The following is a 114,631-nucleotide window of genomic DNA, read 5'->3' on the forward strand; positions in this document are numbered from 1 at the left end:
TGGGGAAAGAATTCAAAGTTCTGAGATGCAACAGGACTTGGGAGTCCTCGTACGGGATATCCTTAAAGTTAACCTCCAGATTGAGTCAGTAGTGAAGAAGGCGAATGCAATGTTGGCATTCATTTCTAGAGGAATAGAGTATAGGAGCAGGGATGTGATGTTGAGGCTCTATAAGGCGCTGGTGAGACCTCACTTGGAGTACTGTGGGCAGTTTTGGTCTCCTTATTTAAAAAAGGATGTGCTGACGTTGGAGAGGGTACAGAGAAGATTCACTAGAATGATTCCAGGAATGAGAGGGTTAACATATGAGGAATGTTTGTCTGCTCTTGGACTGTATTCCTTGGAGTTTAGAAGAATGAGGGGAGACCTCATAGAAACATTTCGAATGTTAAAAGGCATGGACAGAGTGGATGTTGCAAAGTTGTTTCCCATGATGGGGGAGTCTAGTACGAGAGGGTATGACTTAAGGATTGAAGGGCGCCCTTTCAGAACAGAAATGCGAAGAAATTTTTTTAGTCAGAGGGTAGTGAATCTATGGAATTTGTTGCCATGGGCAACAGTGGAGGCCAAGTCATTGGGTGTATTTAAGGCAGAGATTGATAGGTATCTGAGTAGCCAGGGCATCAAAGGTTATGGTAAGAAGGCGGGGGAGTGGGACTAAATAGGAGAATGGATCAGCTCATGATAAAATGGCGGAGCAGACTCAATGGGCCGAATAGCCTACTTCTGCTCCTTTGTCTTATGGTCTTATGGTCTTAATTGAATTCAGTGTCCGAATGATATCTTCAGCCCACGATGGCATTTCATCAGATCTTTCCTTTTACACTTTTCCTTTCCCATTACCTTTATCACTGGGTTCAGGTAAATTCTTCCCACTTCTCGTAGACATAGACGTATTGTTCCCGCTCAAGAATCAGCAAATAAAAAATTTAAATTCAAAGTTTAAACTGGGGGAGAGAAAGAAAACTAAGAGCAGCACAAAATTACTGCTACTCCATTTGCAGACAGGGGCAGTCCCCTGCAGGGAGAATTCTATCGTATTATGATCACAGTCTCCTAGGGGTTCCTTTACCTTTCAGCTATGATTCAGTGATGCCCACATCACACCTGCCAGTCTGTAGCACAACAAGATCACCTACCTGATTCTATATTCTGAGTGCATTCAAATATAACACCTTCAGTCCTGTATTTGTCAGCCTTTTCAATTTTGCCCTATATTACACTTCAACTCATCCTCCTGACTGCAATTTTGCCCTATCATCCATCTGTCCTTCCTGATGTCTCACTACACACTGCCTCTGCTTGTATACCAACTGCCCGTTCTTAGCCTTATCACCCGGGTTCCTATCCGCCTGCTAAGTTAGTTTAAACCCTCTTGAACAGCTCCAGCAAATCTGTCTTCAAGGATATTAGCTCCCCTCGGGTTCAGGTGTAACCTGTCCTTTTGTACAGGTCATACCTTCCCCAGAAGAGATTGCAGTGATCCAGAAATCCGATACCCTTCCCTCTGCACCAGTTCCTCAGACTCATTCATCTGTACTATCATCCTATTCCTGCCCTGACTAGAACATAGTACTGGAGTAATCCAGAGATTACGACCTTGGAGGTCCTGCTCTTCAGCCTTTATTCTATTTCGTTCTGCTCACTGTGCAGGACTCTTCCCCTTTTCTACCTATGTCATTGGTGTAAATGTGCACCATGACTTCTGGCGGCTCACCCTCCCCGGTGAGAATCTTCTGCAGCTGCTCCGAGAAATTCTGTTATGCTGAAGTTGCATAAGATGTTGACGAGGCCAAATTTGGGGTATTGTGTGCAGTTCTAGTCACCCACCTACAGGAAAGATGTCAATAAGAATATAGAGAAAATTTACATGGATAGGGAAAGGTTGAAGGGGTTAGGACTTTATTCTCTAGAACATAGAAGATTGAGGGGAGATTTGACAGATGAATACAAAATTATGAAGGTATAGAGTAGATGTGAGCAGCTTTTTCCCACTGTGATTGGGTGAGACTAGAACTAAAGATCATGGGTTAAGGGTTAAGGGTTAAGGGTAAAATGTAGAAGGGGAAGATCAGAATCAGAATCAGGTTTATTATCACTGTCATGTGACATGAAATTTGTTAACTTGGCAGCAGCAGTTCAATGCAATACATAATCTAGCAGAGAGAAAAAATATAATAATAATAAATAAAATAAAACATAATAATAAATAAACAAGTAAATCAATTATGTACATTGAATAGATTTTAAAAACTGTGCAAAAACATAAATACTGTATATTAAATAAAAGTGAGGTAGTGTCCAAAGCTTCAATGTCCATTTAGGAATCGGATGGCAGAGTGAAGCAGAACAACTTCACTCAGAGTGGTGAGAGTGTGGAACGAGCTGCCAGCAGAAGAGGTGGATGCAAGTTTGATTTCAACATTTAAGAGAAATTTGGATAGGTACAGGGATGGGAGAGGTATGGAGGGCTACGGTTCCGGGGGTAGGTCGATGGGACTAGGAAGATTAATGGTTTTCTATGACTATAATTGCACAAGTCACTATTTATTCAACATCTAAAAATGATTCACAAACTTCTTTTTCAATTGCTGAGAAAATTTTTATTTGAAAGAACAATTCCAAATATTACATTTTACTATACAGTTATTTTCTTTACATTAGTCAGCATCTCTACATTATTATAATATTATAAATGAATAAGCTGCTCGCGATCATCCTTCAAGATAGTGTCACTGTATAAGTTCCTCATTACAAACATTTGCACAGACAATCAGTGTGTGTATCCATTTTATGAGTGATGTCTACGGACTTCTTGTTGAAGAGCGAGGTGTCTGTCACTGTGTAATCTGTCAATAGAAAGGGAAGCCATTAGCAGAAGAGCCCACGGAAAGAGTCTCTGATATTGGAAATAATTCGGAGAATGTGTAGCTTGGGTTGTTGACAGTTGCATTGAGTTGTTTTCCGATCTTGTGAATTAACTTGCAAACTTTTTGTCACCATTCAAGGAGACATTATCTGTGCACTGTTAATTGTGGTGTGTCCTCCTAATGCTCGGCCTTTATATACTTATCAGTCTGCTGATTGTCACCTTTATGGTAACACAGTTACGATGAGGGGAGGAAATCTCACCACTGGTTGGTTGTATGGTGAACTTTGTGTGTAGCAGTCTGGAATTTTGCCCGCATCAGCTCATAAATAGGATCGAGGTCTATATGTTTGTTTACAGAATTGTTTGTAGAAAAGCACAATTAACAGGGCGATGATGATGTCTCCTTTTATGGTGATAAAATGTTTGCAAATCAAACGCCAGGATCAGAGAACAACTCAACCAGTTTCTGATATAATTTTTAAAAGCTGTCTTTTAATTATAACTTTAATCTATAAAATGGATGAACATATAAAACAGCCAAGAAAAGAGTAGAAATCAATCATAGCTAATGAACTATTGAGTACATAGTCTTTTAAATACAGTAATGCAAAACACAATATGTTTAAAAATGAAGTCATATGACTACCTGTAAGTAGTGAGATAATATCTCTTACAAGTCTCTATAGATACATGGTGGAGAGGATTCTGATGGTTATGTCATAGCCTGGTATGGAGGCTCCAATACCCAGGATCAGGAAAAGCTGCAGAGGGTTGTACACTCAGCCAGCTCCACCATCCTACCACCAAGACTATCTTCAAGAGGTGCTGCTTCAAGAGGGTGGCATCTGTCACTAAGGACCCTCACTATTCGTGACTTGCCCTCTTCTCATTCCTACCAATGGAGAGGAGGTAGAGGAACCTGAAGACACACATTCAATGATGGAGGCTTCTTCCACTCCGTCAACAGATTTTTGAACAGTCCATAGACCCATGAACAACTACCTTGTTATTCCTTTTTGTTTCTGAATGATTTATTTATTTTGAGATTTATAGTAATTTTGTGTTTTTGCACTGTCTTGCTGCTGTACACCTCTATCAAGTAATCTCAAATCTTCCTTTGCTCTAAAGCAAAAGCTCTAGCTCACTTAATCTATCCTCACATGACATGCAAATATTCTACATTCTACAGTAAAAGTTTTTTTCTTATAGGTTGGGGAACTGACGTCGGTTGTGCAGACTTACTGGAGGGTACACAATGGAAGTTGACATGACGAGACTGAGTTTCCAATGGCGTGCATTGTGCAAGGCACTGCTGTACTGGTTCTACTGAATAGCATTTGGATTCATGTCCTTCAAATTCAATGGCCCTTCCCAATTCCACAAATTCCCGTCGGACTCGGCAGTCTGAAATTCAACAGAGGGACGTTATTGTAGCAGGAACAACGCAGGTCCAATGGTGCTTCCATGTACATGATCTACACTGGGGTAGACTCACTCACCATCTTTGCAGGAGGTTCCTGGATACAACCAGGACTCGAAAAGTTGATCCACGTCTCTGGCCTCCTCTTGGTTGGACATGATCAATTTCCTCTCACCATTGTTAAGGCCACAGAGTCCACACGTCTTCCCCATCATCTGGTCGAGGGCCATCTTCACATAAAGGCCAAGATATTAGAATGCTTTAACTACAAATTTACATTGAAAACTTTTAATCAGTTAATAAACAATAAGATACCTTGATCTTGTTTCCATCGAAGAATAACCATTCAATGCTGAATGCTGGGATTCTCACAGTAACTCCTGTCGTGTCTGATTCAATTTTCAGGATGTCTAGAAGGCAAACATGGAAGCTTACTACCACAAAAAGTTCCATCATCAAGGACCTCCAACCCTCCAACCACCCAGACCATGCTCTCTTCTCGCTGCTGCCATTGGGAAGGAGGTTCAGGAGCTAAAGGTCCCATGCCACCAGATTCAGGTAATAACTGCTCCTCAGGCATTTGGCTCCTGAACCTGCTTGGATAACTTCAGTCACCGCAATGCTGATCTAATCACCTATGGACTCTCAAGGACTCAGCAATTCATGGCATGTTGTTAAGTCATTGGCCTGAAAAGTTTGAGAATATTGCTCAGAGACAGGTCATTTGGCCCATCTGGTCTATGCAGGACCCTTTATACTGCCCGCTCCCATCAACCTGCACTGGAACCTGACCTGCCCTCCATGCCCCTACCATCTACGTACCTATCCAAACTTTCCATAAAAGTCGAAATGCAGCTTACATGCACCACTTGTGTTGGCAGACTCACAAGAAGTTTCCCTCATGTTCCCCTGAAAATTTTCACCCTTCGCCCTTAACCCATGACCTCTGATTGTCATCCTTCTCAATCTCAGTAGCAAAAGCCTTCTTGCATTTACTGTCATAAATTTGTATAGCTCTATCAAATCTCCTCTCAATCTTCTACATTCTAAAGAATACAGTCCTAACTTATTCAGTCTTTCCTTAGAACTCAGGTCTTCCAGACCTGGCAACATCTTTATAGATTTTCTCAGCACTCTTTCAACCTTATTTACATATTTCCTGTAGGTAGATGAAAAAAACTACACATAATACTCTAAATTAAGCCTCACCAATGTCTTATACAACTTCAACATAACATTCCACCTCCTGTACTCAGTACATTGATTTATGAAGGCTAATGTGCCAAGAGCTTTCTTAACAACCCTAACAACCTGCGATGTCACTTTCAACAAATTATGTACCTGTATTCCCAGATCCCTTTGTTCTACCACACTCCTCAGTGCCCTACCATTCACTGTGTAAGACCTACCCCGGTTGGTCCTACTGAAGTGCAAAACCTAGCGCTTGTCTGCATTAAATTCCATCTGCAATTTTTCAGCCCATTTTTCTAGGTCCCATTGCAAGCATTGGTAGTCTTCCTCACTGTCCACTATACCCCCAATCTTGGTGTCATCCGCAAATTTGTTGATCCAGTTAACCTCCATAGATAATGTATGATTTGATGGGTATTCCCTAATTACTACATTTTTCATGTTTTCAGTATCTGCTTTATTTTGATTTTGTAAGAAAATATGGTTTGAGACAAAGCAACCTTGCCATTCCAACATGATGCCAAGGTGAGATTTAGAGCAGTACAGCACCAATACAAGCTCTTCAGCCCAACTAGTCTATGCTGACTGTAGTGCCAACCAGCTAGTCCCAATTTCCTGTTTTCAGCCCATATGCCAACTAGCCCCAACGCTCCATGTACCTATCCAAATGCTTAGCCATAAGACCTGAAGACATAGGAATCTGCTCCGGCATTCCATCACGGCTGTTCCCAGATCCCATTCAACCCTGTATATAGAACTTAGAAATCTACAACACATTACAGGTCCTTTGGCCCACAATGTTGTGTCGACTATGTAAGCTATACTAGAAACTGCCTGGAATTTCCCTACCACATAGCCGCTATTATTCTAAGCTCCATGTACCTATCCAAAAGTCTCTTAAGGAACCTATTGAATCCGCCTCCACCACCGTTGCTGGTAGTGTATTCCACGCACCCACCACTCTCCGTGTGAAAAACATCCTCCTTGTACCTACCTCCAAGCACCTTAAAACTATGCTCCCTCGTGTTAGCCGTTTCAGCCCAGGGGAAAAGCCTCTGGCTATCCACACAATCAATGCCTCTCATCATCTTATACACCTCTATCAGGTCATCTCTCATCCTCCATCACTCCAAGGAGGAAACTCACCCTATTCTCATAAGGCATGCTCTCCAATCCAGGCAACAACCCTGTAAATCTCCTCTGCATTCTCTCTGTGGTTTCCACATCTTTCTTGTAGTGAGGTGACCAGAACTGAGCACAGTACTCCAAGTGGGGTCTAACTAAAATCTTATATAGCTTTAACATTACCTCACCTGCCTTCTCAACATATCCTTTGATGCCATGACCGATCAGGAAAGTATCAACTTCTGCCTTAAATATACCCCATGGACTTGGCCTGCACTGCAGTCTGTGGCAGAGCATTCCACAGATTCACTACTCTCTGGCGAAAAAAAAATCCTCTTTACTCGGCTGCTCTAAAATTTTGAGGCTGTGCCCTCCAGTTCTAGATACTCCCACCATAGGAAACATTCTCTCCACATCCACCCTATCTAGTCCTTTCAATATTTGGTAGGTTTCAATGAGATCCCCTGTATTCTTCCAAATTCCAGTGAGTACGTGCCAAAGCTTCCAAATGCTCCTCGTATATTAATCCTTTCATTCCTGGAATCATCCATGTGACCCTCCTCTGGACTCTCTCCAATGACATACATCCTTTCTCAAATATGGGCCCGGAAACTGTTGACAATACTCCAAGTGCAGCCTGACTAGTGTCTTATAAAGCCTTTGCATTATCTTCTCACTTTTATATTCTGTTCCCATTGAAATAAATGCAAACATTGCATTTGTCTTCTCTCCCATGGACTCAACCTGTAAATGAACCTTCTGGGAGTCTTGCATGAGGACTCCTAAGTTCCTCTGCTTCTTAAATAATGCTATTCTACCTGCCTCAGTACCTCCCTCTGGCAATTCATTCCATATACTCACAACACCCTCTGCATGAAGAAGTTGTTCCTCAGGTCTCTTCTAAACCGTCCCTCTATGCCCCTTAGTTTTGGACGCCCCTACCCTGGGGTATGGTTGTTACCATGCACCTTATCTATGTTTCTCATAACTTTAAACTTTGTCACATGGTGTGAGCAGAATTATCTGCAGCTTAATGTGAAAAAGACTAAGGAGCTGGTGGTGGACCTGAGGAGAGCTAAGGTACCGGTGACCCCTGTTTCCATCCAGGGGGTCAGTGTGGGCATGGTGGAGGATTACAAATACCTGGGGATACGAATTGACAATAAACTGGACTGGTCAAAGAACACTGAGGCTGTCTACAAGAAGGGTTAGAGCCGTCTCTGTTTTCTGAGGAGACTGAGGTCCTTTAACATCTGCCGGACGATGCTGAGGATGTTCTACGAGTCTGTGGTGGCCAGTGCTATCATGTTTGCTGTTGTGTGCTGGGGCAGCAGCCTGAGGGTAGCAGACACCAACAGAATCAACAAACTCACTCGTAAGGCCGGTGATGTTGTGAGGATGGAACTGGACTCTCTCACGGTGGTGTCTGAAAAGAGGATGCTGTCCAAGTTGAATGCCATCTTGGACAATGTCTCCCATCCACTACATAATGTACTGGTTGGGCACAGGAGTACATTCAGCCAGAGACTCATTCCACCGAGATGCAACACAGAGCGTCATAGGAAGTCATTCCTGCCTGTGGCCATCAAACTATACAACTCCTCCCTTGGAGGGTCAGACACCCTGAGCTGATAGGCTGGTCCTGGATTTATTTCATAATTTACTGGCATAACTTACATATTACTATTCAACTACTTATGGTTCTATTACTATTTATTATTTATGGAGCAACTGTAACGAAAACCAATTTCCTCCAGGATCAATAAAGTATGACTATGACTATGACTAAACATCTCTATGGTATATCCATACACATAAAGTACACATGAACAGAAATTACCAAAGCTCAATCTCATATCTCTACTGACCCTGTCATAGAACAAGACAGCATGGGTAGAGGCCCTTCATCCCAACCAGTCAATGCCATCCAGCTCGTCCCAAACTCCTGTGTTTATCTCATAACCCTCCAAGTTCTTCTTACATGATACTATTGTATCTGCCTCAACTACTTCCTCTGGCAGCTCGTTCCATATACTCGCCCACCTCTGTGAGGAAAATATTAAAACAGAGCTCACAATCTGAAACTTCTATCTGCTTGCCCTCTGATTAGTAATTCAGATAAGCTAGCAGCACCCCATGAGGGTGAAGATGCATCTGAAACTTTCAATCCATTACTAGAAGCTCCTCAAGACAAAAAATATGTCTCACCTTCCAGCGATGGGATTTTGTCATTCGGGGAATATTCAACGCCATTTACCTCAATTTTTGTTCTTTGTTGCATATAAGTTAGATCAATAGTCCTGTTTAAAAGCAAACGATTGGAAATTGTGTTAGTGATAGAAAAAACAATGGAACGATATGAATGTAAAATAGACTGTAAACATAGGAGCAAAATTAGGCCATCCTGCCCATTGAGTCTGCTACTCCATTTAATCATGGCTGATCTAATTTCCCTCTCAACCTCGTCCTCCTGCTTTTCACCATAATGTCTGACATCTTTACTAGTCAACTCCATCATGGGCACAACTCAATGACTGGCCTCCACGGCCATCTGTGACAATGAATTCACAGATTCACCACCCTCTGGCTAAAGAAATTCCTCCTCACCTCTGTTCTAAATGGACATCTCTCTATTCTGAGGCTGTGTTCTCCGGTCCTTGACTGCCTCTCTGCAGGAAACATCCTCTCCATGCCCACTCTATCCAGCTCTTTTCATATTTGATAAGTTTGAATAAGAACCCACCCACCCACCATTTCTCTAAATTTCTATTAGAGGCCCAGATTCATCAAACGCTCATCCATGAGCCCTTTCTGTCATGGTCCGGTCCGTGAAGTCCGCATTTTGGTTCACGGTCCAGTCCATCGATCCTTATTCCGGGTTTTGCTGTTTTCCCCGGTTCCGTTGGGCACCTTGATTGAGGTGCCTGATTCTCGTTTCGGGCTGGCTACATAAATAGCTTCGGGATTCAGCTTCTTTTTCTGGACTGTTCCCTTCCCCTCCCCATCCGAATCCCCGACAGTTACCTCGGCAGTTAACCTCGGCAAGTATCCTTGGCAGTCATCCCAGTCCTGCATCCTAGGAGGGTTCTGGCCCTGCACTCCAAGAAGGAGTCCCGGCTCCATACCCAAGGGCCTAACCAAGCCGAGTCCAAGAGCCGAGCCTAACTTAGTCCAAGAGCCAAGTCCTGCCCTGGAGTTCCACGTCCTGTCCAGGAGTTCCTCGTCCAGTCCAGGACTACCTTGTCTTGTGCTGGATTTCCCTTGTCCTGTTCTGGAGTTTCCTCGTCCTGTTCAAGAGCCTTGTCCAGTGCAAGCCATGCCCAAGAGCTTTGTCCAGTCCAGTCCAAGTCAAGGCTTCGTTATCCCAGTCTCAATCGAGTGTCAAGTCTGATCCAAGTCCCGAGTCCTAGCCAAGATCCTAGTCCTGAATCCTAGCCTACACTCAGGTTCTGAGTCCCTCTCCAGTCTCTGGCTCGGAGTTCTAGTCCAGGCTCTTAGTTTCGAGTTCCTCATCCAGGTACCGCGTTCCTAGTCCAAGTCCTAGCCCAGGCCCTGTGTCCCTGTCTAGTCCAGGGCTTGTGTCCATGTCCAGCTTCGTTTCTTCCCGACTTCCCTTGCATTCTTGACAATCTTCGTCCCAGCTCCTAGTACATCAATGTCTGTGTTTTGCATTTGGGTCCACTCCCAGCGCCCCCTTGTAACACTTTCATTCCTGGAATCACTCCAGGAAAATTCCAAACATCAAGCACTTGCTAAGATATTCCACTTATATATAGATAGATAGGTAGAAAGATAGAAGATAGATAGATAGGTACATATAGAGAGATAGCTAGATAGATAGATAGACAGATAGATAGAGAGGCAGGTAGATCGATAAATAGATATATAGATAGGTAGGATAGAGATTGTGATGGGATCTTGTCCATTACAGTCAACACCCTCGCCACCATTGAGCACATCTACAAGGAATGATGCTAGAAGGAAGCAGCGTCCATCATTAAAGACCCCCACCATCCAGACCATGGTCTCTTCTCGCTTCTTCCATTGGGCAGGAAGTACAGGAGCCTCAAATCCCATACCTCAAGGTTCAGGAACAGTTAGTATCCTTCAACCATCAGACTCCTGAACCACTGAGGGTTCAACACTGAACTGATTCCACAACCTATGAACTCAATTTCAAGCACTCTACAACTCATAGTCTCAGTATCTATTTATTTATGATTTGTTTTTATTTTGTAATGGAACAGTTTGTTTTCTTTTGCATATTGGTTCTTTGCCAGTCTTTCACTGAATCTATTATATTTTGTATTGCATTTCTACTGTAAATTCCCACAAGGAAACGAATCTCAGGCCAGTATATGGTGACATTTGTGTGCTTTGATGCTAAATTTACTTTGATTGTTGATCCTTGAACTTCGATATAGGTAGATCAGCTCTATTTTTCACGTGCACATCGAAACATACAGTTCACATCAAATCTTCTTTGTGGGGGTTGTGCTGAACAGCCTGCAAGTGTCACCAACATAACGTGCCCACAATTTATAACCCAATGCAATGTGGGAGGAAACCAGAGCACCCAGACGAAGGCCATGTGGTCATGGGGAGAATGTAGGACAGCAGTGGGAATTACGGCTGACTCGGTGAAGTGATTGCACTGAGTAATGATCGGTATGCAAGTCAAGTTTTTCACTGGATCTCAGGACTTGTGACAATAATAAACTAATTTACCGAGTTATCAGTAACTTTACTGAGAAACGTCTGCTAACATCGTTAAAGATTGAGGATACTGTGACTTACGTGTTTTTCGTGGACAGAATCAGTCTGATCGACCATTTTGTCTTATCGACTTTTGAACGCTTTACCAGCAGCATGAACTTGGGACTTTCTGAGCAGTCTTGACTCAGGATATAGTAACAATCATTGGAAAGCTGATGATCCAATTCCTTGCCGTCAAATGTCCTGACAATTCCATTTTCGACTGTGCATTCCCCTGTACCAGAACCAAGGCATTAATTTGAATTTAAGTAGAAGGTACCAGTCTGACCTCTCACATCTGCTCTACTATTTAACAAGATTATGGCTAATTTCTTGTTTTGCCGGCACGTGCATTGACTCCCTTCATAAAATTCAATCTGCACTTTATAAATCTCTGGCCAGCTTGCACTAGAAGCACTGCGTCCAGATCCGGTCACCCCGATACAGGAAGGATGTGGAAAGGGTGGAGAATCAGGGAAGATTGCTCTGGGCAGCCCACACCTCTGGCGCCAACATAGTATGCCCACTACTTACTAACCCTAACCTGTATGTTGTTGGAATACAGGCGGAAACCCACCCGGTCACAGAGAGAATGTATGGACTCCCCATGGACAGCAGCAGAAATCGAGCCCTGTCTCTCAGTCTCTGAGAACCTAATGGCCTTTTGATCTCCTCAATGCTGCCAAACCAGATCCTACTCTTTGGTACCACGGAGGGCATTCGAACTGGTCCCATCACAATCTGATGTGGAGAGGCTACTCTACTGGATTTAGGAAAAGCTGCAGGAAGTTGTCAACTCAATCACTTCCATCACCAGCTCTAGTCTTCCCTGCACTGAGGATGCCTTCAAAAGACGATGCCTCGAAAAAGTGGCATCCATCATTAAGGGCCCCCGTCACCCAAGCCATGCCCTCTTCTCATTGCTGTCATCGAGGAGGAAGGTACAGGAGCCTGAGACACACATATCTTTTGGGACAGCTTCTCCCTCTCTGCCATCCAATTTCTGAATGAGCAATGGACATAATGAACCCAGGTATACCACCTCCTCTTTTTCACTCTCTGTTTGCACTGCTGGTTTGATTTAATTTTTAATAGATATTTCTTAATGCCACTCATGGACTTGTTATTATTCTGTCAAGACAACAGATTTCAGAACATATGCCAATGATATTAAACCTGATTCTGATACTGTTTAGTGTACATATCAAATCTAAAATAACCCACAAAGTCCCTGCTATAGATGTCCCCAGTTGGAGTCCACAGAGCTGCTTCGGGAAATTGCTGAAGATCAGGGGTTCCCATCATTTTCTTTTATGCCATGGACCCCTACCATTAACTGAGGAATCTGTGGACCCCAGGCTGGGAACCGCTGTCATAGACGGAACTGAAGAGAAGCACGTTGAAGAATAATTACGTTCATTCATCTTGAGGAGCAGCTCTGGAATTTCGGTGATGCTGCTGAATCCTTTTTCCTGCATCCTCCTGCTAACTGTGTGGACTGGCACCGTGGTGGGAAGCTGCAGACCCTGATAATAGACTGTCATCTGAAATCAGACCAGAAAGGCACATGACTTCCCCAGTGAGAACAATAAACTATAGCAGATTCAGATAAAGACTCGTTTATCACATCAAAGTATTTATCTTCAGGGACCACCACCCAGGCCATGCTGCCATTGGGAGGGACGTGCAGGAGCCTCAGGACCCACACCACCAGATTACCGCTCAACCATCAGGCTCTTAAAGTAGAGGGGATAACTTCACTCAACTTTGCTCTCCGCATCACTGAACTATCCCCACAACCTATGGACTCACTTTCAAGGACTCCTCATCTCAGGTTCTTGATATTTATTGCTTACTTTTGGAAACAGCAATGAAGAATCCTTCTACATCTGAGTGTGACGGGTATTCCTGAGACTCCACCTGGGACTTGCGTGACTGACAGTAGTGAAAATGAAGAGGAAGCTACTGACATGAAGAAGGAAACCCTGACGGAGGATCTTCACTGCTGTCCTAAACAGCAGCTGAGTAATGGGCAGTAAGAAACTGAATGTAAATGATGAATAAAGTTGATCCCAGACCCCTGAAAACTAATAGTTGATCCTAGATAAAGAATGTTGAGGAGAGAGAGAAAAACCCAGAGAACCCTGGCTAGCTAGACTGCTCATTAATAGAGGTTAGATTGGAAAAAACAGTCAGGATTTCTCCCCCTGAAGATGATCTTAAACTTTAACAAATAAATAAAGGTAGTCATACGCTGGGCCATCGGATGATAGTATCAAGCGTCTGTGAGGATGTCAGAGCAACCAATGCTGTAATCCGATGTGAGGGATTTCGTCTGTAGGTCTGCGAAAACCCGAGTAAATAGGCAAGTTCTGGTATGTAGTCTCCAACCCTGAGGCAAAGGGGAAAAGAGTTTTGTAGTGGTTTCTCAGTGTTTTGTATAAGGTACAGAATGAAGAGCAGATGAATGTGATGGTGTTATACAACACTTACAGTTTTGCACCACGTTTCAGTTCCTCGCTAATCTTCTTCCACTGCATTTTGAGTCTGATGGCCGGGTGACTGGCAAGTTTACCACTGGACAGCTTGGTGGACACTTTGTACTTCTCACAGTTGTCGCCCCATCTCGCCAGCGTCTGAGGAGTGTGGAGGAATGAAACAATGAGAAAAGGAGCCTCTTGATCTGAAAGCAGAGGAGTCCTGAAGATTTATTCAAGAATCAAGATTGTTTATTGTCATTCGGTCATGGAGGATGTGCAGACGGCGCACGAACAGCGTGGGAAATCGGATCCAGCCCGGGTCTCTAGACCACGAGGCACTGGCTGTACACGCTGTGCCACTGTGCGGACCCTCACGCTGATCCTACCCAAGCCTATGTCATTCTCCCCATCTTCTCATCAGCTCTCTCGGCCAGCCAGACAACTTAAGACGGCCAATTAGCTCACCGACCTGCAGATATTTGGGTTGTGGGAGGGAATCGGGGCATCCGGAGGAAACCCATGTGGTCACGATTTATTTATTTGTTGGTTGGTTGATTGATTGATTGAGGTACAGTTCAGAACAGGCCCTTTTGGCCCTTCGAGCCACGCCGCCCAACAATTCCCTGATTTAATCCTAACCTCATTGCGGGACAATTTACAATGGCCAATTGACCTGCCAACTGGTATGATTTTGGACTGTGGGAGGAGATCGGAGAACCCAGAGGGAAAAACAAACGTGTACACAGAAAGGAAAGTACAAACTTGCTTAGAAGGGACGCCGGAATTAAACTCTGAACTCCGATGGCCCAGGCTGTCATCACATTGCGCATACTGCACTGCTATCATGGTGTCCTAAACACCAGTGCTTCCGCAAAGGATTGAACCGGAGACCTTTTGCAAGTCAGGTGAATACGACAACCACTACAGCTCAGACACCGCTGTTCAAACATCCCATCCTGCCTTTGTGCAGAGGGGAAAGTGGAGCCTCCCGCTCTCCGTATATTGTCAGACTGTGCGAGGAAAGGGGAACCCTTACCATTACTTTGTGGGAGCTGGGCACCAATGCATCAAGGCAGACCATCCAGTTGCTCTTTTGGTCCAGCTCCACCAAACGCAGATGTATCCTTGGCAGACGAGATGACATCTTACCATATCCAGTGAGCTGGTAACCTTGCTGCACGCCGTCAGTTCTTCTGGCCCGAAGCAGGATAACGAGGAATGGAGTGCCCGCAGTATGGACCAGGTAACGCTGGGGTAGTGAACACATTGCACCCGTCAGAAATTCACAGTGCTCTGAAATTTGTCAAAGCATAAACTAAACCTTTCAGAATTTCACACTGCTCTGAAATTTTTCAGCTCATCAGCATACCTTTCAGAATTTCACAGTGCACTAAAATTCTCGGTGCATCAGAAACACCCCTCAGAATTTCACAGTGCGCTAAAATTCTCAGCGCATCAGTTAAACCTGTCAGAATTTCACAGTGCGCTAAAATTCTCAGCGCATCAGCTAAACCTGTCAGAATTTCACAGTGCGCTAAAATTCTCAGCGCATCAGCTAAACCTGTCAGAATTTCACAGTGCGCGAAAATTCTCAGCGCATCAGCTAAACCTGTCAGAATTTCACAGTGTGCTAAAATTCTCAGTGCATCAGCTAAACATGTCAGAATTACACAGTGCGCTAAAATTCTCAGCTCATCAGCCAAACCCATCAGAATTTCACAGAGCGCTAAAATTCTCAGTGCATCAGCTAAACACGTCGGAATTTCACAGTGCTCTAAAATTCTCAGCGCATCAGCAGGAACCTGTCAGAATTTCACAGTGCGCTAAAATTCTCAGCTCATCAGCCAAACCCGTCAGAATTTCAAAGTGCGTTAAAATGCTCAGTGCATCAGCTAAACCTGTGAGAATTTCACAGTGCTCTAAAATTCTCTGCACATCAGCTAAACCTGTCAGATTTTCACAGCGTGCTAAAATTCTCAGCTCATCAGCCAAACCCGTCAGAATTTCACAGTGCGCTAAAATTCTCAGTGCATCAGCTAAACACGTCAGAAGTCACATTGCACTAAAATTCTCAGTGCATCAGCTAAAGAAGTCGGAATTTCACAATGCTCTAAAATTCTCAGCGCATCATCTAAACATGTCAGAATTCACAATGCACTAAAATTCTCAGTACATCAGCTAAACACGTCGGAATTTCACAGTGCGCTAAAATTCTCAGTGCACCAGCTAAACCCGTCAGAATTTCACAGTGTGCTAAAATTCTCAGTGCATCAGCTAAACCCGTCAGAATTTCAGAGTGTGCTAAAATTCTCAGTGCATCAACTAAACCCGTCAGAATTTCACAGTGCGCTAAAATTCTCAGTGCATCAGCTAAACATGTCAGAATTTCACAGTGCGCTAAAATTCTCAGCGCATCAGCAGGAACCAGTCAGAATTTCACAGTGCGCTAAAATTCTCAGTGCATCAGCTAAACACGTTGGAATTTCACACTGCGCTAAAATTCTCACTGCATCAGCTAAACCCGTGAGAACTTCACAGTGCTCTAAAATTCTCTGCACATCAGCTAAACCTGTCAGAATTTCACAGTCTGCTAAAATTCTCAGTGCATCAGCTAAACATGTCGGAATTTCACAGAGCGCTAAAATTCTCAGCTCATCAGCCAAAGCCGTCAGAATTTCACAGTGCGCTAAAATGCTCAGTGCATCAGCTAAACATGTCTCAATTTCACAGTGCTCTAAAATTCTCAACGCATCATCTAAACAAGTTAGAATTCACAGTGCACTAAAATTCTCAGTGCATAAGCTAAACCGGTCAGAATTTCACAGTGCGATAAAATTCTCAGTGCATCAGCTAAACATGTCGTAATTACACAGTGCGCTAAAATTCTCAGTGCATCAGCTAAACCCGTCAGAATTTCACAGAGCGCTAAAATTCTCAGTGCATCAGCTAAACCCGTGAGAATTTCACAGTGCTCTAAAATTCTCTGCACATCAGCTAAACCTGTCAGAATTTCACAGTGCGATAAAATTCTCAGTGCATCAGCAAGAACCTGTCAGAAGGTCACAGTGCGCTAAAATTCTCAGCTCATCAACTAAACCTGCCAGAATTTCACAGTGCTCTAAAATTCTCAGAACATCAGATAAACCTGTCAGAATTTCACAGTGTGCTAAAATTCTCACTGCATCAGCTAAACATGTCGGAATTTCACAGTGCGCTAAAATTCTCAGTGCATCAGCTGAACACGTCAAAATTTCACAGTGCGCAAAAATTCTCACTATGTCAGCTAAACAGTTCTGAATTCCAGAATGCGCTATAATTCTCAGCGCATCAGCAGGAACCTATCCGAATTTCACAGTGCACTAAAATTCTCAGTTCATCAGCTAATCCCGTCAGAATTTCAGTGTTCTAAAGTTCTCAGTGCATCAGCTAAACACGTCTGATTTTCACAGTGCTCTAATATTCTCAGTGCATCAACTAAACCCGTCAGAATTTCACAGTGCATTAAAATTCTCAGTGCATCAGCTAAACACTTCGGAATTTCACAGTGCGCTAAAATTCTCAGTGCATCCGTGAAATCCATCAGAATTTCACAGTGCTCTAAAATTCTCAGCGCATCAGCTAAAAATGTAGGAATTTCACAGTGTGCTAAAATTCTCAGTGCATCAGCTAAACCCGTCAGAATTTCACAGTGCGTTAAAATTCTCAGTGCATCAGCAGGAACCTGTCAGAATTTCACAGTGCGCTAAAATTCTCAGTGTATCAGCTAAACCCCGTCAGAATTTCACAGTGTGCTAAAATCTCAGTGCATCGGCTAAATACGTCAGAATTTCACAGTGTGCTAAAATTCTCAGCGCATCAGCTAAACGCTTCGGAATTTCACAGTGCGCTAAAATTCTCAGTGCATCCATGAAACCCATCAGAATTTCACAGTGCGCTAAAATTCTCAGTGCATCAGCAGGAACCTGTCAGAATTTCACAGTGCTCTAAAATTCTCATCACATCAGCTAAACCAGTCAGAATTTCACAGTGCTCTAAAATACTCAGTGCATCAGCTAAACACGTCTGATTTTAACATTGCTCTAATATTCTCAGTGCATCAACTAAACCCGTCAGAATTTCATAGTGCGTTAAAATTCTCAGTGCATCAGGTAAACACGTCTGAATTTCACAGTGTGCTAAAATTCTCAACGCATCAGCTAAACACGTCGGAATTTCACAGTGCGCTAAAATTCTCAGCGCATCCGTGAAATCCATCAGAATTTCACAGTGCGCTAAAATTCTCAATGCATCAGCAGGAACCTGTCAGAATTTCACAGTGCTCTAAAATTCTCAGCTCATCAGCTAAACACGTCTGAATTTCACAGTGCTCTAATATTCTCAGTGCATCAACTAAACCCGTCAGAATTTCACAGTGCGTTAAAATTCTCAGTGCATCAGCTAAATTCCTCTGAATTTAACAGTGCGCTAAAATTCTCAGTGCATCAGCTAAAGACGTCGGAATTTCACAGTGCTCTAAAATTCTCTGCACATCAGCTAAACCTGTCAGATTTTCACAGCGTGCTAAAATTCTCAGCTCATCAGCCAAACCCGTCAGAATTTCACAGTGCGCTAAAATTCTCAGTGCATCAGCTAAACACGTCAGAAGTCACATTGCACTAAAATTCTCAGTGCATCAGCTAAAGAAGTCGGAATTTCACAATGCTCTAAAATTCTCAGCGCATCATCTAAACATGTCAGAATTCACAATGCACTAAAATTCTCAGTACATCAGCTAAACACGTCGGAATTTCACAGTGCGCTAAAATTCTCAGTGCACCAGCTAAACCCGTCAGAATTTCACAGTGTGCTAAAATTCTCAGTGCATCAGCTAAACCCGCTCAGAATTTCAGAGTGTGCTAAAATTCTCAGTGCATCAACTAAACCCGTCAGAATTTCACAGTGCGCTAAAATTCTCAGTGCATCAGCTAAACATGTCAGAATTACACAGTGCGCTAAAATTCTCAGCGCATCAGCAGGAACCAGTCAGAATTTCACAGTGCGCTAAAATTCTCAGTGCATCAGCTAAACACGTTGGAATTTCACACTGCGCTAAAATTCTCACTGCATCAGCTAAACCCGTGAGAACTTCACAGTGCTCTAAAATTCTCTGCACATCAGCTAAACCTGTCAGAATTTCACAGTCTGCTAAAATTCTCAGTGCATCAGCTAAACATGTCGGAATTTCACAGAGCGCTAAAATTCTCAGCTCATCAGCCAAAGCCGTCAGAATTTCACAGTGCGCTAAAATGCTCAGTGCATCAGCTAAACATGTCTCAATTTCACAGTGCTCTAAAATTCTCAACGCATCATCTAAACAAGTTAGAATTCACAGTGCACTAAAATTCTCAGTGCATAAGCTAAACCGGTCAGAATTTCACAGTGCGATAAAATTCTCAGTGCATCAGCTAAACATGTCGTAATTACACAGTGCGCTAAAATTCTCAGTGCATCAGCTAAACCCGTCAGAATTTCACAGTGCGCTAAAATTCTCAGTGCATCAGCTAAACCCGTGAGAATTTCACAGTGCTCTAAAATTCTCTGCACATCAGCTAAACCTGTCAGAATTTCACAGTGCGATAAAATTCTCAGTGCATCAGCAAGAACCTGTCAGAAGGTCACAGTGCGCTAAAATTCTCAGCTCATCAACTAAACCTGCCAGAATTTCACAGTGCTCTAAAATTCTCAGAACATCAGATAAACCTGTCAGAATTTCACAGTGTGCTAAAATTCTCACTGCATCAGCTAAACATGTCGGAATTTCACAGTGCGCTAAAATTCTCAGTGCATCAGCTGAACACGTCAAAATTTCACAGTGCGCAAAAATTCTCACTATGTCAGCTAAACAGTTCTGAATTCCAGAATGCGCTATAATTCTCAGCGCATCAGCAGGAACCTATCCGAATTTCACAGTGCACTAAAATTCTCAGCTCATCAGCTAATCCCGTCAGAATTTCAGTGTTCTAAAGTTCTCAGTGCATCAGCTAAACACGTCTGATTTTCACAGTGCTCTAATATTCTCAGTGCATCAACTAAACCCGTCAGAATTTCACAGTGCATTAAAATTCTCAGTGCATCAGCTAAACACTTCGGAATTTCACAGTGCGCTAAAATTCTCAGTGCATCCGTGAAATCCATCAGAATTTCACAGTGCTCTAAAATTCTCAGCGCATCAGCTAAAAATGTAGGAATTTCACAGTGTGCTAAAATTCTCAGTGCATCAGCTAAACCCGTCAGAATTTCACAGTGCGTTAAAATTCTCAGTGCATCAGCAGGAACCTGTCAGAATTTCACAGTGCGCTAAAATTCTCAGTGTATCAGCTAAACCCCGTCAGAATTTCACAGTGTGCTAAAATCTCAGTGCATCGGCTAAATACGTCAGAATTTCACAGTGTGCTAAAATTCTCAGCGCATCAGCTAAACGCTTCGGAATTTCACAGTGCGCTAAAATTCTCAGTGCATCCATGAAACCCATCAGAATTTCACAGTGCGCTAAAATTCTCAGTGCATCAGCAGGAACCTGTCAGAATTTCACAGTGCTCTAAAATTCTCATCACATCAGCTAAACCAGTCAGAATTTCACAGTGCTCTAAAATACTCAGTGCATCAGCTAAACACGTCTGATTTTAACATTGCTCTAATATTCTCAGTGCATCAACTAAACCCGTCAGAATTTCATAGTGCGTTAAAATTCTCAGTGCATCAGGTAAACACGTCTGAATTTCACAGTGTGCTAAAATTCTCAACGCATCAGCTAAACACGTCGGAATTTCACAGTGCGCTAAAATTCTCAGCGCATCCGTGAAATCCATCAGAATTTCACAGTGCGCTAAAATTCTCAATGCATCAGCAGGAACCTGTCAGAATTTCACAGTGCTCTAAAATTCTCAGCTCATCAGCTAAACACGTCTGAATTTCACAGTGCTCTAATATTCTCAGTGCATCAACTAAACCCGTCAGAATTTCACAGTGCGTTAAAATTCTCAGTGCATCAGCTAAATTCCTCTGAATTTAACAGTGCGCTAAAATTCTCAGTGCATCAGCTAAAGACGTCGGAATTTCACAGTGCTCTAAAATTCTCTGCACATCAGCTAAACCTGTCAGATTTTCACAGCGTGCTAAAATTCTCAGCTCATCAGCCAAACCCGTCAGAATTTCACAGTGCGCTAAAATTCTCAGTGCATCAGCTAAACACGTCAGAAGTCACATTGCACTAAAATTCTCAGTGCATCAGCTAAAGAAGTCGGAATTTCACAATGCTCTAAAATTCTCAGCGCATCATCTAAACATGTCAGAATTCACAATGCACTAAAATTCTCAGTACATCAGCTAAACACGTCGGAATTTCACAGTGCGCTAAAATTCTCAGTGCACCAGCTAAACCCGTCAGAATTTCACAGTGTGCTAAAATTCTCAGTGCATCAGCTAAACCCGTCAGAATTTCAGAGTGTGCTAAAATTCTCAGTGCATCAACTAAACCCGTCAGAATTTCACAGTGCGCTAAAATTCTCAGTGCATCAGCTAAACATGTCAGAATTACACAGTGCGCTAAAATTCTCAGCGCATCAGCAGGAACCTGTCAGAATTTCACAGTGCGCTAAAATTCTCAGTGCATCAGCTAAACACGTTGGAATTTCACACTGCGCTAAAATTCTCACTGCATCAGCTAAGCCCGTGAGAACTTCACAGTGCTCTAAAATTCTCTGCACATCAGCTAAACCTGTCAGAATTTCACAGTGTGCTAAAATTCTCAGTGCATCAGCTAAACATGTCGGAATTTCACAGAGCGCTAAAATTCTCAGCTCATCAGCCAAAGCCGTCAGAATTTCACAGTGCGCTAAAATGCTCAGTGCATCAGCTAAACATGTCTCAATTTCACAGTGCTCTAAAATTCTCAACGCATCATCTAAACAAGTTAGAATTCACAGTGCACTAAAATTCTCAGTGCATAAGCTAAACCGGTCAGAATTTCACAGTGCGATAAAATTCTCAGTGCATCAGCTAAACATGTCGTAATTACACAGTGCGCTAAAATTCTCAGTGCATCAGCTAAACCCGTCAGAATTTCACAGAGCGCTAAAATTCTCAGTGCATCAGCTAAACCCGTGAGAATTTCACAGTGCGATAAAATTCTCAGTGCATCAGCAAGAACCTGTCAGAAGGTCACAGTGCGCTAAAATTCTCAGCTCATCAACTAAACCTGCCAGAATTTCACAGTGCTCTAAAATTCTCAGAACATCAGATAAACCTGTCAGAATTTCACAGTGTGCTAAAATTCTCACTGCATCAGCTAAACATGTCGGAATTTCACAGTGCGCTAAAATTCTCAGTGCATCAGCTGAACACGTCAAAATTTCACAGTGCGCAAAAATTCTCACTATGTCAGCTAAACAGTTCTGAATTCCAGAATGCGCTATAATTCTCAGCGCATCAGCAGGAACCTATCCGAATTTCACAGTGCACTAAAATTCTCAGCTCATCAGCTAATCCCGTCAGAATTTCACAGTGTTCTAAAATTCTCAGTGCATCAGCTAAACACGTCTGATTTTCACAGTGCTCTAATATTCTCAGTGCATCAACTAAACCCGTCAGAATTTCACAGTGCATTAAAATTCTCAGTGCATCAGCTAAACACTTCGGAATTTCACAGTGCGCTAAAATTCTCAGTGCATCCGTGAAATCCATCAGAATTTCACAGTGCTCTAAAATTCTCAGCGCATCAGATAAAAATGTAGGAATTTCACAGTGCACTAAAATTCTCAGTGCATCAGCTAAACCCGTCAGAATTTCACAGTGCTTTAAAATTCTCAGTGCATCAGCAGGAACCTGTCAGAATTTCACAGTGCTCTAAAATTCTCAGTGTATCAGCTAAACCCCGTCAGAATTTCACAGTGTGCTAAAATTCTCAGCGCATCAGCTAAACGCTTCGGAATTTCACAGTGTGCTAAAATTCTCAGCGCATCAGCTAAACGCTTCGGAATTTCACAGTGCGCTAAAATTCTCAGTGCATCCATGAAACCCATCAGAATTTCACAGTGCGCTAAAATTCTCAGTGCATCAGCAGGAACCTGTCAGAATTTCACAGTGCTCTAAAATTCTCATCACATCAGCTAAACCAGTCAGAATTTCACAGTGCTCTAAAATACTCAATGCATCAGCTAAACACGTCTGATTTTAACATTGCTCTAATATTCTCAGTGCATCAACTAAACCCGTCAGAATTTCATAGTGCGTTAAAATTCTCAGTGCATCAGGTAAACACGTCTGAATTTCACAGTGTGCTAAAATTCTCAACGCATCAGCTAAACACGTCGGAATTTCACAGTGCGCTAAAATTCTCAGCGCATCCGTGAAATCCATCAGAATTTCACAGTGCGCTAAAATTCTCAATGCATCAGCAGGAACCTGTCAGAATTTCACAGTGCTCTAAAATTCTCAGCTCATCAGCTAAACACGTCTGAATTTCACAGTGCTCTAATATTCTCAGTGCATCAACTAAACCCGTCAGAATTTCACAGTGCGTTAAAATTCTCAGTGCATCAGCTAAATTCCTCTGAATTTAACAGTGCGCTAAAATTCTCAGTGCATCAGCTAAAGACGTCGGAATTTCACAGTGCTCTAAAATTCTCTGCACATCAGCTAAACCTGTCAGATTTTCACAGCGTGCTAAAATTCTCAGCTCATCAGCCAAACCCGTCAGAATTTCACAGTGCGCTAAAATTCTCAGTGCATCAGCTAAACACGTCAGAAGTCACATTGCACTAAAATTCTCAGTGCATCAGCTAAAGAAGTCGGAATTTCACAATGCTCTAAAATTCTCAGCGCATCATCTAAACATGTCAGAATTCACAATGCACTAAAATTCTCAGTACATCAGCTAAACACGTCGGAATTTCACAGTGCGCTAAAATTCTCAGTGCACCAGCTAAACCCGTCAGAATTTCACAGTGTGCTAAAATTCTCAGTGCATCAGCTAAACCCGTCAGAATTTCAGAGTGTGCTAAAATTCTCAGTGCATCAACTAAACCCGTCAGAATTTCACAGTGCGCTAAAATTCTCAGTGCATCAGCTAAACATGTCAGAATTACACAGTGCGCTAAAATTCTCAGCGCATCAGCAGGAACCTGTCAGAATTTCACAGTGCGCTAAAATTCTCAGTGCATCAGCTAAACACGTTGGAATTTCACACTGCGCTAAAATTCTCACTGCATCAGCTAAGCCCGTGAGAACTTCACAGTGCTCTAAAATTCTCTGCACATCAGCTAAACCTGTCAGAATTTCACAGTGTGCTAAAATTCTCAGTGCATCAGCTAAACATGTCGGAATTTCACAGAGCGCTAAAATTCTCAGCTCATCAGCCAAAGCCGTCAGAATTTCACAGTGCGCTAAAATGCTCAGTGCATCAGCTAAACATGTCTCAATTTCACAGTGCTCTAAAATTCTCAACGCATCATCTAAACAAGTTAGAATTCACAGTGCACTAAAATTCTCAGTGCATAAGCTAAACCGGTCAGAATTTCACAGTGCGATAAAATTCTCAGTGCATCAGCTAAACATGCCGTAATTACACAGTGCGCTAAAATTCTCAGTGCATCAGCTAAACCCGTCAGAATTTCACAGAGCGCTAAAATTCTCAGTGCATCAGCTAAACCCGTGAGAATTTCACAGTGCTCTAAAATTCTCTGCACATCAGCTAAACCTGTCAGAATTTCACAGTGCGATAAAATTCTCAGTGCATCAGCAAGAACCTGTCAGAAGGTCACAGTGCGCTAAAATTCTCAGCTCATCAACTAAACCTGCCAGAATTTCACAGTGCTCTAAAATTCTCAGAACATCAGATAAACCTGTCAGAATTTCACAGTGTGCTAAAATTCTCACTGCATCAGCTAAACATGTCGGAATTTCACAGTGCGCTAAAATTCTCAGTGCATCAGCTGAACACGTCAAAATTTCACAGTGCGCAAAAATTCTCACTATGTCAGCTAAACAGTTCTGAATTCCAGAATGCGCTATAATTCTCAGCGCATCAGCAGGAACCTATCCGAATTTCACAGTGCACTAAAATTCTCAGCTCATCAGCTAATCCCGTCAGAATTTCAGTGTTCTAAAGTTCTCAGTGCATCAGCTAAACACGTCTGATTTTCACAGTGCTCTAATATTCTCAGTGCATCAACTAAACCCGTCAGAATTTCACAGTGCATTAAAATTCTCAGTGCATCAGCTAAACACTTCGGAATTTCACAGTGCGCTAAAATTCTCAGTGCATCCGTGAAATCCATCAGAATTTCACAGTGCTCTAAAATTCTCAGCGCATCAGCTAAAAATGTAGGAATTTCACAGTGTGCTAAAATTCTCAGTGCATCAGCTAAACCCGTCAGAATTTCACAGTGCGTTAAAATTCTCAGTTCATCAGCTAAATCTGTCAGAATTTCACAGTGCGCTAAAATTCTCAGTGTATCAGCTAAACCCCTTCAGAATTTCACAGTGTGCTAAAATCTCAGTGCATCGGCTAAATACGTCAGAATTTCACAGTGTGCTAAAATTCTCAGCGCATCAGCTAAACGCTTCGGAATTTCACAGTGCGCTAAAATTCTCAGTGCATCCATGAAACCCATCAGAATTTCACAGTGCGCTAAAATTCTCAGTGCATCAGCAGGAACCTGTCAGAATTTCACAGTGCTCTAAAATTCTCATCACATCAGCTAAACCAGTCAGAATTTCACAGTGCTCTAAAATACTCAGTGCATCAGCTAAACACGTCTGATTTTAACATTGCTCTAATATTCTCAGTGCATCAACTAAACCCGTCAGAATTTCATAGTGCGTTAAAATTCTCAGTGCATCAGGTAAACACGTCTGAATTTCACAGTGTGCTAAAATTCTCAGCGCATCAGCTAAACACGTCGGAATTTCACAGTGCGCTAAAATTCTCAGCGCATCCGTGAAATCCATCAGAATTTCACAGTGCGCTAAAATTCTCAATGCATCAGCAGGAACCTGTCAGAATTTCACAGTGCTCTAAAATTCTCAGCTCATCAGCTAAACACGTAGGAATTTCACAGTGCTCTAAAATTCTCAGTGCATCAACTAAACCCGTCAGAATTTCACAGTGCGTTAAAATTCTCAGTGCATCAGCTAAATTCCTCTGAATTTAACAGTGCGCTAAAATTCTCAGTGCATCAGCTAAAGACGTCGGAATTTCACAGTGCTCTAAAATTCTCTGCACATCAGCTAAACCTGTCAGATTTTCACAGCGTGCTAAAATTCTCAGCTCATCAGCTAAACCCGTCAGAATTTCACAGTGCGCTAAAATTCTCAGTGCATCAGCTAAACACGTCAGAATTTCACATTGCACTAAAATTCTCAGTGCATCAGCTAAAAACATCGGAATTTCACAGTGCTCTAAAATTCTCAGCGCATCAGCTAAACACGTCAGAATTTCACAGTGTGCTAAAATTCTCAATTCATCAGCTAAACCCATCAGAATTTCACAGTGCTCTAAAATTCTCAGTGCATCAGCTAAACCCGTCAGAATTTCACAGTGTGCTAAAATTCTCAGTGCATCAACTAAACCCGTCAGAATTTCACAGTGCGCTAAAATTCTCAGTGCATCAGCTAAACATGTCAGAATTACACAGTGCGCTAAAATTCTCAGAGCATCAGCAGGAACCTGTCAGAATTTCACAGTGCGCTAAAATTCTCAGTGCATCAGCTAAACACGTTGGAATTTCACACTGCGCTAAAATTCTCACTGCATCAGCTAAGCCCGTGAGAACTTCACAGTGCTCTAAAATTCTCTGCACATCAGCTAAACCTGTCAGAATTTCACAGTGTGCTAAAATTCTCAGTGCATCAGCTAAACATGTCGGAATTTCACAGAGCGCTAAAATTCTCAGCTCATCAGCCAAAGCCGTCAGAATTTCACAGTGCGCTAAAATGCTCAGTGCATCAGCTAAACATGTCTCAATTTCACAGTGCTCTAAAATTCTCAACGCATCATCTAAACAAGTTAGAATTCACAGTGCACTAAAATTCTCAGTGCATAAGCTAAACCGGTCAGAATTTCACAGTGCGATAAAATTCTCAGTGCATCAGCTAAACATGTCGTAATTACACAGTGCGCTAAAATTCTCAGTGCATCAGCTAAACCCGTCAGAATTTCACAGTGCGCTAAAATTCTCAGTGCATCAGCTAAACCCGTGAGAATTTCAGTGCTCTAAAATTCTCTGCACATCAGCTAAACCTGTCAGAATTTCACAGTGCGATAAAATTCTCAGTGCATCAGCAAGAACCTGTCAGAAGGTCACAGTGCGCTAAAATTCTCAGCTCATCAACTAAACCTGCCAGAATTTCACAGTGCTCTAAAATTCTCAGAACATCAGATAAACCTGTCAGAATTTCACAGTGTGCTAAAATTCTCACTGCATCAGCGAAACATGTCGGAATTTCACAGTGCGCTAAAATTCTCAGTGCATCAGCTGAACACGTCAAAATTTCACAGTGCGCAAAAATTCTCACTATATCAGCTAAACAGTTCTGAATTCCAGAGTGTGCTATAATTCTCAGCGCATCAGCAGGAACCTATCCGAATTTCACAGTGCACTAAAATTCTCAGCTCATCAGCTAATCCCGTCAGAATTTCAGTGTTCTAAAGTTCTCAGTGCATCAGCTAAACACGTCTGATTTTCACAGTGCTCTAATATTCTCAGTGCATCAACTAAACCCGTCAGAATTTCACAGTGCATTAAAATTCTCAGTGCATCAGCTAAACACTTCGGAATTTCACAGTGCGCTAAAATTCTCAGTGCATCCGTGAAATCCATCAGAATTTCACAGTGCTCTAAAATTCTCAGCGCATCAGCTAAAAATGTAGGAATTTCACAGTGTGCTAAAATTCTCAGTGCATCAGCTAAACCCGTCAGAATTTCACAGTGCGTTAAAATTCTCAGTGCATCAGCAGGAACCTGTCAGAATTTCACAGTGCGCTAAAATTCTCAGTGTATCAGCTAAACCCCGTCAGAATTTCACAGTGTGCTAAAATCTCAGTGCATCGGCTAAATACGTCAGAATTTCACAGTGTGCTAAAATTCTCAGCGCATCAGCTAAACGCTTCGGAATTTCACAGTGCGCTAAAATTCTCAGTGCATCCATGAAACCCATCAGAATTTCACAGTGCGCTAAAATTCTCAGTGCATCAGCAGGAACCTGTCAGAATTTCACAGTGCTCTAAAATTCTCATCACATCAGCTAAACCAGTCAGAATTTCACAGTGCTCTAAAATACTCAGTGCATCAGCTAAACACGTCTGATTTTAACATTGCTCTAATATTCTCAGTGCATCAACTAAACCCGTCAGAATTTCATAGTGCGTTAAAATTCTCAGTGCATCAGGTAAACACGTCTGAATTTCACAGTGTGCTAAAATTCTCAACGCATCAGCTAAACACGTCGGAATTTCACAGTGCGCTAAAATTCTCAGCGCATCCGTGAAATCCATCAGAATTTCACAGTGCGCTAAAATTCTCAATGCATCAGCAGGAACCTGTCAGAATTTCACAGTGCTCTAAAATTCTCAGCTCATCAGCTAAACACGTCTGAATTTCACAGTGCTCTAATATTCTCAGTGCATCAACTAAACCCGTCAGAATTTCACAGTGCGTTAAAATTCTCAGCGCATCAGCTAAACACGTCTGAATTTCACAGTGCGCTAAAATTCTCAGTGCATCAGCTAAACACGTCGGAATTTCACAGTGCACTAAAATTCTCAGCACATCAGCTAAACGCGTCAGATTTTCACAGCGTGCTAAAATTCTCAGCTCATCAGCCAAACCCGTCAGAATTTCACAGTGCGCTAAAATTCTCAGTGCATCAGCTAAACACGTCAGAAGTCACATTGCACTAAAATTCTCAGTGCATCAGCTAAAGAAGTCGGAATTTCACAATGCTCTAAAATTCTCAGCGCATCATCTAAACATGTCAGAATTCACAATGCACTAAAATTCTCAGTACATCAGCTAAACACGTCGGAATTTCACAGTGCTCTAAAATTCTCAGTGCATCAGCTAAACCTGTCAGAATTTCACAGTGTGCTAAAATTCTCAGTGCATCAGCTAAACCCGTCAGAATTTCACAGTGCTCTAAAATTCTCAGTGCATCAGCTAAACACGTCAGAATTTCACAGTGCGCTAAAATTCTCAGTGCATCAGCTAAACATGTCAGAATTTCACAGTGCGCTAAAATTCTCAGCGCATCAGCTAAACCCGTCAGAATTTCACAGTGCTCTAAAATACTCAGTGCATCAGCTAAACACGTTGGAATTTCACACTGCGCTAAAATTATCACTGCATCAGCTAAGCCCGTGAGAACTTCACAGTGCTCTAAAATTCTCTGCACATCAGCTAAACCTGTCAGAATTTCACAGTGTGCTAAAATTCTCAGTGCATCAGCTAAACATGTAGGAATTTCACAGAGCGCTAAAATTCTCAGCTCATCAGCCAAAGCCGTCAGAATTTCACAGTGCGCTAAAATGCTCAGTGCATCAGCTAAACATGTCTCAATTTCACAGTGCTCTAAAATTCTCAACGCATCATCTAAACAAGTTAGAATTCACAGTGCACTAAAATTCTCAGTGCATCAGCTAAACCGGTCAGAATTTCACAGTGCGATAAAATTCTCAGTGCATCAGCTAAACATGTCGTAATTACACAGTGTGCTAAAATTCTCAGTGCATCAGCTAAACCCGTCAGAATTTCACAGTGCGCTAAAATTCTCAGTGCATCAGCTAAACCCGTGAGAATTTCAGTGCTCTAAAATTCTCTGCACATCAGCTAAACCTGTCAGAATTTCACAGTGCGATAAAATTCTCAGTGCATCAGCAAGAACCTGTCAGAATTTCACAGTGTGCTAAAATTCTCAGCACATCAGCTAAACCTGTCAGAATTTCACAGTGCGATAAAATTCTCAGTGCATCAGCAAGAACCTGTCAGAATTTCACAGTGTGCTAAAATTCTCACTGCATCAGCTAAACATGTCGGAATTTCACAGTGCGCTAAAATTCTCAGTGCATCAGCTAAACACGTCAAAATTTCACAGTGCGCAAAAATTCTCACTATGTCAGCTAAACAGTTCTGAATTCCAGAGTGCGCTATAATTCTCAGCGCATCAGCAGGAACCTATCCGAATTTCACAGTGCACTAAAATTCTCAGCTCATCAGCTAATCCCGTCAGAATTTCACAGTGCACTAAAATTCTCAGTGCATCAGCTAAACACGTCTGATTTTCACAGTGCTCTAATATTCTCAGTGCATCAACTAAACCCGTCAGAATTTCACAGTGCGTTAAAATTCTCAGTGCATCAGCTAAACACGTCGGAATTTCACAGTGCGCTAAAATTCTCAGTGCATCCGTGAAATCCATCAGAATTTCACAGTGCTCTAAAATTCTCAGCGCATCAGATAAAAATGTAGGAATTTCACAGTGCACTAAAATTCTCAGTGCATCAGCTAAACCCGTCAGAATTTCACAGTGCGCTAAAATTCTCAGTGCATCAGCTAAACCCATCATAATTTCACAGTGCGCTAAAATTCTCAGTGTATCAGCTAAACCCCGTCAGAATTTCACAGTGTGCTAAATTCTCAGTGCATCGGCTAAACACGTCAGAATTTCACAGTGTGCTAAAATTCTCAGCGCATCAGCTAAACGCGTCGGAATTTCACAGTGCGCTAAAATTCTCAGCGCATCAGTGAAATCCATCAGAATTTCACAGTGCGCTAAAATTCTCAGTGCATCAGCAGGAACCTGTCAGAATTTCACAGTGCTCTAAAATTCTCAGCGCATCAGATAAAGACGTAGGAATTTCACAGTGCACTAAAATTCTCAGTGCATCAGCTAAACACGTCTGATTTTCACAGTGCTCTAATATTCTCAGTGCATCAACTAAACCCGTCAGAATTTCACAGTGCGTTAAAATTCTCAGTGCATCAGCTAAACACGTCTGAATTTCACAGTGTGCTAAAATTCTCAGCGCATCAGCTAAACACGTCGGAATTTCACAGTGCGCTAAAATTCTCAGTGCATCAGTGAAATCCATCAGAATTTCAGAGTGCGCTAAAATTCTCAGTGCATCAGCAGGAACCTGTCAGAATTTCACAGTGCTCTAAAATTCTCAGCGCATCAGATAAAGACGTAGGAATTTCACAGTGCACTAAAATTCTCAGTGCATCAGCTAAACCCGTCATAATTTCACAGTGCGCTAAAATTCTCAGTGTATCAGCTAAACACCTCAGAGTTTCACAGTGCGCTAAAATTCTCAGTGCATCAGCTAAAGACGTCGGAATTTCACAGTGCTCTAAAATTCTCTGCACATCAGCTAAACCTGTCAGATTTTCACAGCGTGCTAAAATTCTCAGCTCATCAGCCAAACCCGTCAGAATTTCACAGTGCGCTAAAATTCTCAGTGCATCAGCTAAACACGTCAGAAGTCACATTGCACTAAAATTCTCAGTGCATCAGCTAAAGAAGTCGGAATTTCACAATGCTCTAAAATTCTCAGCGCATCATCTAAACACGTAGGAATTTCACAGTGCACTAAAATTCTCAGTGCATCAGCTAAACACGTCGGAATTTCACAGTGCGCCTAAATTCTCAGTGCATCAGCTAAACACGTCAGAATCTCACAGTGTTCTAAAATTCTCAGTGCATCAGCTTAACACGTCAGAATTCACAGTGTGCTAAAATTCTCACTGCATCACCTAAACACGTCAGAATTTCACAGTGCGCTAAAATTCTCAGCGCATCAGCTAAACACGTCGGAATTTCACAGTGCGCTAAAATTCTCAGTGCATCAGCAGGAACCTGTCAGAATTTCACAGTGCTCTAAAATTCTCAGTGCATCAGCTAAACACGTTGGAATTTCACACTGCGCTAAAATTCTCACTGCATCAGCTAAACCCGTGAGAATTGCGCAGTCCTCTAAAATTCTCAGCACATCAGCTAAATCTGTCAGAATTTCACAGTGCGCTAAAATTCTCAGTGCATCAGCTAAACATGTCAGAATTTCACAGTGTGCTAAAATTCTCAGTTCATCAGCTAAACCCGTCAGAATTTCAGAGTGCGCTAAAATTCTCAGTGCATCAGCTAAACAAGTCTGAATTTCACAGTGCTCTAAAATTCTCAGTGCATCAGCTAAACACGTCAGAATTTCACAGTGCACTAAAATTCTCAGTGCATCAGCTAAACCTGTCAGAATTTCACAGTGCGATAAAATTCTCAGTGCATCAGCTAAACACTTCGGAATTTCACAGTGCGCTAAAATTCTCAGTGCATCAGCTAAACACGTCAGAATTTCACAGTGCACTAAAATTCTCAGCACATCTGCTAAACCTGTCAGAATTTCACAGTGCTCTAAAATGCTCAGCACAACAACAAAACACGTCAGGATTTCAGAGTGTGCCAAAATTCTCAGTTCATCAGCTAAACATGTCGGAATTTCACAGTGTGCTATAATTCTCAGCTCATCAGCTAAACCCGTCAGAATTTCACAGTGCGCTAAAATGCTCAGTGCATCAGCTAAACATGTCTCAATTTCACAGTGCTCTAAAATTCTCAACGCATCATCTAAACAAGTTAGAATTCACAGTGCACTAAAATTCTCAGTGCATAAGCTAAACCGGTCAGAATTTCACAGTGCGATAAAATTCTCAGTGCATCAGCTAAACATGTCGTAATTACACAGTGCGCTAAAATTCTCAGTGCATCAGCTAAACCCGTCAGAATTTCACAGAGCGCTAAAATTCTCAGTGCATCAGCTAAACACGTCAGAATTTCACAGTGCTCTAAAATTCTCAGCACCTCAGCTAAACCTGTCAGAATTTCACAGTGCGATAAAATTCTCAGTGCATCAGCAAGAACCTGTCAGAAGGTCACAGTGCGCTAAAATTCTCAGCTCATCAACTAAACCTGCCAGAATTTCACAGTGCACTAAAATTCTCAGCACATCAGCTAAACACGTCAGAATTTCACAGTGCTCTAAAATTCTCAGTGCATCAGCTACACCTGCCAGAATTTCACAGCGCGCTAAAATTCTCAGTGCATCAGCTAAACACGTCAAAATTTCACAGTGCGCTAAAATTCTCACTATGTCAGCTAAACAGTTCTGAATTCCAGAGTGCGCTATAATTCTCAGCGCGTCAGCAGGAACCTATCCGAATTTCACAGTGCACTAAATTTCTCAGCTCATCAGCTAATCCCGTCAGAATTTCACAGTATTCTAAAATTCTCAGTGCATCAGCTAAACACGTCTGATTTTCACAGTGCTCTAATATTCTCAGTGCATCAACGAAACCCGTCAGAATTTCACAGTGCATTAAAATTCTCAGCGCATCAGCTAAACACGTCGGAATTTCACTGTGCACTAAAATTCTCCGTGCATCCGCTAAACCCATCAGAATTTCACAGTGCTCTAAAATTCTCAGCGCATCAGCTAAACACGTAGGAATTTCACAGTGTGCTAAAATTCTCAGTGCATCAGCTAAACCCGTCAGAATTTCACAGTGCGCTAAAATTCTCAGTGCATCAGCAGGAACCTGTCAGAATTTCACAGTGCTCTAAAATTCTCAGTGTATCAGCTAAACCCCGTCAGAATTTCACAGTGTGCTAAATTCTCAGTGCATCAGCGAAACCCGTCAGAATGTCACAGTGCGGTAAAACTCTCAGCGCATCAGCTAAATACGTTGGAATTTCACAGTGCTCTAAAATTCTTAGCGCATCCGTGAAACCCATCAGAATTTCACAGTGCGCTAAAATTCTCAGTGCATCAGCAGGAACCTGTCAGAATTTCACAGTGCTCTAAAATTCTCAGCACATCAGCTAAAGACGTCAGAATTTCACAGTGCGCTAAAATTCTCAGTGCATCAGCTAAACACGTCTGAATTTCACAGTGCTCTAAAATTCTCAGTGCATCAGCTAAACCCGTCAGAATTTCACAGTGCGCTAAAATTCTCAGTGCATCAGCTAAACACGTCTGAATTTCACAGTGTGCTAAAATTCTCAGCGCATCAGCTAAACACGTCGGAATTTCACAGTGCGCTAAAATTCTCAGTGCATCAGTGAAATCCATCAGAATTTCAGAGTGCGCTAAAATTCTCAGTGCATCAGCTAAACCTGTGAGAATTTCATACTTCTCTAAAATTCTCAGCGCATCAGCTAAACCTGTCAGAATTTCACAGTGAGCCTAAATTCTCAGTGCATCAGCTAAACACGTCAGAATTTCACAGTGCGCTAAAATTCTCAGTGCATCAGCTAAACACGTCTGAATTTCACAGTGCTCTAAAATTCTCAGTGCATCAGCTAAACCCGTCAGAATTTCACAGTGCGTTAAAATTCTCAGTGCATCAGCTAAACCCCTCAGAGTTTCATAATGCGCTAAAATTCTCAGTGCATCAGCTAAACACGTCAGAATTTCACAGTGCGCTAAAATTCTCAGCACATCAGCTAAACCTGTCAGAATTTCACAGTGTGCTAAAATTCTCAGCTCATCAGCTAAACCCGCCAGAATTTCACAGTGCGCTAAAATTCTCAGTGCATCAGCTAAACACGTCTGAATTTCAGTGCGCTAAAATTCTCAGTGCATCAGCTAAACACGTCGGAATTTCACAGTGCTCTAAAATTCTCAGCGCATCAGCTAAACACATCAGAATTTCACAGTGTGCTAAAATTCTCACTGCATCACCTAAACACGTCAGAATTTCAGTGCGCTAAAATTCTCAGTGCATCAGCTAAACCCATCAGAATTTCACAGTGCTCTAAAATTCTCAGTGCATCAGCTAAACGCGTCAGAATTTCACAGTGTGCTAAAATTCTCAGTGCATCAGCTAAACCCGTCAGAATTTCACAGTGCGCTAAAATTCTCAGTCCATCAGCTAAACATGTCGGAATTTCACAGTGCGCTAAAATTCTCAGCGCATCAGCAGGAACCTGTCAGAATTTCACAGTGCGCTAAAATTCTCAGTGCATCAGCTAAACACGTTGGAATTTCACAGTGCGCTAAAATTCTCACTGCATCAGCTAAACACGTCAGAATTTCACAGTGCACTAAAATTCTCAGCACATCTGCTAAACCTGTCAGAATTTCACAGTGTGCTAAAATTCTCAGTGCATCAGCTAAACATGTCGGAATTTCACAGTGTGCTATAATTCTCAGCTCATCAGCTAAACCCGCCAGAATTTCACGGTACGCTAAAATTCTTAGTGCATCAGCTAAACAAGTCTGAATTTCACAGTGCTCTAAAATTCTCAGTGCATCAGCTAAACACGTCAGAATTCACAGTGCACTAAAATTCTCAGTGCATCAGCTAAACCTGTCAGAATTTCACAGTGCGATAAAATTCTCAGTGCATCAGCTAAACATGTCGTAATTTCACAGTGCGCTAAAATTCTCAGTGCATCAGCTAAACCCGTCAGAATTTCACAGTGCGCTAAAATTCTCAGTGCATCAGCTAAACCCGTCAGAATTTCACAGTGCTCTAAAATTCTCAGCACATCAGCTAAACCTGTCAGAATTTCACAGTGCGCTAAAATTCTCAGCTCATCAGCTAAACCTGTCAGAATTTCACAGTGCGCTAAAATTCTCAGCTCATCAGCTAAATCTGTCAGAATTTCACAGTGCTCTAAAATTCTCAGCACATCAGCTAAACCTGTCAGAATTTCACAGTGTGCTAAAATTCTCAGTGCATCAGCTAAACCTGCCAGAATTTCACAGCGCGCTAAAATTCTCAGTGCATCAGCTAAACACGTCAAAATTTCACAGTGCGCTAAAATTCTCACTATGTCAGCTAAACAGTTCTGAATTCCAGAGTGCGCTATAATTCTCAGCGCGTCAGCAGGAACCTATCCGAATTTCACAGTGCACTAAATTTCTCAGCTCATCAGCTAATCCCGTCAGAATTTCACAGTATTCTAAAATTCTCAGTGCATCAGCTAAACACGTCTGATTTTCACAGTGCTCTAATATTCTCAGTGCATCAACGAAACCCGTCAGAATTTCACAGTGCATTAAAATTCTCAGCGCATCAGCTAAACACGTCGGAATTTCACTGTGCACTAAAATTCTCCGTGCATCCGCTAAACCCATCAGAATTTCACAGTGCACTAAAATTCTCAGCGCATCAGCTAAACACGTCAGAATTTCACAGTGTGCTAAAATTCTCAGTGTATCAGCTAAACCTGTGAGAATTTCACAGTGCTCTAAAATTCTCAGTGCATCAGCTAAACCTGTCAGAATTTCACAGTGCGCTAAAATTCTCAGTGCATCAACGAAACCCGTCAGAATTTCACAGTGCATTAAAATTCTCAGCGCATCAGCTAAACACGTCGGAATTTCACTGTGCACTAAAATTCTCCGTGCATCCGCTAAACCCATCAGAATTTCACAGTGCATTAAAATTCACAGCGCATCAGCAGGAACCTGTCAGAAATTCACAGTGTGCTAAATTCTCAGTGCATCAGCTAAACACGTCAAAATTTCACAGTGCGCAAAAATTCTCACTATATCGGCTAAACAGTTCTGAATTCCAGAGTGTGCTATAATTCACAGCGCATCAGCAGGAACCTGTCAGAATTTCACAGTGCGTGAAAGTTCTCAGCTCATCAGCTAAACTCCTCTGAATTTCACAGTGCACTAAAATTGTCAGTGCATCAGCTAAACACGTCAGAATTTCACAGTGCTCTAAAATTCTCATCACATCAGCTAAACCAGTCAGAATTTCACAGTGCGCAAAAATTCTCAATATATCAGCTAAACAGTTCTGAATTTCACAGTACGCTATAATTCTCAGCACATCAGCAGGAACCTGTCAGAATTTCACAGTGCGTTAAAATTCTTAGCTCATCAGCTAAACTTCTCTGAATTACACATTGCGCTAAAATTGTCAGTGCATCAGCTAAACACGTCAGAATTTCACAGTGCGCTAAAATTCTCAGCACATCAGCTAAACCTGTCAGAATTTCACAGTGCGCTAAAATTCTCAGCTCATCAGCTAAATCTGTCAGAATTTCACAGTGCGCTAAAATTCTCAGTGCATCAGCGAAAGCCATCAGAATTTCACAGTGCTCTAAAATTCTCAGTGCATCAGCTAAACATGTCGGAATTTCACAGTGCGCTAAAATAATCAGTGCATCAGCTAAACATGTCAAAATTTCACAGTGCTTTAAAATTCTCAGTCCATCAGCTTGAACCTGTCAGAACTTCACAGTGCTCTGAAATTCTCAGCACATCAGCTAAACCTGTCAGAATTTCACAGTGCTCTAAAATTGTCAGTGCATCAGCTAAACCCGATAGAATTTCACAGTGCTCTAAAATTCTCACTGCATCAGCTAAACCCATCAGAATTTCACAGTGCGCTAAAATTCTCAATACGTTAGTTAAACCCGTCATAATTGCACAGTGCGCCTAAATTCTCAGTGCATCAGCTAAACAGGTTGGAATTTCACAGAGCGATAAAATTCTCAGTGCATCAGCAAGAACCTGTCAGAAGGTCACAGTGCACTAAAATTCTCAGCTCATCAGCTAACCCCGTCAGAATTTCACAGTGTGCTAAAATTCTCAGCTCATCAGCTAAACCTGCCAGAATTTCACAGCGCGCTAAAATTCTCAGTGCATCAGCTAAACACGTCAAAATTTCACAGTGCGCTAAAATTCTCAGCTATATCGGCTAAACAGTTCTGAATTCCAGGGTGTGCTATAATTCACAGCGCATCAGCAGGAACCTGTCAGAATTTCACAGTGCGTGAAAATTCTCAGCTCATCAGCTAAACTCCTCTGAATTTCACAGTGCACTAAAATTGTCAGTGCATCAGCTAAACACGTCAGAATTTCACAGTGCTCTAAAATTCTCATCACATCAGCTAAACCAGTCAGAATTTCACAGTGCGCTGAAATTATCAGTGCATCAACTAAACCCGTCAGAATTTCAGTGCTCTAAAATTCTCAGTGCATCAGCTAAACACGTCAAAATTTCACAGTGCGCTAAAATTCTCACTATGTCAGCTAAACAGTTCTGAATTCCAGAGTGCGCTATAATTCTCAGCGCGTCAGCAGGAACCTATCCGAATTTCACAGTGCACTAAATTTCTCAGCTCATCAGCTAATCCCGTCAGAATTTCACAGTATTCTAAAATTCTCAGTGTATCAGCTAAACCCATCAGAATGTCACAGTGCGGTAAAACTCTCAGCGCATCAGTGAAATCCATCAGAATTTCAGAATGTGCTAAAATTCTCAGTGCGTCAGCTAAACCTGTGAGAATTTCATACTTCTCTAAAATTCTCAGCACAGCAGCAAAACCTGTCAGAATTTCACAGTGCGCTAAAATTCTCAGTGCATCAGCAGGAACCTGTCAGAATTTCACAGTGCGCTAAAATTCTCAGTGCATCAGCATAAACCTGTCAGAATTTCACAGTGCTCTAAAATTCTCAGTGCATCAGCTAAACCCGTCAGAATTTCACAGTGCTCTAAAATTCTCAGAGCATCAGCTGAACTCCTCTGAATTTAACAGTGCGCTAAAATTCTCAGTTCATCAGCTAAACCCGTCAGAAATTCACGGTGCTCTAAATTTCTCAGTGCATCAGCTAAACCCGTCAGAATTCACAGTGCACTAAAATTCTCAGCGCATCAGCTAAACACGTCAGAATTTCACAGTATGCTAAAATTCTCACTGCATCAGCTAAACACGTCAGAATTTCAGAGTGCGCTAAAATTCTCAGCTCATCAGCTAAACCTGTCAGAATTTCACAGTGCGCTAAAATTATCAGTGCATCAGATAAACCCTTCAGAATTTCACAGTGTGCTAAAATTCTCAGTGCATCAGCTAAACACGTCAGAATTGCACAGTGCTCTAAAATTCTCAGCACATCAGCTAAACCTGTCAGAATTTCACATTGTGCTAAAATTCTCAGTGCATCAGCTAAACAGGTCGGAATTTCACAGTGCGCTAAAATTCTCAGCGCATCAGCAAGAACCTGTCAGAAGGTTACAGTGCACTAAAATTCTCAGCTCATCAGCTAAACCCGTCAGAATTTCACAGTGTGCTATAATTTCAGCTCATCAGCTAAACCTGTCAGAATTTCCAGTGGGCTAAAATTCTCAGCACATCAGCAAGAACCTGTCAGAATTTCACAGTGTGCTAAAATTCTCAGTGCATCAGCTAAACACGTCAGAATTTCACAGTGCGCTAAAATTCTCAGCTCATCAGCTAAATCTGTCAGAATTTCACAGTGCGCTAAAATTATCAGTGCATCAGATAAACCCTTCAGAATTTCACAGTGTGCTAAAATTCTCAGTGCATCAGCTAAAGACGTCGGAATTGCACAGTGCTCTAAAATGCTCAGCACATCAGCTAAACGTGTCAGAATTTCACATTGTGCTAAAATTCTCAGTGCATCAGCTAAACAGGTCGGAATTTCACAGTGCGCTAAAATTCTCAGCGCATCAGCAAGAACCTGTCAGAAGGTCACAGTGCACTAAAATTCTCAGCTCATCAGCTAAACCCGTCAGAATTTCACAATTGCTAAAATTCTCAGCTCATCAGCTAAACCTGTCAGAATTTCACAGTGCGCTAAAATTATAAGTGCATCAGATAAACCCTTCAGAATTTAACAGTGTGCTAAAATTCTCAGCGCATCAGTTAAACACGTCAGAATTTCACATTGCTCTAAAATTCTCAACACATCAGCTAAACCTGTCAGAATTTCACAGTGCGCTAATATTCTCAGTTCATCAGCTAAACCTGTCAGAAGGTCACAGTGCACTAAAATACTCAGCTCATCAGCTAAACCCGTCAGAATTTCACAGTGCTCTAAAATTCTCAGAGCATCAGCTAAACTCCTCTGAATTTAACAGTGCGCTAAAATTCTCAGTGCATCAGCTAAAGACGTCGGAATTTCACAGTGCTCTAAAATGCTCAGCACAACAGCTAAACGTGTCAGAATTTCACATTGCGCTAAAATTCTCAGTGCATCAGCTAAACCTGTCAGAATTTCACAGTGCGCTAAAATTCTGAGCACATCAGCAAGAACCTGTGAGAATTTCACAGTGCGCTAAAATTCTCAGTTCATCAGCTAAACCTGTCAGAAGGTCACAGTGCACTAAAATTTTCAGCTCATCAGCTAAACCCGTCAGAATTTCACAGTGCTCTAAAATTCTCAGTGCATCAGCTAAACTCGTCAGAATTCACAGTGCACTAAAATTCTCAGCACATCTGCTAAACCTGTCAGAATTTCACAGTGCTCTAAAATTCTCAGCGCATCAGCTAAACCCGTCAGAATTTCACAGTGTGCTAAAATTCTCAGCTCATCAGCTAAACCTGTCAGAATTTCACAGTGCGCTAAAATTCTCAGTGCATCAGCTAAACCCGTGAGAATTTCACAGTGCTCTAAAATTCTCAGCACATCAGCTAAACCTGTCAGAATTTCACAGTGCGCTAAAATTCTCAGTGCATCAGCTAAACCTGTCAGAATTTCACAGTGCTCTAAAATTCTCAGCACATCAGCTAAACCTGTCAGAATTTCACAGTGCTCTAAAATTCTCAGTGCATCAGCTAAACACGTCAGAATTTCACAGTGCGCTAAAATTCTCAGTGCATCAGCTAAACATGTCGGAATTTCACAGTGCTCTAAAATTCTCAGTGCATCAACTAAACCCGTCAGAATTTCACAGTGCGTTAAAATTCTCAGTGCATCAGATAAACCCTTCAGAATTTCACAGTGTGCTAAAATTCTCAGCACATCAGCAAGAATCTGTGAGAAGGTCACAGTGCACTAAAATTCTCAGCTCATCAGCTAAACCCGTCAGAATTTCACAGTGCGCTAAAATTATTAGTGCATCAGATAAACCCTTCTAATTTCACAGTGCTCTAAAATTCTCAGCACATCTGCTAAACCTGTCAGAATTTCACAGTGAGCCTAAGTTAGTGCATCAGCTAAACACATCGGAATTTCACAGTGCTCTAAAATTCTCAGTGCATCAGCTAAACACGTCAGAATTTCACAGTGTGCTGAAATTCTCAGTGTATCAGCTAAATTGTCAGAATCTCACAGTGCGCTAAAATTCTCTGTGCATCAGCTTAACAGGTCTGAATTTCACAGTGCGCTATAATTCTCAGCTCATCAGCTAAACCCGTCAGAATTTCACAGTGCGCTAAAATTCTCAGTGCATCAGCTAAACATGTCAGAATTTCACTGTGTGCTAAAATTCTCAGTTCATCAGCTAAACCCGTCAGAATTTCAGAGTGCGCTAAAATTCTCAGTGCATCAGCTAAACACGTCAGAATTTCACAGTGCTCTAAAATTCTCAGTGCATCAGCTAAACACGTCGGAATTTCACAGTGCTCTAAAATTCTCAGTGCATCAGCTAAACCCGTCAGAATTTCACAGTGCTCTAAAATTCTCAGTGCATCAGCTAAACACGTCAGAATTTCACAGTGTGCTAAAATTCTCAGTGCATCAGCTAAACACGTCAGAATTTCACAGTGCGCTAAAATTCTCAGTGCATCAGCTAAACACGTCAGAATTTCAGAGTGCGCTAAAATTCTCAGTGCATCAGCTAAACAAGTCAGAATTTCACAGTGCTCTAAAATTCTCAGTGCATCAGCTAAACCCCTCAGAGTTTCATAATGCGCTAAAATTCTCAGTGCGTCAGCTAAACACGTCAGAATTCACAGTGCACTAAAATTCTCAGCACATCTGCTAAACCTGTCAGAATTTCACAGTGAGCCTAAATTCTCAGTGCATCAGCTAAACACATCAGAATTTCACAGTGCTCTAAAATTCTCAGTGCATCAGCTAAACACGTCTGAATTTCACAGTGTGCTAAAATTCTCAGTGCATCAGCTAAACACGTCAGAATTTCACAGTGCGCTAAAATTCTCAGTGCATCAGCAGGAACCTGTCAGAATTTCACAGTGCTCTAAAATTCTCAGCTCATCAGCTAAACCCATCAGAATTTCACAATGCGCTAAAGTTATTAGTGCATCAGATAAACCCTTCAGAATTTCACAGTGTGCTAAAATTCTCAGCTCATCAGCTAAATCTGTCAGAATTTCACAGTGCGCTAAAATTATCAGTGCATCAGATAAACCCTTCAGAATTTCACAGTGTGCTAAAATTCTCAGCGCATCAGCTAAACACGTCAGAATTTCACATTGCTCTAAAATTCTCAACACATCAGCTAAACCTGTCAGAATTTCACAGTGCGCTAAAATTCTCAGTTCATCAGCTAAACCTGTCAGAAGGTCACAGTGCACTAAAATTCTCAGCTCATCAGCTAAACCTGTCAGAATTTCACAGTGCTCTAAAATTCTCAGAGCATCAGCTAAACTCCTCTGAATTTAACAGTGCGCTAAAATTCTCAGTGCATCAGCTAAAGACGTCGGAATTTCACAGTGCTCTAAAATGCTCAGCACAACAGCTAAACGTGTCAGAATTTCACATTGCGCTAAAATTCTCAGTGCATCAGCTAAACCTGTCAGAATTTCACAGTGCGCTAAAATTCTCAGCACATCAGCAAGAACCTGTGAGAAGGTCACAGTGCACTAAAATTCTCAGCTCATCAGCTAAACCCATCAGAATTTCACAGTGCGCTAAAATTATTAGTGCATCAGCTAAACGCGTCTGAATTTGACAGAGTGCTAAAATTCTCAGTGCATCCGCTAAACCCTTCTAATTTCACAGTGCTCTAAAATTCTCAACACACCAGCTAAACCTGTCAGAATTTCACAGTGCGCTAAAATTCTCAGTTCATCAGCTAAACCTGTCAGAATGTCACAGTGCACTAAAATTCTCAGCTCATCAGCTAAACCCGTCAGAATTTCACAGTGCTCTAAAATTCTCAGTGCATCAGCTAAACACGTCTGAATTTCACAGTGCGCTAAAATTCTCAGTGCATCAGCTAAACACGTCTAATTTCACAGTGCTCTAAAATTCTCAGCACATCAGCTAAACCTGTCAGAATTTCACAGTGCGCTAAAATTCTCAGTTCATCAGCTAAACCTGTCAGAATTTCACAGTGCTCTAAAATTCTCAGTGCATCAGCTAAACCCATCAGAATTTCACAGTGCGCTAAAATTCTCAGTGCATCAGCTAAACTCCGTCAGAATTTCACAGTGTGCTAAAATTCTCAGTGCATCAGCTAAACACGTCAGAATTTCACAGTGCTCTAAAATTCTCAGTGCATCAGCTAAAATTGTCAGAATTTCACAGTGCGCTAAAATTCTCAGTGCATCAGCTAAACATGTCAGAATTTCACAGTGCTCTAAAATTCTCAGTGCATCAGCTAAACACGTCCAAATTTCACAGTGTTCTGAAATTCTCAGTGTATCAGCTAAATTGTCAGAATCTCACAGTGCGCTAAAATTCTCAGTGCATCAGCTTAACAGGTCTGAATTTCACAGTGCGCTATAATTCTCAGCACATCAGCAGAAACCCGTCAGAATTTCACAGTGCGCTATAATTCTCAGTACATCAGCTAAACATGTCGGAATTTCACAGTGCATTAAAATTCTCAGCGCATCAGCAGAGACCTGTCAGAATTTCACAGTGTGTTAAAATTCTAAGTGCATCAGCTAAACCCCTCAGAGTTTCATAATGCGCTAAGATTCTCAGTGCATCAGCTAAACCCGTCAGAATTTCACAGTGCGCTAAAATTCTCAGTGCAACAGCAGGAAACTGTCAGAATCTCACAGTGCGCTAAAATTCTCAGTGCATCAGCTAAACCCATCAGAATTTCACAGTGCTCTAAAATTCTCAGTGCATCAGCTAAACACGTCAGAATTCACAGTGCACTAAAATTCTCAGCACATCTGCTAAACCTGTCAGAATTTCACAGTGCGCTAAAATTCTCAGTGCATCAGCTAAACATGTCAGAATTTCACAGTGCTCTAAAATTCTCAGCGCATCAGCTAAACACGTCAGAATTTCACAGTGCGCTAAAATTCTCAGTGCATCAGCTAAACCTGTCAGAATTTCACAGTGCGCTAAAATTCTCAGTGCATCAGCTAAACACGTCAGAATTTCACAGTGCTCTAAAATTCTCAGTGCATCAGCTAAACACGTCAGAATTTCACAGTGTGCTAAAATTCTCAGTGCATCAGCTTAACAGGTCTGAATTTCACAGTGCGCTATAATTCTCAGCACATCAGCAGAAACCTGTCAGAATTTCACAGTGCGCTAAAATTCTCAGTGCATCAGCTAAACCCATCAGAATTTCACAGTGCTCTAAAATTCTCAGTGCATCAGCTAAACACGTCTGAGTTTCACAGTGTGCTAAAATTCTCAGTGCTAAACTCATCGGAATTTCACAGTGCGTTAAAATTCTCAGCGCATTAGCAGGAACCTGTTTGAATTTCATAGTGTGCTAAAATTCTCAGCTCATCAGCTAAACCCATCAGAATTTCACAGTGCGCTAAAATTCTCAGTGCATCAGCAGGAACCTGTCAGCATCTCACAGTGCTCTAAAATTCTCAGTTCATCAGCTAAACCCGTGAGAATTGCGCAGTCCTCTAAACTTCTCAGCACATCAGCTAAACCTGTCAGAATTTCACAGTGCACTAAAATTCTCAGTTCATCAGCTAAACACATTGGAATTTCACTGTGCGCTATAATTCTCAGCTCATCAGCTAAACATGTCTGAATTTCACAGTGCTCTAATATTCTCAGCGCATCAGCTAAACACGTCCAAATTTCACAATACTCTAAAATTCTCGGTGCATCAGCTAAACACGTCAGAATTTCACAGTGCACTAAAATTCTCAGTGCATCAGGTAAACACGTCTGAATTTCACAGTGCTCTAAGATTCTCAGCACATCAGCTAAACCCATTTGTTTGTGAACCTATGGTCACATGCCCAAGGTGGCACATTTAGAAATTTAACTGGTCCCTAGCAGTAGACCGACCTGGTTAGATGATTGGAGGAGTGATGAGCCAGAGCGTTGTTTCGAGCCAGAGGTAACTCCTATCCTTATGATTCGGCTTGATCCAGAGGGACGCCGTGAATTGGAGACAGTGATTCCTCCCTGATGCCTTCTGATTGCGGCCTAAACAAAAAGTTAATACACTAAGGATTCAAAGCAAACAGTTAAATACTTCCCTTCTGATGGTAATGTTAATGTATTTTTTTTAAATTCCTGAAACTCATTGACATTACCAAATTCAATATTTCAGATTTAGATTTGGAAAAATAAACTGCAGTAAGTTGAGAGATCAGTCAACCTCCATCTTGGGGACCAGCCTCCCCAGCATCGAGAACGTCTTCAAAGGGAACTCCCTCAAAAAGCTGGCATCCATCATTGAGGACCCCCGTCACCCAGGCTGTGCCCTCTTCACATTGCTACCATCAAGGAGATACAGGAGCCTGAAGAAACACACCCAGTGTTTCAGGAACAGCTTCTTCCCCTCCACCGTCAGATTTCTGAATGGACATTGGCCCTGCGCACACTTCCTCACTAACGTTATTTTCAATGTTTGCTCCCTTTTGCACTTCTCATTTAATTTAAGTTTATATGTAAAATGAATTGCAGCTCCTGCCACAAAACAACATATTTCACGACATATGCCAGTGATATTCAACCTGATTGTTATGTACATTGAAGCGTAGTGAAATGTGTTGTTTGTGTTCACATCCAACACAACCTAAGGTCGTGCTGGGGGCAGCCGGCAAGCGTCGCCACACATAGCGTGCCCACCCACAGCAAGAGTGTGTTGGCTGCTGAATGTGAACACTGGTGTGGTGCTCAGCAGGACAACACAAGCAACAACAGCACCAATAAGGTAAAGTAAAGGCATCCGTTAGTCTTGTGAGACCATGGATCTGCGCCTGGAAAGTCTTCACTCTCCAGGGTGCAGGCCTGGGCAAGGTTGTATGGAAGACCAGCAGTTGTCTATGCTGCAAGTCTCCCCTCTCCATGACACCGATGTTGTCCAAGGGAAGGGCATTAGGACCCATACAGCTTGGCACCAGTGTCGTCGCAGAGCAATGTGTGATTAAGTGCCTTGCTCAAGGACACAACACGTTGCCTTGGCTGGGGCTCAAACTCACGACCTTCAGCTAGCTAGTCCAATGTCTTAACCACTTGGCCACATTCCCTCAATAGCAGCAAGATAAGTACCTTTCTTCCCTCCCACACACAGACAGGTCTCCAACTCCAGCGTAGGCTGCCTCTGGAGTTGTTAGCCTCCGACTCCCATATGCAGAAAGGAACTGATTAAATCTGAATCCAGGCTGGGCTATTTAGTCAGTTTTTATGTTCCCCTAGTATCTTGATCAGGAATCAGTAACTATCATAGAAGATTATCTTACCCGACTTGTCTCTTCTGATGCAAACCTAAGTTCCAGGAATTGACGTTCTGATCTCTGTGAATATTTAAATTAAAAAGAAATTAGATTCTGCTCTCTTCTGCACAGCCTCCATCTGTGTGATTTACTGAGTATTTGATGTTTTGCTTGCCACACGTACACTGCAGAAGCTACAGGAGCTTCAGGTCCCACACCACCAGGTTCAGGAACAGTTGTTACCCCTCAACCATCAGGTCCCACACCACCAGGTTCAGGAACAGTTATTACCCCTCAACCATCAGGACCCACACCACCAGGTTCAGGAACAGTTATTACCCCTCAACCATCAGGTCCCACACCACCAGGTTCAGGAACAGTTATTACCCCTCAACCATCAGGTCCCACACCACCAGGTTCAGGAACAGTTATTACCCCTCAACGATCAGGTCCCACACCACCAGGTTCAGGAACAGTTATTACCCCTCAACCATCAGGTCCCACACCACCAGGTTCAGGAACAGTTATTACCCCTCAACCATCAGGTCCCACACCACCAGGTTCAGGAACAGTTATTACCCCTCAACCATCAGGTCCCACACCACCAGGTTCAGGAACAGTTATTACCCTTCAACCATTAGGCTCCTGAACCAGAGGGGATAACATCACTCAGCTTCACTCATCCCATCACTGAACTGTTCCCACAACCTATAGACTCATTTTTAAGGACTCCACAACTCATCTTCTCAATATTTATTGCTTACTTATTTATCATTATTATTTTATTTCTTTTTCTTTTTGTATTTCCACAGTTTGTTGTCTTTTGCTGACTGGCTGTTTGTCTGTCCTGTTGGGTGTGGTTTTTCATCGCTTCTATTGCGTTTTTTTTTGTAGTTACTGTGAATGCCCACAAGAAACAGTGGAATACGGTGACATACACCGCATGTTCTTTGATAATAAATTCACTTTGACTCTGAACTTTGAGTTTTTTGAACTTAGAAACTCTGAACATCTGGTAGATATTGTTATCTTACTGGATGAACCTGTCACGGTCCAGTCTGTTGAATCCTTGTTTCAGTTAATTTCCTTTTCCCCGTGTTCCACTGGGCTCCTGATCCTTATTCGAACGGGTCAGCATAAAAGCGCCGGCTTACGTCTACTCGTTGCTGGTTCGTCACCTCAGCAGGGCAGCTATGCTCGTTCCAGGCTGCCGAGAATGAGTCGAGTTGAGAGCCTGTCATCCGCCGTTCCTGTTTCGAGTCAAGAGGCTGGTTAGTCACCGTAGCCAGGGCGGCGATGAATCTTCTGAGCCACCGATATGAAGGGACCGTCTTCCGAGCCGCCAAGAATGAGGAACCGTCTTCATGAACTTCTCCGTGTCAAAATACGCTTTGTCTGTTGTTGTTTGTTTTTGTCATCTTGCGTCCAGCTGAGTGGGTCCGGCCATTTTGCCGCTGCTCCGAGCTGGGATTTGAGTGGTCTGTTGTTTTGTTTTGTTGGCTCCGAGTCCCAGTCCAAGGCTCCGAGTGTCCAGTCCAAGTCAAGGCTCTGAATCCAGTCCAAGTCAAGGCTTCATGTCCAGTCAAGACTTTATGTCCAGTCAAGGTTTCGTGTCAAGTCAAGGCTTCGTGTCCAGGTCTAGTCCCAGCCCAAGTACTGACCCTGAGTCCAAGTCAAGTCCAAGTCCGTCTCTGTGCCTGTGCCCTACACTTGAGTCCGCTTCCAGTCACCTCCAGCGGCTCCTTGACTCTCTCACGGTGGTGTCTGAAAAGAGGATACTGTCTAAGTTGCATGCTATCTTGGACAATGTCTCCCATCCACTACATAATGTACTGGGTGGGCACAGGAGTACATTCAGCCAGAGACTCATTCCACCGAGATGCAGCACAGAGCGTCATAGGAAGTCATTCCTGCCTGTGGCCATCAAACTTTACAACTCCTCCCTTGGAGGGTCAGACACCCTGAGCCAATAGGCTGGTCCTGGAATTATTTCATAATTTACTGGCATAATTTACATATTACTATTTAACTATTTATGGTTCTATTACTATTTATTATTTATGGAGCAACTGTAACGAAAACCAATTTCCCCCGGGATCAATAAAGTATGACTATGACTACTGTGTAACAGTACCAGCTGAGATCCCCAACACAATTACAGTCTCTTAGCATGGGAGTAGGTTCTTTGGCCCATTGTGCATATTAGTCTATTAGGCAACATTTTATGTGTGATCAGACACTTGAACAGACCTCTCAAACACTAAGGATGAAATCTTGATCTATCAATCTTACTCATTTTGGTCCCTGGCGCTTTATTTGTCTGCCTGCTCTGCACTTTCTCTGTAACCTGTAACACTCAATCCTACATTTTAAAGCTAACGTTTAACCTTATTGGTCACTCGTACATCGAAGCATACAGTGAAATGTGTCATTTGTGACAACGGCGAACACGAGTGTTGGGGGCGGCCCACGACTGATGCCATACCTCCAGTGCCAGTACAGCATGTCTACGACTTACTATTCCGACCCACTATGATTTTTTTGGAATGTAGGAGGAACCGGGAGAACCTGGAGGAAACCCACGCGGTCACAGGGAGAACGTACAAGCTCCTTACTGACAGCAGCAGGAATTGAACCCTGATTTTACAAGCTGCTGCCCCGATCCATCTTGACCGACCTGACTTGCAGAGTTTGTTATTTAACTCACAGCTACAGTCGAGTAAACAGGCCCTTACTGCCCCATGAACCCACGCCACCCAATCGCACCCATGTGACTAACAAACTTACGAATGCGTACATCTTTGGAATGTGCGAGGAAACCCACTCACCCAAGGGGGGAGCAGACGATGGCGGTAATTGAATCTGGGTCAGTTGAGCTGTAATAGTGTTACGCTAACCACAACCGTACCATTCTGCTCTCACCACCACCTGGGCAGTGAGTAAGCTGTTGCCATGCGAGGGCCTGACAGTGAAATTACCCATGATCGAGAGGAACTGTGCCAGGACTTGGACTGTTGACTGGAGGCCATTTTCCTGCTGGCTCTCCAGCTTTGCAATCTGCTGCTGCTACTTCTACTGCTGGTGACGCTGGCCGTGACTCTGCTCGCTTTCCTCCAACTGGCGCGGGGCTCCACGGTTGCCCCCGGCCTCCTGGAGCTCGACCAGGAGCGGGTGACACTGCTGCTCTCCGACCATTGGCTAGAGCTGCTGGAGCTGGAACTGACGAGTTTGCGCCTGCTCAGGGTGCTGTTGTGTCTCGTGCCCTGTAAACAAAATAGGTAACTCAGAATCACTTCAACTACTGCACAGAGTCTTGTCATCTTCAGAAGTTTTCGGATGACTCTGCCATAGTTGGATGCATCAGCAAGGGAGATGAGGCTGAGTACAGGGCTACGGTAGGAAACTTTGTCACATGGTGCGAGCAGAATTATCTGCAGCTTAATGTGAAAAAGACTAAGGAGCTGGTGGTAGACCTGAGGAGAGCTAAGGTACCGGTGACCCCTGTTTCCATCCAGGGGGTCAGTGTGGACATGGTGGAGGATTACAAATACCTGGGGATATGAATTGACAATAAACTGGACTGGTCAAAGAACACTGAGGCTGTCTACAAGGACGGTCAGAGCCGTCTCTATTTTCTGAGGAGACTGAGGTCCTTTAACATCTGCCGGACGATGCTGAGGATGTTCTACGAGTCTGTGGTGGCCAGTGCTATCATGTTTGCTGTTGTGTGCTGGGGCAGCAGGCTGAGGGTAGCAGACACCAACAGAATCCACAAACTCATTCGTAAGGCCAGTGATGTTGTGGGGATGGAACTGGACTCTCTGACGGTGGTGTCTGAAAAGAGGACGCTGTCTAAGTTGCCTGCCATCTTGGACAATGTCTCCCATCCACTACATAATGTACTGGTTGGGCACAGGAGTACATTCAGCCAGAGACTCATTCCACTGAGATGCAGCACAGAGCGCCATAGGAAGTCATTCCTGCCTGTGGCCATCAAACTTTACAACTCCTCCCTTGGAGGGTCAGACACCCTGAGCCAATAGGCTGGTCCTGGAATTATTTCATAATTTACTGGCATAATTTACATATTACTATTTAACTATTTATGGTTCTATTACTATTTATTATTTATGGAGCAACTGTAACAAAAACCAATTTCCCCCGGGATCAATAAAGTATGACTATGACTATGACTATGACTATTACACAGAGGAGCGTAGAACAGAAAACACAAAACGTCACAGCAAAGTGAAGGTCCTTCAGCTCACGGTGTTGTGCCAACTTCTTAACCCTTCCTTCCCATAGAACCCTCCATTGTCCTATCTAAGAGTTTCTTAAATATCCTGAATACATCTGCCTCCACCTTCATGCCCTGGCAGGGTATTTCACATTCCCACCACTCTCTGTGTAAAAAGCATACCTCTGACATCCCCCATGTCCTTTTTCCAGGTGTCTGAACATAACGTGCTCCCATACTAGTTGTATTACTGACTGAAGTTCAGTTAAGTTTAATTAGTTTGGCAGAACATTAAGGGCTGATGAGTTTACCTACAGGAAAGAAACACAATAAAATTGAAAGAGTGCTGGCAAAACTTACGTGGTTGTTGCTGGGACCCGAATACCTCACTTGCAGAGAAAGACTGAGTAGGTTTGGACTTTATTCCCTGGAGTGTAGGAAAATGAGGGGAGATTTGATAGAGGTATACAAACTTATGAGGCTGTTTCTCCTCAAGATGGATGATGCTAGAAAACTAGAGGTCACAGGTTTAGGATTTGTTCATTAGGTGTCATGTCATATGACGTGGGCGATCGTGGTCTTTCCTTGACTCTGATTGTTCTTGGCAAATTTTCCTACAGAAGTGGTTTGCCATTGCCTTCTTCTGGGTAGTGTCTTTACAAGACGGGTGACCCCAGCCATTATCAATACTCTTCAGAGATTGTCTGCCCGGTGTCAGTGGTCGCATAACCTGGACTTGTGATCTGCACCGGCTGCTCGTACAACCATCCACCACCTGCTCCCATGGCTTCACGTGACCCTGACTGGGAGGCTAAGCAGGTGCTACACCCTGCCCAAGGATGAACTGCAGGCCAGCGGAGGGAAGGAGTGCCTTACACCCCCTTTGTAGAGACAGATCTCTACCCTGACAACCAAAGGTTTAGGGTGAAAGTTGAAATATTTAAGGGGAACTTGATGGGGAAGTTGACTCAGAGGTCGGTGCTAGTTGACAGTGGAATGGTGGATGCAGGTTTGATTGCAAGATTTTGGGTAAATACATGAATAGGAAGGACACTGAGGGCAATAGTCCAGACGGGACTAGACAGAATAACAGTTTGATATGGACTGACTCTGATTATTCAGCCTCATTTTCTACAAAATTCTGAATGTTTGATGTTTCCCCAAGTACATTAATCAGATGGTACCTCTCCTGATGTCTTCATCAAAATTCTCCTCAGTCTATTTTGCTCCATTTCACTTGTCGTTCTGTCTATCTTTGCCTCTTTATCGTCAAGTTTAATCAACTTGGATAGTGACCTGGATCCTGTCTGTATCTCCAGCACTATCTTCTCAACGTCTGCTTCTGAAGTAACTGCAAACAATGAAATCATGTACACAGCATGTTAGGGTTCATGATGACAGAAACTAGCGATAGATAGACAAGGGGTGATTGATAAGTTCGTGCCCTAAGGGAGAAGGAGTCAATTTTAGAAAACCGAGTACATGTATTTTTCCTACATTTACACACTTAGTCCAGCGGTCGTGGAGCATACGGATCCCTTCTTTGTAGAAGTCGGCGTCTTGGACCTCCAGAAATGGTCCACAGCAGGGGTGATTGGTAAGTTCGTCGCCTGAGATAGGAGGAGATGAGGAGAAACTTCAAACTTTCTGCATTTTCACTCAAAGAGTTGAACTGCACGTGCTTGTAGCGAGAACTGTATAAATCAACACACATCAAAGTTGCTGGTGAACGCAGCAGGCCAGGCAGCATCTCTAGGAAGAGGTACAGTTGACGTTTCAGGCCGAGACCCTTCGTCACAACTGTATAAATCATCCCCTTCTACCTTAGGCCACGAACTTATCCATCACCCCTGCTGTGGACCACTTCTACAAAGAAGGGATCCATATACTTCACGACCGCTGGACTATGTGTGTATATGTAGGAGGGGACAATGTTGAAAAATAAATGTGCTAGGTTTTCTAAAATTGATTCCTTCTACCTTTGGCCACGAACTTATCAATCACCCCTCATATTTATCTGATAGTATCAGTATGTTTTCTAGTAATTGGATTGCAGCTTATTCTGTATTTCCTAAAGTTTCTCAGCTTTTCTGCAGCAGTTGTCACAAAGGTTGAATCTGACTTTTATAGATCATAGGATCATAAGACACAGGAGCAGAATTAGGCTATTTGGTCCATTGAGTCTGCTCCACCAGTTCACCATGGCTTATCCAATTTTCCTCTCAGCCCCAACCTCCTGCCTTCTCCCCATATCCCTTCACGCCCTGGCCAATCAAGACTCTATCAATCTCTGCCTTAAATATATGTATAGACTTGGCCTCCACAGGTGCCTGGGGCAATATTCCTCAGATTCAACACTGTCTGGCTAAATAAATTCCTCCTCATCTCCGTTCTGAAAGGTTGCCCCTCTATTCTGAGGCTGTGTCCTCTGGTCTTAGACTCCCCCACCACAGGAAACAATATAGGTTAATTGCTATCACTGGAACGTTGTTATCTTTACACCCAGTCCTTTTTCTTTGTTCTTGTAAAACTTAATTAAATGGCCAAATTTTATACCTCATCCTTGACTTGCACAGAGCTTCCAGGTCCCTACCAGCAGATCCGACACTTTGGAGATAGAAGGTTAAAACAAGTGTTCCCTTACGCGGTGATGTGGTGATATTCAGCTGGTGATGTCCAATTAGCTGGTACAGTGGTAAATGTCCGACAGAGAGAGCACTCCACCTCTTGGCATCCACACAAACCAGAACACCGATCATCGGCGCTTCCGTACACGCACGATAGAGAGCATGATTGGATATAAACGACCAACCATCTTCGGCAGAGCATGGGATCTGATCGGACAGTGTTTCTGGTGTGACCTGTGCCCGTACAGACAGAGGGAAAAATTAGTTGTGAGGCCTAGTATGGGATCTCCAATGTCCTTGAATGGAAAATCCTACAAAAAGTAGTGGATATGGCCCAGAATAACACAAGTAAAACCTTCCCCACCATTGAGCACATCTACACAAAGCGTTGTCACGGGAAAGCGGCATCCATCATCAGGGACACCCACCAGTCATGACACACTCTCTTCCTGCTGCTGCATCCGGAAGAAGGTACAGGACCCACACCATCAGGTTCAGCAACAGTTATTACCCTTCAACCACCAGCTCTTAAACAAAAGAGAATAACTTTATTCGGCCCATCACTGAACTGTTCCCACAAACTCTAGGCTCACTTTCAAGGACACTTCACCTCATGTTCTTGATATTTATTGCTTATTTATTATTCTTCTTTTTGTATTTGCAATTTGTTGTCTTTTGCACATTGATTGTTTGTCCATCCTGTTAGGTGCGGTCTTTCATTGATTCTATTGTGTTTCTTGTATTTACTGTGAATGCCCACAAGAAAATGACTCTCAGGGTTGTATATGGTGAGATATATGTACTTTGATAATAAACTGACTTTCAATCTTTTTTTTGAACTTTTAAAGAATGTACAACTTTGCTTCGCCGCAGCGTGTCAGGAGCAGTTAAATCACTAAGGTTTGGCGCCAGCAACGACGGTGAATTATCGATTATTGACCACTGTAGTGGAGGGCACCCTCTGTGAAGGATACTTACCACAATGCTGTCGTCTTGGACTTCTGTTGACACGGACGCAGATTTGAATTTCTGGCTTGACATGCTACTTGTTGATGTCATGGGCAATATCGGAATTATTTTTTCTCCAGGGAGATTCTCAATATTTCTCGAAATAGCAACGAATTGTGACCTGTGCATTGAAGTTTTTGTCAGCAAGTAATAAACTATTCACTTTCTTGTTTAATTCTAATTGCATTCTTTTCTTGTATAATTTCTCTAACTTCCGTTCATTTATTCTCCCCCTTCTCGCTTTCCATTCCCCATGTTGGTTCTCTTCCTACCCTTTCTCTTCTCTTCAACTGTTTTTCACCTCCCCTGGTGTCCCTCCTCCTTCCCTTTCTCCCATGGTCCACTCCCCTCTCCTATCCGATCCCTCCTCCAGCTATCACCCTCAAGCTTCTTACTTCATCTCCTCTCCCCCCTCACCTGGTCTCACCTATCACCTGTCAGCTTACTCTGCTCCCCTCTCCAATCCGGCTTCTTTCCCTTCCTTCCTAGTCCTGATGCGGGGTCTCGGCCTGAAGCCCTTAACTGTTTATTCCTCTCCGTGGACACTGCCTGACCCGCAGAATTCCTTTGGCATTTTGTGTGTCTTGCTCAAGCGTTCCCGCAAAAATTGCTTGTGGTCGGCAATAAAGAGGGAAAGGAGAGTCTCACAAAGGCACTATTACTCACTCCACGGTAAAAACCCTGGTCGTCTTCTGAGCTGGTGAGCTGTCAATTCTCACATTTCCTTCTTTCATGTTGATCTTTGCAGTTATATCCACAGGTAACGTTGAGCAGGCTTGGACCTTTAGTTCCACACCTGACTGGATTTCAGGCATGTTAATCCCAATATATCCTCTAGAATAAAGATGCACGCTGTGGAGCAAAAGCATCTTGGTGAGTGCATTGGAATGGGTGCTGTAGTATTCAGAGAAACTGGGCTGTCAGATATAAAACGACTTGGAACGGAATACCTGGCAGCCCAGCGAGCTTTCACCTGAATGCGGGACATCATCAGCTGAGGAAGTTTAGTAATCGCAGGATCAGAACGAGCCTCAACTGATTTTGAGGAAAGAAAGAGAGAGAGAAAAAGCCAGTTACGATGATGTCAGGTTTTGCTAATTTTAACCTATTCTCATTAACCTATTAAACTATTATTATTAGTCATCCGTTAGCCTCGTGAGACCATGGATTTGTGCCTTGGAAGGTTTCCAGGGCGCAGGCCTGGGCAAGGTTGTATGGAAGACCAGCAGTTGCCCATGCTGCAAGTCTCCCCTCTCCACGACACCAATGTTGTCCAAGGGAAGTGCATTAGGACCCATACAGCTTGGCACCAGCATCGTCGCAGAGCAATGTGTGATTAAGTGCCTTGCTCAAGGACACACATGCTGCCTCAGCCAAGGCTCGAACTAGCAACCTTCAAATCACTAGACGAACGCCTTAACCACTTGGCCACGTGCCAACACCTCATTAACCTATTAAACTATATAGGACAATAAAACATAGGAGCAGAATTTGGCCACTCAGCATCATCAAGTCTGCTCCACCATTCCATGGTGGCTGATTTATTATCTCTTTTAACCCCATTCTCCAGTCTTCTCCCCACAACCTTTGATGCCCATACAAAAACCTATCAATCTCTGCTCTAAATATACCCAATTACTTGACCTCCACAGCTGCCAGTGCAATGCATTCCACTGATTCACCACTCACTAGCTAAGGAAATTCCTCCTCATTTCTGTTCGAAATGGACATGTTTCTATTCTGAGGCTTTGCTCTCCGGTCTGAGACTCTCCCACTATAAGAAACATCCTCTCCACGTCCAGTGTATCTAGGCATGTGAATATTCAATAGGTTTCAGTGAGACCCCTCCCACCCATATTCTTCTAAGCCCTCAGTGAGTACAGGCCAAGAGACATTAAAATTGTTCTAACTGGGTTCTTTCTTGTGAAATCTGAATTCTTGTCAAAGGGGTCAATTAGTTAGTGCCACAGCCTCACAACTGCTGAGACCCGGTTTCGATTCTGAGCTCTGCCATTGTTTGTGTGGAGTTTATACATTCTCCCAATGACCACTCATCTCCCCCTGGAGTTTCTTCCTACATCCCAAAGACGTGAGGGTCAGTGGGTGAATTGGCTGCAATAAATTGTCCCCAGTGTGTAGGTGAGCGGTGGGATCTGGGAATGATGGGAATTAGTCATAGTCATAGTCATAGTCATACTTTATGGATCCCAGGGGAAATTGGTTTTCATTACAGTTGCACCATAAATAATAAATAGTAATAAAACCATAAATAGTTAAATAGTAATCTGTAAATTATGCCAGGAGATAATTGATGGGAGTGCTGGAAGAATGGAAAAATGGGACTATTGGTGTTACTCCAAGACCTGCTATCAATGGGATGTCACGTTGCAGCTGTACAAGACGTTGACGAAAAATGGTAGAAATGAAAACGCTCAAAAGACATTTGCAAGACAAATTTTTATCCTGGTACATGTGACAAGAATAAAACAATCCCTATATCAAATGCATTCGGAAAGGTACATGGATAGGAAATATTCAGAGGGATTTGGGCCAAAAGTGGGGAACAGGACAAGCTGAAGTTGGGGCAAAGGGCCTTTTCCTGTGCTGTATCAATCCTATGGGCTGAGTGGCCTCTTTCTATAGTTAAAATAACATGTGACGATATAATTAGCATGGCACTTCACAGCTAGCACTGCACTTTACAGTGCCAGTGATCAGGGTGCAATTTCTGCCACGGTCTGTAAGGAGTTTGTATGCTCTCTGCGTGACAGCGTTGATTTCCTCTGGGTGCTCCGGTCTCAAGGATGTACTGGTCAGGGTTAGTGTGTTGCGGGCACGCTACGTTGGTGCCAGACGCATTGCAGCACTTACGGTCTGGCGCCAGCTCCTCCTCAGACTGTGCTGGTCGTTGACACAAACAACGCGTTTCACTGCATGTGTTGATGTTTTGATGTACAGGTGACAAATAAAGCCAATTGTTAAATTTTCTCTCCCACCCACCCTGGGCATTCCCTCTTCTCCCTTCTACCATCCGGCGGAAGATACAATAGACTGGGGCTCCACAGGGGACTGTCTTGTCTCCCTTTCTCTTCACCATTTACACCTCGGACTTCAGCTACTGCACAGAGTCTTGTCATCTTCAGAAGTTTTCTGATGGCTCTGCCATAGTTGGATGCATCAGCGAGGGAGATGAGGCTGAGTACAGGGCTACGGTAGGAAACTTTGTCACATGGTGTGAGCAGAATTATCTGCAGCTTAATGTGAAAAAGACGAAGGAGCTGGTGGTAGACCTGAGGAGAGCTAAGGTACCGGTGACCCCTGTTTCCGTCCAGGGGGTCAGTGTGGACATGGTGGAGGATTACAAATACCTGGGGATACGAATTGACAATAAACTGGACTGGTCAAAGAACACTGAAGCTGTCTACAAGAAGGGTCAGAGCCGTCTCTATTTCCTGAGGAGACTGAGGTCCTTTAACATCTGCCGGACGATGCTGAGGATGTTCTACAAGTCTGTGGTGGCCAATGCTATCATGTTTGCTGTTGTGTGCTGGGGCAGCAGGCTGAGGGTAGCAGACACCAACAGAATCAACAAACTCATTCGTAAGGCCAGTGATGTTGTGGAGATGGAACTGGACTCTCTGACGGTGGTGTCTGAAAAGAGGATGCTGTCCAAGTTGCATGCCATCTTGGACAATGTCTCCCATCCACTACATAATGTATTGGTTGGGCACAGGAGTACATTCAGCCAGAGACTCATTCCACCGAGATGCAACACAGAGCGTCATAGGAAGTCATTCCTGCCTGTGGCCATCAAACTTTACAACTCCTCCCTTGGAGGGTCAGACACCCTGAGCCAATAGGCTGGCCCCGGACTTATTTCCTGGCATAATTTACATATTACTATTTAATTATTTATGGTGCAACTGTAACGAAAACCAATTTCCCCCGGGATCAATAAAGTATGACTATGACTATGAATGCACATACCACCAGGCTCATGGGCAGATTCAAACCTCACTTTTATCAGACTATCGATACACGTGTGACAAATAAAGCTAATCTTTATTTTTACTGATCTTGGATCGGGCAGGGAACAGACTGCATCGACATTGGGAAAGCCTCTTACGGGTTCCTTTGGCCACACTCAGGCTGAGTGTGACCAGGCTCGTCTCCAACGGGAAGCCGACCGTGCTGGGAACAACGTAGCGAAGCTCGGACATCATGACCGCCTTGGCCATCTGGAAGCTGACCCCATTGCTCAGTTGCCGTAAGTAGCTCTTCCACTGGCTGCCGAGCGGAGCTGTCAAATACTGTCAAATTAAAGTGACAAGTCAAGGTCAGTGCTTCACAACCCCTGGGACTGACTCAGCAACAAGCCTGCCCCCGGTACCTTTCCAAACGCTTCAATGCTGTCCTTGCTGAGATGAAAGTACAGCAGCTCCTGTCCGAGTACTTTGGTGTAGGCTGATGCTAACAGCTCCTCCTCGGGCACGTCCTTCCAGTTTACAATCTGTGGGGAAGACCGCACTTGGTGAGAATGCACCGTGCTCCTCAGACTGCAGCGTTAGTAAGTTAACTCCTGGGGTGGCTCTCACCTTGCTCAGGATGCGTTTAATAGATCTGTTCTCCGTGACCTTGACGTTTGATGCTCGGGACTTCATGATGAAATCCTGGAGACCTTCAGCCCGTAAACCGACCTTTAGAGATTGAAAGTTACTGTGATATTTTCTGGTTTTAATATAATAAGCTCTGTCTTATCACATAGCCAAACAATCTCTTTAATTACCTCTAAAATATCTGATGTGCTTTGTAGTCTGTAACCCCTGATTTTAGCAATCAAGGCTGTTGGAATGATGGTGCTAGAAGACTTGATTAATAAAGCTCTGCCCGATAGTCCTGCCATCAGTTGAACTGTGTTGTAAGAAAAAAGTGATGAAATGTCAGCAAAGAAGTTTCATAGCTGAATGTGTTCCACTAGCAATAACTGAAACACAGACACAGGATTCATGAGCCATGAAGGTGTAATGAGCTCTTTGGGCCTGTTTTGGGCGCCAGAGAGCATCTGAATTGGTTAATTGTTGGTTAATGAGAATCTTAGTCACTTACAGTTCCTTGAGTGTCTTTCTTGAACGACTCGCTCCTTGTGGTCACAAGCACAAAATCATCTGCAGATGCTGGGGTCAAAGCAACACTCACAGCACGCTGGAGGAACTCAGCAGGTCGGGCAGCATCCGTGGAAACGATGAGTCGACGTTTCGGGCCGGAACCCTTCGTCAGGACTGAAGAAAGAAGGTGGGGGAGGGTGGGAAGGAGAAGGCTGGTAGGTTCAGTTGAAAAACCAGTAACTTGAAAGACAAAGGGGTAGGGGAGGGGAAGCAGGGACGTCATAGGCAGGAAAACAATGGGTAGTAGGAGAAGGAGGTGGAACCGTGAGGGAGGTGATAGGCACCGATGTGAAACCCGACGCAGATTGGGGGACCGCTTCGTCGAGCACCTCCGCTCCGCCCGCCACAACAGACAGGATCTCCCAGTAGCCACCCACTTCAACTCTGCTTCCCACTCCCATTCAGATATGTCCATACATGTCCTCCTCTACTGCCATGATGAGGCTAAACTCAGGTTGGAGGAGCAACACCTCATATACCGTCTAGGTAGTCTCCAGCCCCTTGGTATGAACATAGAATTCTCCAACTTCCGGTAACTTCCTCCCCCTCCTTTCCCCTATCCCTATGTCACTCTGCCCCCTCCCCCAGCTGCCTATCACCTCCCTCATGATTCCACCTCCTTCTCCTACTACCCATTGTTTTTCTGCCTATGACGTCCCTGCTTCCCCTCCCCCACCCCTTTGCCTTTCAAATTACTGGTTTTTGAACTGAACCTACCAGCCTTCTCTTTCCAACCCTCCCCCACCTTCTTTCTTCAGTCCTGACGAAGGGTTCCGGCCTGAAACGTCAACTCATTGCTCCTTGTAGTGCAGTCTCCTGGTGCTTTCTGCTTAAGCTTGTTAAATTTATTTTGATTGGCTCAGGGATTCCATGTAACTTGTGTTATTTAAGCAGACACCTGATTAACACTAATTGCGGGGTCCTAGTTTTGAGAATGTTATGTCTTGTGGTGTCGCTCAGCCAAGCCACCGATGTTCTTTTGGAATGTCTTATGAATAAACTCTGGTTGCCATCTTTACATTGGAATATATCTTTCCTTTGCACTTTGGTTCCGATTTTGCCAGTGCACACTGTGGCAGAGGGTGTACACTTTGTATAAAACCTACCTCCACCTGTATGGACCAATCCTGAATGAACCCCTTCTACAAGTTTGCAGATGACACCACCATAGTAGGCTATATTTCAAATACTGATATATCCAAGCACAGCAAGGAGATAGAGAGCTTAGTGACATGGTTTCATAATAATGGCCTTTTCCTCAATCTCAGCAAACCAAAAGAGCTAGTCATGGGCTTCAGGAAGGGGAGTGGGTGATTCACACGCTCCTGTCTACACCAATGGCTTTGAGTTTGAGAGGGCTGAGAACTTCAAGTTCTTAAGACTGAATACCACCAATAGGCTGTCCTGGGCCAGCCACGTAGACATCACGGCCAAGGAAGCTCACCTTCCTCAGGAGACTAAAGAAAGTTGGCACGTTCCCTGTCAACCCCCACCAAACTGCAGGGAGTTGTGGACACAGCTCAGCACGTCATGGACTCTGAATCCTCCCTAGACCCATGGACTCTTTATACTTCTCACTGTCTTGGTATAGCAGCCAGAATAAAGTCCCCTCTCTCCTCAAACATTCTCTCTTCTCCCCTCTCCCACTAGGCAGAAGAAACAAAAACCAGAAAGCACATACAACCAGGCTCAAGGATAGCTTCTACTTACCGTTATAAGAATATTGAGCAGTTCCTTAGTATAATAAGATGCACTCTTAAATTCTGAATCCTATATAATCTTGCAGCTTATTGTTTACCTGCACACCACCTTCTCTGTAACCATAAAGCTTTATTCTGCATTCTGTTATTTTTTCCTCAATGCACAGTTAGAATGAAACTATCTGTACGGATGTCATGTAAAACAAGGTTTTTCACTGAACGTCTGTACAAGTGACAATAATGAACCAATTTAACACTCTCCTGTTCTGAGGAGGAAATGAAGGCAAAGCTCTGAGATGCAATATCTCACGGAGCCACACTTTTACTGCTCGGTCTTTTGATTTCTTCAGAGTAACGCACACAAAGTGCTGGAGGACTTCAGCAGGTCATGTAACATCTATGGAGTGGAATAAACAGTTGACATTTTGGGCCAAGACCTTCACTTGGACTAAGAAGGGAGGGGAAAGAAGCCAGAATAAGAAGGTGGGGAGGAGGGAAGGAGTACAAGCTGGCAGGTGACAGGTGAAACCAGGTGAGAGGGAAGGTGGGTGAGTAGGAGAAGAGGGATGAAGTGAGGAACTGGAAGGTGATAGGTGAGACCAGGTGCGGGACAAGGTGGGTGGGTGGAGGAAGAGGGACGAAGTGAGAAAATGGGAAGTGATAGGTGGAAAGAGACCCGGGGCTGGCCAATGTCTTTAGTTGGAGTTGTGAGCACTCTACAGAGAGGGTCAATGTACTTACAAAGGAATTTGTCCTCATGGAAAACCTTGCTGAATCGTAAACCAAGCTGCTCAAGTTTGGGGCTCAGCAGGTTCAAGGCCAGTTTGCAGGCAGATGACCTATAGAGGGAATGGAATTGGCATTTATCAGACACTAGGCTTAGAAGATATGACACACAGGAACGGGTCCTTTGGCTCACAAAGTCTGAGCCAAACATGACGTCAAATTAAACCTCTTCTGAGATTGGCTTTATTTATCCAATGAGCATTAAAACACACAGTGAGATGTGTAGTTTGTGTGAATGACAAACAGTCCCAGGATACGGTGGGGGCAGCCTGCGAGTGTCATCACACTCCCGGCACTAACAGGCAGCAGCGGGAATTGAACCCAGGCCACTGGCACTGTAAAGCATTACGGTAATCACTACATTACCGTGCTTTCACATCTGAAGGACTAGACCCTCACATGATACAGCAGCGATAACCACTGACACGGCACTTCTAGTCAATACAATTCTTTTTTATATCAAAATAAACTTTATTCATAATAAAAAAAATACTTATAAGAATAAAGCGTGCAATGCCCTTTCATTCTCGCATTCGTAGTCAATCTTTCAATAATGTCCTGTTACATTCCTACACACCAATCGCACTGTGGCTCCCTGAGGAGGTTCATCACTACCATAATTGAGGGGCTGCCTCACCCAACCCAACCTCTCCCTCTCCAGTAACAGAAGAGCCCCACACTGTGGTTCTTCCCCCACCAAGCCCTTGCAAAGGCCGCACTGAGTTTCCCTGTGTCCCTCAGCACCTGCTCCCACAGCCCGGAATATGACAGTGGGCAGCATTCCTCCACAGACACCTGAACAAAACATGGCACAAGTGCCATCACTCTTCAGTCTTTATTGGCCAGAGTCTTTATCTCAGGGTAGAAATGTCAAATGCTAGACGAGCTATGTTTAAGCTGAGAGGGGGAAGCTTAAAGGGGAGGTGCCGGGCAAATTTCTTACTCAGAGAGTGGCATGTGTCCGGAACATGCTGTGGGTTGGAGCGGGGGAGGTGGGCAGATGGGAGAGACAGATACAGAAGTGGTGATTAAGGGGATTTTGAGAGGCACACAAATACACGAGAAATGGAGAAATGTGGATCGTGGGCTCACAGAGAAAGTGACCCGGGTTCAATTCCCGCCACTCCCTGTAAGGAGTTTGTACGTTCTTCCCCTGGCCACGGGGGTTTCCTCTGGGCGCTCCAAAGATGGAAAGGTTAGGGGAGCAAGTTGTGGGTGAGGTGTCCTGTGTCGGCGCCAGAAGAACAGCAACACTTGCGGGCACGTAGCTGGACTTGACTGGTCGTGACTCCAATGTCAATTTCACCGTATGTTTCGAAAAATCAACACTGATGCCACTGTACCCACTTAGTTGTGGCAAATGGGGATGAAGCAAATTGCGGCACAGCAGTGTAGCTGTTAGCCTGGCACAATTACAATCCAGTGACCTGAGCTCAATTCCCACCACTGTCTGTGAAGAGTTTGTGCAATCTCAGCGTGACAGCAAGGGTTTCCTCTGAATGCTCTAGCTTTCTCCCACACTCCAAAGACAAGTGGATGAGCAAGTGGATTGCTTACATGGATCTAACTGGGCCAGAAGGGCTTGTTACTGTGCTGTATTGGTTGATGCTAGAAGCTGTGTGTACTTACAGCTGGTACAAGTCGGGTACCGTGGATCTGGACAGTGCTCTGATATGGGAGTAAGTGAAACTGGCCACTTGTAAGCTGGTTTCGGTGAGCATTGAGTTGGCCACAATGGTCACCAAAGTCAGGGGAGGCTTGGTTTGGAAGAGAACCGCACAAGCCATCATTCGTTCTTCTGGATGGTTCTTTCGATTGAGGAAGAGCTGCATGGAAATGCGTTGGACCTAGCAAGAAGCAAAGTGAAAAACCTCAGTTTAGACATGACTCTAGAATGAAAATAGACATGGCTGAAGAAATCAGACAGCCACACAACATGGAAAGAGGCCCCTTGTCCCACTCCATCCATGGCAACCCTTCAAGGGTGTTCCCATTGACCAGCACATGGCCCATTGCCTTTCATGCCTTGGTGGGTCATGCTCATTTGGGTAGATTATAGCGTTACCCAGCATGGACACATGCCCTTTGGCCCAACTGGTCCATACCAACCCGAACTTTCCTCCAATCACCTCAAACGGATGTCCTCTGGACCAAGGCCTTCTTTTTGACGTTAAGCACAGTAAGCTATGCTCCTATACCCACAGAACCCTCTGTACCTCAATGCTGTTACAGGGCCTACTACATATGGTATACTTTCTCCTTCCATTTGTCCTCCTAAACTGCAGCACTCCCACTTGACAGATTAAGTTACATTTTAACAGCTTTGAAAGGTGGAGCAAGCACAAGGGATGAAGTGACCTACTTGTTGGAGTAGACTGTTTTTATTGTTATTTTTCTTGCAGTTTAACAATTTATGCCTGCTAGTATTTTTAAAATTACTTATATACATGTAACTCTACAGTATGTTACCTAGTGCTCACAGTATGTATATGCAGTTGTTCAGTGTGTCCCCTAGTGGTCACAGTATGTAAATGCAGTTGTTCAGTGTGTCCCCTAGTGGCTTTAGTTCTTTTTAACATCCTGGAAAGCTCTTGAAGCTTCTCTTGGTATTTTGTTATTTGAAAAGGAGATATCTGATTGGTTGACTCTTATTTGCAAACTTGAAAGGAATGTTTCTTATCCATGGGATATAAAAGGAGCTGACAATGCGCTAGCACAACCTTTGCTTCTTCTCTTCCTTCCACTACCAAACCTCTGCTCCTATTACTGTCCATTTCCAATTTTCTTTCTTCTATTAACACTTAGTAAAATGGTCGTGAAGGAGCAAGTTTTGTGCCTCTGTCCTGACTTCTGAAAGAAACTTATATTAAAAACATCAGAATCCAACATACTCCTGGTTCTCCTCTGCTGCCCTGGGTACAGTGAGTCACTTCCAAGAATAATTAACTAGATGTGTTATGGTTGTTAATGAAGAGGTGATGGTGAGAAAATTGTGGTCCTACCCCAGACCACTGGAATACCAAAGGTTGGCAATCCTACTGAAGCTAATTCATAGAAATGAATAAAGAGTCGACATTTCAGGATGAGACCCTTCATCAGAACTGGAAAGGAAGGGGGAGGAAGACAGAGGAAGGAGGTGGGTGGAGAGAAAGAAGTACAAGCTAGTCGGTGATAGGTGAAGCCAGGTGAGGGGAAGATGGGTGGGTTAGGAAGGGGGATAAAGTTTTTAGAGAGTATGCATTATGATCAGAGATTAAGGGAGCTAGGGCTTTACTCTTTGGAGAGAAGGAGGATGAGAGGAGACATGATAGAGGTGTACAAGATAATAAGAAGAATAGATAGAGTGGATAGCCAGCGCCTCTTCCCTAGGGCACCACTGCTCAATACAAGAGGACATGGCTTTAAGGTAAGGGGTGGGAAGTTCAAGGGGGATATTAGGGGAAGGTTTTTTACTCAGAGAGTGGTTGGTGCATGGAATGCACTGCCTGAGTCAGTGGTGGAGGCAGATACACTAGTGAAGTTTAAGAGACTACTAGACAGGTATATGGAGGAATTTAAGGTGGGGGCTTAAATGGGAGGCAAGGTTTGAGGGTCGGCACAACATTGTGGGCCGAAGGGCCCGTACTGTGCTGTACTATTCTATGTTCTGTGTTTAAGCTGGGAGGTGATAGGTGGAAGAGGCAAAGGGTTGAAGAAAAAGGAATCTGATAGGAGAGGAGAGTGGACCATGGGAGAAAGAGAAAGGGTTTGTTTTGTTTAAAGAGAAAGAATGAAAGTTTTGAGCTATTCTAGAGGAACTCAACAAGTCAGGCAGCATCAATGGAACAAATGAACAGTTGATGTTTTGGGCCAAGACGCTTCATCAGGACTGGAAAGGAAGGGGTTGAAAGCCAGAATAAGAAGTTGGAGGGAGGGGAAGGAGTTCAGCATAGCAGGTGAGAAGTGCAAACAGGTGAGGTGGAAGGTGAGTGGGAGTCAAGAAGCAAGGATTACATTTATAGAGTCATACATAGCATGATAGATAAGTAAACCGTACAGTTTTTGGGTCCTTCTTGCCAATGTTAGTCAGGGCCATGATAGCGTCCACCCGAACTTTCAGAGGGAGGCTGGTGGCCACAGTGCCAAACCCTGGCAATAGCTTCACAATGCTCTTGATGCTTGCCGGCTGTCCTGCATTGCCGATGGCTTTGAGGCCCAGGACGATATTCTCGTTGTTGCGTTGGCTGACGCCTTCAGTGAGGAGGTTATGCAAAGGCTGGAAGAGAAGGGATTCAGTTTAGAGGGGTTACTGCCAGAAGCCACACAGGGAAGGCAACAGGAACAAAGGAAATTGGGACCAGCAACTGGGTAATGTATCACTTTACAGTGACAGCGATCCGGGTTCAATTCCCATTACTGTCTGTCTGTAAAAAGTTTGGTCATCCTTTCTGTGGCTCCGTGGTTTTTTTCCAGGTGCTTCAGTTTCCTCCCACATTCCCAAGGCGTATGGGCCTGGGTTAATCAGCTGTGGGCATGCTACGTTGGCACAGGACATTGGCAACAACTGTGGGCTGGCCCCAGCACATCCTCAGACTGTGTTAGTACTTCACTCAGAAGACATATTTCACTCAAAGTTTCAATGTTTTGATGTCCAGTACATGTGACAAATAAGGACAATCTTTATCTTTGCTTCAATCTTTATAGCTGAGTAAGCGTAGGCTGGCTGGGCTGAAAAGTCCTGTGGCTACTATATTACTATATGTCTCTATAACCCTTCCTCTCAGTCTGAACTTAGCCAGACGGTCTTAAGCATTAACAAGAGCAAACCTGCGGATACTGGGAATCTAAGCATCACACACAAACTGCTGGGGGAACTCAGCCGGCCGAAACATCGACTGTACTTTTTTTTCCATAAATGCTGCCTGGCCTGCTGAGTTCCTCCAGTATTTTGTGTGTGCTGTTCGGTCTTAAGCATTAAATACTTTTGTGACATGGTGCATTCTTGTCAGTTAATTAAATTCATTCTAAAGAATGGCTAATCTGTGGCGGCATAATGAGAAGGCGATTGGAAAGTATAAGAAGGGTGTTAGAGGTAAGTTTTCTACACAGAGAGTGGAATGCCTGCCGAGGGTGGGGAGGGTGGTGGTAGACACGTATACACTAGGGACATTTAAGAGACCCGTAGGCACATGGATGATAGAAAAGTGGAGGGCAAAGTGGGAGGGAAGGGTCACTGTAAGTTAGAAGGTCAGTATAACATTATGGGTTGAAGGGACTGTACTTACTACACTGCCCTATAGTCATAGTCATAGTCATAGTCATACTTTATTGATCCCAGGAGAAAATGGTTTTCATTACAGTTGCACCATAAATAATAAATAGTAATAAAACCATAAATAGTTAAATAGTAATATGTAAATTATGCCAGGAAATGTCCAGGACCAGCCTATTGGCTCAGGGTGTCTGACCCTCCAAGGGAGGAGTTGTAAAGTTTGATGGCCACAGGCAGGAATGACTTCCTATGACGCTCTGTGTTGCATCTCGGTGGAATGAGTCTCTGGCTGAATGTACTCCTGTGCCCAACCAGTACATTATGTAGTGGATGGGAGACATTGTCCAAGATAGCATGCAACTTGGACAGCATCCTCTTTTCAGACACCACCGTCAGAGAGTCCAGTTCCATCCCCACAACATCACTAGCCTTATGAATGAGTTTGTTGATTCTGTTGGTGTCTGCTACCCTCAGTCTGCTGCCCCAGCACACAACAGCAAACATGATCGCACTGGCCACCACAGACTCGTAGAACATCCTCAGCATCATCCGGCAGATGTTAAAGGACCTCAGTCTCCTCAGGAAATAGAGACGGCTCTGTCCCTTCTTGTAGACAGCCTCAGTGTTCTTTGACCAGTCCAGTTTATTGTCAATTCATATCCCCAGGTATTTGTAATCCTCCACCATGTCCACACTGACCCCCTGGATGGAAACAGGGGTCACCGGTACCTTAGCTCTCCTCAGGTCTACCACCAGCTCCTTAGTCTTTTTCACATTAAGCTGCAGATAATTCTGCTCACACCATGTGACAAAGTTTCCTACCATAGCCCTGTACTCAGCCTCATCTCCCTTGCTGATGCATCCAACTATGCTTTATGTCATCCATTATGAGCGGTAGAGTAGGTGGGGAGCATGATAACAAAATGTTTCACAGTGTCAGCAATTGGGGTTCAATTCCCCCCGTTGTCCGTAACAAGTTTGTATCTTCTCCCCATCACCATGTGACAAACTGACTTGAAGGATAAAAATCTTGTGTCACTAATTATTAATAGTTGGAACTTGCTAATTTACTTTGAATAAACTTCAAATGTTATGATTCATTAAGGAGCCTGGCAGAGGGGAGAGGAAAGGGTTGACTGAATGGGCAAGTAGAGCTGGCTCACCTTCAGTATATCATCTGGGCAGGTGGTCCATGGAGAACAGAATCTGTAGACCAAGGAGCCATAGGTGAGGACTGTAAGCCTGCGAAGGATCCAGTTCTCCTTGATCACAATCAGCTCGATGATGTCCTGCAGAGACAAAGCAAAGGTGAGGTGAAACATCTTGTAAATGAAAACATCGCCGACGATGGATACTCACAGTCAAAACAGAGGCATATGGGGCTTGATTTTTTTGAGGAAGTCACAAAACAGATTGATGCAGGTAGAGTGGGGGATGTGGCAAATGTGGATTTTGGACAAGGTTTTCCATGGTAGGTTCATTCAGAATGTCAGGAGGCATGGAACCGGTGGAAGCCTGGCTGCATGGATTCAGAATCGGATCAGAGGGTAGTAGTAGGTGGAGCATATTCTGCCTGGAGGTTAGTGACCAGTGGTGCTCCGCAGAAGTCTGTACTGGGACTCCTGCTCCTTGTGATTTTTATAAATGACTTGAATGAGGAAGTGGAAGGGTGGGTTAATAAGTTTGCAGATGGCATGAAGGTGGGCGGTGGAGAAGATTGTCGTAGGTTACAATGGTCACTGACGGGACGCAGAGCTGGGTTGAGATGTGGTAGATGGAGTTCAACCCAGAGAAGTGTGAAGTGACGCACTTCGGATGGTTGATCTTGAAGGCAGATTACAGGGTTAAAGGCAGAATTCTTAGCAGTGGGGAGGAACAGAAGGATCTTGGAATCTATGTTCATAGTCCTCAAAGTTGATAAGGTGCTTAAGAAGGTGGATGGCCTCTTGACCTTCGTTAGTCAGAGGATTGAGTTCAAGAGCAGTGAGGTAATGTTGCAGCTCCATAAAACCCTGGTTAAACCGCACTTGGAATATTGTGTTCAGTTCTAGTTACCTCATTATAGGAAGGTATGTAGAAGCTTTAGAGAGGGCCACAGGAAGTTTACTAAGATGCTGCCTGGATTAGAGTGCATGTTTTATGAGGATAGGCTGAGTGAGCTAGGACTTTCCTGTCTGGAGAGAAGGAGAACAAGAGGTGACTTGACAGAGGTGAACAAGATGATAAGAGGCATAGATAGCATGGACAGTCAGAGACCTATCCCCAGGGTGGAAATGGCTAGTACAAAGGAGCATAATTGGCAGGAAAGTACAGGGGAGATGTCAGAGGTAGGTTTTATACACAGAGAGCAGGACTGTGCAGAAAATCCTGACAGATTTACATTAGAGACTCATAAATCAATTGGTGGAGTAATCTCAATGGGCTGAATGGCCTATATCTTATGGTCTTATCTATGGTAATTACCAGTTAATAAGGGTTCTAAAAGCCATGCACAACATAACTTGAGTGAATACTCACAAGTGCTAAAGTGATAACTTTACGGTCGAGGTTAACTTGATACAAGGCGAGAATCAGGGTCTGAAGGATCTCCAAGCGAGTGAGCTCAGAATTTTGGATTCTGGTCTTGAGCCATTTCAGAGAGTCGAATGTTCCAACAGCAGGCAGGACTTCAATGAACCAACGCCTAGAGTCAACGTACAGAACCAGAAGGTCTTCCAATTAATAGCAAATTCCCCAAGTGTAGGTCACTTTGACGTCAGAAATTAATTTGCCACTGATAAAATCATTTCATTCCTACAGGGGTTCCCAACTGGAGTCCGCAGACTCCTTGCCTAGTGCTATTGGCCCAAATAAGGTTGGGAACTGCTGTACCTACCCCTATATCTAGAAGTGTATAGTTAATTGAAAGCAAGTAGACAGAGTGGTGAAAGTAGGTGTTTAACAGACTGGTTTTCATCAGTTAGGGCACTGAGCACAGGAGCTGAAACGGTATGTTGCAGCTATACCAGTTGTTGCTGAGGTTGTACTTGGGCTATTGTAAACATGGGAGATTCAGCAGAGGCTGGAAATCCAGAGGAACACACTCAAAATGCTGGAGGAACTCAGCAGAACGGGCAGGATCTATGGAGGAGAGTGAGCAGGCGTCGTTCCGGGCTGAGGAGAGTATCCTGTATAGTATAGGTCACCCTGCTAAGAGAAAGATGTGGTTAAAGTGGACAGAATGCAGGAAAGATTCCTGAGGATGTTGCCAGAACTGAGTCATAGGGAGGTCGGGCAAGGTCTTTATTCCGTTGAATGTAGAAGAATGAGGGGACAATCTTTTAAAAATGTTTAATATTATGAGAGGCATAATATTGGAGGCAGTGGATGGTAACAGTCTTTACCCCGGGGTAGGGGAGACCAAAACTAGGAGGCATAGGTTTAGGGTGAGAGGGGAAAGATTTAAAAGGGACCCGAGGGGCAACTTTTTCCACCCAGAGGGTGGGGAATATATGAAAGAGCTGCTGGAAGAAGTGGTCGAGGCAATGGCAGGGGCTGGGGGATATTACTGGAAGTTAGAGACCATGGAAAAAATGGAATGAGGGAATTAGCCATTTAGAAGTTATTCTAAGAATTAACTCTGCTTTTTTATTGGGTGTTATTTTGTAGCCTGTACAGCTGCTCATTAATATGCAAATATCTAATCAAGCAATCATGTGGCAGCGAATGAATGGATAAATGGTTGCACAGTAAAGTCGCAGTTAGTGCAACGCTATTACAGCTTGGGGCATTTCAGAGTTCAAAGTTCATTTCTGGTGCCGTTCCTGGTCAAGAGGTTCCGTTGTTGTTCAGACCAAACATCAGAATGGGGAAGAAATGTAATCGAAGCGACTTTGTTTGTCAAATGATTCTTGGTGCCAGATGGGGTGGTTTGAGTATCTCAGAAATTGCTGATCTCCTGGGATTTTCACACACAACAGTCTCTAGAGTTTACAAAGAATGGTGTGAAAGAACAAGAGAAAACATCCAGTAAGTGGCAGTTCTGTGGGCATTGAGAGAGGTCAGAGGAGATTGGCCAGACTGGTTCAAGCTGACAGGAAGGTGACAGTAACCCAAATAACGACACGTTACAACAGTGGTGTGCAGGAGAGTATCTCTGAATGCACACTTCGCACTTTGAAGTGGATGGGCTACAGCAGCAGAAGAGCATACACTCTGCGGCCACTTTATTTTAGGTACAGGAGCTAACTAATCAAGTGGAGATGACTCAAGAAGATAGCTAATACAGGAGGTCTCTAATAAAGTGGCTACTGAGTTTGAAAGGGAAGAAAGTACGGATGCTCAGTGTCGTCAATTTAAAATCCTTTGCAGCCAATCTCTGTCACTGAACAGAATTTTTATATGACATTATAACTGGAATTTGAACTGATTGCCTACCTTAGCTCAGTCCGGCTCTTAACCAGTGCCCAAACTTCTGATAGGGCGGTATGTTCAACAGATCGAAGGAGCTGTATGAGTTCCAGGAACTTTGATGGGGCATCATGATGGATTTCCTCTGTGTTGTGTTTGGCAATGTGATTCAAGGTTTCTTTTATCTATAGAACACAAAACACGGAACACAGAACACTGAACATTACAGCAGAAGAACAGAACCTTCTTCCCACAATATTGTGCCAAAATAATCACATTAGTAAATAAGTAACTAACTAAACCTTTCTACCAACACACATCAAAGTTGCTGGTGAACGCAGCAGGCCAGGCAGCATCTCTAGGAAGAGGTACAGTCGACGTTTCAGGCCGAGACCCTTCGTCAGGACTAACTGAAAGAAGAGCTAGTAAGAGATTTGAAAGGGGAGGGGGAGGAGGAGATCCAAAATGATAGGAGAAGACAGGAGGGGGAGGGATGGAGCCGAGAGCTGGACAGGTGATTGGCAAAAGGGGATACGAGAGGATCATGGGACAGGAGGCCCAGGGAGAAGCGACGAGAGGCAGAGGCAATAAAATGTGTTGACTCTGCCTCTCGTCGCTTCTCCCGTCAAGCTCTGAAGGTGACCCTCTCCGCCATGAAGAGGTATTTGGCGTCCCATTCCCACACCCTTCCACACCTTCGGGACACTTTCTTCGCCGTACTTCTCAAACTTCCGCTAATGCCCCACCTCCCCCTTGTACCCCATCTGTTATTTATTTATGTACACACGTTCTTTCTCTCTCTCTCCTTTTTCTCCCTCTGTCTTTCTGACTATACCCCTTGCCCATCCTCTGGGTTTTTCCCCACTCCCCCTTTTCTTTCTTCCCGGACCTCCTGCCCCATGATCCTCTCGTATCCCTTTTGCCAATCACCTGTCCAGCTCTTGGCTCCATCCCTCCCTCTCCTGTCTTCTCCTATCATTTTGGATCTCCCCCTCCCCCTCCCACTTTCAAATCTCTTACTAGCTCTTTCTTCAGTTAGTCCTGAAGAAGGGTCTCGGCCCGAAACGTCGACTGTACCTCTTCCTAGAGATGCTGCCTGGCCTGCTGCGTTCACCAGCAACTTTGATGTGTGTTGCTTGAATTTCCAGCATCTGCAGATTTCCTCGTGTTTGCGTTTTTAAACCTTTCTACCTGCACATTGTCCATATCCCTCTACTTCCTGCAGATTCACGTGAACCTTTGATCTACTTCAACGCCACCCCAGGACCCATCATTCTTTGTGTAGAAACACTGCCCCTCACATCTCCTTTGAACTTGCCCCCCCCCCCCACATTAAATGCTTATCCTCTGGTCTTAGATGCTTCAACTCTGGGAAAGGATATTGGATGTCTACTCCCTCTGTGCCTCTCATAGTCTCATAGCCTTATAAACCTCCATCAGACCTCCCTTCGTCCTCCGCCAAACCCAGTTTGTCCAATGCCCCCTGACAGCACTTGCCCTGTAATCTAGGCAGCATCTTGATAAACCTCTTCTGCACCCTCTTCAAAGCCGCAACATTCTTCCTATAATCAGGTGACCACAACTGCATGCAATACCGCAGATGCAGTCTCACCAGAGTTTCAGAGAGCCGCAACATACCTTCTTCACTCTTAAACTCAGTTCCTTGATCAATAAGCACAAAAATACAATATGCCTTCGTTACTACCCTATCAATCTCTGCAGCTCCTTTCAGGGAGCCTGTGGACTTGGACTCAAAGAGCCCTCTGCACGCCGACACAGCGTACTGTCTCTTTACGTCACATGTCCCAAAAGGCAGCTCTTCACATTCTGCCAGATTAACTTCCATCAGCTATTTCTCTGCCTAGATCTGTAAACTGCTGCAGTTTCCTCTTGTGTAAAGCAGAGCATAGAATCATGGAGTCATTCAGTACTACAGCATAACCACTTGGCCCAGCAGCATCCTGGCATTGGGAGACAACGCAACTAACGATGCTGAGGATGTTCTACGAGTCTGTGGTGGCCAGTGCTATCATGTTTGCTGTTGTGTGCTGGGGCAGCAGGCTGAGGGTAGCAGACACCAACAGAATCAACAAACTCATTCGTAAGGCCAGTGACGTTGTGGGGATGGAACTGGACTCTCTGATGGTGGTGTCTGAAAAGAGGATGCTGTCTAAGTTGCATGCTATCTTGGTCAATGTCTCCCATCCACTACATAATGTACTGGGTGGGCACAGGAGTACATTCAGCCAGAGACTCATTCCACCGAGATGCAGCACAGAGCGTCACAAGAAGTCATTCCTGCCTGTGGCCATCAAACTTTACAACTCCTCCCTTGGAGGGTCAGACACCCTAAGCCAATAGGCTGGTCCTGGACTTATTTCATAATTTACTGGCATAATTTACATATTACTATTTAACTGTTTATGCTTCTATTACTATTTATTATTTATGGTTCAACTGTAATGAAAACCGATTTCCCCCGGGATCAATAAAGTATGACTATGACCATGACTAACTCAGAGAGTAAAGAGGCAAAGAGAACGTTGGCAGAAATTACCTTCTGGACCAGGTTTTGCTCACGGATCAGGGTGAATGGTTGCCAGAAGGCGCTGCGGTCGCTGTGGTACCTCAGGCCATGCCGGGCTGGGAGCTCTGGTAGTGCCTGTGGCTGTTCTGAGGTGATATGCTCCAGGATGAGGCTCTGCCTACAATGGAAAATGTTAATCAGAACCCGGCCATTACCAGTTCAGCAGTGAAGGAAGGCCAAATATACGGCCAGAATGACTACAGATCCAAGAACATAGAGCAGTACTGCACTGGACTTCACCCCACAGGAGTGTCTGTTAACAAGGTGATTGACCCGAAATGATAAAGTAGTGGTGGCTGCTGGTGTGGAGGGGTGAGTTGGTCGATGGAGGTGTTTAAGGTAAGTAACTGTTTGAGGAAAGTAGCTGTTTTTGAGTCTAGAGGTCCTGGTGAGGATGCTACGGAGTTTCCTCCCTGAAGGGAGTGGGACAAAGTCCATGAGCAGGGAGGGTGGGATCCTTCATGATGTTACTGGCCCTTTTCCAGCGCCTCGCTGTATATAGTCCTTGATGGTAGGTAGGTTGGTGCTGATGATGTTTTGAATATTGAACTGTACGAGTCATTAGAAAATCAATAATTGACAGTTCAATGCCTGACTCGCCTACCTTGCATCAACCCGGACTTCCCCGTTCTGTGTAAGCTGGTGCACCTCGTGGACTCGAGCTTCCTGCAGGATTGCTCCGTAAGCTGTTGGCTTCAGGATCAGGGTGGAGGTTGTCACGGTTTGGCTGCCCTGGGTGTGTCGCTGCAGGGAAAATAGCATCGTGGTTAATCCACTGATAGAGCCAAGCAACAAGCTCAGGTTTCTGACAAGCTCACCCTACCCCAGAGATAACGTGAAGTGACATCCCCACTGGTTCCACGATTCATAGGATATAGAACTGCTCAAATCACAGTTCCCTAACAAATGAAGCTGTCCTTAAGTAAAGTAGAAGAACATAGAACAGCACAGTACAGGCCCTTCGGACCACATTGTTGTGCTAACCTTTTAACCTACTCTAAGATGAACCTAACCCTTCACTCCTACATAACCCTGCATTTTTCTTTCATCCATCTGCCTATCTAAGAGTCTCTTAAATATCCCTAACGTATCTGCCTGGTGGTGTCTGAAAAGAGGATACTGTCCAAGTTGCATGCCATCTTGGACAATGTCTCCCATCCACTACATAATGTACTGGGTGGGCACAGGAGTACATTCAGCCAGAGACTCATTCCTCCGAGATGCAGCACAGAGAGTCATAGGAAGTCATTCCTGCCTGTGGCCATCAAACTTTACAACTCCTCCCTTGGAGGGTCAGACACCCTGAGCCAATAGGCTGGTCCTGGACTTATTTCCTGGCATAATTTACATATTACTATTTAACTATTTATGGTTTTATTATTATTTATGGTGCAACTGTAACGAAAACCGATTTCCCCCAGGATCAATGAAGTATGACTATGACTATGACAGTACTACTACCACTTGACAGGGTGTTCCACACACCCATCACTCTGTCTGAGAAAAACGGTCTTTGCCATTCCCCTTATACTTTCCTCTAATCACCTTAAAAGCATTCTCTCTGGCGTTAATATGTCTGCCCTGGGAAAAAAACACAGGCTGTCCACTTATCTATGCCTCTTATCAACTTACCGGAATGTGAAAACATGGGGAAATATGATTTGCAGATTCAGGCAGAACAAGCTGAATGTGCTTGTAAGGAGCCAACATCTCCTTACAACATCTCTGAGGATCTATCCTGGGCCCAAAGTACTGGTGCAATCATGAACAAGAAATGATGGTGGCTTTATTCCATCAGAACTTTGAGGAGATTTGGAATGTCACCAAAACTGCTACAGATGCGCCATGGAGAGCATTCGAACTGGTGCATCACCCTCCGGTATGGAGGCCTCCAATGCACAGGTCTGGAAAAAGCTGCAGAGGGTCTTAAACTCAGCCAGCTCCATCGTGGGCACTAGCCTCCCCACCACTGAAGATACCTTCAAGAGAGGATGTTTCAAGAAGGCAGATCTATCATTAAGGACTCTCACCACCCAGGACACACCCTCTCCTCATCACTGCCATTAAGGGGGAGGTACAGGAGCCTCAAGGTTCACACTCAGCATTTTAGGAACAGCTTCTTCTCCTCCGCTGTCAGATTTCTGAATGGATAATGAAGCCACAAACATTTCGTTAGTAGTGTATTTCCTATTGCAATGGATAGTGATTGCTTATTATTATGTATTACGCTGTAGTCTTGCTGCAAAACAACAAATTTGATAATACCTCAGTGAGAATAAAGCTGACACTGAGACTGTGAGGGTGGATGTTCCTTCTAAAGCTGTACACTGCGATGATTCTCTGATCTGCACAGTGGACTGGACAGAACTAAAGATGAAGAAACTCACTAGAGGGCAGTCAGTGCAGGTTTCTGAGTAGGAGGCTTCAAGGTTCTCCTCGGCCCTCTCTTGGCAATTGTTCATGTCCTTGGACTTTGTTATGGTCAGACGTTCTTTTCTCCTGTCCTCCTGAACGACGTACCTTGTATGGCAGGTTCCTCCAATTCCATCCTGCACAGGTGAAGGGCAAAGTAAGTTATTGTAGAAAAGAATTTCACACATCATGGAGTCATATAGTATGGAAACAGGCCATTTGGCCCAACTTATCCATTCTGTCAAAAGTGCCCACCTATGGTGGTTCCATTTGCCTACATTTGGCCCAGAACTACCTAAACATTTCCTGTCCATTTACCTGTCCAAATGTCTTGTACACTTTAGTGTACTGGCCTCAACCACATCCTCTGGCAGCTTGTTCCACAGACGTACCTCCCTCTGAAAAAGTTACCTCTCAGGTCACCTTTAAATCTTTCCTCTATCACTTCAAACTATTCCCAATAATTTTATACTCCCCTCTCCTGGGGAAAAGATACCGCTGTCAGATTCAGATTGATTAATTTATCACACGTACATTGAGACCTACAGTGAAACACATCGTTTACATTACACATCCAACACTACCTAAGGATTTACTGGGGCCAGCCCAGAAGCATCACCACACATGGCATAACTACAGTGCTCGGGAGAGCAACACAGAACACAACAAGCAACAAGGCAGCAACGCCAAAACAAGCTCTTATCTATGTCCCTTCTGGATTTTATAAAGTCACCTCTCAGCCTCCTTCACTCCAGGGAAAACAGTCCCAGCCATTGAAACCAGAAGAAATAGGGGCAGAATTAGGCCATCCTGCCCATCAAGTCTGCTCTGCCTCGATAATGGCTGGTTTATTTTGCCCTCTCAACACCATTCTCTTGCTTTCTGTCCATAACCAAAGCCTATTCACAATTTCCTACAGATGTTCCATGGAGAGTATTCTGACTGGTTGCATCACAGTCTGGTATAGTTGGGGTGGGGGGCCACTGCACAGGATCAGTAAAAGCTGCAGAAAGCTGTCAACTCATCCAGCTCCATCATGGCCACAAGCCTCCCCAGTATGCAGGAGATCTTCAAAAGACGATGCCTTAAAAATGTGGATTCTATCATTGAGGACCCCCTTATTGCTTAGTCTCATTGCTACTGTCAGGGAGGAGGTCCAGGAAGCTGAGGATACACACTCAATGATTCAGGAACAGCTCCTTCCCCTCTGCCATTAGATTTCTGAATGGATAATGATTCCATAAACACTACCTCACTACTTTTATTCTCTTTTTGCACTAATTTAATTTAACCTCTAAAATATATATATTTACTGTAATTTACAGTTTTTATCATTATGTATTGCAATGTACTGCTGCAACAAATCAACAAATTTCATGACAGAGGTCAGCGATGTTAAACCAGTCTCACCTCATCTCCAAGTTTTTCTAAGCCTCACTAATCATATTCTTCCTTTAATCCTTCTGACTCTGATCAACTCTTACTCTTATATGATGAAGATGAACTTTTGATCTCTTCGATTACGTCATCGTGGACCTTATTGTCTGCCTGCACTACACTTTCTCTGGAGCTGGAATGCTTTACTCTGCACTCTGTTTTGTTGTATTATGTCACTGTCCAGACTAATCCCTCTGTATGACACACAAACAAAAAAAAACCTTTCACTGTATCTCAATACATGTGACAAACCAATTAGCAATTACCAATTACCTATGTCCTTTAGATCTAGAGACCCTAACGCTGTGAAAAAATGATGTGCATTTAATCGAGACAGCGTGTATTTCATGTATATAACAGGCCCTTCAGCCCACAATGTTGTGCTGGCCCTTTAACCTTAACCAAGATCAATCTAACCCTCCCACATAGCTCACCATTTTTCATTTATCCATGTGCCCATCTCAGAGTCTCTGAAATGTCCCTAATGTGTCTTCCTCTGCCACCTCCCTGGCAGTGTATTCCACACACTCACCACTCTCTGTGCAAAGAACTTAACTCTGGCATTCCCCCATACTTTCCACCCATTACCTTCAAATTGTCCCCTTGAATTAGCCATATTTCTCCCACCTCTGCAGATTCATGTACCTATCTGAGAGAACTTTACAGCATGTTGTGCTGACCTTTTAACCTAGTCTAAGATCAAATCTAACCTTTCCCTTCACATAGACTCCATTTTTCTAACATCCATGTGTCTAAGAGTTTATTAAATGTCCTTAATCTACCCTTTTTCCTTCTACACAGCCCAAAACCAGAAGTGTAGAGATGGAAAGCAGATGGTTACCTCCTGTAAATCATAGAAGTTCTGCGACTTTTTGATGGTGATCTGGAAGAGGTTGATAATGCCTTTGTGAATGTTCAGGATGCTGCTAGGCAGGCTAGCTGGTGAGTAGATGGCTCCCACCCGTCCACTATTATACTCGAACTTCACGGGCTTGGTCAACTGTACAGCCCATCGTGCAGTCAACTTCCGGGCAGAGGTGAATGGATCTTTCGGCCAAATCCCAGTGAGCTCTTGAATCCAAGGATCTACAATCTGAGAAAGCAGGTTGCGCTTAGTGAAAGCTAAACAAGCTTTTGACTCCACACTTTAGGGTCAAACTGTTACACATAGAGTCGTGGAACACTACAGTAAAGAAACAGGCCCCTCTGCCGATCTGGTATATGCCAAACTTGTTTTCGGCCTAGTTCCATCTACCTGCACCCAGACCAAAGGCTTTTATAACGCTTTTATCAACTACCTATCCAAACTTCCCTTGAGTTTGTCATTTGCTACTTTGGCTGTGGGAAGTTAAGCTTGAATTGGGCTTCCAATTTTCCATAACACTTCCCATTCCAAATCCTCTTCACTGAACTTTGCCTGGTCTGGCTACTGCCCTTTAGTGCATCACTTGATTAAGTTATCTTTGGCATTATAGAGCCATATAATAGAGAAACAGGCCATCAAGACAGTGCTCACTATCAAGCATCTGCTATACTCAACTCATTTACCAAGACATTATGATGTAGTATTTATTTATTTATTTTTATTTTATTTAGAGATACAGCACAAAGCAGGCCCTCCGGGGCCCAGACACACTGCCCTGCTGCCCACCTATTTAACTCTAACCTAATTATAGGACAATTTACAATGACCAATTTCCCTGCTAACCCGTATGTCTTCGGACCATGGGAGGAAACCAGAGCTCCTGTAGGATTCCCACACAGTTTATGGGGAGAATGTACAAACTCCTTATGGATGGTGCCGGAATTGAACTCTGACCTCCTGAACTCCTGAGCTGTAATAGTGTCATGCTAACCACTACACTACTGTTGGCAAGCTTCCAGACCTGGGTCTCTGTACCTCCCTCGGCAACTAGATCCTCAACTTCGTCATCAGCAGCCCTCCGAAATTGAGGATCAGTTGCCACACCTGAACGTTGACCAGCGACACAGGTACTTCTCCAGGCTCGTGTTGGTTCCCTGCTCCACTCTCTATACGCACGTGTGATTGTGTGGTTAAATACACCTTCAAAGCTGACTTCAAATTTGCCAAGGATACTAACAATGGACACATCACCAGCGGTGATGAGCCCGTTTACCAGAGTAAGATAGGCTGCCAGATTGAGTGGTGTTGCGACTACAGCCTCTTGCTTAATATCAGCAAAACTAGAGAGGTGATTGTTGACCCAGGAGGGGAAAGGAGGGTGAGCATACACAAATCTATATTGGGGAATTATCAGTCAGCAGCCTTAAACTCCTGGGTATTAACACATCAGATGACCTGCCCTGGGTCTGGCACACAGATACAAACACAGGGAAGGTGTACCAGCACCTTTACTTCCTTAGGGGGTTACGGAGGTTTGGCTTGTCACAAAACAGGCCAACAAACTTCTACAGATGTACAGTTGAAGTAGAACTGGTTGCTTCATGGTTTGGTACAGGAATTCAAAATGTGCAGGAGCATCGGGAGTGCAGAGAGTGGTGGACTTTGCTTGATACACCACAGGCACATCCCTCCCCACCATTGGACATATCTACAGTCAGCGCTGCCTCAAGAAGGCAAGATCCATCATTAAAGATCCCCTCCATCTGAGCCGTGCCATTGTCTCACAGCTCCCATCATTCAGGAGGTACAAAGGCTGCTTCCCTTCAACCATTTGGTTCCTGAACCAACCAGCACAACCCTAACCACTACAATGTAGCAACACCGTGACAAGTTCAAACACTTTACACTGAAAATGGGCAGTTTTTGTTCTGATTGTGATCTTTCTTGTATAATCCGTTTCAGTTCTGTTTTCCTGTGAACACTGCCTGTCTGACACTCTGTGCCCGTGACACTGCTGCAGGTAAGTTTTTCATTGCACCTGTGCATATGACAATAAACTTGACTTTGCTAGCGAGAAGATCAAATATCATATACCTAAATTTGCTGTTAGCACTGTGTGGGCGGTGAGGAAGACGCAGGAATCTTTCAAGGGGGATTGCTGAGGCAAAAAGTGGGAGGCAGAACAAGATGTGGCATTATTCAGAGGGAAGGAAAAAGTGAATGATCTTGTAAGTACTGAGAGACCGAGAACTGTTGGAGGGACTCAGAGTGCCCTTGTACACATACGCACCAGGACATAGATTTAAGGCCTGAAGTGAGGGATTCGAAAGAGAAACCAGGGGCAGCCACTTCTCAAAAAGGGTGCTGCATATTATAGGAAACATCTTCCCCACATCCACGATATCCAGAACCTGTCACTAATGCTCTTTATCTGTGATGCTGCACCTGTACATACACGGACCTGTGCATAGGACAATAAACTCAGCTTTGGTCTTAGATGGAGCTCGCCCATCCATTTTGACAGATCAAGATTTGCAGTGAGCTGGACTTACTTGCAGAAGGTACTGCCTCTGTCCGATGCCCCTGATTTTCACTTTACTGCTTAACCTCACGCCAGCTTTGGTCAATCCTCTTTCAGGCAGCCCAGTCAGAATCACTCCTTCGTACCTGTAGGTGTGCAGGCTGTTTTCGGAGAACGTGGGGTCTGTGCAAGGAGAAACAGGAAGTGTCATATCAGCTTAAATCAAATCTGCCAGAAAGGCTATGACATTTTGAGGAGGCCCTGCACTGGTCGGGGTTGACCGCAGATGTTGCATTCTGGCCATTATAGCCAGTATGCAAGCCTGGGCAGTACGATACGAAGAGCAAGCTGTTGCTTATGCAGCAAGCTTCCCTTTTCCACATAGCTGATGAATCCAAAGGGACGGCAGAGACTGACACAGTTTGGCACCAGCATGTTGGAAGAGTTACCGGTCAACATTGAACTCAATGTCAGACTGCCCTAGGGACTCCAGCTCATCAAGATTTTTCTTCAGAGTTTACTCCTGAAGCCTTCCCCACGGGTGGGTATTGCCACAAGGCAGCGGAGATTGGAGATCAGAGTTTCCCTTCTCCGAGATGAGCTGCCAACCACGGCTTACAAGCCAGATCTGCCCAGAGCAACAGATTTAAGGTGCCAGTAACCCATCTTTCCCCCTTCTCCTGCTAATAGAAATGGTTTCACCAGGCTTAGTAGTGAAGCTACACGTGAGGGCCAGGAGCTGGACTTGGTTGTAAAAGAGGTTATTTGATATGCATACCATTGAGAGCATTTAATAGGTAGTGGGAGCTTGTCCCCACTATGACAACCTTAAGAAACTGCATGACAACTTTAAGTTTATGACATTAGAGAAGAGGAAGTAGATACGTACCATATCTGCTTGTATGTTCACTCCCTGGAAAGAAAGTAACAAGCAGAGATGAGCATCAGAAATGAATGAATGTTCATAAGTTTAGATCCAAAAGTTTGCAAAGTAGTTTAAAGCCTTAACTTACCCACTAGGGCAAGAGCCAACAAGAAGATGATGGACTTCATGTCGAAATTGAGTTCTGTTAGGTTTGCCTCCGAATATATAGCCGCCGTCACTGGGTCAGGTGATCACTAGCGATCACCAGGGCTGCTGAGTAATCTTATCAGAATCAAAGTCCATCATTTTGGAACAAATGGATCTATTTGAAATAAATATTGAAGAGAAGAAAACGGTCAATTGGACTACCAACTATTGAGTCTCCCTACATAAATTTGTCAGCCTCACTTCAGCTTAGTGAAATAATTCTGCAATGAAATTTTTTAATGAAAGTAACTTTAACTAAGTTAACCATCAGTGGATGATATTTGACATCATGTGACCCAAAAGTTCACGGTGACTGAATGAGATCAAGATAATCTGGTGCTTATCAGCCTGGTGACAAGGTGACATGCAGTATTGACTTTGTTAAGATTTGCATTGGATTGAAATTATCTTTTTGAAAACACAAACAGATGGAGCCAATACCCCTCAGTCTCGTATCCAACAGGAATGTGGGCAATCTTAAGCACATAAAACATGGAACATTACAGAGCAATACAGGCCCCTGGACCAGAGAGGGCATAACCTCGCAACAGAGCGACATCCTTTCAGAACAGAGAAGAGGAGGAATTTCTTTAACCAGAGGGTGGTGAATCTGTAGAATTCATTGCCACACACAGCTGTGGAGGCCAAGTCAATGGGTACATTTAAAGTGGAGGTTGATGGATTCTTCATTAGTTTGGGTGTCAAAGGTTACAGAGAGAAGGTAGGAGAATGGGGTTGAGAAGGAAAATATGGTGGTTTAGCAGTGAATGTGATGTGATTGCAGCTCGAGGCATCAGAGTTCTGAGTTCAACCCTGGCATACTCCGTAAGGAGTCTGTATAGTCTGTGTGCCCTCTCCGTGGAAAGTATAGGCTTTCTCTGGATGCTTGGGCCTTCTCCCACAGTCCAAAGACGTAATCATTAGAAGGTTAATTAGTGATTATAAATTGTGCTGTGATTAGATTAGGGTTAATCTGGGAATTGTTGGGCTGGTTTCCCTCCTGCACCACCATGGATAAGAGTCCTACACATTGTACAGATCTACTGATACATACTGTGCTGTACCATTGCCGCAAAACAACAAACTTCCTGACATACATTCGTCACGTTAAAGCTGATTCAGATTCTGATTTAGAACTCAAGGTTGTCAGTTAAAGAAAGACACAATTAGAATAGACAGCAACCGCTTCGCCACAATGATTCTGAACAAAGCAGCTCCACAGGGTTGCATCCTGCACCCTGTGTGGCCAGGTACAGCTCTAACTCCATCTGCAAAGGGAAAAGTCTACGCAAGCTGAAAGGCCTTAAGGTGGTAAAATCACAGAGTGTCATGGTCCAGATCGGGGTCCCTTTAAATTTAGCTTGTTTATGTTACGATCCGGACCGTTGATTCCCTATTTTCCCGTGCTCCTCGGTTTTGGTGATTAGAGGCAATTAACGCTCGGCTGAACCAGTAGTTTATAGTCTCCGGCTTTCAGCCGTTCGGCACGAGAGCGTCTGCAAAGTCATCAAAGGTACGGTGTGCCGATGTCATCTGGCCGGAGCAAGCCTAGTCTCCGCCTGAAGCGAGTGCCGGTAATTCGCCCTTCCTCACCGGAGCAACCCTGTCCAGTTACCTCACCGAAGCGAGCCTGCAAAGTTTCCTCATCAAGGTGGGTCCGTCAGTTAACCCGCCGGAGAGAATCAGGAGCCGCTGTCTACTGTTCCTGGGCCGAGTCTAGAGCATGCCACTACCCGGAGGGTCCAAGTACCACGTCCTGGCTCCAGCGGCATCCAAGTACCACGTCCACGTCCTGGCCCTGGCGGTCTGTGATTCCTATCCTACCCCTGCTGTCTGAATCCCTTCTCTGCCCCTCTCGCCTCTAGCCCTCATCTGCATCCCTCACTTGCACTTCGGTCTAGTTCTATTGGCGGAGCTAGGTAGGTACTGTCTGGTGTTCTTTCGTGTTGGTCTTGTCTTGTCTTGTCTTGTCCTCGCCTCCGTGGGGTAAGTCAGGCTGTCTTGCCATTGCCCCACGGGGGGTTATGTCTTGTCTTGTCCTCGCCTCCTTGGGGTAAGTCAGGCCGTCTTGCTGTTGCCCCGCAGGGGGTCATGAGTCCTGGCCCTCTGTCCTGTACCCAAGGAGGGGTCCTGGCTATCTGTTCTGTGTATGAGTCCCAGCCCTATGTCCTGTACCCAAGGAGGGGTCCTAGCTCTCTGTTCTGTGTATGAGTCCCAGCCCTATGTCCTGTACCCAAGGAGGGGTCCCGACTCTGTGTTCTGTGTATGTGTCCATGGTTCCATGTACCTGCTCTTCCGAGACCGAGGCTCTGTTTTCCATGTTCCTCCTCTCCCTAGCCCATGTCATGTCCATGCCTGGTTCTGGGGTCCGAGCCCGAGGCAAGACCCAGGTACTGAGTCCTTGCCCAGTCTCGGGCTCGGAGTCCATACCCTAGCCTCTTCATGTCTCCTCTAGTTCTGGGAGCCGATTCCGAGTCCTAGCCCAGACCCTTGGTCCCAGCCTAGTCGTAATCCTCAGTCCGCTATTCCTACTCCTGCCTTGCTCTCCTGGTTTCGAACAATAAACTAGATTTAGTTAACCTCACAAGATGTGTCTTGCATTGGGGTCCACCATTGCTCCCAGTGCCCCCACATTGTGACAGAACGCTCCCACCAAACATGGACCCAGCAGACACAAACTGCTTTTCCAAACTGTTGTCAGCCTGAAAGTCAAGGTGCTGTTGTTCTGTTTTGCCAGCCGGCTATATCCCCCTCCACCCACCCGGGTCATCGATAATACAGGCAAATCTGTTGGTCGCCTAGAGGCTCCCACTGGGAGGGGGGGGTACTGTCATGGTCTGGATTGGGGTCCCTTTAAATTTACCTTGTTTATGTTACGATCCGGACCATTGATTCCCTGTTTTCCCATGTCCTTCGGCTTTGGTGATTAGAGGCAATTAACGCTCGGCTGAACCGGTAGTTTATATTCTCCGGCTTTCAGCCGTTTGGTGCAGGAGCATCTGCAAAGTCATCAAAGGTACGATGTGCCGATGTCATCTGGCCAGAGCAAGCCTAGTCTCTGCCGAAGCGAGTGCCAGTAACTCGCCCTTCCTCACCAGAGCAACCCTGTCCAGTTACCTCACCGAAGCGAGCCTGCAAAGTTTCCTCACCAAGGTGGATCTGTCAGTTAACCTGCTGGAGAGAATCAGGAGCCGCTGTCTACTGTTCCTGGGCCGAGTCTAGAGCTCGCCACTACCTGGAGGTTCCAAGTACCACGTCCTGGCTCCAGCGGCATCCAAGTACCACGTCCATGTCCTGGCCCTGGCGGCATTCGAGTACCTAGTCGAGTCCTGGCCCTGGTGGCATCCGAGTACCTAGTCACATCCTGGCCCTGGCGGCATTCGAGTACCTAGTCACATCCTGACCCTGGCGGCATCCGAGTACCTAGTCACATCCTGGCCCTGGTGGCATCCGAGTACCTAGTCAAGTCCTGGTCCTGGTGGCATCCGAGTACCTAGTCACATCCTGGCCCTGGTGGCATCCGAGTACCTAGTCACATCCTGGCCCTGGCGGCATTCGAGTACCTAGTCACGCCCTGGCCCTGGCAGCATTCGAGTACCTAGTCAAGTCCTGACCCTGGCGGCATCCGAGTACCTAGTCACATCCTGGCCCTGGTGGCATCCGAGTACCTAGTCAAGTCCTGTCCCTGGTGGCATCCGAGTACCTAGTCACATCCTGGCCCTGGCGGCATTCGAGTACCTAGTCACATCCTGGCCCTGGCGGCATCCGCGTACCTAGTCACATCCTGGCCCTGGTGGCATCCGAGTACCTAGTCAAGTCCTGACCCTGGTGGCATTCGAGTACCAAGTCGAGTCCTGGCCCTGGTGGCATCCGAGTACCAAGTCACGTCCTGGCCCTGGCGGCTTTCGAGTACCAAGTGGAATCCTGGCCCTGGCGGTCTGTGATTCCTATCCTACCCCCGCTGTTTGAATCCCTTCTCTGCCCCTCTCGCCTCTAGCACTCATCTGCATCCTTCGCCTGCACTTCGGTCTAGTTCTATTGTTGGAGCTAGATAGGTACTGTCTGGTGTTCTTTCGTGTTGTTCTTGTCTTGTCTTGTCTTATCCTTGCCTCCATGGGGTAAGTCTGGTCGTCTTGCCATTGCCCCACGGGGGGTCATGCCTTGTCTTGTCCTCGCCTCCTTGGGGTAAGTCAGGCCGTCTTGCTGTTGCCCTGCAGGGAGTCATGTCTTGTCTTGTCTTGTCCTCGCCTCCATGGGGTAAGTCAGGCCGTCTTGCCGTTGCCCCGCAGGGGGTCATGAATCCTGGCCCTATGTCCTGTACCCAAGGAGGGGTCCCAGCTCTCTGTTCTGTGTGTGAGTCCCGGCCCTATGTCCTGTACCCAAGGAGGGGTCCCGACTCTGTGTTCTGTGTGTGTGTCTATGGTTCCATGTACCTGCTCTTCCGAGACCGAGGCTCTGTTTGCCATGTTCCTCCTCTCCCTAGCCCATGTCATGTCCATGCCTGGTTCTGGGGTCTGAGCCCGAGGCAAGACCCAGGTATTGGGTCCTTGCCCAGTCTCGGGCTCGGAGTCCATACCCTAGCCCCTTCATATCTCCTCTAGTTCTGGGAGCCGATTCTGAGACCTAGCCCAGACCCTTGGTCCCAGCCCAGTCGTAGTCCTCAGTCCGCTATTCCTACTCCTGCCTTGCTCTCCTGGTTTCGAACAATAAACTAAATTTAATTAACCTCACAAGATGTGTCTTGCATTTGAGACCACCCTTGCTCCCAGTGCCCCGCCATTGTGACACAGGGCCAGGTGGACTACATCCCAGAGAGGTTGCTGAAGCGATTACGGATGCATTGGTCATGATCTTTCAAGAATCACCTGATTCTGGCATGGTCCTGGAGGACTGGAAGCTTGCAAATGTCACTCCACTCTTTGAGAAGGGAGGAAGGCAGAAGAAAGGAGATTATAGGCCAGTTAGACAACATCAGTGGTTGAGAGAGTGTTGGGAGTCTATTATTAAGCATGAGGTCTCAGGATACTTGGAGACTAATGATAAAATCAGTCAAAGTCAGCATGGTTTCTGTGAATGGAAATCTTACCTGACAAATCTGTTAGAGTTCTTTGAGGAAATACCAAGCAGGGTGGACAAAGGAGAGGCAATGGATGTCATTTACTTGGATTTCCAGAAGGCATTTGATAAGGTGCCACACATGTGGTTGCTTAACAAGATAAAATCCTATGGTGTTACAGGATGGATACTGGCATGGATAGAGGAATGGCTGACAGGCAGGAGGCAAGCAAGTGGAAATAAAGGCGGCCTTTTCTGGTTGGTTGCCGGTAAATGGTGGTGTTCCTCAGGGGTCAGTATTGGGACCGTTACTTTTCACATTGTTTTCCAATGATTTGGATAATGGAATTGATGGCATCGTGGCTAAGTTTGCAGATGATACGGAGATAGGTGGAGGGGTAGGTAGTGCTGAGGAAGTAATGCGAATGCAGAAGGACTTAGACAAATTGGAAAAATAGGCAAAAAAGTGGCAGATGGAATACTGTACAGTGTTGGGAAATATATGGTAATGCGTTTTGGTAAAAGAAACAATAGTGCAGACTATTATCTAAATAGGGAGAAAATTCAAACATCAGAGGTACGGATGGACTTAGGAGTCCTTGTGCAAAACTCCCAGAAGGCTAATTTGCAGGTTGAGTCTGTGGTAAAGAAGGCAAATGTAATGTTGGCATTTATTTCAAGGGAAATAGAATATAAAAGCAAGGAGATAATACTAAGTCTTTGTAAGACATTAGTCAGGCAGCACATGGAATATTGTCAATAGTTTTGGGCCCCGTATCTCTGAAAGGATGTGTTGTCATTGGAAAGGGTCCAGAGGAGGTTCACAAGGATGATTCTGGGAATGAAGGGGTTAACATATGAGGTGCGTTTGGCACCTTTGGGCCTGTACTCACTGGAATTGAGAAGAGTGCGTGGGGATCTCATTGAAACTTACTGAATATTGAAGGGACCAGGTAGGGTGGATTTGTAGAGATGGTTCCTATGGTGGGGACAACCAGGACGAGAGGGCACAGCCTCAGAATTCATGGGTGACCCTTTAGAATAGAGTTAAGAAGGATGTTTTTTTTTCGGCAGAGAGTAGTGAATCTGTGGAATGCTCTGCCACAGACTGCGGTGGAGGCCAAGTCCCTGCATATATTGGGGACAGCTCTGGATCTGTCCTCCAGGTCTACTCCCGAAGCCTTCCCCATGAGTGGGTATAGTAAGATTCAGCATGATATCTAAAACTCTGACAAACTTCATAGCCCTCTATTTTTCTAAGCTCCATGTCCTTCTCCAGGAGTCTCTTAAAAGACCCTATTGTATCCGCCTCCACCACTGTCGCTGGCAGCCCATTCCACACGCTCACCACTCTCTGCGTAAAAAACTTACCCCTGACATCTCCTCTGTACCTACTTCCAAGCGCCTTAACACTGTGCCCTCTCTTGTTAGCCATTTCAGCCCTGGGAAAAAGCCTCTGACTATCCACGCGATCAATACCTCTCATCATCTTATACACCTCTATCACGTCACCTCTCATCCTCTATCGCTCCAAGGAAAAAAGGCCGAGTTCACTCAACCTATTCTCATAAGTCATGCTCCCCAATCCAGGCAACATCCTTGTAAATCTCCTCTGCACCCTTTCTATAGTTTCCACATCCTTCCAGTAGTGAGGTGACCAGAACTGAGCACAGTACTCTAAGTGGGGTCTGACCAGGGTCCTATATAGCTGTAACATTACCTCTCGGCTTTTAAACTCAATCCCATGGTTGATGAAAGCCAATACACCATTTGCCTTCTTAACCACAGAGTCAACCTGCGTAGCAGCCTTGAGAGTCCTATTGACCCAGACCCCAAGATCCCTCTGATCCTCCACACTGTCAAGAGTCTTACCATTATATTCTGCCATCATATTTGACCTCCCAAAATGAGCCATCTCACACTTATCTGGCTTGAACTCCATCTGCCACTTCTCAGCCCAGTTTTGCATCCTATCAATGTCCCACTGTAACCTCTGACAGCCCTCCACACTATCCACAACACCTCCAACCTTTGTGTCAGCAGCAAATTTACTAACCCACCCCTCCACTTCCTCATCCAGGTCATTTATAAAAATCACGTGGCGAAGGGGTCCCAGTACAGGTCCCTGAGGCACACCATTTGTCACCAACCTCCACATAGAATATGACCAGTCTACAACCACTCTTTGCCTTCTGTGGGCAAGCCAGTTCTGGATCCACAAAGCAATGACCCTTGGATCCCATGCCTCCTTACTTTCTCAATAAGACTTGCATGGGGTACCTTACCCTAAGCTGTAATAATATTGCAAGTTTTTTTACTGGAGAGTGGTGGATGCCTAGAATGTGCTTCTCTGCTGCGGTGGTAAAGGCGTATAGGATGACACATGAATGTGAGGTCGACGGAGGGATATGGACATTGTGTAGGTGGGAGGGATTAGTTTTTAGGGTTTTTAAATGTACTTTTTAAGCTGGTTGAGCACATTGTGGGCTAAAGGGCCTGTTTCTGTGCTGTACTGATTATGTTCTATTAAATGCTCCCAATGGCATGTATCTCAAATAGCCTCTGACAATCAAGCCCAGCTCCTGGTCTTCATGTTTAGCTTAGCATGAAGCCCGGCAGAACCATTTGTACTGAAGGGGCAAAGGCGGGTTACCGGTGCATTAAAACCAGACATTGGGCATTTGGGGCTCGTCAGCTGTGGTTGACAGCTCACCTAGGAGAAGGAAAACTCTGATCTCAAACCTCCAACAAACAACAGGAATTCTGCAGATGCTGGAAATTCAAGCAACACACATCAAAGTTGCTGGTGAACGCAGCAGGCCAGGCAGCATCTCTAGGAAGAGGTACAGTCGACGTTTCAGGCCGAGACCCTTCGTCAAGACTAACTGAAGGAAGAGTTGGTAAGATATTTGAAAGTGGGAGGGGGAGACAGAGATCCAAAATGATAGGAGAAGACAGGAGGGGGAGGGATGGAGCCAAGAGCTGGACAGGTGATAGGCAAAAGGGGATATGAGAGGATCATGGGACAGGAGGCCCAGGGAGAAAGACAAGTGGGGGGGGGAAACCAGAGGATGGGCAAGGGGTATATTCAGAGGGACAGAGGGAGAAAAAGGAGAGTGAGAGAAAGAATGTGTGTATAAAAATAAATAACGGATGGGGTACGAGGGGGAGGTGGAGCATTAGCGGAAGTTAGAGAAGTCAATGTTCAGACCTCCGCTGCCTTGCAGCTATACTCACTCATGGGGAAGGCTTCGGGAGTAGACCTGGAGGACAGACCCGGAGCTGGAGCCCCAAGGCGGTCCTATATTGAATTCAATGCTGAATGGTAACTCCTGGGTTGCCGCTGGTGCCAAACTATACTGTTCTCTGCCGTTCCTTTGGGTTCATTGGATACATGGAGAGGGGGAGCTTGTTACATGGGCACCAGCTTGCTCTCCATTTTGTATTGCCCTGGCTAGGGTATCTAGACAACTAGAATGCAACATCCATGTCAAACCTGACCAAGAGAGCCCTCGAAATAAACTTTCCTTATCAGCCTGATTTTCAAATTGTGGTGAGACTGAGGATTGCATCCAGTAACTTTCCTTCCGCTGATATCAGGCTCACGGACCTCTCTCCCAGCTGCCAATATGTGAGAATGATTGACAGGTTGATACCATCAGAAGTAGATTAAGAAATGCCTTCTAAACAGAGTAAAAGCCAAGTGCAATGCCAGTGGGTCATCGTGCCCATGCAAATACCGAGAACGTAACAGTTCAAGGTCATATTACAATGCTCTAAGCTCTGCAGGTGAGAGTGGGAGGGAGCTGGATCTGTCCCCTGATAGGTGAACACCAAATGCCACACTGCTATAGGGAAAATGAAGTGAAAGCTTTAATCAGAGAAAGAAAACAAAACCGTATCTGAAATCCCCAAACCATTAAATATTTTCTTGGGAAAATTGCGGCATAATAAGGACAAATTGCAAGGAAAATGGAAAATAAATAGTTGAATCATCTAGGTGGCATGCAAAACAAAGATGCTCCCTGTAGCTTGGCATATGTGGCAACAAACTAGTGTCAATTACCTTATTAAGGCTGAGGTAAATAATTTCTTGAAATTGTTATTAAAGTGAAACAACACATGACATTCATGAGTTCCATGAAGTGGTGGACAAGCCAAGGCTTTGAAGGGCTTGTTAGAACTTCGATTAAAGACAGCTGGAAAACCATGATCTGCGTCCGGCACATAATGATGGTGATGACCATTCCTTAAAAATAATACATATCTTCCATTTGCCTCTTGGAACTGGGTTGAGGAAGACATTATTCAGTAAGGGGACAGATCTGCCACTGGACTCCATGTGCAATAAGCTGGCATTTTCCACCGTCCAAATCTGCCTGGACCAGAATGTCTCTCATAGCACAATACAACATGAAAACAGGTCCTGCAGCCCATTCTGATCACAGTTAGTCTCTATATGTTTGCAATTAGCCCACGACCCTCCAAACCACTCCTCTCCATGTACCTACCCAAACGCCTCTCAATTGCTGTGATTGTACCCACCTCAACCACTTCCTCTGGCGCTCACTCCCCCCTGTGTAAAGAAGCAACCTCTCACATCTCTTATAAATCTCTCTCCGTTTATCTTTTATTTGTGCCTTCTCATTTTAGGCTCCTTATCTCTGGGGAAAAGACAAGGAATGTCTGTCTACCTGATCCGCAATGCTCGCGATTTTATAAACTTCTATGAGGTCACCCCTCATTCTCCTGCACTCCAGGGAATAAAGACCCAACATGACTAAACTCTCCCTGTAGCTCAGGCCCTCTAGTCCAGCAGTGTCTTTGTACAACTTTCCTGCACCCTCTTCAGCCTGACAGTATCTTTCCTATAACAGGGTAACCAAAACAGCACTCAGTACTCGAAGTGTGGCCTCACGAGCGATTTGCTTAACTACAATCTATTGTCCTTGCTTCTAAACTCAATGCCAACATGCTGAACGACTGCTTCCCCAGCCTGCTACTTGCACAGCACCTTTCAACAAACTGTGCGTTTGTACTAGGAGTCATACACTTTGGAATCTTGGGGCCCATGTCCACAGATCCCTCAGCTTTGCCACGCAAGTTGATAGAGTGGTGAAGAAGGCGTATGGTGTGTTGGCCTTCATTAGTTGAGGTATTGACTTTGAGAGTTGTGAGATATTGTTGAAGCTCTGTAAGACTCTGGTTAGACCTGGTGTTCAGTTCCGGTCACCTCACTATAGGAAGGATGTGGAAGTTTTAGAGAGGGTGCAGAGGAGATTCACCAGGATGCTGCCTGGGTTAGAGAGCATGTCTTATGAGGAAAGGTTAAGTGAGCTCGGGCTTTTCTCTTTCAGGCAAAGGAGGATGAGAGGTTAATTGAAAGAGGAATATAAGATGATAAGAGACCATGAGATCATAAGGCATGAGACACAGGAACAGAATTAGGCCATTCAGCCCATCGAGCCAGCTCTGCCATTCCATCATGGCTGATCCCAGATCCCACTTATTCCTATACTCCTGCCTTCTCACCCTATCCTTTGATGCCCTGATCGATTAGGAAACTATAAACATCCACTTTAAATATACCCACAGACCTGCCCTCCACCGCAGTCTGTGGCAGAGCATTCCACAGATTCACTACTCTCTGGCTAAAAAAATTCCTCCTTACCTCTGTTCTAAAAGGCTGCCCCTCAATATTGAGGTTGTGTCTTCTAGTTCTGGATACCCCACCATAGGAAGCATCCTCTTCACATCCACCCTATCTAGTCCTTTTAACATTTGGTAGGTTTCAATGAGATCCCGATGCATTCTTCTCAATTCCAGTGAGTGCAGGGCAAAGCTGCCAAACGCTCCTCATATGTTAACCCCTTCATTCCCGGAATCATCCTCATGAACCTCCTCTGGACTGTTTCCAATGACAACACATCCTTTCTGAGATATGGGGCCCAAAATTGTTGACAATACTCCAAGTGCAGCCTGCTTAGTCAGCATTATTCCATTACTTTTATATTCTACTCCTCTTGAAATAAATGCCAATATGCATTTGCCTTCTATACTACAGACTTAATCTGTAAAGTAACCTTCTGGGAGTCTTGCACGAGGACTCCTAAGTCCCTCTGCACCTCTGATGCTTTAACCTTCTCACCATTTAGATAATAGTTCGCACTGTTATTCCTTTTACCAAACTGCATTATCATACATTTCCCAACACGGTATTCCATCTGCCACTTATTTGCCCATTCTTCCAATTTGTCCAAATCCTGTTGCAAACGCATTGCTTCCTCAGCACTACCTACCCCTCCACCTATCTTCGTATCATCTGTAAACTTTGGCACAAAGCCATCAATTTCATTATCCAGATCATTTATAATGTGAAAAGTAGCGGTCCCTGAGGAACACCACTAGTCACTGACAGCCAACCACAAAAAGCCCCTTTTATTCCCACTCACTGCCTCCTGCCTGTCAGCCGTTCCTCTATCCCTGCCAGTGTCTTTCCTGTAACGCCATAGGATTTTATCTTGTTAAGTAACCTCAAGTGTGGCACTTTATCAAACGCCTTCTGAAAATCCAAGTAAATGACATTCACTGTCTCTCCTTTGTTCACCCTGCTTGTTACTTCCTCAAAGAACTCTAACTCTGATTTCTCAGGCAAGATTTCCCTTTACAAAAACTATGCTGACTTTGACTTATTCTATCATTAGTCTCCAAGTACCCCGAAACCTCATCCTTAATTATAGACTCCAACACTTTCCCAATCACTAAGGTTAGGCTAACTGGCCTATAATTTCCTTCCATTTGCCTTCCTCCCTTCTTAAAAGAATGGAGTGACATTTGCAATCTTCCAGTCCTCCGGGACCATGCCAGAATCAAGTGATTCTTGAAAGTTCATGACCAATGCATCCATTATCTCTTCTGCAACCTCTCTCAGGACTCTAGGATGTAGTTCATCTGGTCCAGGTGACATCCACCTTAAGACCTTTGAGGTTGCTGCGCACTCACTCCTGCTCCCTGACATTCATGGACCTCTGGCACACTGCTAGTGTTTTCCACAGTGAAGTCTGATGCAAAGTAACCATTAAGTTCATCTGCCATTTCTTTGTCCCCCATTACTTACTCACCAGCATCATTTTCCAGTGGTCCAATATCAATTCTCACCTCACTTTTATTAATTACATAACTGAAAATTTTTTAGTATCCTGCTCTATACTATTGGCTAGTTTGCTCTCATATTTCAACTTTTCCCTTCTTATAGCTTTTTTAGTTACCTTTTGTTGGATTTTGAAAGCTTCCCAATTATCCAACTTCCCACACTCTTTTGCTACCTTATATGGCCTTTCCTTGGCTTTTATGCAGTCCTTAACTTCCTTTGTCAGCCGCAGTTGCCTACCCCTGCCATTTGAGAACTTCTGTGGAACGTATCTATCCTGTGCCTTGTGAACTATTCCCAGAAACTTCAGCCATCTCTGCCCTGCCGTCATCCCCGCCAGTATCATCCTCCAATCCACCTGGGTAAGCCCCTCTCTCATGCCTCTATAAGTCCCTTTATTCCATTGCGATACTGAAACATGTGACTTATGCTTCTCCCTCTCAAATTGCAGTATGAATTCAATCATATTATGATCACTGCCTCCTAAGGGTTCCCTCATTAAAATTTGGGTTATTAAACAACACCCAATCTAAGAAAGATGGCCTTTCCCCGAGTAGGCTCAAGCACAAGCTGCTCTAAAAAGCCATCTCATAGGCATTCAACAAATTCCCTCTCCTGCACTTTGGCCCTATCCTGATTTTGCCAATCCCCTTGCATGTTGACGTCCCCCATTACAATTGTGTCATTACCCTTATTACATGCCTTTTCCAGCTCGAGGAGGAGAAGATCAAGTGAGCAGGGTCCTAATGCGAGGTACAATCTGCTGTTCGGACAATCTAAATGCCAACCCATAAAGACTGGAAAGGCAGGATGTCGAGAGTCGGACAAGGTTGGATCACTCTGGGTGCCAGGCCAAACTGAAGAAGTTGAGATCAGCTTCTTCAGCAGCAAAATCTAGGCCCGGAGTGATTCGCTGGTGGCGGGATCCGGGTCCTAGTGCGAGGTTCAGGCAATTTAAATTCTGGCCCAGATAGTCTGGGGGCTTCTCTCTGCACAATGCTAAGGCAGTGAGACTGCCCCGGCTGCTGTGAACTTTGCTGCAATTTGGCCTGCTAATATAATGAACTGAATACCGAGGCCTGGGGCCTACTCTGGGCTGCACTGGGGATTTGGATCTAAAGGCTCAATTTGGTTCAGAATGCTGTTGTTGTTGCTCGATTCTATTGTTATATGACTTGTTTTATGATTCTTTCTCTTTCACAGTGAGCACTGGGGGTTGGTCTTCTTTTCAAATTGGATTCTTTGCTTAGCGACTGCCTGTTAAATAAACAAACCTCAAGGTTGTATAATTTATACACTTTTTGATAATAAATGCAACTTGCAACTTTCAAAACTTTGAAACTTTAGGTGGTAATGGCTAATATGAGTGGGAATAATCGAAGGTGATTGAATGAAAGTACAGGGGGGAGGTCAGAGGTAGGTTTTCTTACACAGAGAGTGGTGGGTACGTAGATCACACTGCCAGAGAAAAATACATTAGGAACATATAAGAATCTCTTAGACAGGAAGATGGATGATAGGAAAATGGAGGGTTATAGGCTCTGCGGAAGGGAAGATTTCGATTGATCTTGGAGTAGGTTAAAAGTGTGGCACAATGTCGTGAGCCTAAGTGTCTATACTGTGATGTGGTGTTCTATGTTCTATCTTCTATTTTTTACAACACTTATCAGTGCCCCACCATTCACTATACATGTCCTACCTTGGTGTGAATGTCCAAAATGCACCTCACACTTCACACTTAACTATGTCAAAAAAACTTTTGCCATCTCTCATCCCGCCTCCCGTACTGATCAAGGTCTCTGTAATTCATTGTAATCTGCTCATTGTAATGGCACCACGGTTGTGTGGCAATTAGTATGATGCTACTACAGCTCGGGGCATCAGATTTCAGAGTCCAATTCTGGCATCCTCTTTAAGGAGTCTCTTATATTCCCTCCTCGCGTAAAGTATGGGGTTTTTCCAGGCTCGGTTTCCTCACACAGTCCAAAGATCACACATCAAAGTTGCTGGTGAACGCAGCAGGCCAGGCAGCATCTCTAGGAAGAGGTACAATCCATGTTTCAGGCTGAGACCCTTCGTCAAAACTAACTGAAAGAAGAGCTAGTAAGAGATTTGAAAGTGGGAGGTGGAGGGGGAAATCCAAAGTGATAGGAGAAGACAGGAGAGGGAGGGATGGAGCCAAGAGCTGGACAGGTGATTGGCAAAAGGGATATGAGAGGATCATGGGATAGGAGGCCCGGGGAGAAGGAAAAGGGGGAGGGGGGAAAACCCAGAGGATGGGCAAGGGGTATAGTCAGAGGGACAAAAAGGAGAGAGAGAAAAAGAATGTGTGTATAAAAATAAATAACAGATGGGGTACGAGGGGGAGGTGGGGCATTAGCGGAAGTTAGAGAAGTCAATGTTCATGCCATCAGGTTGGAGGCTACCCAGACGGAATATAAGGTGTTGTTCCTCCAACCTGAGTGTGGCTTCATCTTTACAGTAGAGGAGGCCGTGGATAGACATGTCAGAGTGGGAATGGGACGTGGAATTAAAATGTGTGGCCACTGGGAGATCCTGCTTTCTCTGGTGGACAGAGCGTAGGTGTTCAGCGACCAATCTCCTAGTCTGCGTCGGGTCTCACCAGTATATAGAAGGCCACATTGGGAGCACCGGACACAGTATATCACCCCAGCCGACTCACACGTGAAGTGTCGCCTCACCTGGAAGGACTGTCTGGGACCCTGAATGGTGGTGAGGGAGGAAGTGTAAGGGCATGTGTAGCACTTGTTCCGCTTACAAGGATAATTGCCGGGAGGGAGATCGGTGGGAAGGGATGGGGGAGTGGGAACGAATGGACAAGGGAGTCGCGTAGGGAGCGATCCCTGCAGAAAGCAGAGGTGGGGGGTGGGGAGGGAAAGATGTGGGATCCCGTTGGAGGTGGCGGAAGTTACGGAGAATTATATGTTGGACCTGGTGATCTACCAGGTGGGTTAACTGGTCATTGTAAATTGTCTCGTAATTAGGTTTGGCTTAAATTGGCAGTTGTCGGTGGTTGCTAGGCGATGTGGCCGAAAGGCCCGGAAAGGCCTGTTCTGCACTGTATCTCTAACTAAAGTAAAATAAATAAACTATCAACAAGACTCCCTCATTCAGTAACATCTGCCAGAATGATAATTGTACCGTTGACCTTTAATCTCTCCTGGCACAGATATACAAGGTTAAAAAGATAAAACACTACAGACTCATTGAGATGAAAATGAAATTAAAAACAACAAATGCAGTGGAATTTAACAGGTCAGGCAGCATCTGTGGAAGGAGAAACACTTCACTTCCTTAGGAGATTTAGTATGTCACCAACTTTCTCCAGAAGTACCGTGAACAGCAGTCTGACTGCTTACATTACAGCTTGGTTTGGAGGCTGACAGACAGGATGAACCATCAGCAACCCACCCTCAGTGTTCCTTACAGGCAGCGTCGGAACTGAACAGGCGACACTGGTGCAATAATATCATTATGCTAACCATGTCACACCCACTTGCTCTGCCTCGTTATGGGAAGTGTGGGAATTATATTCCCATAGTGGAATGTGTGTATTCTGTGTTCCTACACTGAGGGTACATCCTGTCTGACTAGGGTTCAGGTGGATGACACGCAGCACAGTGACACCACTCGTAAGGTCACAGCCTCACAGATCTGGAGACCCATGTTTGTTTCCAACCTCCGGAGCCGTCTACGTGGGGTTTGCACGTTCACCCTGTGACCATGTGCATTTCCCCTGGGTGTTCTGGTCTCTCCTGCATCCCAAAGATGTGTGCATCGGTGGGTGAATTGGCCAGTGCAAATTGTCCCCAGTGTGTGAGTGAGGGGTAGAATCTGTGGGGGTGGGGAGAATGAAATGGGCCGAGTGTAATCTTCGGCACAGACTCAATGGGTTGCAGGCCCTGTCTCAAAGCTACATTCCACCGTGATTCTATGTTCTGATGAAGCATCTTGAATGGAAGCCATCTGATCCACTGTTTCTAGAAATTTCTGTTTTAAATGCATTTTCCAGGCTTTGAGGTTTTTGTTGATCTTTAAATACTTAATACACTTGCTTACTCATGCCATTCTACAGATGCACAGCGGAGATCCTCCTAACAAGCTGCATCACTGCGTGGTACGGAAACTGCACTGCGATGGCCAGGAAGGCGCGACATCGGGTAGTCAAGCTGCCTAGCCTACCCGCCATCAAGGACATATATACAGAAAGATGCTGGAAAAGGATCCCACCCACCCTGCTCATGGACTGTTCGTCCCACTCCCATCAGGGAGGAGGCTACGTAGCATCTATGCCAAGACCACCAGACTCAAAAACAGTTACTTTCCCCAAGCGGTGAGGCTGATCAACACCCCCACCCTCTAACCCGTCCCTCCACACCCCCAACCACCACGACTTTATCATTTCCAGTCAATCACCTTATGTACAGACACTCCTGTGCCTAGTGTCACTCTATGGACATATGATCAATCTATGCATGTAACCTATCTTATGTATTTATATTTATTGTGTTTTTTATCTTATTCTGTTTGGCTTTGTGCTACATGAATCTGAAGTAACAATTATCTCCTTCTCTTTTACACTTGTGTGCTAGGAATGGCATTAAACAATCTTGAACCTTTGTAACTGTGACACTTTTTCAGTATTCTGTTGTTTACCCTTGTACTACCTCAAAGCACCGGTACAATAAGGGATCTTGGCCAAACCATGATGTTTAGAGGGATATTGGCCAAACACGGGTAGATTGGACCTGCTTGGATCTCGGTTAGATTGGAATCAGATTCCATCTGAACTGCATTTCCCAATGACTCTATGGCCAGCCCTTGTTTTGGAAACACATTGTACATTGCTAAAACCCAATGTCCACCATGGAATGTAACTCTCACTATGTGAACACGTGAATGCTATAGAAACACGATGCATAAATATCAGAGATTCCGCAGATGATGGTAGTCCCTTACTACAGTTTTGGTCTCCTGATTTAAGAAAGGATGTGCTGACATTGGAGAGGGTACAGAGAAGATTCACTAGAATGATTCCAGGAATGAGAGGGTTAACATATGAGGAACGTTTGTCCGCTCTTGGACTGTATTCCTTGGAGTTTCGAAGAATGAGGGGAGACCTCATAGAAACATTTCGAATGTTAAACTTACTCAAGGATAGATTTTTTCTATTATCAATGCATATTCAACACAGAGTGAAAAATATGGAATATAAAGCAAGAATATTGTCAGATCATTCTCCTTTATTAATGACAATAATAATGACTGATAAGGAAGAAGTGGCTTATAGATGGAGATTTAATTCAACGTTATTAAAACATAAAGATTTTTGTGATTTTCTGAAAAAGCAGATCCAATTTTTTTTGGATACAAATTTTCATTCAGTGGATGATAAATTTATATTATGGGATGCGATGAAAGCATATCTGAGGGTCCAGATAATAAGTTATACGTCTAAAATTAAGAAAGAATATATGGCAGAACTAGATCAATTGGAAAAAGAGATTACAAAATTAGAAAAAGAATCTCAAAGATATATGTCGGAAGAAAAACGAAGGCAACTTGTCAATAAGAAGTTACAATATAATACGCTTCAGACATATAGAATGGAAAAAACAATTATAAGAACTAAGCAAAGGTGTTATGAGTTAGGTGAGAGAGCACATAAAATTCTTGCCTGGCAGTTGAAAACAGAACAAGCTTCCAAAACAATAAATGCAATTAGAACAAGTGCAAATAAAATATCTTATAAACCTCTTGAAATAAATGAAACCTTTAAAAATTTCTATTCTGAATTATATCAATCAGAATCACAAAATGATGTTAATGAGATAGAAAGGTTTTTATCACAAGTAACTCTTCCAAAATTGAACTCGGAAGAACAGAAGGGATTAGATATGCCTTTTACATTAAAAGAAGTTGAAGAAGCTTTAGGATCACTTCAAAGTAATAAATCTCCAGGAGAAGATGGTTTTCCACCTGAATTTTATAAACTGTTTAAAGATTTATTATTTCCTCTCTTTATGGAGTTAGTACGTCAAGCAGAAAAGACACATAAACTCCCAGAATCTTTTTCAACAGCGATTGTAATAGTATTGCCAAAAAAAGACAGAGACCCTATGAAACCAACATCATACAGGCCTATTTCTTTATTGAATACTGATTATAAAATAATAGCAAAAATTTTATCGAATAGATTATCTAAATACTTACCAAAATTAATACATATGGATCAAACAGGATTTATTAAAAATAGACAATAGGCAGATAATGTAACTCGGCTACTCAGTATAATTCATTTGGCACAAAAAAGGGACGAGGAGAGTATAGTAGTAGCCTTGGATGCAGAAAAAGCATTTGATAGATTAGAATGGGATTTTTTATTTAAAGTATTAGAAAAATATGGGTTAGGAACATCTTTTATAAATTGGATTAAAATTTTAAATTCTAACCCTAAGGCTAAAGTAGTGACAAACTCTCAAATTTCAATACCATTCCAGTTAAAAAGGTCAACTAGACAAGGTTGTCCATTATCACCTGCTTTATTTGTACTGGCGATAGAGCCATTAGCAAAACTAATCAGAATTGATCTAGATATTATGGGTTTTAGAGTTAATCAGGAGGAATATAAAATTAATCTTTTTGCCGATGATGTTTTGATTTACTTAACAAACCCACAACATTCGTTACATAAATTATCTTCTAGATTGGATGAATATGGGAAGGTATCAGGTTATAAAATAAATTGGGATAAAAGTGAAATTTAACCTCTTACTAAAGGAGACTATAGTCAATGTTGGTTAGCAACCCAATTTAGATGGCCGGTAAATGGTATAAAGTATTTAGGTATAAGACTTGATAATGATGTAAAGAATTTATATAAATTTAATTATTTACCACTATTGAAAAAAATTCAAGAAGATCTTGACAAATGGATGATACTACCAATAACATTAGTAGGTAGAGTCAATGTTGTAAAAATGAACATATTTCCTAGATTATGATATTTGTTTCAAACATTACCAATACAATTGCCACAGAAATTTTTTCAAGAGTTAAATAAATGTGTGAGAAAATTTCTTTGGAAAGGTAAAATGTCAAGAATATCATTGGAAAAATTGACATGTAAATTTGAGTTAGGAGGGTTACAACTTCCAAACTTTAAGAATTATTATAAAGCAAATCAACTTAGATTTATTGAATCTTTCTTCGATGATCGAAAACCAGCATGGATTAAAATAGAATTAGAGAAGATAGGAGAAAATAGACCTGAAGACTTTATATATAAATGGGAATCTAAATGGATACGGGAAAAGAAAGAATCTCCTATATTAATACATTTGATTGATCTATGGAATAAGATAAATGTTGATAATGAAATACAGAAATCCTTATTAGCAAGAAGACCTTTGTTCCAAAACAGACTTATTCCTTTTACAATGGACAGTCAACTTTTATATAATTGGTACCAAAAAGGGATTAAATTTATAGGAGATTGTTATGAACGAGGTATATTGATGTCATTTGAACAACTAAAGGATAAATATAAAATATCAAATAACACTTTCTTTTGTTACCTTCAATTAAGGGCTTACTTAAAAGGTAAGCTGGGTCAAACAATGTTTTTGCCAAAACCTAATGAAATTGAAACTTTAATTCAAAAAGGGAAAATTAAAAAATTTATTTCTTGTATATATAATTTGATTCAAACACAGACAATTAAACAAGGAATCCATAAGTCAAAACAAAAATGGGAAACAGATCTGAATATTAATATTGATGAAACAAATTGGTCAAGACTCTGTCTTGACAGTATGACAAATACAATAAATGTTCGACTTAGATTAGTACAATATAATTTTTTACACCAATTATATATTACACCACAAAAAATAAATAGATTAAATTCAAATCTATCTGATAAATGCTTTCGGTGTAATCAAGAAATTGGTACTTTCTTACATTCTACTTGGTCTTGTTTTAAAATTCAACCCTTTTGGATAAATTTAAGAGTCTTATTGGGACAAATTACTGGAACTCAACTTCCACATAACCCTGTATTATTTCTACTAGGTGATATTGAAGGGATTAAGCCGAAACTTAAATTGAATAAATATCAGAAAGAATTTATAAAAATTGCATTGGCAGTAGCTAAGAAGACTATAGCAGTTACTTGGAAATCTGATTCGTATTTAAGTATGGATCATTGGAATAATGAAATGGCTAGTTCTATTCCACTCGAAAAATTTACTTATAATTTAAGAGATAGATATGTAACATTTTTGAATATTTGGCGCCCTTATTTACAAAAGATAGGATGGCACTTTTAAGTGCTCCGATAAAGATCTTGGTCCCTTGGGGAAAGTAACGAATAAGTATACCAAATTTATTTTGAATTCCATGGAGCATGTGGTAACCTTCCAATGCCCAGGCGGTTCTTTTTTTCTCTTTTTCTTTTTTAGGTAGGACTTTATACGGGGGGGGGGTGGGGAGGGGGGAGGGTAGATATTATCTTTTCATGTATTCTTTTTGAAAACTCAATAAAAATTATATTAAAAAAACATTTCGAATGTTGAAAGGCATGGACAGAGTAGATGTGGCAAAGTTGTCTCCCATGATGGGGGAGTCTAGTACGAGAGGACATGACTTAAGTATTGAAGGGCGCCCATTCAGAACAGAAATGAGAAGAAATTTTTTTAGTCAGAGGGTGGTGAATCTATGGAAATTGTTGCCACAGGTGGCAGTGGAGGCCAAGTCATTGTGTGTATTTAAGGCAGAGATTGATAGGTATCTGAGTAGCCAGGGCATCAAAGGTTATGGTGAGAAGGCAGGGGAGTGGGACTAAATGGGAGAATGGATCAGCTCATAATAAAATGGCAGAGCAGACTCGATGGGCTGAATGGCTGACTTCTGCTCCTTTGTCTTATGGTCTTTGTCTTATGGTCTTACTGACCTATATTTTTTTGGAAGCTAGAGCACCCAGAAGAAATCCATGCAGTCACGGGCAGAACGTACAAACTCCTTGCAAACAGTAGCAGGAATTGAACCCTGACTGTGAAGTGTTGTGTCAGCCTTTACTCTAGTGAGCACTGTCATCTGCTTTCCATTATTGTTTCCCCTTGTACTACCTCAGTGCACTGAGGTGATGAAATGATCAGTACGGACGGTAGGCAGAACAATACAGCACCTCATGCGTACAGATTATTTCACTGTACGGGCAAAGCCGTTAGCGCAACACTATTGCGGCAAGGGGTGCTCCGGAGTTCAGAGGTCAACTCTGGCACTACTCTGTAAGGAGTCTCTTTGTACGTCCTCCCTGTGGAACATGTGGGCTTTCCCCAGATGTTCCGGTTCCCTTCCACAGTCCGAAGGCATAGCAGGTAGATTAATCGGTCCTTGTAAACTGTCCCATGATGAGGGTAGGGTTAATCAGGTTGTGGGGTAGCTCAAGAGCTGAAGGGCCGATTCCACGCTGAACAGCGTTTTTCCCTGTGCCTTGGTAAATGTAACAATGATAAACCGATTTACCAAAGAGTGAACCCTGGGTGTGAGGTAAAGATTAAAAGATTGGTTTTATTTGTCATATGTACATTGAAATATACAGTGAAATAGAAACAACAAACACAGTACAAGGGAGAGCTGAGGGCAGCCCACAAGTGTTGCCACGCGTCCAGCTCCAACATAGTATGCCTACAACTTACAAACCCTAATCACAGGTCTTTGGAAGGTGGGAGGAAACCCATGTGATCTCAGGAAAAATGTACAAACTCCTAACAGGCAGGTGTGGAATTGAAGCCTGGTATTCCAACCACTACCGCTGTAAAGCGTTACTCCTACCACTATGCTACTGTTCCGCCATTGCCAAACTTCACTGCTCAATGGAAGATTTGCAGATGTGTTATCTCCCTGCACCCCTGAAACTGGCAGACGATATAACCATTAATAATTACACACATTGTGAAATTGTGCTGTGTGTTTGTGTCTTTGTTTCAACGAGAACCAGCTGACCATGGGATGTCACAGTGACTGATTGAGAAATAGTCTGGGAAGCCAGTCAATTGCCAACACAAACTATCTCTTGGTGCAATACCTCAGAATCAGTGAATATTGTATTAAAAATATTGATGTAATGTTTTAGAATCAATAAATATTATGTAAAAAAAACAAGGTGATTAACCTGAAGTAAGACTGATCTCCATCAGATATCGTTGAAAAATGTCAGATCATTCTAATAACCATGTGGAATTTTGAATGCTGTTGTGTCAGGATGAAACTGAATAGTTGCAGGAGGGGCAGGACTGGCAGCTGAATATTCAAGGGTTCCATTGTTTTAGACACCACAGCGCGGGAGGCTTTAAGGGAGAAGGGGTGGCATTACAAGTCAGGGAATATTTCACAGTAGTGCTCATTCAGGAGAGACAAGAAAACTTGTCTATTAGAACATAGAACATAGAAATTTACAGCACATTACAGGCCCTTCGGCCCACAATGTTGTGCTGACCATGTAATCTACTCTAGAGACTATCTAGAATTTCCCTACTGCATAGCCCTCTATTTTTCCAAGCTCCATCTACCTATCTAAGAGGCTCTTAAAAGATCCTACTGTATCCACTTCCACCACCTTCGCTGGCAGTGCATTCCATGCACCCACCACTCTCTGCGTGAAAAACGTACCCCTTAGTACCTGTTTATAAGCTCCTTAAAATGGTGCCCCCTCATATTAGCCATTTCATCCCTGGGAAAAAGCCTCTAGCTATCCACACAATCAATGCCTCTCATCATTTTATACACCTCAATCAGGTCACCTCTCATCCTCCGTCACTCCAAGGAGAAAAGGCCAAGTTCACTCAACCTATTCTCATAAGGTATGCCCTCCAATCCAGGCAACAACCCAGTAAATCTCCTCTGCACTCTCTCTACAGTATCACATCCTTCCTGTAGTGAGGTGACCAGAGGTGAGCACAGTACTCCAGTTGGGGTCTGACCAAGGTCTTATGTAGCTGCAGCGTTACTTCACGGCTCTTGAACTCAGTCCCATGGTTGATGAAGGCCAACGCACCATATGCCTTCTTAACAACACTGTCAACGTGCTCAGCAGCTTTGAGTGTCCTATCGACACGGACCCCAAGCTTTTTCAGATCCTCCACACTGCCAAGAGTCTTACCATTTATATTATATTCTGTCTTCAAATTGGACCTACCAATGTGAACCACTTCACACTTCTCTGGGTTGAACTCCATCTGTTACTTCTCAGCCCAGTTCTGCATCCTATTGATGTCCCGCTGTAACCTCTGACAACCCTCCAGACTATCCACAACACCCCCAAACTTTGTGTCATCTGCAAACTTACTAACTCACCCTTTTACTTCTTCATCCAGGTCATTTATAAAAATCACAAAGAGGAAAGGATCTCAGAATAGATCCCTGTGGAGCACCACTGGTCACTGACCTCCATACAGAATACGAACCATCAACAACCCCCTAGTGCCTCTGTGGGCAAGCCAGTTCTGGATCCACAAAGTAAGTTCTCCTTGGACCCCATGCCTCCTTACTTTCTGAAGGAGCCTGGCATGGGGTACCTTATCAAATGCCTTACTGAAATCTACATACACTACATCCACTGCTCTACCTTCATCAATGTGTTTTGTTACATTGAGGCACTATGAGTGGAACTGAGGTATAAGGAAGGTACAACCTTGTTAATGGGGCTATATTACAGCCCACCCAACAGTCCAAGGGATTTAGAGGACCAGATTTGTATAGAAATCACAGACTGTTGCAAGGAACAAAGATTGTTATAGCAGGTGATTTTAACTTTCCACATATTGACTGGGACTCCCATACTGTAAAAGGACTAGATGGAATCGAGTTTCTCAAATGTGTTCAAGAAAGTTTTCTTAATCAGTACGTAGAAGTCCCAATGACAGCATATGTGATACTTGATTTGTTATTAGGGAATGAGTCAGAGCATGGGGCAGAAGTTTGTAGAGAGGAACATTTTGGATCTAGAGATCACAAGCCATTAGTTTCAAAGTCAATATGAAAAAAGATTGGTCTTCTCTGTGGCTTGAGATTTTTTTTTTGTAATTTATTTTTTATTGAATTTCATCATCAAACATTTCTATAAGATGTATTTCAGATACTGTACATATATATCATATAATCATATTTGTCACAAATCTCCACATAATATTTATCTGAGGTATACACTTATAGAAAGGAGAGGAAAGAAAGAACAATCGAAAGAAGAAACTATGTACAGAGTAGGGAGTGATCTTTTTTACAACATATTCATTGACTTGTGAGAATAAAATCAGGCCTATGAGGTGTTATGTAGTTAAACCATTTTTTCCAGTATGAATAAAATTGTTCCAACTTATGACTAACAGATGCTGTTATCTTCTCCATTCTGTAAATGTCCATTGTAATTTCCATCCATACAATTAAAGTTGGGCTCTCCTGAGATAACCATTTCCTGGTAAGAGTCTTTTTACCAGCCACCAGCAGTACATTCATTAAATATTTATCTCTTATCAACTATTTTTGAGGTATATACCCAAAATATATGGTCTTACTCTCTAAGGGTATTTCACTTTTAAAGATGTCTTGCAGGGTATTATGTATCCCACTCCAATAGTCTTTGATAACGGAGCAAATATATGGTAATGGTTTGCATTTTGATTTCCACAATTTCTCCAGCAAACTGGGGGATTACTATCAGAATGGGATTTCTGAGAGGGTGTAATAAAATATCTTATCAAGTTTTTCCACCTGAACTCCCTCCATTTCTGTGAACTGGTACACTTCCATTGATACCTCCATATTATTGTCCAGTCTTCCTCAGATATTATTATCCCCCCTTCCTTCTCCCATTTTGTTTTAATGTATGAAGTCCAATGTGTTTTAAGATTTGGAAAACCCTTATACACGCTTGAAATGATTCTACTACCATTGTCTGAATAATATGCTTTTCTAAATAGCTCTATCAGACATGTACTTGCCTTGGTTACATTTTTAACTGTCCTGTTAACATACTGTCACATCTGTAAATACCAGTAAGAGTCTTGTTTTTCTAATAAGTGTTTCTCTTTGAGCATTTCAAAACTGAACAGTGTTCCTTCTTTCATTATATTGCAAATAGCTATTATTCCTTTAGCTGTCCAGTCCTTAAATCTAGCATCCAGCTTATTCAGTGTAAAATCCGAGTCATATGCGCACCATTTAAGAATTGCAATGTCTCTCTCTGGTTTATATTCTTTTATAATAGTTTTCCATATTTTAAGAGTCCATTTCACCCACGGGTTGTCAATATTATTTATGTAACTTTGTAGGTTGTTATCAGCCAAAATTGCCTGTATGAGGATGGAAAGTATCCTCTCCTCAATGTTTTTCCATTGAGCGCCATATAATGGGTTGGACCAGCATATCACAGCTCTCAACTGTGCTGCAAAATAATAATCTCTAAGAGAAGGTAGGCCCCATCCCCGCTTCTCCTTGGCTAATTGCAAAGTTTTGAGATGAACCCTAGGCCTTTTACCATGCCATATATATCTTGATAGTATCTTGTTCCATTCATTGAATTGATTTTGGTTGATCTCTATTGGTAGGGTCTGAAAGAGATATAGTAGTCTGGGCAGTATATTCATTTTAATAGATTCAATCCTTGGACTGAGACCAAGAAAAGGAATTAGGTTCCATCTCGTTCTATCTTCCTTAATTTTTTTATATATAGGCTGATAATTGCATTCTGATAATTTTGCCAAATCTTTTGGCATAATGATGCCCAAATATTTGACGGACTCTGTTGGTTGCCCTAGATAGATCAAAATGTCATCCGCATAACAAGCCAATTTATGCTCTATCCTTTTAATAGTAATTCCCCTGATATCTTCATTTTGTCTGATATATTGAGCTAATGGTTCCAGATATAATGCGAAGAGTAGCGGTGACCATGCACAACCCTGTCGCGTGCCCCTTTCTAGGGTAAAACTACTAGATAAATATCCATTGATTTTAACCCTGGCAGTAGGATTGTCTCTAGTGCCTTTATAGTTTTAATAATTGTGTCATGTAAACCAAATCTATGTAAAACTCTGTAAAGAAAATTCCAATTAACCAAGTCAAATGCCTTTTCAGCAACTACACTTATCACTATTGCTTCAATTTCAATTTTTTTATATGATCCATAATGTGAAGTGTCCTTCGTATATTGTCTTGTGTTTGGCGTTGTTTTACAAAACCTGTCTGATCATTATGTATCGGTGTGAACATAGAACATAGAATATTACAGCACAGTACAGGCCCTTCGGCCCACAATGTTGTGCCAACCCTCAAACCCTGCCTTCCATATAAGCCCCCACCTTAAATTCCTCCATATACCTGTCTGGTAGTCTCTTAAACTTCACTAGTGTATCTGCCTCCACCACTGACTCAGGCAGTGTATTCCACGCACCAACCACTCATATTTCAATGACCATGTGAAAAGTAAAGCTAATCACTATAGTTATCTTTATTCCCAGGGTATGAATTTCATTTCTCACCACTTTGTAGTTCCAAAACAAGGACAAATATGAGTTGACATAAACTTAACTCACGAGGCGGCTTTGCAGCACAGTGGCTAAAACAACACCTTACAGTTCCAGTGAGCCAGCTTCAACTCCCACCGCTGCCGGTAAGGAGTTTGTACATTTTCCTCGTGACTGCATGTTTCCCCTCCGGGTGCTCCGATTTCCTCCCACAATCCAAAGACATAACAGTTGTTAAGTTAATTGGTCATTGTAAATTGTCCTGTGACTAGGCTAGGGTTAAATTGGTGGGTTGCGGGGCGGCATGGCTTGAAGGGCCAGAAGGGCCTATTCCATGCCCTCAATAAATTTATTCTCAACAAATAAATTAAATTATATAAATATTACCAAATTGTGCATTTATAAAACTATGGTTTCATTTCTGGTCACTCCATTATAGAACATAGGACATAGAATAGTACAGCACAGTACAGGCCCTTCGGCCCACAATGTTGTGCTGACCCTTAAACCCTGCCTCTCATAAAACCCCTCACCTTAAATTCCTCCATATACCTGTCCAGTAGTCTCTTAAACTTCACTAGTGTATCTGCCTCCACCACTGACTCAGGCACTGCATTCCACGCACCAACCACTCTCTGAGTAAAAAACCTTCCTCTAACATCCCCCTTGAACTTACCACCCCTTACCTTAAAGCCATGTCCTCTTGTATTCAGCAGTGGTGCCCTGGGGAAGAGGCGCTGGCTATCCACTCTATCTATTCCTCTTAATATCTTATATACCTCTATCATGTCTCTTCTCCTCCTCCTTCTCTCCAGAGAGTAAAGCCCTAGCTCCCTTAATCTCTGATCATAATGCATACTCTCTAAACCAGGCAGCATCCTGGTAAATCTCCTCTGTACCCTTTCCAATGCTTCCACATCCTTCCTATAGTGAGGTGACCAGAACTGGGCACAGTACTCCAAGTGTGGCCTAACCAGAGTTTTATAGAGCTGCATCATTACATCGCGACTCTTAAACTCTATCCCTCGACTTATGAATGCTAACACCCCATAAGCTTTCTTAACTACCCTATCCACCTGTGAGGCAACTTTCAGGGATCTGCGGACATGTACCCTGAGATCCCTCTGCTCCTCCACACTACCAAGTATCCTGCCATTTATTTTGTACTCTGCCTTGGAGTTTGTCCTTCCAAAGTGTACCACCTCACACTTCTCCGGGTTGAACTCCATCTGCCACTTCTCAGCCCACTTCTGCATCCTATCAATGCCTCTCTGCAATCTTTGACAATCCTCTACACTATCTACAACACCATCAAACTTTGTGTCGTCTGCAAACTTGCCAACCCACCCTTCTACCCCTACATCCAGGTCGTTAATAAAAATCACAAAAAGTAGAGGTCCCAGAACAGATCCTTGTGGGACACCACTAGGCACAATCCTCCTATCTGAATGTACTCCCTCACCACCACCCTCTGCCTTCTGCAGGCAAGCCAATTCTGAAGCCACCTAGCCAAACTTCCCTGGATCCCATGCCTTCTAACTTTCTGAATAAGCCTACCGTGTGGAACCTTGTCAAATGCCTTACTAAAATCCATATAGCTCACATCCACTGCACTACCCTCATCTATATGCCTGGTCACCTCCTCAAAGAACTCTATCAGGCTTGTTAGACACGATCTGCCCTTCACAAAGCCATGCTGACTGTCCCTGATCAGACCATGATTCTCTAAATGCCTATAGATCCTATCTCTAAGAATCTGTTCCAACAGCTTTCCCACCACAGACGTAAGACTCACTGGTCTATAATTACCCGGACTATTCCTACTACCTTTTTTGAACAAGGGGACAACATTCGTCTCCCTCCAATCCTCTGGTACCATTCCCGTGGACAACGAGGACATAAAGATCCTAGCCAGAGGCTCAGCAATCTCTTCTCTCGCCTCGTGGAGCAGCCTGGGGAATATTCCGTCAGGCTCCGGTGACGTATCTGTCCTAATGTATTTTAACAACTCCAACATCTCCTCTCCCTTAATATCAACATGCTCCAGAACATCAACCTCACTCATATTGTCCTCACCATCATCAAGTTCCCTCTCATTGGTGAATACCGAAGAGAAGTATTCATTGAGGATCTCGCTCACTTCCACAGCCTCCAGGCACATCTTCCCACCTTTATCTCTAATCGGTCCTACCTTCACTCCTGTCATCCTTTTTTCCTTCACATAATTGAAGAATGCCTTGGGGTTTTCCTTTACCCTACTTGCCAAGGCCTTCTCATGCCCCCTTCTTGCTCTTCTCAGCCCCTTCTTAAGCTCCTTTCTTGCTTCCCTATATTCCTCAATAGACCCATCTGATCCTTGCTTCCTAAACCTCATGTATGCTGCCTTCTTCCACCTGACTAGATTTTCCACCTCACTTGTCACCCATGGTTCCTTCACCCTACCATTCTTTGTCTTCCTCACCGGGACAAATTTATCCCTAACATCCTGCAAGAGATCTCTAAACATCGACCACATGTCCATAGTACATTTCCCTGCAAAAACATCATCCCAATTCACACCCGCAAGTTCTAGCCTTATAGCCTCATAATTTGCCTTTCCCCAATTAAAAATTTTCCTGTGCTCTCTGATTCTATCCTTTTCCATGATAATGCTAAAGGCCAGGGAGCGGTGGTCACTGTCCCCCAGATGCTCACCCACTGAGAGATCTGTGACCTGATCCGGTTCATTCTCTAGTACTAGATCTAGTATGGCATTCCCCCTGGTCGGTCTGTCCACATACTGTGACAGGAATCCATCCTGGACACACTTAACAAACTCTGCCCCATCTAAACCCTTGGAACTAATCAGGTGCCAATCAATATTAGAGAAGTTAAAGTCACCCATGATAACAACCCTGTTATTTTTGCACCTTTCCAAAATCTGCCTCCCAATCTGCTCCTCTGTATCTCTGCTGCTACCAGGGGGCCTATAGAATACCCTCAAAAGAGTAACTGCTCCCTTCCTGTTCCTGACTTCCACCCATATTGACTCAAAAGAGGATCCTGCTACATTACCCACCCTTTCTGTAGCTGTAATAGTATCCCTGACCAGTAATGCCACCCCTCCTCCCCTTCTTCCACCCTCCCCATCCCTTTCAAAGCACTGAAATCCAGGAATATTGAGAATCCATTCCTGCCCTGGTGCCAGCCAAGTCTCTGTAATGGCCACTAAATCATAATTCCATGTATGTATCCAAGCTCTCAGTTCATCACCTTTGTTCCTGATGTTTCCTGCAATGAAGTACACGCACTTTAGCCCTTCTACCTTACTGTCTTTACACCGTTTATTCTGCTTCTCTTTCCTCAAAGCCTCTTTATATGTTAGATCTGGGTTTACTCCATGCAATTCTTTCACTGCTCTATCGCTCTGGGTCCCATTCCCCTCGCAAATTAGTTTAAACCCTCCCGAACCATGCTAGCAAACCTACTTGCAAGGATATTGCTCCCCCTCGAGTTCAGGTGCAACCCATCCAATCTGTACAGGTCCCACCTTCCCCAGAAGATATCCCAATGATCTAAAAATCTAAAACCCTGCTCCCTGCACCAACTCCTCAGCCACACATTCAACTGCCATCTCCTCCCATTCTTACCATCTCTGTCATATAGCACTGGTAGTAATCCTGAGAACGCCACCCTTGAGGTCCTGTTCTTCAGCCTTCTGCCTAGTTCCCAAAACTCACACTTCAGGACCTCATTCTTCTTCCTGCCTATGTCGTTGGTCCCAACATGTATCATGACTTCTGGTTGCTTTCCCTCTCGTACCAGGATATCATGCACCTGGTCAGAGACATCCCGGACTCTGGCACCCGGGATGTGTGGGTAGAAACTCTTCTAATCCTTTGGCCATGATGGAGGTAAATATTCTATAATTCACATTAAGAACAGATATTGGTCTAAATGACCCACATTCCATTTTATCCTTGCCTTCTTTCGGTATAGCTGAGATTATCGCCTCCTTCCAGCTGGGTGGCATTTGTGCCTTTCTCATGGCCCAGTTCAGTGTGAGGAGTAAAACAGGGATTAACTCACTTCTAAACTCTTTATACCACTCTGCCGTATATCTATCTGTTCCTGGTGACTTGCTTAATTTAAGCCTCCTAATTGCAGTTTTTAGTTCAGCTTCAGTTATGTCAGCAGTCATCGTTCTATTTTGTTCTTTGCTTAAAGTGGGTAACTCTAAAGAATTCAGGAAGGTGTCAATTTGGGTTATGCTTCCCCCTGGAACTTTGGAACATAGAGTTTGTAAAACATTTCAAAAGCTTCTTGAATTTCACTTAGCTTATTTTTTTTTTATCACTTTTGCTCTTGGATCCCTCATTCTATAAATTGTATTTTCTGCGACTGTATCTTTTTTTTCAGTTTCCACGCTACTATTTTCATAGATTTAGATCCACTTTCATAGTGTCTCTGTTTCAGAAATATTAATTTTTTTTCTAATTTCTTGTGTAGCCAAACTATTAATTTCATTCCTAGTTTTTTAAATTTCTCCTAGTGTATCCTGTGCCAAACTCAGTTTGTGTTTTTCTCTAGTTCCTCCAGCTTATTTTGTAATTCCTCTAATGTTTTATTCCTTTTTTTTCTTATATGATGATATCGCTATAATTTTCCCTCTTAAGACAGCCTTCAGAGTATCCAATAGAATGGGTGGTGAAACCTCTCCATTATCATTGAATTCTAAGTAAAGACCAATTTCTTTTTTAATTTGTTCCTTAAAATAGGGATCATTGAGTAGACTTGAATTTAGTTTCCAAATAGTATTCTTTGGTTGTAGGTCAAAATCAACAGATAAATATATAGGTGCATGATCACTTACATCTATTGTCCCAATTCCACAGGTGATTATTTTGTCTCTATCTTTTCCCAAATGTTATGAAATAGTCTATTCCTGTATATACGGAATGGGGGGCAGAATAATGAGTGTAATCCCTTCTGTCAGGGAAAAGGTCCCTCCATATATCAATTAGACAACATCCTCAAAAAGAGTGTTAACTTTCTTATGTAGGGACTTTATTTCATAAGTTTTTCTATTGGAAGAGTCTAACTTTGCTTGTAATTGTAAATTTAAGTCTCCCCCACATATCAAGAGATTTTCTGTTTCCGTTACCATAATATTGGTAACTTCCTGGAAGAAACTAATATCACTTCCTGGGGGTGCATATATATTCAATAAAGTAACTGGATTTCCCTCTATATTCCCCCTTACCAGAATATATCTGCCCTCCTTATCTCCCATTTCGAATACTTTTTCAAAATTTAGCTTACTTGAGATGAGAATAGCAATTCCTCTTCTATGTCCTGCTTTATATGAGGAGAAAAACAAATTAGTGAAGCCCATTCTCTTTAATTTTCCATGCTCATTATGATTTAAGTGAGTTTCCTGTAAATATACAACATGGGCTTGTTCTTTTTTCATTTTTGATAGAATTTTACTGTGCTTGACTGGATTCAACAGCCCATTGACATTAAAAGAAATGAAGTTTACTTTGTCCTTAGCCACATGTGTTTATCTGTTAGTATATCATTGAAATTTGCAGAACATATTAATCGATCTACTCCCTGAACAAATAAGAGTCAAGAAATGCAAATAAT

General features: G+C 43.6%; 1 protein-coding gene across 1 annotated transcript; it reads right to left on the reverse strand.

Annotated features, from left to right (window-relative positions):
- Positions 1 to 2,595: 2,595 nt before the first annotated feature.
- On the reverse strand, positions 2,596 to 82,315 carry LOC134355066 (vitellogenin-like). The gene is made up of 35 exons (XM_063064791.1): positions 82,194 to 82,315; positions 82,070 to 82,093; positions 81,212 to 81,363; positions 78,636 to 78,887; positions 76,333 to 76,494; positions 74,550 to 74,689; positions 73,916 to 74,063; positions 71,386 to 71,543; positions 69,487 to 69,652; positions 68,133 to 68,258; positions 65,755 to 65,973; positions 63,348 to 63,565; positions 61,674 to 61,771; positions 58,854 to 58,978; positions 58,663 to 58,764; positions 58,458 to 58,577; positions 58,194 to 58,377; positions 55,018 to 55,102; positions 54,734 to 54,919; positions 54,038 to 54,188; positions 53,077 to 53,293; positions 51,617 to 51,783; positions 49,174 to 49,458; positions 46,223 to 46,276; positions 44,820 to 44,960; positions 14,880 to 15,092; positions 13,857 to 13,999; positions 13,617 to 13,755; positions 12,778 to 12,907; positions 11,406 to 11,598; positions 8,817 to 8,908; positions 4,608 to 4,702; positions 4,372 to 4,522; positions 4,115 to 4,276; positions 2,596 to 2,849 (listed from the first exon to the last, which is right to left on the reverse strand). The coding sequence occupies exons 1-35, from the start codon at positions 82,231 to 82,233 to the stop codon at positions 2,752 to 2,754; spliced, it is 5,136 nt and encodes a 1,711-aa protein (XP_062920861.1). The 5' UTR covers positions 82,234 to 82,315; the 3' UTR covers positions 2,596 to 2,751.
- Positions 82,316 to 114,631: the final 32,316 nt, after the last annotated feature.

The sequence above is a fragment of the Mobula hypostoma genome, chromosome 12 (assembly GCF_963921235.1).
Source record: "Mobula hypostoma chromosome 12, sMobHyp1.1, whole genome shotgun sequence".
NCBI classification, from domain to species: Eukaryota; Metazoa; Chordata; class Chondrichthyes; order Myliobatiformes; family Myliobatidae; genus Mobula; species Mobula hypostoma.

What these genes read in the sequence shown, in the direction of transcription:
- LOC134355066 (XM_063064791.1), bottom strand. Translation starts at nt 82,233, where the DNA reads ATGAAGTCCATCATCTTCTTGTTGGCTCTTGCCCTAGTGG. An exon ending in CCTGCACTGACTGCCCTCTA is followed by an intron (nt 74,690 to 76,332) that starts GTGAGTTTCTTC and finishes TTTTCCCTGCAG; the next exon opens with CGACACACCCAGGGCAGCCA. An exon ending in CTTCCATTGTGTACCCTCCA is followed by an intron (nt 2,850 to 4,114) that starts GTAAGTCTGCAC and finishes TTCTATTGACAG; the next exon opens with ATTACACAGTGACAGACACC.